The sequence below is a fragment of the Gorilla gorilla genome, chromosome 20 (genome assembly GCF_029281585.2).
Source record: "Gorilla gorilla gorilla isolate KB3781 chromosome 20, NHGRI_mGorGor1-v2.1_pri, whole genome shotgun sequence".
NCBI classification, from domain to species: domain Eukaryota; kingdom Metazoa; phylum Chordata; class Mammalia; order Primates; family Hominidae; genus Gorilla; species Gorilla gorilla.
In genome coordinates, this window is record NC_073244.2 from 30340401 (window position 1) to 30484579 (window position 144179).

The 144179-nt window shown below is 42.2% G+C and overlaps 1 protein-coding gene and 1 non-coding gene across 10 annotated transcripts; both read left to right on the top strand.

Moving 5' to 3' along the window:
- Positions 1-41447: 41447 nt before the first annotated feature.
- LOC101128475 (uncharacterized) lies at positions 41448-75875 on the top strand. Of its 9 annotated transcripts, none has more exons than XR_010131934.1 (7): positions 41466-41680; positions 44322-44451; positions 54390-54485; positions 57663-57806; positions 66180-66356; positions 72087-72214; positions 73758-75875. It is a non-coding gene; the product is annotated as an uncharacterized protein (transcript). The 9 variants fall into 9 exon arrangements; XR_010131935.1 differs by having other exon boundaries at positions 72090-72214; XR_010131931.1 differs by lacking the exon at positions 44322-44451.
- Positions 75876-97173: 21298 nt separating this feature from the next.
- ZNF254 (zinc finger protein 254) lies at positions 97174-143154 on the top strand. The gene is made up of 4 exons (XM_063701183.1): positions 97174-98174; positions 116756-116882; positions 117364-117459; positions 139556-143154. Exons 1-4 carry the CDS (start codon positions 98145-98147, stop codon positions 141280-141282), a joined length of 1980 nt encoding a protein of 659 aa, XP_063557253.1. The 5' UTR covers positions 97174-98144; the 3' UTR covers positions 141283-143154.
- The last annotated feature ends 1025 nt before the right edge of the window (positions 143155-144179 follow it).

Sequence of the window (144179 nt, forward strand, 5' to 3'; positions counted from 1 at the left end):
GGTTGCAGCAAAGCCATTTTCTTTACATATACATGAGTAGATAAATAAACATATACGTACAAGATTATATAAGTTTATCTATGTAAATAATTGTATATGCAAAAAACGTTCATCAGGAGACATTGTCAATTCCCCAGCCTATCTTAAAAACACAGATGAAGACTTTACTTCTCACCTACATAGCTCCATACCATCTCAGACTGAAAGACAGCCATACATACATCAACAAAGCTTCACACTTCAGGGCATGACCTGGATATAAGCTTCTAGTACTGCCACATGAAGCTTTATGTGCATCTTAACATTTCAGGGCCCTACTTTCTTTCTGTTTGTATTTCTGTGTTATTCACATATGCCATCTTTGTTCTCCCTTGATGCCTCTGCTTCCTAATTTAACTAGTTGTCTGATTATATCCGCCTGAGCTGTGCTAAGGGAACTAGTGAGTGAAGATATGCTAGTGAATGAAGATGACTTCTGATCTAGATTTTTTCTGAAGTGTTTTACTAGACATATGCACAAATGGACATTACATAGCCATACCCATGGGGTCCACACTGTGTTTATATATATACTTCCCCACCTACTTGATATGAAGGTATATGTGTGCAGAAAAATAACACAAAGTAAGCATGGTCAGAGGTTATATTAATTTTTTTCAGGCCATTTGAATGCAATCAGCCAATTAGTTCAGTGATGATTTATTCAATTCAAGCTACACACCAGCTGATATTTTAAAAATAAATGTGAAAATGTTTTTTGTTATCTGTAACACAGAGGTTTTTCATTCTCGGTCTCGTTAAGTTAGCCCAAAGTGGCTCTGTACATTCAGGTAGAAACATCTAGAAATGCTCAACACCAGTCACCTAGCTTTCCTCACAAAGAAGCTTTTGCCGAGCCAGTAAGAATTACCTTTGTCATTTCAGTGAATGTTCACTCTATCCTGGTTAAAATGTGGCCAGGTACTATGTACCATTGTATTTGCTTTCAGTTTCACAATCTATCTTCTAAAAAGTGACCTAAACTTTCTCTCTCTTACCACAAAAACCCTATTTCAGCCTCAGACATGATAAGATAAGAGTGTACTTTTACATAGTGCACGCATTGGGAAAATAATAAACAGCCCCTGTCTTGACTGAGGCCATAATGAGAAATAATAAGTATACTCAAATTGAGGTGAGGACCTTTGGACTGGGGCTGGTTCATCTCTGTCCCTATGTACAAGATAAAGGAAAAGGTCAAACTGAAAATGGGAATGAATGACATTTTCATCTCTCAGAAGTGAGCAACAAAGACCAATGTTTTCTTTGTAAATGATAAATATAGCAGAATGTTTGCGAGGCCGTATCTTTATTTGTGTACTCTTGTAGATATACTTTATAGGGCAAAGAGTTTATACTTGTACGTAAGTTTCTTCTTCTGCTACTGTTAGTATCAATACCTATCAATACTTTCACTTTCTATAAATTTATTCTATATCAATATAGATACAAAGATTAATATATCTGTATACAGATATACATAGGCAGATATAAAAACACTCACAGAATTATATGTCTATGTAATTATTTATGTTTACAAAAAATTGCTGGGCACGGTGGCCAACGCTTGTAATCCCAGCACTTTGGGAGGCAAATGCGGGCAGATCACGAGGTCAGGAATTCAAGACCAGCCTGGCCAACTAATGTGAAACCCCGTCTCCTCTAAAAATACAAAAAAAATTAGCTGGGCGCAGTGATGAGCACTTGTAATCCCAGCTACTTGAGAGGCTTAGGCAGAAGAGTTGTTTGAACCTGGGATTCAGAGGTTGCAGTGAGCCGAGATCACACCACTGCACTCCAGCCTGGTTGACAGAGTAAGACTTCGTCTCAGAAAGAAAAAAAATGTACTCCAAAAGACATTTTCAATCTCATAGCATATTATAAGAATGCATATGTAGAATTACTTCTCTTCTCTTTGGCTCAGTAGCATGCCAGAATGGAACATAGCTATACAATGTTTTTGTATAAACATAAGCAATGCTTCACCTTTAGGGAAAAGAACTGGGAAGTAAGCTGGCAGGAAACCCATGTAATACTTTCTGTCCACATTAGCATTTAAAAACACTTATTTTCTTCTTGTTTTATGCGTGCACCATTCACATCTACCTTCCTGGGCTTGCCTGGATGAATACTTAGTCATCACTTACATAATTGGCTGATTGAATCCACATGAACTAAACAAATAGGCTAATTGAAATCATGTGAGCTGAGCTAATTGGCTGGCTGGAATCACCTTGGCTGAGCTAGTTTACTGGTTGGAAATACATGGGCTGAGCCAATTTGCTGATTGCATTCACCTATCCTGAGGGGGCTGTGTAGGACCGATTTACTTATATTTTGGGACTGGTTTACTTATATGTGATTCAGCTTTATTATATTTTGGGACCTTTTTTTATAAGATGAACTCATAGATATCGCATAGACATATTTATATGACCCAGTGTGTTTGAATATATTTATCTACATATCTTATATCTGTATATAAATCTACAGAAAAAAGCATTAAAAGAAAGTTGTAATATGATTCCAGTATCACAGTCTATCTTTGGCTTTTCAACTCCTACCTAAAAGTCCTGTCTCTAGCCAACAAAACCAAAAGACAAGATTGTATTCCCTTTTCGCTTAAAAACAACAACAACAACAAAAAAAACAAATAGTGCCCCTGAAATACTGGAAGCTTTAAAAAGAATTATTCAGCATTTTCAATTTGAGTGAGGATCTTTAAGCTGAGGCTAGATAATCTCTGGCTTTGTGCTCACCAGAATTAAAAGGGTCATCTTTGACTTGGCAATAAATGACTCCCATATCGTATAAAGCCCCTGAGTGTTACAGATAGTGTTATCACAGGGAACAATATGCAGGTGAGATTGTGTTTCTCATATGCACACCCCACCAAACATTAGAATTGTCACCCTCACTCATGGAAAGAGCTCACTCTTGAGGTCCAGAACTTCACATGCAAATACAGTCCACAGTTGGAATTTTGACTGTAATATGTAAAGACCTAGCCACAGTTGGATTAATGACATATTTCTAAGCCCAGATAAGAGGCAGGTGAGGACTCCAGTATCTGGACCCAGCCAATTTAAGAGATGTTGACTCTCATACCTGGGCTTGGGGCAGCAGGTATGGTCATGGGTCCATACAAGCATGAAGGACTCAGAGTTAATTGTGATTGCCATTCATATTGTATAAAGTCCTTTGGTATTATAGACAGTGTAGAAATAGAAAAGAACAACAACAGATAAAACAATAGCAAGTCACTCCAAGTATCGTGGGAACAAACTGAAATTCAGGTTAGAAAAAAAAAAACAGGAAGAAGGTCTGAGTAGTGCCAGGTACTCAGGAGGCCGAGATGGGAAGAGCACCTGGGAGAGACCGGGGAGGTCAAGGCCACAGTGAATCATGATTGCATCCTTCTCCTGGACCTGAACGGTACTGCTGCCAGTGAGATTTATCTGGTTGAACTTAGACATGGCAAGGCGAGACCCATCTGGTTGACCTTAGACATGGCAAGCTGGCAGCTAAGTCCAATGCTTTCAGCCAACATCTGTCTCAAATTAAAAAGCCAACAGTAAATATATAACAATAACAAAGATATAATAATTAAAAACCAATACATAAATAAGTGGGAGTGAACAATAGTAAAAGGTAATATCACAATTAAGGTCTCTCTCTCTTTCTCTGTTTGTCACACGCAGGCTTGAGTGACAAAAAATAAACCAAAAAGTCAACTTCAGTGTGCAGGAAGGAGCATAGGAGAATAGAGAAAGAAAAGAACAAAGAAGAAAATCAATGGCAAGTAACTCTAAGTTTTGAGAAAACAACCTAAAATTAGGGTTAGGAAAAAAAAAAAAGCAGGGGAAGAAGGACCCTGTCATCCCAGATACGCGGGAGGCTGAGATGGGAAGACAACCTGTGCGAGACCGAGGAGACAGAGGCCAAAGTGAATGATGATCGCATCCTTCTGCTGGATCTGAATGGTACTGCCGCCAGCGATAGCCATCTGGTAGACCTAAGATATGGGCAGACGAGAGCCATCTGGACGACTTTAGACATGGCAAGGCGAGAGCGATCTGGTCGATCTTCGACATAGGAAGGTGAGAGCTATTTTGTTGATTTTAGACATGAGAAGGTGAGAGCCATCTGGTAGACCTTAGACATGGCAAACTAGCAGATAAGCCCAACGCTTGTGGCCGATATCTATCTTAAAATAAATTTAAAAACCAACAGTAAATATATAACAAAAACAAAGAATAAAAACAATATTAAAGACCAATACATAAAAAAGTGAAAGTGAACAATGGTGAAAGGTAATTAATGTCAAAATTAAGATCTCCTCACTCTGTCTCTCTTTCTCTCTCTCTCCCTCCTTGTTTCTCTCTCTCTTGGTTTGTCACATCAAGGCTGGGTTGTGACAAAAATAAATCAAACGGTCACTGTGCAGGAAGGAACATAAAGAAGCAGAGAAAGAAAAGAACAAAGAAGAAAAACAACAGCAAGTCACTCTAAATATTGTGGAAACAAACTGAAATTGAGGTTAGAAAAACAACACAGGAAGGTCCAAGTAGTCCCAGGTACTTGGGAAGCCGGAGATGGGAAGACCACCTGAGGGAGACTGGGGAGATTGAGGCTCCAGTGAATCACGATTGCATCCCTCTCCTGGACATAAATGGTACTGCCACTAGTGAAATCCATCTGGTCAACCTTAGGCATGGGAAGGCGAGAGCCATCTGATCGACCTTAGACCTGGCAAGCTGGCGGCTAATTCCAATGCTTGCAGACAACATGTGTCTCAAAATAAATTTTTAAAACCACCAGTAAATATAGAACAATAACAAATAATAACAATATTAAAGACCAATACATAAATAAGCGGGCGTGAACAATAATGAAAGATAATATCACAATTAAGATCTCTCTCTCTCCTCCGTTTGTCACACTCAGGCTGGAGTGTGACCAAAAATACATGAAAACGTCAACTTCAGCATGCAAGAAGGAGCACACGAGGAGAGAGAGAAAAGAACAACGAAGAAAAAAGCAAATCACGCTAAGTATTGTGGAAACAAACTGAAATTGGGGTTAGAAAAACAACACAGAAAGAAAGTTCATGTATTCTCAGGTACTGGGGTGGCCCAATTGGAAAGATCACCCAGGTGAGACCAGGGAGATTGAGGCCGCAGTGAATCACAATCACATCTTTCTGCTGGACCTGAATGATACTGCCGCCAGCCAGAGCCATCTGGACGGCCTTAGACGTGGGAAGATGAGAGCCATCCATTCGACTTCAGACATAGCAAGGCGATAGCCATCTGGTCAACCTTAGATATTGGAAGGTAAGAGCCATCTGGTTGACCTTAGGCATGGCAAACTGTGGACGCATTCCAATGCTTCTGGCTGAGATGGGAAGATCACCTGGATGAGACTGGGAAGATCGAGGCTGCAGTGAATCACAATCCCATCTCTCTGTTGGACTTGAACTGCACTGCCACCGGTGCGAGCCATCTGGTCGGCCTTAGACATGAAAAAGCAAGAGCCATTTGTCATGTCTCCACCTCAGACATTACAAGGTGAGAGCCATCTTGTCAACCTTAGACATGGCAAGGCGAAAGCCCTCTGGTCGACCTCAGACATGGGAAGAGGAGAGCCATCTAGTCGACTTCAGACATGGCAAGGCAAGAGCCATCTGGTCAACCTCAGACATGAAAAGGCAAGAGCCATCTGATCGACCTGAGACATGGCAAGGTGAAAGCCATCTGGTCGATCTCAGATATGGAAAAGTGAGAGCCATCTGGTCGACCTTAGACATACCGAAGCAAATGCCCTGTGGTAGACTGTAGACATGGCAAAGCGAGAACTGTCTGGCCAATTTCAGACATGGCCAGGCTAGAGTCTTCTTGTGGACCACAGACATGGCAAGAGGAGAACTGTCTGGTCGACCTGAGACATGAAAAGGTGAAAGCCATCTGGTCGAATTCAGACATGTCAGAGTGGCATCTGGTTGACCCCAGACACAGCAAAGCAAGAGTGATCTTGTCGACCTCAAACATGGCATGGTGAGAGCCATCTTGGCCACCTTAGACACAGCAAGGTGAGAGCCATCATGTCAACCTCAAACATGGCAACACAAAAGCCATTTGGCTGACCTTAGACATGGCAAGGCAAGAGCCATCTGGTCGACCTAAGACAGGGCAGGGCGAGGGCCATCTGGCCCACCTCAGACATGGCAAGGCAAGAGCCATCTGGTCGACCTAAGACAGGGCAGGGCGAGGGCCATCTGGCCCACCTCAGAAATGGCAAGGTGAGAGCCATCTGGACAACATGTGACATGGCAAGGCAAGAACCATCTCGTTGACCTCAGACATGGCAAGGCAAGAGCCATCAGGAAGACCTCAAACATGGCAAGGTGAGAGCCATCTCATCGTCCTTAGGGATGGCATGGTGAGAGCTATCTTGTCCACTTACACATGGCAAGGTGAGAGCCATCTTGTTGACCTCACACGTGGCAAGGTGAGAGCCATCTGGTTGACCTTAGACATGGCAAGGCGAAAGTCATCTGGTCGACCTTAGACAGGGAAGGGTGAGAACCATCTTGTCCACCTAGACATGGCAAGGCAAGAGCCATCTGGTCGACTTCAATCATGGCAGCTGAGGGCCATCTGGTCAACCCCAAAAATAGGAAGGCAAGTCCAGCTAGTCAATCTTAGACATTGCAAGGTGAGAGTTATCTGGTGGAACTTAGACATGGCAAGCTGGTGGCTATTTCAGTGCTTGAGGCTGACATCTGTATCAAAATAAATTTAAAAATCAACTATATATATAATATCAAACAATATTAAAATCCAAATAAAGTGGGAGTGAGCAATAATAGAAGGTAATTAATATCACAATTAAGAACTCCTCTCTCTGTGTGTGTCTTTCTCTCTCTCTTTGTTTGTCACACCAAACGGAAGGGTGAAGTGTGACAAAAAATAAATCAAAACATGACATGGGAAGGTGAGCACCATCTGATCTACCTTACATATGGCAAGGCGAGAGCCATGTGGTGGACCTCAGATATGGCAAGGTGAGAGCCATCTGGCCGAACTTAGTCATGGCAAGCTGGTGGCTAAGTCCAAGGCTTGTGGCTGACAACTGTATCAAAAAAATAAACCAAAAGTAAGTATATCACAATATCAAACAAATAACAACAATCTTAAAGATGAAATAATTAAGCTAACAATAATAAAAGGTAGTTAATATCACAATTGAGAACTCCTATCTCTCTCTCTCTCTCTCACTGTGTGTGTGTGTGTGTGTGTGTGTCTGTTTGTCACAAACAGTGTGAACTGTGACAAAAATAAACCAAAGGTCAACTTCAGTGTGTAGGAAGGAGCATACAAGAATAGAGAGAGAAAAGAACAATGAAAAATTACAGCAAGTTATTCTAAGTATTGTGGAAACAAACTGAAATTGTGGTTAGAAAAAATACAGAGGAATAAGTTCCCAGTAGTCCCAGGTACTCGTGAGGCTGAGATGGGAAGACCCTTGTTTAAAAGACTGTTGTATAAAACTAACCTGTCTCATGACGTTCTAAACCAAGCTCAGGTTCCCTGTTATTGGGTGAACCATCCAACGCTTGGTGAATTCTGTTTCACAATAGGAAGATCCAACACCAAAGGATCAAAAAGCGATGTCGCTATGAACTCTTGGCCACTACAAGGCAGTTATCCCTTGTCCACCTCAGACATGGCAAAGCAAGAGCCGTCTGGTCGACTTCAATCATAGCAGCTGAGGGCCATCTGGTCAACCATCTGGTATCTTCTCTGACACGTCCTGCTTAAAACCCAATCAAAACATCAAAAGGATCATGAGGCCCTGCTTTCCTGGTCTGTATTCATACTGAAAATCAAGATCAAGCAACTTCTGCCCTTCTGCTCCACAGGAGGTTTTGGTACTCCCTGCACTCACCTTCAGACACCTGCATTACCGTTCGACAGGTGTACCGCACCAGTCCGACTCTGCACTTGGCACTATTCAAGGAGCAGTTAACATCCAGCCAGCATGTGGCCAGGTGCTTGGCGCCAAAAGTGAGCCCCTTTTGGCTTTCCTCCCCAGCCCCAACTTCACCAGGTCAGTGAAAAAATGATCAGCGTAGCGGAATTTCACCGGCAGCCCACAAGGCCAGTGGACCTCACCCCATCTCCTCAGAGAAACAGAGGGGTGCCGGGGCCTTTCACTTATTCTACACCTCTCATGTCTCTTCACCATGCCAGACTAGAGTCAGTCTCAACAGAGTCTTTGTTCCCTGCTGATTCTGTCAAGCCCATTCCTTTGGCTGTGGTTTCACTGGATAGCAGGTAGGAACAGTGGGAATCTTGTCCATCCATTCATATGAGTCACTAATTAGATGATGAGGCATTTGGCTACACTTAAGAGAGACATATTTACTCCTGCCATTTACTCGTGCTTCATTGAATTTCTTCATTTTGACATTCAGAGCACTGGGTAGAATTCACGTTGTGTCAACACCCACCATAGGCCTTCACCATGCTTTGTTTTAAAAAGTCAGATTCCCCTGGTCTGCATCAGTTCTAAGAAGGCTGCTAGGAAGTGGCAATAGCAAGGTGGGCAGGGATAGGGAAGAGGAAGGTATGGCAAGGTGGGGTGGGGGATGTCTGCAGAGGGGTGCCGCTAGCGTTGGGGGGTGGAGTACAGCACCTCATCCAGCCACTGCCTGCACCCAGCCCCACTTCAAGCCCCAGCCAGACTGGCAAAGCCCTTAGAGCAAATTCTTACCCTGAACTTACTGATCCAGCTTGCTGATTTCCCTTACCTACATTGTTCTAACATGCCAGAGGCTGTTTACCTTGGAGACCTGCTGTGGATATGGTTACAGCCTGGTGTGAGATTTACACCCTCTTCCCCAGATTTTCAAGGGCCTGTGAGAGCTCACCAGGTGCCGCCTGATCTATGATTCTTTCCAAGGCACAGACCTCTCTCTAAGGGTGAATCCACTACAGGGTGCCCTGCTCTTCACAAAAAGAACTCTCCCCTGGGCTCCCACCAGCTTCTCCAGGATCACTTCCGTTACCTCCCTGAATGCCTCATGGTGCCCATCTCTGCCACTCCGGATTCAGAAATCTGAACTTGACTCCCTTTCCATTGGCTGAGGGCAATGGAAGTCATCATCCATCCCTTCAGAATGGCACTCTCCTATCTCTGGGGACCGAGTGACCCATCTTCAACTGGAACCCTTCTCCACTTCGGCCTTCAAAGTTCTTATTTGAATATTTGCTACTACCACCAAGATCTGCACCTGGGGCAGCTCCACCCAGGCTCATGCCCAAGGCTTCAAGGCTCATTGCAGCAGTCCTCATAGCAGCATAGCATCCTCATAGCATAGCATCATAGCAGCATAGCATCATAGCAGCATAGCATCCTCGGGGCTCCAGCGGGAGCGACCACCCTCACCACTCCCATCCACTCTCAACTGCTGGCAATGGCCGGGTATGGGCCAAATGTTTCAGTACCATCCATTTTTCAGGGCGAGTTGATTCTTTGTTGTTAAACACTCCTTAGTGGATTCCGACTTCCATGGCCACCGTCCTGCTGTCTATATCAACCAACACATTTTCTGGGGTCTAATGGGCATCAGCATCAGGCACCCTAACATGGCATTTGGTTCATCCCACAGCAGCAGTTCTGCTTACTAAAAGTTGCCCGCTAGGCACTCGCATTCCATACCTGGCCCCATGCCATCGAGCTGGGCTTCTAACCCATTTAAAGTTTGAGAATTGGTTGAGATCATTTCGACTCCAAGACCCCTAATCATTCGCTTTACCAAATAACTTCGTGGCATGGGGTTTTTGCGAGAGCGCCAGTTATCCTTAGGAAAACTTCAGAGGGAACCAGCTACTAGATGGTTGGATTAGTCTTTTGCCCCTATACCCAGATCAGATGACCGATTTGTACGTCAGGACCACTACAGACCCCCACCAGAGTTTCCTCTCACTTCTCCTGCCCAGGCATAGTTTACCAGCTTTTGGTGCCTAACACAAGCGCTCATTCTCCACCTGCCCAGCACAGTGGGCAAGAGTGGACGGTGGTGCTCCCTTGGCAAACTGGAGAGGCCTCAGGATCCCACCTCAGCCAGCCAGCGCATCAGCCTTCACCTTCGTTGCGCCACAATGGCTTTCATGCAAGCCCCTGACTCGCACACGTGATAGACCTTTGGGCCATGTTTCAAGATGGGTCATGTGGGTAGCCAACAGCGCCACCGGCCTCGTGCACTTCTTCCACTGTTCTTTTGAAATGAGTGCATGGCCGAAGAGTCCCCTCAGACCCTACAGCACAACCAGCCTGGGGCACCCCACAGTCAGCCCCAGCCCCTCACATGCGGCCTACGCGCTGGGGGCAGGGAAGGGGTGGTAGAGTAGTTACACCGTGGGAGGGGTGGCCCAGCCCCCTAGAGGGACGCTGTCATGCCCCCACGGGGGATCCCCTCATGGGGGGCTCCCACTGGGGTGGGCGCAGTGAAGGGGAGAGCAGGGCAACAGGTCTCACTACCTCAGTCCCAGGATTCGGCGAGTGCTACTGCTGAGGGACTGTAACACTCGGGGGGTGGCCCAGCCCACCCCCCTCCCGAGGGATGGGGAGGACATGACCCCCTGAGCCACCTTCCCTGCCGGGCCTTCCCAGCCATCCCAGAGCCAGTCACGGCGCAGCACCACAGTGGAAATGCATCTGGTGGTGGCCAGTCGCCGTCTGGAGGACAGTCCCCAAGGACTCTCCCGCCTGCCCAACCCACCCACCTCCGCACCTGCTGGGGCCCGCCACCTCCAAGGAGGAGGAGGGGTGGCCAGGGAGGGAGGGTGGTTGGAGGGGTCGGGAGGAACGGGAGGCAGGAAAGATCTGCCAGACCACTGGCACAGCCCGACCCACCGCCTGTTTGAATCTTCCATCAGACTGCATGGATCCCACACATTTAAGTCTTAACGGTTTCACGCCCTCTTGAACTGCGTCTTCAAAGTTCTTTTCAACTTTCCCTTACAGTACTTGTTGACTATTGTCTCTTGAGCCACCAGCTCAAGAGATAGAGTTTGCCACCAGCTTGAGGTTGCATTCCCAAGCAACCCGACTCTGGAAAGACCCAGGCGTGGCAGCCAGGGGCTGCTAATGGCCTCACACCGTCCACAGGCTGGCTGGGCCTCAATCAGAAGGACTTGGGCCCCCACAAGTGGCGTTGGGGAGTGAGTCTTCCATACGCCACTTTTCCCGCACCCCACCAAGGGGCAGGGATTTGGCACTGGGATCACTGTTCACTTACCTTTACTAAGGGCATCCTGGTTAGTTCCATTTTCTCCACTGACTAATATGCTTAAATTCAGCAGGTTGCCACCTCTAGCCTGAGGTCGCGTCTTGGAATAAAGGAAGAGACGGGCGGGCATGGAGGATGCGAGCCTAGACACTCAGTTGGGAGACAGGCCCAGTGAGGGGGGGCGGGGGTGACAGAGAAGAGCTGCGGCTGATGGCGTCCCTGCCGCACCAGAGCCGGATGACCGGAGGGAGAAGCAAGAACTAGGGGCAGGGAATACACAGTACCCTCACCGTCCAGAGGACTGCGACTGAGGATGTGGTTCCACCCCGCCCCAATGCGGAAGCTCAAGGGGGCCACACGGGCGGCACAGCCATGAACCAGAGGCAAGCACACAATTGCGGATGCCGCCATGGTGTCCCATGGGTCACCATCAGGGCACCGCCAAGCACGCAGCTTGGCCTTGACCCTGACCGGGGGGTCACGCAGGGCAGACTTCTGGCCCCAGAAGTGCACAGCAGGCTGGGCGGGAGAGGAGGAGGGTGCAGGGAGGAGCAGCAGTTGGCCGGACACCAAGCTGCCACCGGGGCGGGCGGTAAACTGTGGCGACCGGGATGAAATCTTGCTTTCCACCCCCTCAACCTTCCCCACCCCGCACCCGCCAATGTAGGACAGCACAGGACATTTTACCCAGGCCCAGGCGAACCCTGGACCGCTTGCAGCATGAGGGAGCTCTCTAGGGGAACCCGGACTGTGGCAGCCACAGGAACTCGGCCCCAGCCAGCTCTTTTCCTTCCTCTCAGGGCAGTGGGATCCCTCCTAACCAAGGCTCCTTCCTCCACCACGTGGTCCCTCACAGGGCTTGCATGGATGGATGGGAGGTGGGAGGAAGGTGCTAATGGAAAAGGAGGGGGGCACCACAAGGCCTGTACTTGGGAGGACAGAGGGGTCAACGAGCCCTGCAAGGGAACCACCAGCCATGCACCCCTGGGAGGCCAGAAGCACCCCTTGGGATGATTGCTCAGCAAGTGATGACTCAGACAGGTGTAGCCCTGGGAGGAACACGGAGTCACAAGTGCATTTGAAATGATGATCAGTGTGTCTTGCAACTCACATTAATTCTCACAGCTGGCTGCATTCTTCATCAATGCAGGAGTGGAGTGATCCACCGCTAAGAGTTTCACAAAGTTCTTTGGTGAGGGACACCCAACACGGGGAGGCCCTCCTGGCACAGCACATCCCCGAAGGGATTGCCTCAGGTCAGCCAATGAGACAGCAATGAGACAGAACTCTCAGAAGGGTTGGAAGGTTTCACCACAGGGGCATGCACACCGCCCCCACAGGGGTGAGCACAGACACCCCACAGTTGCCAGGGGGTTCCCACCCCTGACAACGCAGAGCCCAACATGGGCAGCACACACAATGGCACGACGGCCACCAGGTAAGCCCCCACTCAGCAGCTGCAACCACGGTAATGACAGGAGAAAAACAAACAACTCCATTAAAAAGTGAGCAAAAAACATAGACACTTCTTAAAAGAAGGCAGGCATGTGCTCAACAAGCATACGAATAAAAGCTCAACATCACTGATCATTAGAGAAATGAAAAAACCACAATGAGATACCATCTCATACCAGTCAGAATGGATATAATTAAAGGGTGAAAAAATAAATTCTGGTGAGGTTGTGGAGAAAAGGGAAGACTTATACCCTGTCAGTGGGAGTGTAAATTAGTTCAGCCATTGTGAAAAGCAGTTAGGTGATTTTTCAAGGAGCTAAAAGCAGAACTACCATTTGATAGCTCTGCTAGCCATCCCATTACTGCATATATATCCAGAGAAATGTAAATTATTTTACCATAGAGACCCATGCATTCAAATGTTCATTCCAGCACTATTTACAATAGCAAGATATGGTCAACCTAAATGCCATCAATGACAGATTGGATAAAGAAAATGTTGTATATATACACCATTTCCTCTCATAATAGTGATTTGATCCAAATAAGGAGTCAAAGTCCATGAATGAGTATGTGGAATGAAAAGCCACTCTACAAGATCTTGCTCTTGAAAAATAACACCAGTAGGTGAATGCTGAGTTGGAAAAATTAGCAAATCTAGAGTCTTCTCTGGATCTATTCTATTTATTTGAGCCTTATGGACTTGCTTTTTGATTAGCTGTAACTCGACCTCAGCCTCCTTTGTTAATTGCTGAGGGCAAGTGAGACTAGGACCTCCTCTAAGGATGGAAAATAGATTACTCATGGCATAGGTAGGAATGCCTAGAGCAAGTCGTATCCAATTAATGTCCCTAGTAATTTTTGAAAGTCATTAAATGTTTTCAATAGATTCCTATATATGGTTACTTTCTGTGGCACAATGGTAGTGTCATTTACTAAAGTCCCCAAGTAAGAGTAAGGATTAGTAGTCTGAATTTTGTCAGGAGCTATAATTAAACCAGCACGAGAAATTGAATTTTGCAAGTAATCATAACATTGGAATAATATTTCTTGAGTGGGGGCACCACAAATTATATCATCCATCTGATGAATAATGTAACACTGAAAGTTTTTTACCAGTAGGTTCAATTGCTTGCCCTACATAAGTCTGGCAAATTGTTGAACTGTTTAACATGCCTTGTGGCAACACTTTCCAGTGAAAATGCTTAGCAGGCTGCAGGTTGTTTACAATAGGAATCATGAATGCAAACCATTCACAGTCTTGCTTAGCTAAGGGGATAGAAAAGAAAGTCTTTTAAATCTATGATTATTAAAGGCCAATTTTTCCAAATCACAGCAGGAGAAGGCAATCCTGGCTGCAATTCCCCCATAAGTTGTATAACTGAATTAATGGCTCTTAAGTCAGTTAACATTCTCCATTTACCTGATTTTTTCTTAATTACAAAAACTGGAGAATTCCAAGGGGAAAATGTTGGAGCTGTGTGTCCTTTTTCTAATTGTTCAGTAATTAAGTCTTCTAAAGTCTCCAGTTTCTCTTTACTCAGCAGCCATTGTTCTATCCAAATTGGCTTATCTGTTAACCATTTTAAAGGCATAGGTTTTGGGGGCTTAACAATGGCCACCATCAAAAATGATATCCTAAACCTTGGAGGGAACTTTTCTTCCTGCTTGAAGCAGTTCCTTCAAACCTTGCAAAATTTTTCTAGTCCCATACCAGGGACATACCCCATTTCATGCATCATATGCTGACTTTGAGGGCTATATAAGTGTTCTGGAAATAGAACTTGTGCTCCCCATTGTTGTAATAAATCTCTCCCCCATAAATTTATAGGTACAGAAGTTATAATTGGTTGAATAGTCCCAGGTTGTCCATCGGGCCCTTCACTATGTAAAATATAGCTACTTTGATATACCTCAAGGGCTTTATCAAGTCCAACTGTGTTAAATGGAGTGGGTGGAATTGGCCATGTGGACGCCAGTGCTTTAGAGAAATGATTGAAATGTCTTCTCCTGTATCTGCCAAACCTTTACATTTCTTTCCCTGAATAGTTATTTCACAGGTAGGATGTTTATCAGTAATTTGATTCACCCAATAAGCTGCTTTGCCTTGTTTATTTGTGCTTCCAAATCCTCCTGTTCATTTAATTTCACTTTTCCCCATTTCCACATATGGCACAATCAGGAGCTGTGCTATGTGCTCTCCTGGCTCTGCTTTCCAGGGAACAGAAGTAGATATAACAATTTGAATTTCCCCATTGTAATCTGAATCAATGACTCCTGTATGTATTTGCACTCCTTTTAAATTGAAACAAGACCTACCTAGAAGCAATCCTATCCTCCCCACTGTCAAGGGTCCACAGACTCCTGTTGGGAACATTTGCAGGGGTTCCCCAGGCAGAAGGCTCACAGCTTTTGTGCAGCATAAATCTACAGCAGCACTATTGGCTGTGGCAGGGGACAGACAAAAATTAGTTGGGCACACACGTATAGTCCCAGCTACTCAGGAGGCTGAGGCAGGAGAATGGCATGAACCCAGGAGGCGGAGCTTGCAGTGAGCGGAGATTGTGCCACTGCACTCCAGCCTGGGTGACAGAGCGAGACTCTGTCTCGAAAAAAACAAACAAACAAACAAAAAAAAAAACACCTAGGAAAAAGTATAAGTAAAAATTCTTTCTGATGTGATCTTTATATGATAAACCTACACATGTACCCTTGAACCAAAGATAAGAGTTAATATGAAATAACTCCATGGCTGGAGGAGAATGAAATGTAGGTGGAAAGACCGGTTTGTGCTACAGATAGTGACCCAAATGGGACTGTACTCTGAGTTACTTCTGTGTCCATGTAGGCAGATGAGATTATCAACAAGTTACCTAGAAACCTAATCTGGTGGAGAAGATGGGTTGCTGCTGCAGATCCAGTGCTTGGAGGTGGGGATATGCCGGGACAATTGTAGACACTTTTGTGTAGTGTATAGTGTTTTCTGTTAAGAAACGCTAGAATTAAAAATGCTGTGGTGAAGTTTCTGAGGGTGGTGCCTAGTCCTGAGAGAGGTGTGGGCACAGCAATGTGTAGTGGGTATGTTTGTGGGTGGGTGAGAATCCTGTGGTGGCAGCTGTGGGAAAAGGGGGTCTGTCATCAGAGCACGTTTAAGTTTTTAGTCCTCTCTTACTCTGGGAGAAGACTTGAAATCACAGGACAATGGGCAGTATGACAGCCTGTGTACTAGAGAGTGGAGACTTTCATTCCCAGACACCCAGTTTTATTCCAGTCCAGGCCTCCATGGTGTCTTTTTTTCTGGCATCAAATTTGCAGTTTGCTGAATGCCAAGCACTTCTACACCAACTCATTGTCTAACATTTGAATTCTGACACCACCCAGAGTCAGCACACACCCTGATTCAGGGCTCAGTCCCACAACATTGTCCTTAGTGCTGTTGCCAGTCACAAACCCCATGGGCCCAGCTATGTCTCTGAGCTACTGTTTAAAAATTCAGGACTCCCTAGCCAGGCCTGGTGGTGTGCACCTGTAATCCCAGCTATTAGGGAGGCTGAGGCAGGAGAATCGCTTGAACTCGGGAGGTAGAGGTTTCAGTGAGCCAAGATTGTGCCACTGCATTGCAGCCTGGGTGACAGAGAAAGACTGTCTCAAAAAACAAACAAACAAACAAACAAACAAAAACTAAAAAAACAGGACTCCTATAAATGATCTAAAGTTCAATAATTTGATAGAGCTACCCACAGAACTCAGCAAAACACTGTAGTTATGTTGACCAGTTTATTATAAAAGATACAATCCAGGAAAAGTCAAATGAAAAATATGTGCAGGGCAAAGAAAAGAGGTGGCAAAAGATGAAGCACATAGAAAATCCTGGTAAATAGTTGTGATTAATAAAATAAAATTCTCCATCTATTATGTGCTCCAGGAACCATTTATGAAAGGAAACATCCTTCCCATTATGACTTAGATGCTCTTTTTTTACCTATCACATAGTCAGACATAGATTCTGCACATTTCCTTCTTGTTCTCATTTAAAAATCAGCTGAATTTTTCTTCAGTGGTAAAAATAAAATACTTCTAAATAAAATTTCATTTAAGTCAGGCTGGGTGCAGTGGCTAACGCCTCTAATCCAGGCACTCTGGGAGGCTGAGGCAGGTGGATCACCTGAGGTCAGGAGTTCAAGAGCAGCCTGGCCAACATGGCAAACCCCATCTCTACTAAAAATACAAAAATTAGCCAGGTGTGGTGGCACATGCCTGTAATCCCAGCTACCTGAGAGGCTGAGGCAGGAGAATTGCTTGAGCCTGAGAGATGGAGGTTGCAGTGAGCCAAGATCACATGACTGCACTCCTGCCTGGGTCACAGAGTGAGACTCCCTCCCCACAAAAAAAAAAAAACAAACAACAAAAAAAAACAACAAAACAAAACAAAAAAAAACTTCACTTAAGTCTATCACCTTCCTACAGGCTACTGAACTTTGAGCTATCCTCTGCCTAAGCCAACATACAACTCCATTTTAGGTCTCTCCTAAGAACGTACGACTTGAGGGTAAAACATTCTCTGATCCAGAATCTGACTTTTTCGCTCTCCATTTGCCATTCCCCTCCCACCTTCTTTCTAATCTTGTTTGCTTCTCCCTATAAAAGAAAGCACTTTTCTGCCTAAACTTTGCAATCTTTAAAGCTTTAAGGATTATAGTTGGTACTTCCTCCTGTTGCAATACTCTTTTGGAACTTAATTTTTTTTTTTTTTTTACATAAATCTAACTTTGTTTTACTTTACAAAGTCTGGCAACTGTCTCAAAACGAGAACAAACTTATCTTCAGTAAGACCCTCCCAGTCCCCTTCTATCGTACGTAACCTTAACAGCATCTGCCTATGGCTCCCCAGCTTTCCAGGGCTCTGTAGCTTCTCTCACTATGAAGTTTTCTTCTATGGCTGGGGTGAGCAGGCTGGGACACCTGCAGCGGATGCTCCCCAGAAAAAACTAACTGGGCCTATAATAAACTCATTTTGCAGGCTCAGTATTAGCCTTAACTCGGAGTCACTGTGATCAAGCTTTATTTCCACATCAGAGTTACTTTTCTTTCTTTTTTTTTTTTTTGTTGTTGTTTGTTTGTTTGTTTGTTTTTTAAGAAAGAGTTTGGCTCTTGTTGCCCAGGCTGGAGTGCAATGACAGTCTCAGCTCACTGCAACCTCCGCCTCCTGGGTTGAAGCGATTCTCCTCCTGCAGCACCTCCCAATTAGCTGGAATTTCACGTGCCTGCCACCACACCCGGCTAATTTTTGTATTTTTAGTAGAGACAGGATTTCACCATGTTGGTCAGGCTGGTCTCAAACTCCTGACCTCAGGTAATCCGCCTGCCTCGGCCTCTCAAAGTGTTGGGATTATTGGCATAAGCCACTGCGCCCAGCCACTCACTTGGATTTTGAAAGTAAGTGTTTCAAAAATCCAGCAAAATTACTCAAACACAATGTTCACGTAAAAAAAAGGAAATTTTAAGGTGCTTGTATTTCATACCTCAACAAGGAAAGCAAAATTGTCCATTCCCTTCAGACAATAAATGTATTATTGTACTATTTTCATGAAAAATCATGTAGCAAACAATTAGTAATATAAGAACACTTCTGGGAGTTACCAAGTATTTGTTTGTTTGTTTTTGGAGATGGAGTCTTGCTCTGTCACCCAGGCTGGAGTGCAGTGGCACAAACCCAGCTCACTGCAACCTCCATCTCCTCAGTTCAAGCAGTTCTCCTGCCTCAGCCTCCCAAGTAGATGGCACTACAGACACATGCTGCCATGCCCGGCTAATTTTTTTGTATTTTAGTAGAGATGGGGTTTCACCATGTTGCCCAGGCTGGTCTTGAACTCCTGAGCTCGGGCAATCTGCCCCTGTCAGCCTCCGCAAGTGCTAGGATCACAGTTGTGAGCCACCGTGCCTGGCCTGAAGTTTTATCTCATAAAATTTAGCATAAAACTCAGAAATAAAAATCACAGGACACAGAACAAAAATATTCACATCATGAATTTACCCTGTAAAAAGAGAAACTTATGTTTTAATGAATGGATGTGACTCACTAGTCATCTACCACATTTTCTTGTGGAAACCTATTTATTTCCTGCAGCCAAAATAGAAGGAAGATTTCCCTTATTTTCACCCTTGGTAGCTAGTATTCTAATAGCTATTCCTTGGAATTCTTTTGGAAATCACTTAGCCATAAAAAATACACCTGACAAAATTTCTAAACTCACCCTGGGAAAGAAAAAGGTAAATGAGAATTTTTAGGCTGGGCACCATGGCTCATACCTGCAATCCCAGCAATCTGGCAAGTTGAGGCAAATGGATCACCTGAGGTCAGGAGTTTGGGACCAGCCTGGCCCACATGGCAAAACCCCATCTCTACCAAAAATAAAAAAAATTAGCCGGGTGAGGCCAGGTGCCGTGGCTCACACCTGTAATCCCAGCACTTTAGGAGGTGGGAGTGGGCAGATCACCTGAGATCAGGAGTTCAAGACCAGCCTGGCCAACATGGTGAAACCCCATCTCTAGTAAAAATATGAAAATTAGCTGGGCATGGTGATGGGTACCTGTAATCCCAGCTACTCAGGGGGCTGAAACAGGAGAATCGCTTGATCCTGGGAGGTAGAGATTACAGCGAGCCGAGATCACCCCACTGCACTCCGGCTTGGGTGACACAGCGAGACTTCATCTCAAAAAAAACAAAACAAAACAAAACAAAACAAAACAAAACAAAATTTGGCTGGGCGCGGTGGCTCACGCCTGTAATTCCAGCACTTTGGGAAGTTGACAGATGGATCACCTGAGGTCAGGAGACCAGCCTGGCCCACATGTCTAAACCCTGTCTCCACTAAAAAAATACACAAATTAGCCGGCGTGGTGGCAGGTGCCTGTAATCCCAGCTACTCCAGAGGCCGAGGCAGGAGAATCGCTTGACCTCGGGAGGCGGAGTTTCCCGTGAGCCAGATCATGCCCCGGCACTCCAGCCTGGGAAACAGAGTAAGACTCCATCTCTAAAAAAGAAAAAAAAAAAAAGGGAGAAAGAGAAAAAGAAATAGGTAAATGAGGATTTTTAACCAAAGATATATACTATTAGATTCTTTTGAAACTCACCTGCTTTAGGCCCTTGTAAATACTTTACGTTTCAAGCTCTACTAATAATATGCAATTTATAGTTAAAAAACTGATGTTAATATAAGTGAACAAATCTTTTCAAGGTGACAAAACCAGGGAGTGGCAGTGCTGGTTAGAAAACAGATGTGTCTCACTCATGAGTCAAGTCAGGCCATCCAATCACTTGAGAGATTCTCCCACCCCAACTTGCTCACTTAAATGCTCAATGACCACTCTCTCAGGAGACACTGCACTATGCCCCAGTGAGTTCCCCAAGTACGTTTTACTTCGCAAGTTCTTGCACAGTCTCACTGGGGTCAGGTTTTTATTTTTTGTTTTTAGGGATACTATTTTTTTCACAAAACTTAAAGAATCCAGGGTGCAGAAATTACGTCTGTTTTCCCCTCAATACCAGCATTGGATTGGCTGACTGACCAGCAATGAATCTTCAAGAAATGCAAGCTGAGTTGAGTGAAGACAATCTTTTATTTATTTATTTATTTTTTTTGAGATGGAGTTTTCGCTCTTGTCACCCAGGCTGGAGTGCAGTAGCACAATCTCAGCTCACTGCAACCTCAGCCTCCCACGTTCAAGGAATTCTCCGGCATCAGCCTCCCAAGTAGCTGGGATTACAAGTGTGCACCACCACACCCAGCTAATTTTTGTATTTTTAGTAGAGACGGGGTTTCACCACATTGACCAGGCTGGTCTCAAACTCCTGACCTCAGGTGATCCGCCCACTTCAGCCTCCCAAAGTGCTGGGATTGCAGGCATGAGCAACTGCACCCGGCCCGAGTGAAGACAATCTTAAGTGTCTCAGGGGGTTAGCTTTTCAAAGGAAGAGTACACCAGGAGATTCCTTTCAGCTCCAAGCATTCCGCTGACTGCTCCCTTGAGAGGCTACATCCTGTATCTCAGGTTGTCCTATGGGAGAAAATGACTCAGGAGCTGGTATTCACTAGACACTCTAGCAGACATAGTCATGGCAAGTATATTGGTTTATTCACAGACAGTATTGAAACCTGGGGTGCCTGAGAACACATCACCCAATAAAGCTCCCCCCCAAAAAACTTTGACCTCAAAACATTCTTATAAGATCCCCAAAACATTCTTATAAGGTCCCTGTGCCTAGGGAAGATGAAAGAAAAAGAGGCACAGAGATTTTTCTTTTCTTTTTTATTTTATTTTATTTTTAATTTTATTATTATTATACTTTAAGTTTTAGGGTACATGTGCACAACGTGCAGATTTGTTACATATGTATACCTTTGCCATGTTGGTGTGCTGCACCCATTAACTCATCATTTAGCATTAGGTATATCTCCTAATGCTATCCCTCCCCCCTCCCCCCACCCCACAACAGTCCCTGGTGTGTGATGTTCCCCTTCCTGTGTCCATGTGTTCTCATTGTTCAATTCCCACCTATGAGTGAGAACATGTGGTGTTTGGTTTTTTGTCCTTGTGACAGTTTGCTGAGAATGATGGTTTTCAGCTTCATCCATGTCTCTACAAAGGACATGAACTCATCATTTTTTATGGCTGCATAGTATTCCATGGTGTATATGTGCCACATTTTCTTAATCCAGTCTATCCTTGTTGGACATTTGGGTTGGTTCCAAGTCTTTGCTATTGTGAATAATGCCACAATAAACATACATGTGCACGTGTCTTTATAGCAGCATGATTTATAATCCTTTGGGTATATACCCAGTAATGGGATGGCTGGGTCAAATGGTATTTCTAGTTCTAGATCCCTGAGGAATCGCCACACTGACTTCCACAATGGTTGAACTAGTTTACAGTCCCACCAACAGTGTAAAAGTGTTCCTATTTCTCCACATCCTCTCCAGCACCTGTTGTTTCCTGACTTTTTAATGACTGCCATTCTAACTGGTGTGAGATGGTATCTCACTGTGGTTTTGATTTGCATTTCTCTGATGGCCAGTGATGATGAGCATTTTTTCATGTGTGTTTTGGCTGGATAAATGTCTTCTTTTGAGAAGTGTCTGTTCATATGCTTTGCCCACTTTGTGATGGGGTTGTTTGTTTTTTTCTTGTAAATTTGTTTGCGTTCATTGTAGATTCTGGATATTAGCCCTTTGTCAGATGAGTAGATTGCAAAAATTTTCTCCCATCCTGTAGGTTGCCTGTTCACTCTGATGGTAGTTTCTTTTGCTGTGCAGAAGCTCTTTAGTTTAATTAGATCCCATTTGTCAATTTTGGCTTTTGTTGCCATTGCTTTTGGTATTTTAGACATGAAGTCCTTGCCCATGCCTGTCCTGAATGGTATTGCCTAGGTTTTCTTCTAGGGTTTTTATGGTTTTAGGTCTAACAAGTAAGTCTTTAATCCATCTTGAATTAATTTTTGTATAAGGTGTAAGGAAGGGATCCAGTTTCAGCTTTCTACATATGGCTAGCCAGTTTTCCCAGCACCATTTATTAAATAGGGAATCCTTTCCCCATTGCTTGTTTTTGACAGGTTTGTCAAAGATCAGATAGTTATGGATATGCGGCATTATTTCTGAGGGCTCTGTTCTGTTCCATCGGTCTATATCCTGTTTTGGTACTAGTACCATCCTGTTTTGGTTACTGTAGCCTTGTAGTATAGTTTGAAGTCAGGTAACATGATGCCTCCAGCTTTGTTCTTTTGGCTTAGGATTGACTTGGCAATGAGGGCTCTTTTTTGGTTCCATATGAACTTTAAAGTAGCTTTTTCCAATTCTGTGAAGAAAGTTATTGGTAGCTTGATGAGGATGGCATTGAGTCTATAAATTAACTTTGGCAGTATGGCCATTTTCACAATATTGATTCTTCCTACCCATGAGCATGGAATGTTCTTCCATTTCGTTGTATCCTCTTTTATTTCATTGAGCAGTGGTTTGTAGTTCTCCTTGAAGAGGTCCTTCACATCCCTTGTAAGTTGAATTCCTAGGTATTTTATTCTCTTTGAAGCAGTTATGAATGGGAGTTCACTCATGATTTGTCTCTCTGTCTGTTATTGGTGTATAAGAATGCTTGTGATTTTTGCACATTGATTTTGTATCCTGAGACATTGCTGAAGTTGCTTATCAGCTTAAGGAGATTTTGGGCTGAGACGATGGGGTTTTCTAGATATACAATCATGTCATCTGCAAACAGGGACAATTTGACTTCCTCTTTTCCTAATTGAATACTCTTTATTTCCTTCTCCTGCCTGATTGCCCTGGCCAGAACTTCCAACACTATGTTGAATAGGAGTAGTGAGAGAGGACATCCCTGTCTTGTGCCAGTTTTCAAAGGGAATGCTTCCAGTTTTTGTCCATTCAGTATGATATTGGCTGTGGGTTTGTCATAGATAGCTCTTATTATTTTGAGATATGTCCCATCAATACCTAATTTATTGAGAGTTTTTAGCATGAAGTGTTGTTGAATTTTGTCAAAGGCCTTTTCTGCATCTGTTGAGATAATCATGTGGTTTTTGTCTTTGGTTCTGTTTATATGCTTGATTACATTTATTGATTTTCATATGTTGAACCAGCCTTGCATTCCAAGGATGAAGCCCATTTGATCATGGTGGATAAGCTTTTTGATGTGCTGCTGAATTTGGTTTGCCAGTATTTTATTGAGGATTTTTGCATCAATGTTCATCAAGGATATGGGTCTAAAATTCTCTTTTTTGTTGTGTCTCTGCCAGGCTTTGGTATCAGGATGAGGCTGGCCTCATAAAATGAGTTAGGGAGGATTCCCTCTTTTTCTATTGATTGGAATAGTTTCAGGAGGAATGGTACCAGATCCTCCTTGAATCTCTGGTAGAAATCGGCTGTGAATCCATCTGGTCCTGGACTTTTTTTGGCTGGTAAGCTATTGATTATTGCCTCAATTTCAGCTCCTGTTATTGGTCTATTCAGAGATTCAACTTCTTCCTGGTTTAGTCTTGGGAGGATGTATGTGTCAAGGAATTTATCCATTTCTTCTAGATTTTCTAGTTTATTTATGTAGAGGTGTTTATAGTATTCACTGATGGTAGTTTGTATTTCTATGGGATCAGTGGATATCCCCTTTATCATTTTTTATTGTGTCTATTTGATTCTTCTCTCTTTTCTTCTTTATTAGTCTTGCTAGTGGTCTATCAATTTTGTTGATCTTTTCAAAAAACCAGCTCCTGGATTCACTGATTTTTTGAAGGGTTTTTTGTGTCTCTATTTCCTTCAGTTCTGCTCTGATCTTAGTTATTTCTTGCCTTCTGCTAGCTTTTGAATGTGTTTGCTCTTGCTTCTCTAGTTCTTTTAATTTTGATGTGAGGGTGTCAATTTTATATCTTTCCTGCTTTCTCTTGTGGGCATTTAGTGCTATAAATTTCCCTCTACACACTGCTTTGAATGTGTCCCGGAGATTCTGGTATGTTTTGTCTTTGTTCTTGTTGGTTTCAAAGAACATCTTCATTTCTGCCTTCATTTCGTTATTTACTGAGTAGTAATTCACGAGCAGGTTTGTTCAGTTTCCATGTAGTTGAGTGGTTTTGAGTAAGTTTCTTACTCCTGAGTTCTAGTTTGATTGCACTGTTTTCTGAGAGACAGTTTGTTATAATTTCTGTTCTTTTACATTTGCTGAAGCGTGCTTTACTTCCAAGTATGTGGTCAATTTTGGAATAGGTGTGGTGTGGTGCTGAAAAGAATGTATATTCTGTTGATTTGGGGTGGAGAGTTCTGTAGATGTCTATTAGGTCCGCTTGGTGCAGGGCTGAGTTCAATTCCTGGATATGCTTGTTAACTTTCTGTCTCATTGATTTGTCTAATGTTGACAGTGGGGTGTTAAAATCTCCCATTATTATTGTGTGGGAGTCTAAGTCTCTTTGTAGATCACTCAGGACTTGCTTTATGAATCTGGATGCTCCTGTATTGGGTGCATATATATTTAGGATAGTTAGCTCTTCTTGTTGAATTGATCCCTTTACCATTATGTAATGGCCTTCTTTGTCTCTTTTGATCTTTGTTGGTTTAAAGTCTGTTTTATCAGAGACTAGGATTGCAACCCCTGCCTTTTTTTGTTTTCCATTTGCTTGGTAGATCTTCCTCCATCCCTTTATTTTCAGCCTATGTGTGTCTCTGCACGTGAGATGGGTTTTCTGAATACAGCACACTGATGGGTCTTGACTCTTTATCCAATTTGCCAGTCTGTGTCTTTTAATTGGAGCATTTAGCCCATTTACATTTAGAGTTAATATTGTTGTGTGTGAATTTGATCCTGTCATTATGATGTTAGCTGGTTATTTTGCTCATTAGTTGATGTAGTTTCTTACTAGCCTCGATGGTCTTTACAATTTGGAATGTTTTTGCAGTGGCTGGTACCAGTTTTTCCTTTCCATGTTTAGTGCTTCCTTCAGGAGCCCTTTTAGGGCAGGCCTGGTGGTGACAAAATCTCTCAGCATTTGCTTGTCTGTAAAGTGTTTTATTTCTCCTTCACTTATGAAGCTTAGTTTGGCTGGATATGAAATTCTGGATTGAAAATTCTTTTCTTTAAGAATGTTGAATATTGGCCACCACTCTCTTCTGGCTTGTAGAGTTTCTGCTGAAAGATCAGCTGTTAGTCTGATGGGCTTCCCTTTGTGGGTAACCCGAGCTTTCTCTCTGGCTGCCCTTAACATTTTTTCCTTCAACTTTCTGGAGGAGTATCTTTGTGGCGTTCTCTGTATTTCCTGAATTTGAATGTTGGCCTGCCTTGCTAGATTGGGGAAGTTCTCCTGGATAATATCCTGCAGAGTGTTTTCCAACTTGGTTTCATTCTCCCCATCACTTTCAGGTACACCAATCAGATGTAGATTTGGTCTTTTCACATAGTCCCATATTTCTTGGAGGCTTTGTTTTTTTCTTTTTATTCTTTTGTCTCTAAACTTCTCTTCTCACTTCATTTCATTCATTTCGTCTTGCATCACTGATACCCTTTCTTCCAGTTGATTGCATTGGCTACTGAGGCTTCTGCATTCATCATGTAGTTCTCATGCCTTGGTTTTCAGCTCCATCACATCCTTTAAGGACTTCTCTGCATTGATTATTCTAGTTAGCCATTTGACTAATTTTTTTTCAAGGTTTTTAACTTCTTTGCCTTTCGTTCACACTTCCACCTTTAGCTCAGAGTAGTTTGATCGTCTGAAGCCTTCTTCTCTCAACTCATCAAAGTCATTCTCTGTCCAGCTTTGTTCCATTGCTGGTGAGGAGTTGCGTTCCTTTTGAGGAGGAGAGGTGCTCTGATTTTTAGAGTTTCCAGTTTTTCTGCTCTGTTTTTTCCCCATCTTTGTGGTTTTGTCTACCTTTGGTCTTTGATGATGGTGACGTACAGATGGGTTTTTGGTGTGGATGTCCTTTCTGTTTGTTAGTTTTCCTTCTAACAGTCAGGACCCTCAGCTGCAGGTCCGTTGGAGTTTGCTGGAGGTCCACTCCAGACCCTGTTTGCCTGGGTATCAGCAGCGGTGGCTGCAGAAGAGTGGATATTGGTGAACTGCAAATGCTGCTGCCTGATCAATCCTCTGGAAGTTTTGTCTCAGAGGAGTATCCGGCTGTGTGAGGTGTCAATTCGCCCCTACTGGGGGGTGCCTCCTAGTAGGCTACTCGGGGGTCAGGGACCCACTTGAGGAGGCAGTCTGCCCGTTCTCAGATCTCAAGCTGCATGCTGGGAGAACCACTACTGTCTTTAAAGCTGTCAGACAGGGACATTTAAGTCTGCAGAGGTTACTGCTATCTTTTGTTTGTCTGTGCCCTGCCCCCAGAGGTGGAGCCTACAGAGGCAGGCAGGCCTCCTTGAGCTGTGGTGGGCTCCACCCAGTTTGAGCTTCCTGGCTGCTTTGTTTACCTACTCAAGCCTCAGCAATGGCAGGCTCCTCTCCCCCAGCCTCGCAGCCACCTTGCAGTTTGATTTCAGACTGCTGTGCTAGCAATGAGTGAGATTCCGTGGGCGTAGGACCCTCTGAGCCATGTGTGGGATATAATCTCCTCGTGTGCTGTTTGTTAAGCCCATTGGAAAAGCACAATATTAGGGTGGGAGTGACCCGATTTTCCAGGTGCCATCTGTCATCCCTTTCTTTGACTAGGAAAGGGAATTCCCTGACCCCTTGCACTTCCCAGGTGAGGTGATGCCTTGCCCTGCTTCAGCTCACACACGGTGCACCGCACCCACTGTCCTGCACCTACTGTCCGGCACTCCCCAGTGAGATGAACCCGGTACCTCAGTTGGAAATGCAGAAATCACCCATCTTCTGTGTCACTCACACTGGGAGCTGTAGACTGGAGCTGTTCCTATTTGACCATCTTGGCTCTGGCCCTTTTTTTTTTTTACAATAAAATATCAGGGGATTATGCTTTGGTTTATTCTCACAGGAGATATTTACAAACAGAAACAAATCTCTTTAAATGTGCTATACAATGCTTTGTCAAAAAAGGATTAATTAAAATATGGTATCAAAAATGTACACTAAAGGACAAATAGTTAATAATGTGAATTAGAGAGGAAGTTGACATTTGGAATTTTCAGAAGAAGCTGTTAATTGAGTATATTATTGCAAGCCAGAGTTAGGCTGGAGGAATGGGGAGAAAGGGGTAGACTTGAGAGGCTGCTTGGGACACCTGTGAAAAATGCAGGAAAATATCAGTCCCCTGTGGAGTCTAAAAATATTTAAGTGGCAGGCAATTCCACTGAGGTAGCTCTAATCCTTGAATTCCTACTTTTAAAAAGTCTAACTGAAATCCTTGTTTTGGTAAATTACTACCTCAAGGGAAGCAAAATTTAGGCTTAACCAACTACAAACTGTCAATTAAGCTCTGACTACATAACCAGGAAATTTTTACACTCAAGGTAAAAAGTAAGAAACTATGTAACTGTAACTAACAGATTATTGAATTTAAGTTTTTGCATCATGCACCTTAAAAAAAGTCTTTATGGCTGGGTGTGGTGGCTCACTCCTGTAATCCCAGCACCTTGGGAGGCCAAGGCAGGTGGATCTCTTGAGGTCAGGAAAAAAAAAATCTTTCCTTCATGCTCCTCCCATTGACCACAAACAACAATATTTGAACAACACTTTCATTTAATTATTTAATATTTTTGCAGTGACTCCCATAAATTTTTCTTTTTACTCTTTGAGACGGAGTCTTGCTCTGTCACTCAGGCTGGAGTGCAGTGGCACAATCTCAGCTCACTGAAACCTTTGCCTCCCAGGTTCAAGCCATTCTCCTGCCTCAGCCTCCAGAGTAGCTGGGATTACAGGTGCCCACGACCACATCTGGCTAATTTTTTTATTTTTGGTAGAGACGGGCTTTTGCCATGTTGGCCACGGTGGTCTCAAACTCCTGGTCTCAAATGATCTGCCTGCTTTGGCCTCCCAAAGTGCTGGGATTACAGGCATAAGCCACTGCGCCTGGCCGATGCCATTAATTTTTATTTTATTTTTTTCTGAGTCAGAGCCTTGTTCTGTCACCTAGGCTGGAGTGCAGTGGCGGGATCTTGGTTTGCTGCAACCTTCACCTTCTGGGTTAAAGTGATTCTCCTGCCTCAGCCTCCCGAGTAGCTGGGATCACAGGTGCCTGCCTCCACACCCGGCTAATTTTTTTGTATTTTTACTAGAGATGGTGTTTCACCATGTTGGCCAGGCTGGTCTGGAACCCCTGACCTCAAGTGATCCACCCTGATCACTTTGGCCTCCTGAAGTGCTAGGATTACAGGTGTGAGCCACCACGCCCGGCTCCCAAAATATTATTATTTTAATATGTGAGCAATATTTATTAATAAAGTATATATACTTGGAACTAAATTTTTGAAACCAACTCTGTATTTTACCTTTTTAGCACATTGCAGTTCAAAGCAGGAACACTTCAGGCACCTAGTAGCCACACATGGCCAATAGCTGCCACATTGAAGTACAGCTTCAATGTCAGTGGAGGTGAAGGGCTTGAACGTCCCTTTTCTGCCACAGGGGAGGTCTCTACCTACCAACAACTTCTTCAGTTAAAAAGGTGAAACAGATAATGGCCATAGAAAGGGCAGAAGGTAGGAAGAGTAAAATAACCACAGGCGGACCACTGCTGGCCACCTGTTGTCCACCTTTCTTCCAGTGAACAAAAAATTCTCAGCCAAAGGAGAAGAAAACTCTGTGTTTTCAGATCTGTCCATAGTCTTGATTTCCAATGTTTAGATATGTAGAAAATAGGTTAAGGCAAACCTAGTTTGCTATTTGGCCTTGGCCCTAATTGTCAGGCTGCGGTTATCTGTTTTCTCCTATGGTGTGGGTGACTATGTGAGTATAAGGACCAATTAAATGCATACATGTCTGCATGTATTTTTTCATTACTCAACGTCATTTTGCAAGACATTCAACTTTAAATTAGGGGAAAATCAATACTTTTAGGGTGCCCACTGTTAGAAGGTAACTAATAACCAATCTGTCATTGAATCCTGGCATCCTATCTGCACTGAGAGCGTGTATTAGTTAGCTACCACAGCATAACAAACCATCTAAAACTTTTTAGCTCATAATTGAGATGGTCAGCCATTTAGGCTGGGCTCAGTGGGACCATTCTTTTGGTCTCAGCTGAGCTCCTTCAGACATGTATCATCAGCTGCTTGTTGACTAGGCAGCTGTGCTTCTGAAGGTCAGCATCTGCTTCTGGGGCTATCAACAGGGGCACCTTGCTTCTCTTCCTCATGTTATCTTATCCTCCATCTGGCTAACATGGGCTTTACTCATGGAGATGGCACATTCTGAAAGAAAAACAAGAGCATTTGAAACCTTTTGAGCCTAAGCCCCAAACTAGCCCACTGTCATAGTCACAGATTTCCGTTGCCCTGAGCAAATAAGGCCAGCCAGATATATGGTTTGGAAACCAGATTCTGTACTTCAATGGGAAGAGCTGTAAAAGCATTGGCAAATGAATATAAAAGAGATAAAAAGCACCAGGTGCGGTGGCTCAGGCCTATAATCCCAGTATTTTGGGAGACTGGGGCAGGGGGATAGATTACCTGAGGTCAGGAGTTCGAGAGCAGCCTAACCAACATAGAGAAATCCCGTCTCTACTAAAAATACAAAATTAGCTGGGCGTGGTGGTGCATACCTGTAATCCCAGCTACTCAGGAAGCTCAGGCAGGAGAATCACTTGAACCTTGGAGGCAGAGGTTGCAGTGAGCCAAGATCGCACCATTGCACTCCAGCCTGGGCAAAAGGAGCAAGACTCCATCTCAAAAAAAAATAAAAATAAAATAAAAAATTGCAGCCAGGCACGGTGGCTCACACCTGCAATCCCAGCACTTTGGGAGGCCGAGGTGGGTGGATTACTAGAGGTTAGGAGTTCAAGATCAGCCTGACCAACATGGTAAAACCCCGTCTCTGCTAAAAATGCAAAAATTGGCTGGGTGTGGTGGTGGCTGCCTGTAATCCCAGCTACTCAGGAGGCTGAGGCAGGAGAATCACTTGAACCCAGAAGGTAGAGGTTGCAGTGAGCCAAGATCGTGCCTCTGCACTCCAGCCTGGGCAACAAGAGTGAAACTAAGTCTCAAAAAAAAAATTGCTGCAATTTTTGAAATCACTATCATTCTGCCTTTTGCCTATGTGGTTTATACAACTATTTCACCTCAAGAAACTTGTTCAGCCAGGCGCAGGGGCTCACGCCTGTAATCCCAGCACTTTGGGAGGCTGAGGTGGGCAGATCACAAGGTCAGAAGACCCAGACCAGCCTGGCCAATATAGTGAAACCCCGTCTCTACTAAAAATACAGCAAAATTAGCCAGGCATGGTGGCCCATGCCTGTAATCCCAGCTACTTGAGAGGCTGAGGCAGGAGAATTGCCTGAACCCAGGAGGCAGAGGTTGCAGTAAGCTGAGTTCACGCCACTGCACTCCAGCCTGGATGACAGAGCAAGACTCTGGATTTAAAAATAAAACAAAACAACAACAACAAAAAACAGCCGGGTGTGGTGGCTCATGCCTGTAATCCCAGCACTTTGGGAGGCCGAGGTGGGTGAATCATGAGGTCAAGAGATGGAGACCATCCAGGCCAACATGGTGAAATGCCATCTCTACTAAAAATACAAAAATTAGCTGGGCATGGTGGCACGTGCCTGTAGTCCCAGCTACTCAGGAGGCTGAGGCAGGAGAATCGCTTGAACCTGGAAGACAGACGTTGCAGTGACCTGATATCACACCACTGCACTCTAGCCTGAGTGACAGAGCAAGACTCTGTGTCACACACAAAAAAAAAAATTGACAAGGCACAGTGGCTCATGCCTGTAATCCTAGCACTTTGGGAGGCCAAGGCAGGCAGATTGTCAGAGCTCAGGAGTTCGAGACAACCTTGGGCAACACAGGGATACCCTGTCCCTACTAAAATAGAAAAAATTAGCTGGGCGTGGTGGTGTGCGCCTGTAGTCTCAGCTACTCGGGAGGCTGAGGCAGGAGACTCGCTTGATCCCAGGAGATGGAGGCTTGAACCCAGGAGGCAGAGGTTGCAGTGAGCCGAGATCACACCACTGTACTCCAGCCTGGGAGACAGAGTGAGACTCTGCCTCAAAAAAAAAAAAAAAAAAATGCAGAAACATTTTGAAAGGACAAAATAATTTGGGAAAATAGCTGAGGGATGAGTTTAGAAAATTAAAACCCAAAAACACATTATTCATTTTAACGATAGAAAAAATTTGAGGAACTTTTTTTTTTTTTAAAATAAAGTCTCACTCTGTAGCCCAGGCTGAAGTGCAGTGGTGCAATCTTGGCCCACTGCAACCTCCACCTCCCGGGTTCAAGCGATTCTTCTGCCTCAGCCTCCAGAATAGCTGGGATTACAGGTGCACGCCACCACGTCCTGCTAATTTTTGTATTTTTAGTAGAGACAGGGTTTCACCATATTGGCCAGGCCGGTCTTGAACTCCTGACCTCATCATCCACCCGCCTCGTCCCCACATAGTGCTGGGATTACAGGCATGAGCCACCATGCCCGGCCTGGAAAAATTTTTAAATAAAAAAAAAACTTTAGAGAAATTAAATTCAACAGAGTTTAACTGAACAAAGAGTGATTTGCAAATAGAGTAGCCTGTGAATCCAGAGTAGGCTCAGAGAGATTTCAGCATAGCCACGTGGTGGACAAAGACTTATGGACAGACAAAGCAAAGTGACATACAGAAAATGGAAGTGAGGTACAGAAACAGCCAGATTCATTACAACTTGAGGTTTGCCTTATTTGAACATGGTTTGAACAGTTGACATCCTTTTATTGACCAAACCACAGTGGTTGGTACAAGAATGGGTACAGTCTATTTACATATCCAGTTAGGTTTCAGTTTATTGTGTAAAATAAACGAACAAACAAATAAAAACTATTGACTAAAATTAAACAGGAAAAGGGGCAGCTTTAGGGTATAATTAATTTAACAATTTCTCCCTAGGGTCATAGACCGAAACTTTTTTTTTTTTTTTTGAGACAGAGTTTTGCTCTGTCACCAGGCTGGAGTGCAGCGGCGCTATCTCAGCTCACTGCAACCTCCACCTCACAGGTTCAAGCAATTCTCCTGCCTCAGCCCCCCAAGTAGCTGGGACTGTACGGGTGTGCCCAGCTAATTTTTGTATTTTTAGTAGAGATGGGGTTTCACCGTGCTGCCCAGGCTGGTCTCAAACTCCTGACTTCAAGTGATCTGCTTCCTTTGGCCTCCCAATGTAGTGGGATTACAGGCATAAGCCACCACACATGGCTGAGATAGACCAAAATTTAGACATTGATATCACTGTGTCATCATAAAAAATGAACTTATTTAGTCTCAAATCTCACTGTGAAATATCAGAACTGTGGGTTTTATAAAGTGGAAACAAGAACTTCAGGTTATTATTTTATTATTATTATTTTTAAAGGATTAGACTACAGGGGATCTCTTTGTGTTGAAATCTGCTATTTACAGAAGAAAACAAAAACTGGTTTGTATTTTTTTGTGTTTTTTTGAGATGGAGTTCCTCACTCTTGTTGCCCAGGCTGGAGTTTAGTGGCGTGATCTCCTCTCACTGCAACCTCTGCCTCCCAGGTTAAAGCTATTCTCCTGCCTCAGCCTCAGGAGTAGCTGGGATTAGAGGCATGTGTCGCCATGCCCAACTAATTCTGTATTTTGTTTTTTCTTTTTTTCTTTTTTTTTGTTTTTTGAGACAAAGTTTCACTCTTGTTGCCCAGGTTGGAGTGCAATGGCATGATCTCGGCCCACTGCAACCTCCGCCTCCCAGGTTCAAGTGATTCTCCTGCCTCAGCCTCCCGAGTAGCTGGGATTACAGGCGTTTGCCACCACACCCAGCTAATTTTGTATTTTCAGTAGAGATGGAGTTTCTCCAAGTTGGTCAGGCTGGTCTCAAACTCCCAACCTCAGGTGATCCACCCACCTCAGCCTCCCAAAGTGCTGGGATTACAGGCGTGAGCCACTGCGCCCGGCCTTAATTCTGTATTTTTAGTAGAGACAGGGATTTCTCCATGTTGGTCAGACTGGTCTCAGTCTCCTGACCTCAGGTGATCCACTCGCCTCGGCCTCCCAAAGAAAAACTGGTCTGTTTTAAGATCTACCTATTTTCTTAAATTTTAGGTTTGATAAGCTCACTTTTAGCATGAGTGACTCATTTTGTTTTGTTTTGGTCTGTTTGAGATGAGTGCACATGCTCAGTCCAGATGATGGCCATAAATAATTTTGTTTAAAAAATTCACCCCAGGCCGGGCGCAGTGGCTCAGGTCTGTAATCACAGCACTTTGGGAGGCCGAGGCTGGCGGATCAAAAGCTCAGGAGATCAAGACCAGCCTGGCCAATATGGTGAAACCCCGTCTCTAGTAAAAATACGAAAATTAGCCAGGCATGGTGGCAAGCACCTGTAGTCCCAGCTACTTGGGAGGCTGAGGCAGAAGACTCTCTTGAACCTGGGAGGCGGAGGTTGCAGTGAGCCCAGATCATGCCACTGCACTCCAGTCTGGGCAATGCAGAGAGACTCCATCTCAAAAAAAAAAAAAAAAAAAGAAAGAAAGAAAAAAAATCACCCCATTTGTTTAAGTTCTTACATAGGTCATGGTGTGACCAAAACTCAGGGCCTTAGTGCCACTCTGTTTCCATTATTTTTTTTATTTTTTATTTTTTTTTAGATGGAATCTTGCTTTGTTGTCCAGGCTGGAGTGCAGTGGCACTATCTCAGCTCACTGCTGCCTCCGCCTCCCGGGTTTAAGCAATTCTCCTGCTTCAGCCTTCCGAGTAGCTGGGACTACAGGCCCGTGCCACCATGCATGGCTAATTTTTTGTATTTTTAGTACAGACAGGTTTTTGCCGTGTTAGCCAGGATGGTCTCCATCTCCTGACCTCATGATCCACCCACCTTGGCCTCCCAAAGTGCTGGGATTACAGGCCTGAGCCACCGCGCCAGGCCAATTTTTGTATTTTCAGTAGAGATGGGGTTTCACTATGTTGGCCAGGCTTGTCTCAAACTCCTGACCTCATGATCCACCCACCTCAGTTTCCCAAAGTGCTGAGGTTACAGGCATGAGCCACCGCGCCTGGCCTATTTTGGGTTTTTGTCCTTATCATGTCATTCATAGGTTATGGTGTCTTCATAGTCACATACGTCTTTGAGTTTCTGTCATTCTGGTTTACAAGAGACCATTTGACATTCTAGAAATGACTGCATGCAAACATTTATAACTTTTGAGAGAATATAGTGAAGTAGGGAGATATTACTATTTTAACTATCAGGAAGATGATACCAAGAGTTCAAAACATGCTTTTTAGCCAGGGTCCCCATGAACAACCAACTAAAATTAAATAGGTCAAATAGTTAGCTAGATAAGTGGTCTACTCATTTCAACCAAGCACACTGTTCATTAATCCTCCACAACTGCATCTCTGTGGATGCAGAGTAGGCTCAGGGAGCCTAACCGATGTATTTCTCCAGGTGCAACTATCAGTGTTAGCAAGTTCACAGGTACTTCTCTGTTCATCCAATAAGTAATTAAAAGAAATAATATTATTTAGCACAACTTTAGTAAGTACATTTAAAATCTATTGTGTAATCATAGCCTTTACAGTATAATCTTCTATAGGGCCCTATTAGGGGGGATACATTTCTAACCATTGCCTCTTTTACTCTACGCCATGGAAAGAAAGACCTAACAAATGATGGCCATTCAGAAAAGTAAGGGCATCCTGGCAATGCTGCTTAACTTATTGTGAAAAAGTTGTCCTTAACTTATGAAGTAAGAGCAGTGGACACAATATCTGTTTCTGATATTGTGAGGGAACAAATATCCCTTAAAAATTTCTCACCCGCACTGGCCCTTCATCTTTTATCTATCAAGGTGTAAGTTTTTTCACACATAATGTTGGCTGCAAAATTCTCTACATTTGAGTATACCCCATAAGTGCACACAAGAGACCCCTTTCTTTATTTCTATTGTTTGTAGAGCCATAAAAAACTGTGAAATAAGTGTGTCATGATAGCAGAGAAGTATGATCTTGTTCTGAGTGAGTGTGTCTCACCATGAAACAAGCAAAAAAAATACTGCTGTTATTTTGAGATAGTGAGTTAGCATTTTGTGCAAATATGTACTATGTAATTTTTTATTGATATGTAACATGCATAGAGAAATACATGCACAAATTCTTCATTCAAGTAAAGCTCAGTGAATTATGAAGAATACACTTGTGTAATCAGATAATAAAACTAGGCTGGACGCAGTGGCTCATGTCTGTAATTCAGTACATTGGGAAGCCAATGCGGGAGGATTGCTTGAGCTCAGGAGTTCAAGACCAGCCTACCCAACATGGCAAGGCTCTGTCTCTATTTTAAAAAAAATACCAAAAAAAAAAAAAAAAAAGATCCAGGCAGGCTGGTGCATGCCTGTTGTCCCACCTACTGGGGAGGCTGAGGTGGGAGGATCACTTAAGACTAAAAGTTTGAAGCTGCAGTAACCCAGCATTCAGCCACTGGACTCCAGCTTGGGTGACAGAGTGAGACCTGTATGTATAAACACACACACATAAAACACACACACACACACACACACGTGCACGTGGTGGGGGATGTGAAAAAGAGAAAGTGTGGCTCCTGCAATTCAGTGAGATCTGGTTCTCCATCTTGGGAACTGCCCATCCACACTGAAACCACAACATAGCACATGCCAATTAGCACACTAAACCTGCTGAGATACCACTGTTTACCCTTAAAAAAAATTGAAGTATTTCACCTAAAAGAAGGGAAAAAGAAAATGATTTCACATCTAAAGCCTTTGTTTCCTTTATAAAACAACTGCCCCTTGTCATTCGAGTTGTCCAGAGGTGTCTGACAACACTAACACACTTATGGAATCAGCCAGGAAAAATGGGCCTCTCGGGTGACAAAGAGGCACAATGGTAACTAAAGACAATCCATTCTCATCTCTACATGATGCCTCCAACTCATGAAGTGGTGTTAACTGTGTGAACCATATTCACCAGAGGAAAGTATGTTCAGGGCAACACAATCATGGGGCTGCAAATCAAACTGGGGGCGGGAAGCACGTAGGAGGTTTCCATGGCCAAGACACTGGTGGCTATCCTTGGGTGTCATTAAAAAATTTCAGGTGAAAAATCCTTTTCTTCCAGTTGGCTCAGGAAAACTAACAGACATTACTATTGGAATTCGTTTTACTTTTTAGAATTTCTAAGACATAAAGCATGCTTCAAACACTCCAAAAGACATTCAGCTATACCTGAGGCTGAGGACCTGCCTCCTCCTCCATGTTAGGGCTCTGACAGCTGGCAAAGAGAAGGAGCACAGGGGCCGGGTGTGGTAGCTCATGGCTGTAATCTCAGCACTTTGGGAGGCTGAAGCAGGCATATCACCCAAGGTCAGGAGTTTGAGACGAGCCTGGTCAACAAGGCGAAAACCCTTCTCTACTAAAAACACAAAAATCAGCCATGTGTGGTGGTGAGCACCTGTAATCCCAGCTACTTGGGAGGCTGACGCAGGAGAATCATTTGAACCCAGGAAGTAGAAGTTGCAGTGAGCTGAAATCGTGCCATTGCACTCCAGCCAGGGCAACAAGAATGAAACTGCCATCTGAAAAACAAAACAAAACAAACAACAACAGCAACAGCAAGAACAAAAACAGAGAAGGAGCACAGGCAGGTGGGGACAGAGAGCAGCCCGGGTCTATAGGGATCCCCAACCACCCCCAGAGCCGGTGTCTGTAGGAGGGACTGTGTGGCAAGAATCAGGTAGGGAGCTGGGCTTCATGGAGAGGTTACCACCACTTCTGCACCTTTAACTTTTCCCGAGGATTTATGATTCCACTCTGGTTCTCCCCAGGTCCCCCACCCATCCTACCCTCACTCCCTCATTGTGTGTTAGGCAGGTCTGGTTAAAATGGGGAGAATAATACATTCAGATTGTAGCCTTCAAGGTATTCCCATCTGGGGTACAGGGAGTAGAGAGGCAAGTCAAAGTCTGTGGTGGTGCTTACTTCTGGGCCTGAGGGCAGGAAGGCCAGGGCTGGGCACATGGATATCTGGGGAAACACCCCTGCTAATTCCTTCTCCCCACCCGGAGCTACAACCAGGCCAGGACAATCACAATTAATAAAACCACTGCAGCTCACATCCTGCATAAAACTAAAGTGTACCCCAACCCCCAGTCCTACCACAGATCTGCAACTTCCCATCCCAGAACACAGGAAGCCCTCCATCTTTTTGACCTAAAGCCTGGACTTTAAGCCAGGTTGGGCCTGGGGGTAGTGGCAGCAAAAGCAGCAGCCACAATGTCAAATATACCAATGACCTGAGAAATCTCATCTGCACGTCATTCACTCAGAACAGACCTGGAGTTGTATACAAGTTAAGAAGGGCAGATCTATATACTCATGGGCATGGACACATTCCACACTTGCTGGGGAGAATGAGAGGCACCTGTTTCCCAGCTGCAAGCTGGTGTCCACATACACCATTCACGTGTTTTCATTTAGGCCTCTGTATTGTGTATTCAGTGAGCCAGTGCAAATACATATTTGGGGGGCACCATTTAGTGCAACACCACTCCCCACTTGTTCTGGGGGACAGTCAGGAGGGATCTGGTCAGCTCCTAATTCCCTAGGACAAAGGTGCCTCCCCCTTTCCAGCACTCATATCCAGCAGCGCCATCTCAGGAATTTTTTTTTTTTTAACATGAGCAGCGTGAGGAAGCAGGCATGGTACGACAGGCTCAGCCCCAGCCCAGATAGCATTCAAATCTTCCTGGATGGGGTTGATGCCCATCACTCACCTGCTCTTTAGCACTGCCTTGTGTTGGTTACTCAGGGCCTGGGGAGAGGTGGCGGGGATTGTAGATCCATGGTGGGAACCATCTCACACCCAGAGTTCACCTGGCCACAGGCCAGCAAGCAAGTCCAAGTGCACAGCTCTAGACCCTGAGCCTCGGCACCTCCGGCTGCAATTTCTATTTATATATCAGGATTTTAAAAACCAAAAATAAACAAACAAACACAAAAACAGCCACTTTGATTGAGGAGAAAGTGGGAGCCTAAAGCAGCTGACCCTCAAACATCTCCGCCAAGCCCCAGGCCAGGCCATCTGAACACTCCAAGGCCACATGATAGTTACAGAGGATGACAGTTTCCACAGGTACTTGTCAAGCACTGTGCTAGCTTCTCACAGAGTCTCAGAATGCCTCCTTGCCAATACCCTGTGAGGGGAGGCCTTTCCTCACTAGGGCACAAGAGGTTCCTAAGCTCTTCCCAGGAAATGGTTAACAAAGTGTGGAGCTACGGGAAAGCCCAGTCAGAACAAGTGACTAGCCAGGGTCTTCCTAGACTCCATCCCTTCCTCCACATGGGGCCCAGAGGTGATGCGAGCAGCCTCCTGACCCCCTCCATCCCACTCTCTCCTCAATCAAAATGGCTGTTTTTGTGTTTACTCGTTTATTTATGGGATGTTAAAAACCTGATTTTTTTTTTTTTTTGAGACAGAGTTTTGCTCTTGTTACCCAGGCTGGAGTGCAGTGGCACAATCTCAGTTCACTGCAACCTCTGTCTCCTGAGCTCAAGCAATTCTCCTGCCTCAGCCTCCTGAATAGCTGGGATTATAGGCATGTGCCACCACGCCCAGCCAATTTTGTATTTTTAGTAGAGAAGGAGTTTCTCCATGTTGGCCAGGCTGGTCTCGAACTCCCGACCTCAGGTGATCTGCCCGCCTCGGCCTCCCAAAGTGCTGAGATTGCGGGCATGAGCCACCGCTTCTGGCCAAAAAAAAACCCTGATATTTTATTTATAGTACTTTCAGGCTTGTATGTATGTATTTGTATAGGCTTTATTGGAAGGAAGAGGGCTTAAGAAAGTAACATTTTTGGCCGGGCGCGGTGGCTCACGCCTGTAATCCCAGCACTTTGGGAGGCCGAGGCGGGCGGATCACGAGGTCAGGAGATCGAGACCATCCTGGCTAACACGGTGAAACCCCGTCTCTACTAAAAATACAAAAAATTAGCCGGGCGTGGTAGTGGGCGCCTGTAGTCCCAGCTACTCGGGAGGCTGAGGCAGGAGAATGGCGTGAACCCGGGAGGTGGAGCTTGCAGTGAGCCGAGATCGCGCCACTGCACTCCAGCCTGGGCGACAAAGCAAGACTCCGTCTCAAAAAAAAAAAAAAAAGAAAGTAACATTTTTAAAAGGTCTCAGTGGGGAAAAGACTTCCATGGCACAAATGATGATGTTGACCTCCTTCTGTTGCCTTTGGGCAAAGTATAAATAGTGTGAGAATTGGCATGTGCTGGGTTGTGGTTTCAGTGTGGGAGGGCAGTTCCTTAAGATGGAAACTGAGCTGTAGGAGCCACACTCACCTTTTATCACATTCCCCACCATGGTCTTTCACTTTTCTTCTGTGCTTGAATTTCTTTCAACACACATATTATTTTGAGTATATATATATATATAGACACACACACATATATATATGTGTCTGTGGGTGTATGTATGCATATGTTTGTGTGTGTGTGTGTACACATACAGGTCTCACTCTGTCACCCAGGCTGGAGTGCAGTGGCCGAATGATGGGTCACTGCAGCCTCAATCTCCAGTGATCTTCCACCTCAGCCTCTCAAGTAGCTGGGACTGTAGGCATGCAACATCACACAAGGCCAATTTTTAAAATTATTCTAGAAACTGAGCCTCACTGTGCTGCCCAGACTGGTCTTGAGCTCCTGGGCTTAAGCAATCATTCCACCATGGCTTTCCAAAGTGTTTGGATTACAGGTGTTTGCCATCAAACCCAGCCAAAAGCATTTTTAAAAGAACCATTACAACCAAATTATGAGCTATGGTTGTGCCACTGCACTCCGGCCTGGGCACCAGAGTGAGACCTTGTCTCCAAAAACAAAGCAAAACAAAAAAACTTATGACCAAATTAAATTTCTGAGGTTGTGTCATCTGTGTCCCCTTTCTGCCCTGTAAGCTATCATTGTTAAATATAATGGCTATTGAGAAAACTGTTAGATATTAAGAAATTCCTATATATCCTCTAAGTGAGAATAAGGTATTCTGATGTGGCCCAATATTTCCTAACCTCTACCTCCAGGGTCTAAACTAGCAAATCAAAGCAGGACACCCACAAAGGACTGTTGGCCATTTTCAAATGGAAGATGAAACACCCCGTTAGTGAGAGTAATCCAGTAATTTTAAAAAAGAGAAGTCAGACTGAGATGCAGTGCAGTCAGGGCATGATTACCCTGGAATAGCCACTTCACACGGAACGATAGAGGAGCCTGTCTAAGATGAACAAATTTGGGTAACATAATTCTTGCTTAACCATTCTCAGCCTCTGCTGCCCCCGACCCCAGCCCCATTCCAAATGGACATCCCACAATATGGTCAGCAGTGTGGTACAGCATGGTGAGAAAGGGGCTCAGGGATGGGATGAAGGTCTTTCCTGCATTATCAAAATGATTGAAAAGTTGTTAAAAAAAAATGTCCAAATGGGCGGGTCGCGGTGGCTCACGCCTGTAATCTCAGCACTTTGGGAGGCTCTGGCGGGCGGTCAGGAGTTCAGACCAGTGTGGCGTCAGGAGTTCGAGACCAGCCTGGGCAACATGGTGAAACCCTGTCTCTACTAAAAATACAAGAGTAGTCGGGCGTGGTGGCATACGCCTGTAATCCCAGCTACTCGGGAAGTTGAGGCAGGAAAATCATTTGAACCCGGGAGGCGGAGGTTGCAGTAAGCCAAGTTCGCACCATTGCACTCCAGCCTGGGCAATAAGAGTGAAAATCGGTCTCAAAAAAAAAAAAAAAAAAAAATCCAAATGATCTTTTCTTACCCTTAAGTAGCAAATAAGATGCACTATACAAGCAGACCCAGGTAAGGGAAAGAGCAAGTGCATTTCAAGTCTCAGCTCACTTCTTAATTAGCTGTAATTCCCTGTGCATTTTACCCTACCTACTTTAGCCTGTTTTTCTGTTCATAAAATGCACTAATGCTGAACGGGGGGGGCGGGGGGTGGGGGTGGGAGTGGTATGGGGAGAGTGCCGGTGCTTTATCCAATCATTGGCGCTGGAGCGGGAACCGCCCAATCAAGCGCACAGTTGAAGAGGAGTGCATGGTTTCTGGCATTTGGCTGGGCCTTTGTCTCTCGCTCCCACCAGAGCTTGGAATCCGTCTCTGCTCTTCTGCATTCTCCACCTCGGCAGCCCCTGGGGACTCTGTGACGGCCTCTGTTGCCCTGTGATCTGCAGGTCCGGAGAGACGCACAGCTAAGATGTCAGGACATCCTGGAAGCTGAGAAAGGGTGAGTGTGCGGGGTTGGGCATCCCGAAAGGAGAGAGCGGGCTGTGAAACCGGCGGGACTGGCTTCGTCACCGCTCCCGGGTTTCCGACCTGAGTCCCTGCTGGCGCAGTTCAGCCCCAGGCCCCTCTGGCCGCAAGATGGCGGCTGGGCCCGCAGCCGGAATCCCCGCGTTCAGCCCCGTCCCTGCGGCGCCCAGTCTGGAGCTCCCTGGGCAGCTCTGCACGCAGCCCCGAGTATTTCCCAGATTGTTCAGGGATGCCAGGCGGATCATCAGGGCGGAATCCTGACTTGGTGTGTGCGTGGCAGGAGCTGCGGCAGGTGGGGCTCCCGAGTCTCTTTTCTTAAACATTTTGTTTGCTTGAGACGGAGTCTTGCCCTGTCGCCCAGGCTGGAGTGCAGTGGCACGATCACTGCAACCTTCGCCTCCCAGACTCAAGCGATTCTCGTGCCTCAGCCCTCCGAAAAGCTGGGATTACATACCTGCGCCACCACGCCTGGCTAGTTTTGTATTTCTAGTAGAGAAGTGGTTTTGCCATGGTGGAAGCTGGTCTGGAACTCCTGGCCTCAAGTGATGCGCCCGCCTCGGCCTGACCGGGAAACAGAAGCCTGAACTCAGTGACTCCAAGCTAAGGATAGTTTAGTTCTGCCTGCGGAGCCTCTCCTGCAGATGTCCCAGCCTGCTCACAATAGCCATGGACAGAACCTTTATGCTTAGAGAAGCTGAAGAGCCCTGAAAATCTATACATCCACAGGCAGATGCAGTTGGGATTGGCACAAAAATGGGGTTGGGAGGCTTTTTCTGGGAATAGAGTTATTGTTCTGAGGTTGTTTCTAGATTTTGTGATACATGACAAATTTAGATTTAGGTAAGTGGGTTTTTTTTTTTTTTTTTTTTTTTTTGTGCCAGAGTCTCATTCTGTCACCCAGGCTGTAGTACAGTGGCACGATCTCGGCACACTGCAACCTCTGTCTCCCAGATTCAAGCGATCCTCCAGGCTCCCTAGTACCTGGGACTACAAGCAGGCGACCCGACGCCCAGCTAATTTTTGCGGGGTTTCACCATTTTGGCCAGGCTGTTCTCCAACTCTGGACAAGAGGTGATCCACCCACCTCGGCCTTCCAAAGTGCTGGAATTACAGGTGTGGGCCACTGTGCCTGGCAAGAAGTTACTTTTTTTTTTTTTTTTTTTTTGAGACGGAGTTGCCCTCAGTCGCCCAGGCTGGAGTGCAGTGGTGCGATCTCGGCTCACTGCAGCCTCCGCCTCCCGGGTTCAAGCGATTCTCTTGCCTCAGCCTCCCGAGTAGCTGGGATTACAGGCACCTGCCGTCATGCGCAGCTAATGAAATTACTTAATTTTAAAGGAGTATTGCAGCAAGGGGAAAACACCAGCTATAAGATATTGGAGAATTTTAAAGGTTAGAGAGAAAAGGACTTTCTTTCATAAGAAGAAAACAAGGTCAGAAAAAAAGTGGGAAGGGGAGGGAGGGATAGAACATGGTGAAAGCAGATGCTAGATTAGGGAATATTTTACCCAGAAGTCAGCCTGGTTTTTTTGTTGTTGTTTGTTTTTTGTGAGATGGGGTCTCGCTCTGTTGCCTAGGCAGGCGGGCACTGGCGTGATCTCCGCTCACTGCAGCCTCCGCCTCCCAGGTTGGAACAATTCTCCCACCTCAGCCTCTCAGGTAGCTGGGATTACAGGCGCACCACCATGCCTGGCTAATTTTTTGTATTTTTAGTATAGGCGGGGTTTCACCATGTTGGCCAGGCTGGTCCAAAACTCCTGACCTCAGGTGATCCACCCTCCTCAGCCTCCCAAAGTGCTGGGATTATAGGCATGAGCCACCACACCCGGCCAAGTCAGCCTGTTTTTGAGGAACATAGGCCGAGTGCGGTATTTTTAATATAAAAATACAAAAAATTAGCCGGGCTTGGTGGCACGCTGTATTCCCAGCTATTTGGGAAGCTGAGGCAGGAGAATAACTTGAATCTGGGAGGTGGAGGTTGCAGTGAGCCGAGATTGCACCACTGCACTCTAGCCTGGTGACAGAGCGAGACTCGGTCTCAAAGAAAAAAGGAACATAAAGAGGGGTTGTGGTTGGGTCAAAATTTGGGAGCCTGAGGAAAGAAAGAAACCTAAGCAAAGTTTGATTAACAGGTATTTTGTTCTAACTACTAAAGACAAATGTATTAATTGTGTATAAGGCAAAAAAATAGCAATTTAGACAGTCTGTGGCTTCATAATATCAAAAATAGGAAGGGTGTTTCTTTGCAATAAGATGCTCTTGAAAAATACAAAAGTTCAGGAATTTCTTTAATCACTGCTCTTACCTGCCCACTTCATCTTCCACCATGAGTTTTCCTTGCCCTGTATGTTTCTTACATTTAGCTTTTCCTGACTTGTATGTTTTATAACAAACTGGTAAATGCAAGTATAATGCTTTTGTTTTGTTTTGTTTTGTTTTGTTTTTTTGAGATGGAGGCTCACTCTGTCACCCAGGCTGGAGTGCAGTGGCGCGATCTTGGCTCACTGCGAACTCCGCCTCCTGGGTTCACACCTTTCTCCTGCCTCAGCCTCTCCGAGTAGCTGGGACTATAGGCGCCTGCCACCATGCTCGGCTAAATTTTTTTTTTGTATTTTTAGTAGAGACGCAGTTTCACCGTGGTCTTGATCTCCTGACCTTGTGATCCACCCGCCTCGGCCTCCCAAAGTGCTGGGATTACAAGTGTGAGCCACCGCGCCCGGCTGCAACTATAATGTTTTGCTAAGTTCTGTGAGTAGCTGTATCATTATTTAACTTGAGAAGATTATGAGAGCCCCCAATTTATAGGAACTGGCTCAGAAGTATAGATGAGACCCTAGGAATTGTGACTGGGATCTGCAGTGGTGGCAGTGTTGTGGGACTGAGCCCTGAACTTGTAGGGTCTACGCTGACTCAAGGAGGTATCAGAATTGAGTTATTGGACAACCAGTTGGTGTTGGAGAATTGGTTGCTGTTCAGCAAACTCCACACATTTGTTGTCAGAAAAAGAATATCACAGATATTTGAGCTGGAGGGAGACTCTTGGTTTCTCTGGGAAGGGGAACTCTGTTCTGCACACGGGCTGTCACAATGCACATTGTCCTGTGATTCCAGATCTCTTCCCAGGGTGAAAGGGGACTGAGGGCTTGGAAGAAATGAGTTCTGAAAACAGACTCCCTGCCCTCAACCTGCTACCACCAATGATTTCCGCCTACTAATGAACATACCCACTAGGAATGGGTGTGGCCAGAACCTTCACAAAACAAGAGGACTTGACCTGAGGAATTACTCTATAGTGGCTTTACCTCTAAAATTTCTCACCAAAGAATTACACAAGTGCCTAGAGGACTCCTGGATTATCCCTACCACAAACCCTGAACCTGAAGCAGCAACCTGGTCTCTCTATCACCCTGGGCTTGTGGACTACCAATCATAATCTCATCCACCTGCATGGACACAGGAATATATCAGAACATAGCCCTGCCTGAATCAGTATCTGTAGCATAAACCAGTCTTTCCAGCTACCATGCACTGTCCCCCACTCACGGGTCCTTGATAGCACCTTTCCCTCTTCTGTCTTTTGCTTTTCTACAAACCCTTTCTGATGTGCACAGTGTGCCTGAGGTGCCTGAATCCAGCACCTACTGGGAGTCAGATGTCCATGAGTTCAAGATTATAGCCCTAGACCTGGCTGTCATAAGAACAGATAAAAATTAGAAATACAGCCTTCATCCTTGAAAATAAAAGATTTTTCTCTTCCCTTTTCTTAAAGCATTTACTTTAGAAAACTTTTATATTTATTTATTTTTATGTTTTTTTTGAGACCGAGTCTTGCTCTGTCACCCAGGCTGGAGTGCAGTGGCACAATCTCGGCTTACTGCAGCCTCCACCTCCTGGGCTCAAGCAGTTTTCCTGCCTTATCCTCCCAAGTAGCTGAGATAACAGGCGTGCGCTACAATGCCCGGCTAATTGTTTTTTTATTTTTTATTTTTTTTGAGATGTAGTTTCGCTCTTGTCCCCCAGGCTGAAGTGCAGTGGTGTGATCTCGGCTCACCGCAACCTCCACCTCGCAGGTTCAAGCAATTCTCCTGCCTTAACCTCCTGAGTATCTGGGATTACAGGCATGTGCCACCATGCCCAGCTAATTTTGTATTTTTCTTAGAGATGGGGTTTCTCCATGTTGGTCAGGCTGGTCTCGAGCTCCCGACCTCAGGTGATCCACCTGCCTCGGCCTCCCAGAGTGCTGGGATTATAGGCGTGAGACATCACGCCTGGCCCTAATTTTTTGTACTTTTAGTAGAGATGGAATTTCACCATGTTGACTGGGCTGGTCTCGAACTCCTGACCTCAGGTAATGCACCCGCCTCGGACTCCAAAAGTCCTGGGATTACAAGCGTGAGCCACTGTACCTGGCCAGAAAACTTTTATATAATTCTTTTCTGCCTACTTGAAATAGATACAAATTATTCTAACTGCTAAATAGGCTTTTTGTCAGTATTTTTGACTCAGGACTGTTTTTAGAACCTAGGAATCATTTATTTAAAATGTAAATAGCAAAGAAAATAGAACTTTATTCCATTTTCTGTTGGAAGATAGGAGTTTACCTTCAGCACAGTCCTGGTTCCAAGTTTCAAAACTACCTCTCATGAAGACATAAGTTTATTTTTCCTTTAATTATAGCCAATTAGCAACCAAAGAAGACCTCCAATTTTTAGGTGAATTTAAGATAAATTGTATGTGACCAATGGTGCTGTCAGTTCTTCTACTTGAGAACTAATTATGGTGGCTATTTGCAATTGAGTGTCTTTGCAATCTCTTAGCAGTTTGCTTATAATGGCCTTCACATTCTGGAGTAATTCTGTAATAATTTTTTTTTTCTCTTCTCCAGTTGTGTATAATTTTTCTGAGGCTTCAGATAATTCTGTTTATAATTATGTTTCTCTAAGTTTGTCCAGAATTACTAAACAGGATATGAACACATACTGTGCCCACCATGCTTCATTCTGTATGGACCAGTCACAACATACAATTGTGCAATTGGGCTTCCATTCACAACACACAATTGTGCAGTAAAGTGCACACTGCCCTCAAAGTCTGCAGGCAGAATGGCCTTTCTTCGTATTTGGGATCTGCAATCATTAATAGCACACTTTTTACCAGATTTCTACAAAAATTACTATAGGGCAACAATTAACTATTCCAGCTCTGTCATTCTATCCCCCTGGCATCTTCAGATGCAAAACTCTTTCAAATACCATTTGGCCTGAAAACTCAACCAGGTTCACACATTTGCATTGAGTAAGCTTGAGAATCTAAACATTTTGCTTATTCTCTTGTCCAAATGCCTATGCATGTGGCAAGGGTGCCTTTGGCTTGCTTTTCTGACCTCCTAAACCTAAATCTGCAGTTCCAAATTTTGAGTCCGGGTAATAGGGTTCTCCATTCTGTGTTGGAGCAGTCTTCATGTGGGGATTTCTCCTCTACTTTTCCTCTCCTCACTGTAACACAATATGGAGCCAAGTTAATGGTACCTAGAATCCACACATAAGGGCTGAAATCCACCTGGGATTAACAAGACAGGGCCAGGCTTTGGATCTTGTCCAGTGGAATTTTGAGATTGTGTGAGGAGCTCCTGGTATAAACTGAATCTGGTGGCAGAATCTCTAAGTGTAAAGAAGCATGTTAGCCAAGGGAAGGTAGGGCCACAACTGTCCAGAGCCATGAATGCATGAATGCAACCCCATCTCCTATGTGTGAGTTGTATTACTGGAGAAAGTTTTTTGTTGTTGTTGTTTTTTATTTATTTATTTATTTTTTTATGAGACAGAGTCTCTGTCTGTTGCCAGGCTGGAGTGCAGTGGCGTGACCTTGGCTCACTGCAACCTCTGCCTCCCTGGTTCAAGTGATTCTCCTGCCTCAGCCTCCCAAGTAGCTGGGATTACAGGCTCTCATTTCTTGATATTTGGGTGAAGAACAAGTAGGAGGTCTGGAGGCTCAAACTGATAGGTAAACAAATTGCTTTTATTATTATTATTTGCCGTTAGAAAAACAGGTGAAACAGTCATGGACTCTACTATTCAGGAATTATTATTCTAGAGCCAATAAATACATGGTTGAATTAAGAGTAATGTGATCAGAACGAAGAAGGGAGTTGCACAGAAGACTTGGGCTTTATTTGGGACACTGCTCTTATGTTGTTGTGAGTTCTGATGTCACCACCTGAAGGGACATCATAGACAGAAGAATTGTTACAATTATTTCTGTTGCTTTTCCCTTGTTAAGAATCGTTTCTAATATAGTTTTTCTAGAAAGTACTACATGTTTTGGTTAAGTCGGTTGTTAGTGTGTCATGCAAAATAGAGAAGAGGCTTAAACCATTAAAATCAGAAAAATTCTGGGAGTCAAGTTCTTGTTGGTCCAGCTTAGAAAAGATAGAACACAAAATAAGCCAGCAGCACAGAGAAGAGAAGCTGAGGGCCAACTCCCTGCCCCAGCCCTATCCAGACCTATGCTCTTTGAGCCTTGTCCAGGTCTGGCCCCACCCTGAAATCTCCCCTCACAGAACTAATTAGAACTAATTACAGGAGATCAGACTCCTGTTTGGAACAACTACTGGATCTGCAGAAGTGTAAAACGGGTGTCTGCCCTTGGTGTTTCTTCAGAGCTGGAGCTCACAATTTTTCCAAACCTAAAAGCAAATAAATGAGAGCAAAGGAGTATACATTTGGAATCTTAATGTCTTTCTTTCTCAATGAAACCAGTGCTTACATTTTACACAGCAACCTGTTTTACGCTTCTGCAGATCCGATAATTGTTCCACAGTCATGAGAAAGTAAATAGAAACACAACAATTAAAAGTCTCTCTACTTACCCCTTCCTTTCTATATCCCTCCCATCTGTCTGTATTTAGCTTTTATAGTGATAGGGAAACCAGAAGAAATAGCCTAAGCCATCATCTAAATCCTACTGGGAATTATGAGACACTTAGTACTCACCTTTCAAAATTTTTTGAGGCTTAACTGACACAATGTGAGTTTCCCAGCACAGCACATTACAGCATACTTGGTGAGCACATAGTACAAGCTCAATAAACACTGTATTAATGTATGTGTACATGTTGTTCAAATGCAGATGTAGACATTACTATATTCTCCAGCCTTCTGTAAACTTTAAAAAGCTGGCAAAGCATGTGATCCTCTGAGACAGTGACTTGTGGTCTTCACTGTAACAAAAAGCATTTGTGTTGCAATAAGGGTATTAGATGTAAGGGACTCTGTGTGCTATACTTTCTCTGAGTGCTGGAGAGCAACATCAGCATTAACAGGGAACTTTCAATAAACAAGCCAATTTCTGGACCCCTCCAAAACCTGCAGAATCACATTAGTTAGAGAGTGGCTCAGAATACCAAATGAGCTATATGCACATCCAAGCTTGAGAAGCAATGGTCAGCTAAGTGGTTCTTAGCCCAGGCTTCCAGTTAGGATACATGACAAGTTTGAAGAAATACCAGTGAGAGGTGACAGCGTGCTGGCAGTCCTCAGAGCCCTCGCTTGCTCTTGGCACCTCCCCTGCCTGGGCTCCCACTTTGTGGCATTTGAGGAGCCCTTCAGGCCCCCCACTGCACTGTGGGAGCCCCTTTCTGGGCTGGCCAAGGCCGGAGCCCACTCCCTCAGCTTGCAGGGAGGTGTGGAGGGAGAGGCATGAGTGGGAACCGGGGCTGCGTGCGGCGCTTGCGGGCCAGCTGGAGTTCCGGGTGGGCGTGGGCTTGGTGGTCCCCCCACTCGGAGCAGCCAGCCAGCCCTGCTGGCCCCAGGCAATGGGGGACTTAGCACCCAGGCTAGTGGCTGCGGAGGGTGTACTGAGTCCCCTAGCAGTGCTGGCCCACCAGCGCTATGCTCGATTTCTCACCGGGCCTTAGCTGCCTTCCTGTGGGGCAGGCCTCGGGACCTGCAGCCCGCCATGCCTGAGCCTCCCACCCACTCCATGGGCTCCTGTGCGGCCCGAGCCTCCCCGACGAGCACCACCCCCTGCTCTAGGGCGCCCAGTCCCATCGACCACCCAAGGGCTGAGGAATGCGAGCGCAAGGCGCGGGACTGGCAGGCAGCTTCACCTGCAGCCCCGGTGCGGGATCCACTAGGTGAAGCCAGCTGGGCTCCTGAGTCTGGTGGGGACGTGGAGAGCCTTTATATCTAGCTCAAGGATTGTAAATACACCAATCAGCACCCTGTGTTTAGCTCAAGGTTTGTGAGTGCACCAATCCACACTCTGTATCTAGCTGCTCTGGTGAGGACGTTGGAGAGTCTTTATATCTAGCTCAAGGATTGTAAATACACCAATCGGCACCCTGTGTTTAGCTCAAGGTTTGTGAGTGCACCAATCGACACTCTGTATCCAGCTGCTGTGGTGAGGACGTGGAGAGTTTTTATATCTAGCTCAGGGATTGTAAATACACCAATCAGCACCCTGTGTTTAGCTCAAGGTTTGTGAGTGCACCAGTCGACACTCTGTATCTAGCTGCTCTGGTGAGGACGTGGAGAACATTTATGTCTAGCTCAAGGATTGTAAATACACCAGTCGGCACTCTGTATCTAGCTCAAGGTTTGTAAACACACCAATCAGCACCCTGTGTTAGCTCAAGGTTTGTGAATGCACCAATCGACACTCTGTATCTAGCTGCTCTGGTGGGGCCTTGGAGAACCTGTGTGTCGAAACTCTATATCTAACTAATCTGATGGGGAGGTGGAGAACCTTTGTATCTTGCTCAGGGATTGTAAACGCACCAATTAGCACCCTGACAAAACAGGCCACTCGGCTCTACCAATCAGCAGGATGTGGGTGGGGCCAGATAAGAGAATAAAAGCAGGCTGCCCGAGCCAGCATTGGCAACCTGCTCAGGTCCCCTTCCACACTGTGGAAACTTTGTTCTTTAACTCTTTGCAATAAATCTTGCTACTGCTCACTCTTTGGGTCCACGCTGCTTTTAAGAGCTGTAACACTCACCGCGAAGATCTGTAGCTTCACTCCTGAGCCAGCGAGACCATGAACCCACCAGAAGGAAGAAACTCCGAACACATCTGAACATCAGAAGGGACAGACTCCAGACGCGCCACCTTAAGAGCTGTAACACTCACCGCGAGGGTCCGCTGCTTCATTCTTGAAATTAGTGAGACCAAGAACCCACCAATTCTGGACAAACCAGTACCTGTGTCTTCCCTACAGGTTATGTTTTTTCATGATTAGATTCAGATTAGTATTTACTTTTCTCTCCACCAATATCACGGCAGTAATTATGGGCCCATCTGTGCATTGGCCTCTGGATCCAATTTGTCTAATTACGGCTGACACTAACTTTATTCATCTGGCTAAGGTGTTTTCTGCCAAGTTTCTTCACTATAAAGTTATTTTTCTCTTCATTATGAGTGAGTATCTTGGAGGGATGGATTTCCCAAGTGAGGTTTATAAATTGTCACATTTAATTGAAAAACTCTGTTTCTTTTTCTTTTTAGGTTTTTTTGTTTGTTTTTTGCTTATAGCTTGCTTTGGAGAACAAATAATCTCATTTTTGTTGACTGTAGATATCAGCTTTTGAAACTGGAAGTTCTAAAAAAGGTATCAGTTTTGTAGGTTTTTATTTTATTTCATCTTTATTTTACAAGCATACATTTCATTTTCTGTATTTTCAGAGAAAACAAAAATTAATATATAGCTAATATATCATCTTAAAAATCTAAAATATAACATGGCACATAAAGCCAAAAAAATTTTTTTTTTCTTTTGAGACAGAATCTTACTTTGTCGCCCAGGCTATAGTGCAGTGGCACAATCTGAGCTCACTGCAACCTTAACCTCCTGGGTTCAAGCAATTCTCCTGTCTCAGCCTCCCAAGTAGCTGGTACGACAGGTGCATGCCACCATGCCTGGCTAATTTTTGTATTTTTACTAGAGACGGCGTTTCACTATATTGGTCAGGCTGATCTCAAACTCCTGACCTCAGGTGATCCACCTACCTCGGCCTCCTAAAGTGCTGGGATTACAGGCATGAGCCACTGTGCCTGGCCAAAGCAACAAATTTTAAGAAACACCCGATTCAGTAACAATAGCTCTTAATTGAGTTTATATCATTAAATGTTTTGATCTTCATCCTTGTTTTAGGAAACACAAAAAAGCATGCACAAAGAGGCTTATAATTTTTATATAATTTAAAATATTTCTTCATTTAAACAGAAATGTTCTACTCTCCAACTTTTCATGTGTACATACTTACCATTTCTGTGGGTGTGTGCATAAAATGTAAGCATCATTTGATCAATTTTCTGTTGTTGCCTTGTTTATATTAATCTTCTCAGTTATGAAAACTGCTCTGGATGCTATTTTACAGTTATCTCTGTATATTGGCTCATAAGTCCTTTTGAGGTAAATTTCAAGTCAGATAAATAGGGGTAAAACGCAAAGCTTAGCTGGGCGTGGTGGCTCACACCTGTAATCTCAGCGCTTTGGGAGGGTGAGGCACGCAAATCACGAGGTCAGGAGTCCGAGACCAGCCTGGCCAACATGGTGAAACCCCATCTCTACTGAAAATACAAAAACTTAGCTGGGCGTGCTGGCGGGCGCCTGTAATCCTAGCTACTCAGGAGGCAGAGGCAGGAGAATTGCTTGAACCCGGGAGGCGGAGGTTGCACTGAGCCAAGATTACACTACTGCACTCCATCTTGGCGACAGAGCAAGACTCCATTTCACAAAAAAAAAAAAAAAAAAAAAAAAAAATACAGGCTGGGCGCGGTGGCTCACGCCTATAATCCCAGCACTTTGGGAGGCCGAGGCGGGTGGATCACGAGGTCAGGAGATAGAGACCATCCTGGCTAACATGGTGAAACCCCATCTTTACTAAAAATACAAAAAATTAGCTGGGCATGGTGGCAGGCACCTGTAGTCCCAGCTACTTGGGAGGCTGAGGCAAGAGAATGGCATGAACCCGGGAGGCAGAGCTTGCAGGGAGCCGAGATCGCGCCACTGCACCCCAGCCTGGGTGGCAGAGCGAGACTCAGTCTCAAAAAAAAAAAAAAAAAAAAATACAAAAATAGCACTCAAAAATGTATATTATATTGATTCCTGTTTATATTTTGTTTTATATGTGCATATTTATGCTAGTTTTGTGGATCTTATATTCTATTTTCACAGAATTAGAGAATATATTAGAAATATTACTGTGTTTAAAAGTATCTTATTTAGTAACTCAGGTCACTCATAAGTCAGAACCAGTTGTCTTAACTTTCTTATTTCATCTTGGGTCAAATTAGGAACTCTGCCCTTGACTGCATGATCAATGTGTTATTTATTTTTATTAGAGAAACTGTTGACATTCAGGGATGTGGTCATAGAATTCTCTCTGGAGGAGTAAAAATACCTGAACCCTTCTCAGCAGAATATGTATAGAGATTTGATGTTAGAGAACTATACATACGTTGTCTCTGAGTCGGAATAACTTACCTTCAGAATATGTAATGTCTAATAACTATGATACCGTACCTTGTTTTAACCTGATTGTCTCTCTTAGCTGAGAGAGCCGGACAGACTTCATTTTAGTTTCTTTACTTGCAGCCCCCTTACCCCTCTCCCTTAAGGGCATAACCAGTGCAAGCTGACTCCAAGCACATCCAGGAATACACTTACTGATAAGATACTGAGACAAGCTATACCAGCAGCTCCTGGGAACGCGCTCAAAGCCCCTGCGTTTATCACTTTGTGATAGTTGAAGCCCCTGCTCCTGGAACTGTTTATTTTTTCTGTAACTGTTTCTGTAACCATTTATCTTTTTAACTTTTTGCCTGTTCTGCTTCTGTAAAATTGCTTCAGCTAGGCTCCCCCCTCCCCTTGTAGACTGAGGTATAAAAGGAAATCTGGCCGGGCGTGGTGGCTCACATCTGTAATCCCAGCACTTTGGGAGGCCGAGGTGGGCGAATCACGAGGTCGGGAGATCGAGATCATCCTGGCTAACATGGTGAAACCCCTTCTCTACTAAAAATACAAAAAATTAGCTGGGCGTGGTGGCGGCGCCTGTAGTCCCAGCTACTTGGGAGGCTGAGGCAGGAGAATGGCGTGACCCCGGGACGCGGAGCTTGCAGTGAGCTGAGATCACGCCACTGCACTGCAGCCTGGGTGACACAGCAAGACTCCGTCTCAAAAAAAAAAAAAAGGAAATCTAGCCCCCTCTTCGGGGCTGAGAGAATTTTGAGCGCTAGCCATCTCTCGGTCGCTGGCAATAAAGGACTCCTGAATTAGTCTCAGAGTGTGGCGTTTCTCTACAACTCGCTGGGTTGCAACATAACAAGGGCTTTCTTTCTTTCCTTTTTAGAATGTCTCCTTGGGAGGTAGTGCTTTGTCTGAATGAATTTCAGAGTTTTGCTTTCAGGAAAAAAAAAATTCTAAGTTTGTTGATGTAGAAAAAAATCTTCCTAGTGTTTCCAGCCCTCCCCCTTAGTTTTGATTCATTCAAACTTGAAAATGAAGCATAGAATTTCTAAACGTAAAATACTTCCTACATATTCTAAAGAAGCTGGTAGGAAACAGTATTTTGGGGAATAATTTTTAAAAATCTTATATAATGTCCCCTTTTCTCCACTGAGCACAGTACTGAGCTGGAAATTACATATCCTCCAGCATTAATCATCTGACTTTTTATTAAAAAACAGGTCTTGCCATCTCTAAGCTGGACCTGGTGACCTTTTTGGAGGGAAAGAAAGAGCCCTGGACTGTGAAGAGTGAGGAGACCACAGCTGCACAGCCAGGTAAGTGGGAGTAAAGATGGTAGGTGGCCTGGGTGAGAGGTTCAAAGGTCAATAAGCCAGATTTTTTTTGTCTTCCATTATTTTATTATAATATATATATATATATATATATATATATATGCAGATCTGTTTTATGTGCAACAATTGATTCTATCAGATAATCAGACCAAGGCATTCCACTGGTAATTTTCCCTCAAATCAATTCAGGTGAAATTAGATATTTATGTACTTCCTGGGCTATCAAAACTTGAGATTTTATTATCAACTTCAGTTCTGAAGCCATACACACAATTCAAAATATACATTAACTAGGTTAAGTCAATAAAAGTGGGCTGAAAGAAATCACAGGATTCAAACAATGAAACCATGTATTTTGTTTGCCTGAGAGTCACAATGTGAACAGCAATTATTTCGCATATCTCATAGCTCTTCAGTGTAGAGGGAGTGGCTTCTGAACATAAGATCATTGCACAGCAGGTGGGCAAACAGCTGGTGTGGCCTCCTGGAGGCTTCACCCAGTGCTGATTTCTTCTCTGCCTCTCCTTTTTTAGGTTCTATTTTTTTCATCTTTCATCTTTCCTCTTTTTTTTTTTTTTTTCCCCTTGAGATAGAGTCTTGCTCTGTTTCCCAGGCTGGAGTGCAATGGTGCAATCTCGGCTCACTGCAACCTCTGAATCCTGAGTTCAAGTGATTCTCATCCTTCAGCCTCTGAATAGCTAGGATTACAGTTGTGCGCCACGATGCCTGGCTAATTCTTTGTATTTTTTTTAGTAGAGACAGGGTTTTGCCATGTTGGCCAGTCTGGTCTCGAACTCCTGACCTCAAGTGATCCTCATGCCTCGGCTTCCCAAAGTGCTGGAATTACAGGTGTGAGCCACTGTGCTTGGCCTCCTTTCCTATTTTCCTATTTTTTTCTCCCTTTCTGTCTCTCTCTTTCTATGTGTCTTTCCCTCTGTTTCTCTCTTCCTTTTTTTTGTTTTGTATTTCTCTCTTCCTCCTTCTCTCTTTCCCTTTGTTTCTTTTTAATTTTTTTTTCCTTGTAGAACTTGGTTCATTTTTTCCTTCCTTCCTACCTTTCTTTCTTCTTTTCTTCCCTCCTTTCCTCCCGCCTGTTTTCTTTCCTACTACATGAGCATGCCATCATGCCTGGCTAAATTTTTTATTTCTTGTAGTAGAGACAAGGCCTCGCTATGTTCCCAGGGCTGGCGTCAAGCTCCTATGCTCAACTAGTTCTTCCATTTCAGTTTCCCCAAGTGTTGGGATTATAGGTTTGAGCCACCATGTTCTGCCCTCTTTTTATTTTCTTTTTCATTCTTCCTTTTTTTTTTTGTTCTCTCTTGCTTGCTTGCTTCTTTCCTTCATTTCTTTCTTTATTCTACATTTTTCTTTTTTTCTTTTTTCTTTTTTTTTTTTTTGGAGATGGAGTTTCACTCTTGTCGCCCAGCCTGGAGTGCAATGGCGTGATCTTGGCTCACCACAACCTCTACCTCCCTGGTTCAAGTAATTCTCCTGCCTCAGCCTTCCAAATAGCTGGGATTATAGACATGTGCCGCCACGCCCAGGTAATTTTGTATTTTTAGTAGAGATGGGGTTTCTCCATGTTGGTCAGGCTGGTCTTGAACTCCTGACGTCAGGTGATCTGCCCACCTTAGCCTCCCAAAGTGCTGGGATTACAGGTGTGAGCCACTGCACCTGGCTCTTTTTTCTTTTCTTCTTTCTTTTTTTTTTTTTTTTTTTGCGATAGAGTCTCGCTCTGTCACCCACCCAGAGGTAGGTGGGAAGCTCTCAGACTTAGTTGCCAGAGGGACAGCTTTGGGTGCGAGCACCACATGTGGCCTGCAGGGTGGACCCAGTGGCTTCCTGGTCACGCCGTCAGGTGACCAGATGTGCGCTGTGAGCTGTGGCCAGTACTTGTGGCCGCTGGCCTCACGTTTGGGTTGATCAGAGATTCAAAGCTTAGGAAGGAAGGTCAGCAGACTTAGAGGCCGGCCACTGAGGTGGGCCACCTTGGGGGGAATAAGTTTCCAACGGGGACAGCTTCAGGCTGCAAGCGCCACACGTGGCCCAGGGTGGAACCGGTGGGCTTCTGCCTCCGCCATCAGCTGGCTTCTCCTTCCGCCATCAGCTGGCTTCTCCTTCTGGCTGCCAGGTCTACAGGATGTTGGCCACAAGCGTAGGACTTGGTCGCCAGCTTAAAATGTTTAAGGGGGACCAGATGGCTCTCGTCGGTGCAGTACCGCTTAGGTCCACCAGAAAAGTTCAATGATGGCTCACTGTGCCCTCCACTTTCCTGGGCTCATCCAGGTGATTCTCCCATTTTGGCCTCCCAGAGAGCTGGGGATCTGGGGATAGTTCTGTGTTTTGTTTGTTTGTTTTTTTCTAGCCCCACTTTGAGTTTGTTTCCACAGTACATTGAGTTTTGTTGGTTTTTGTTTTTTGGGTTTTTTTTTCCTCTCTCTCTCATGCTCCTTCCTGTACACTGAAGTTGATGTTGTTTTAGATTTCTTTCACCTAGGCTTAAGTGCAGTTACTTGATCACAGCTAACTGCAGCCTCGACCTCCCTGGGCTCAGGTGATTCTTCTGTCTCAGACACCCTGCTTCCTTAGTAACTGGGACTAAAGGTATACGGCACCACACTGGCACATTATTTTGCATATCTTGCTTTTTATTTTTGTAGAGATGGGGTTCCATCATGTTTTCCAGGCTGATCTCAAACTCCCACGGTCAAGCGATCTGCTGGCCTCGTCCTCTCAAGGTACTGAGCTTACAGGCGTGAGCCACCATGCCTGGTTCTATCTCTATCTGTCTGTCTACCTACTACCTACCTACCTACCTACCTACCTACCTACCTACCTAACTACCTACCTAACTACCTACCTACCTACCTGTAATCAATCTATCATCTATCTCTCCTTTTTTTTTTTTTTTTTTTTTTTAAGAAGAGACTTGGTCTTGCTATGTTTTTCAGGCTCTGGTTATATATATATATATTTTTTTTTTTAAATTTATTTATTATTTTTTAATATAGGGGTTGTCTCACCATGTGGCCCCCAGGATAGTCTCAAGCTCCTGGGCTCAAAGTATCCTCCCGCCTTGACCTCCCAAAGTGCTGGGATTACAGGCATGCACCACCATGCACAATCTGGTCATATTTTTGATGTGTTGATTCTTTCCAGTCCAGATGTATAATCTCATCCCTGAACATTTCTGATGGTGTGATTATGACATGTGACTTTATCCGGCAACAGAGTGAGTTGTTGCTCCCGCCTGAGCCCAGCCCCCAGAAAGGATTGTGACATATCGTTGGACCCAGAATTGAGGTAATGTAACTATTCCACTGCCTTGGCACTGCCCACAGAAGACATTGTGACATATTGCTGGGTCTTGTACCCAGGTGGTGTGAATCTTCTCTCCTGCCTTGGCTCTTCCACAGGGGGCATTGTGTCATATCGCTGGGCCCCACACATAGGTTATGTGACTCTTCTGCCTGTGTCCTGCCCATGTGGCCCATTGTGACATACTGTTGGGTCCCAAACCTAGGTGATGTAACTCTACTGCTTAGGCCCTGCCTACAGAGGACATTGTGACATATCCCTGCATCCATCACACAGGTAATGCAGCTCTCTTCTGCTTGGCCCCTACTCACAGAAAGGATTGTGATGTATCACAGGGCTCAGCACCTAGCTAACATGACTTTTCTCCTCTTCTAGGTTTTTGCCCACACGGGATATTGTGACATGTCACTGGGCCTAATACTAGGGTGACAGTACTCTTTTGTCATGGCACTGCCCTCAGCAGGTGTGGTGATATATTACTGAGCCCAGAACAAATGTGATATGAGTCTCCTGCCTGGACCCTGCCTACAAGGTGCATTGTAACATATCTGGGGCCCTTTGACTATTTTATTTTATTTATTGTATTATATTTTATTTATTTTAATTTTATTTTTGAGACAGAATCTCACTCTGTCACCTAGAATGGAGTGCAGTGGCATGATCTCTGCTCACTTCAACCTTTGCCTCCTGGGTTCAAGTGATTCTCCTGCCTCAGCCTCCTGAGTAGCTGAGACTACAGGTGTGTGCCGCCACGTCTGGCTGATTTTTGTGTTTTTGGTAGAGACAAGATATCACCCTGTTGGCCAGGCTGATACCAAACTCCTGACCTCAGCCAGTCCACCCGCCTTGACCTCCCAATGTGCTGAGATTACAGGTGTGAACCATTGCTCTTGGCACCCTTTGACTATTTTATGTGACTCTTCTCTCTTACCTGGACATTGACCAAATGGGCCCAGCACCAAGGTGATATGACTCTCCTCTCCTGCCTGGGCCTTGCCCATAGAAGAGAGAGTGACTTACTGCTGAATTGAGCATACAGGTGATACAATTCTTCTGCTGACTCCCAGAAGTCACTGTAACATATATCTGGGCCCATTGCTGAGGTTGTGTGACTCTCTTCTCCCTGGGACCTGTCCACAGTAGGGATTGTGACATATTGCTTGGCCAAGCACCTACATTGTGTGACTTTTTATTTATTTTTTTAAGACAGAGTTTTGCTCTTGTTGCCCAGGCTGGAGTGCAATACCATGATCTTGGCTCAGCTGGGATTACAGGCATGCGCCACCACACCCGGCAAATTTTTTTTATGTTTTCAGTAGAGATGGGGTTTCTCCATGTTAGTCACGCTGGTCTCAAACTCCCAACCTCAGGTGAGCCGCCTGCCTTGGCCTCCCAAAGTACTGGGATTCCAGGCATGAGCCACTGCACCTAGCTTCGATATGACTGTCTTCTTATGCCAGGGCCCTGCCGACTGGAGTGATTTTGACACATAGCTGGGGCCAGCTCAAATGTTATGTGACTCCACACTTCTTCCTGAGCCCTATCTGTGAGGGGCACTGTGTCTTATCTCTGAGACCGTTAATTAGGTAACATAACTTTTAATTTTTTGAGACAGAGTCTGGCTTTGTCACCCTGGCTGGAGTGCAGTGGTGTGATCTTGGTTCACTGCAACTTCCGCCTCCTGAGTTCAAGTGATTCACCTGCCTCAGCCTCCTGAGTAGCTGGGATTACAGGTACACATGCCACCACGCCCAGCTAATTTTTGTATTTTTAGTAGAGACGAAGTTTCACCATGTTGGCCAGGCTGGTCTCGAATTCCTGACCTCAAGTGATCCACCTGCCTTGGCCTCCCAAAGTGCTGGGATTGCAGGCATGGGCCACCACACCTGGCCAATGTAACTCTTTTGTTTGGACTGTCTTCTTGGGGTATTGTGATATATTGCTGGGCCCAGAATCCAGGTGATGTGACTCTGCTGTTTCATCTCTGCACAAAAAGGGATTGTGACATACCACTGGGTCAAGAACCTAGATGAGGTGACTCTCCTCTCCAGCCTGGGACCTGCACACATTGTGTACTAAGACATATCACTGAGTCTAACACCTAGGTAATGCAACTCTCCTTCATGGGCCCTGCCCATAGGGGTATTATGAAATATCTTTCTGTTAATCACCTAGGTGATGCGACACTCCTCTTCTACCTGGGAACTGCCAAAACAAGTATTGGTACATATCACTGGGCCCAGCACATAGGTGATGTGACTCTTTTCTCATGCATGGGCTCTGAGAACTGGGGTGTTTGTTACATATAGTTGGGCCTAAACCCTAGGTCGTGTGATTCTTTTATTTTCCTGAGCTGTACTCACAGAGAGCATTTTGACATGTTTTTGGGCCCGTAATTTAGATGATGTGACTCTCTTGGATGGGCCCTCCCCGGAATGGGTATTGTGACATATTGCTGAGCCCATTATATAGGTGATGTGACTCTCTTGCATGGGCCCTCCACATAAGGGGTAGTGTGACATATTGCTGAGCCCAGTAGGTGATGTGACTCTTCTCTATGGTTTGGGCTTTGCCCAAGCAGGGATTGTGATGTGTTGCTGGACTCACCACCTATGTGTTGTGACTCTCCTCTTCTGCCTAAGCCCTGCATGCATTGTGTGTTGTGACACGCCTGGATTCAACACCTAGGTGATACAACTTTATGGCAGGGGAACCACCCACAGAAGTATTGTATCATCTTTCCATCACTTAGGTGATGTGATTCTTTTATTTTTCCTGTTTCTGGCATATTTCGGGTATAGTGACATATCATTGAGTTCAACACCCATGAAATGGGAGGCTTCTGCCTGAGCCCAGCACATAAGTGGCCTTGTGACATATCTTTGCATTCATTATCTAGGAGATTTAACTCCCCTTTTTGCCTGCACCCTGACCACTGGGAAGATTGTGGCAAATCACCAGTCTCAGCAATCAAATGATGTGTTTTTCCTGCCTGGTCCTTGCCCACAGATCATTGTAACATATCACTGGGCCTAGCATCCAGGTGATGTGACTCTGCTGACTGTATTCTGCTTTCAAGAGGAGATTGTAACGTATCCCTAATCGAGCACCCAGGTGGTGTGACACTTCTGCCCTATCCCTGCCCTTAGAGATGATTGTGACATATTGCCCCAAAAGGCAGGTGGTGTGAGTCTTCTGGTCAATCCCTATTCACTGGTGGGATTGTGATACATATCTTATCCAAACTTATAGGGGCAATATGACTCTCATACCTCTAAACAACCAATAGCAGATACACTAGCTCTCATAGCCAGGGTCAGGAAAATGAGTAATGTCTTGGGTTTCTTCTTTGTATGAAGGTCATAAAGAATTAGCACTCTGTCACATACTGTGTAAAGTCGTCAAGAGGTACAGGGAATGTCCTAACAGAACTCAGCACACAGGGGAGGTTGCGACACTCATATGCATAGCCTGCCAACAATAAAGACTGTCATCCTTCCACATAAACACAGCTCACTGTCGAGGTTCTGAATCTCATACCCAGATGAAGTTGAAAGTTAGAAAATTAAATCTCATGTTAATTCGATCCATAGAGAGGTTAGTGTCTCTGAGACCAAGATTCAGCACACCTGTGAGTCAGTGACTTCATTAAAATGACAGAATTTGCAGGAAGGATTGAAGTTCTCATGCACAAATCCAGACCATCATTGAGACTGTCACTCAGGTACTTACACCCAACATACAGAGGGTATTTTGTCTCGTACCTAGAACTAAGAAATGTGTGAAATTGTTAATCTCATACCTCGACCTTAATTCAGGTGTGTTTGTGACATACACCTTTTTTAGGCACCTAAGTAATTTGACTCTCCTGCCTGGGCCCAACGTACAGATGGGATTGTGCCATATTTCTGGACCCAGGATTTAGGTGATGTGAGTCTATTCTCTTGTCTTAGTGCTTTCCACAGAGAACACTGGACATATCACAGGGCCTAGTGCCCAGGTGATATGACTTTCCTCTACTTCCTAGGCTTTTCCTAAAAAGGGATTGTAATATACTGCTGGGTCAGAGCCTAGGTCGTGTGACTCTCCTGTGCTGCCTGGTTCCTCTTGTACATTGTGTATTGTGACATGTGGCTTGTTCTAACACCTCGATGATGTGAATCTCCTGCATGGGCCCTGTCCACAGAGGTATTATAACATATCTTTTTATTCATCACCTAGATGATGTAACTCTTTTCTGTCTGGGCCCTGCCAAAAGGGAGGATTGCGGCATATCACTGGAGCCAGCACCTAGGTGATGTGATTCTCCTGTTTTCCCTGGGCCTCAAATATTTTGGGTATTGTAAAATATTACTAGGCCCACTACCTATGGGATTGCATGCTCCTGCCTGGGCTCTGCCCACAGGGACCTTGTGACATATATCTGCGTCCATGACCTAAAAGGTGACACTTCTTGCCTGCACCATGCCCTGAACAGGAAAGATTGTGACATATCCCTGGAACCAGACACCAGGTGATATGGCTCTTCTGCCCCTGTCTTGCCCCCAGGGAGCATTGTGACATAGTGCTTAGCTCAGCACCCAGGTGATGTGACTCTGTTGCCTGTGTTGTGCTTTCAGGAGAGAATTGTAACATATCTCTGGCTGACCACCCAGGTGATATGACACTCCTGCTTGTTTCCTTCCCTCAGGGAAGATTGTGAGATACCTTGGCTGAAATCCCAGGTGATGTAACTCTCTTGCTAACTGCCTACCTACAGGTTAAATGGTGACATATACTATAGTCAGCTTATAAGTGGAATGATGACTCTCATACCTCTAGTCAGCTATTGGAAGAAATACTGTCTCTCATAGCTCGACTTAGATAAATGAGTCACTTCCTTGGTCTTCTCTTTTTATGAAGGTCATAAAGAATTGCCACACTCTAACATATTGTATAATGCCCTCGAGTGTTACAAACGTGTTATCCCAGGGCACACAGCACAAAGGTGAGATTGTTTCTTATATGCACACCTCACCAATTATTAGGATTATCACCCTCACACAGGGAAGGAGCCTATGGCTGAAGTCTTGAATCTCAAATGCAAACAGAATCTCAAATGCAAACACTGTCCACAGTTGAAATTGTGATTCATATATGAGCCTCCAACCGCAGTTGAGATGGTGACACATTTCTAAACTCAGAACATAGCAGATGAGGACTCTACTCTCTTAAACCCAACAAACTAAGAGAGATGTTGACTAATACCTGGGCTTAGGGCCACAAGTATGGTCATGGGTGCTTACAAACATGATTTTAGAGTAAATTGTGCCTCTCATTTATACTGGATAAAGCCTTTGAGTAGTATAGTGTACTAACCAGGCGCAGTGGCTCACGCCTGTAATCCCAGCACATTGGGAGGCCGAGGTGGGTGAAATGAGGTCAGGAGTTCAAGACCAGCCTGACCAACATGTTGAAACCCCGTCTCTACTAAAAAATACAAAAAATTAGCTGGGCATGGTGGTGGGCACCTGTAATCCCAGCTACTTGGGAGTCTGAGGCAGGAGAATCGCTTCAACCTGGGAGGTGGAGGTTGCATTGAATTGAGATCATGCCACTGTACTCCAGCCTGGGTGATAGTGCGAGACTCTGTCTCACCAAAAAAAAAAAAAAAAAAAAAAAAGGAGTGTACTAACAAGACCCAGCACAGAGAGGAGATTTTCTTTTTTTCTTTTTCTTTTCTTTTGAGATGAAGTCTTGCTCTGTCACCCCAGCTGGAGTGCAGTGGCGCGATCTCAGCTTACTGCAACCTCCGCCTCCGGGTTCAAGTGATTCTCCTGCCTCAGCCTCCTGAGTAGCTGGGATTACAGGCACATACCACCATGCCCGGCTAATTTTTGTGCTTTTAGTAGAAACAGGGTTTCACCATGCTGGCCAGGATGGTCTCAATCTCCTGACCTCGTGATCCGCCTGCATCAGCCTCCCAAAGTGCTGGGATTACAGGCGTGAGCCACTGCAGCCGGCCTGGAGATTTTCACTGTTATATGAACACCCATCAAAAAGTATACATCATCATATTCTCACATAAACACAGCCCACTTTTGAAGTTCTGGATCACACCTAGAGGAAGTCAAAGGTGGAAAAATTGACTCTTATATATGGATCCAGTCCATAGGTGAGTTGGTGACACTCAGAGCAAGATCCAGTACACGTATGAGGCTGTGACTTCACTAATTAGACAAAGTCCACAGGAGGAGTATAGGCTGTCAGGTACAAATTTAGTTCACTGTTAACATTGTAACTCCTGTTCTTAGACACAACATACAGGAAGGGTTACCCTCCTTTACCTAAAACCGGAACATGTGTGGGATTGTTAATTTCATCTCTGCACCTTCCCACAGGTTTAATTGTAACGTTTCTCTCTGCCCAGCACCTGAGTGATCTGACTCTCTTGCCTAAGACCAGCCCACAGATGGAATAGTGACATATAGCTGAACCCAGAACTGAGGGGATGTGATTCTATTTTTCTGCATTGGTGCTGCTCACAGGGGACATTGTGACATATCGCTGGACCTTACACTTAAATGATTTGAGTCTCCTCCCCTGCCTTGGCACTGCCTATGGAAGGCATTGGGACATGTCTCTGAGCCCTACACCCAGGTTATGTGACTCTCCTGCCTGTTCCCCGACCACATAAGCAATTGTGACATATTGCTGGGTTTGACACCCTGGTAATGTAACTCTACTGCCAAAAAGGAGCATTGTGACATATATTTCCATTCATTACCCAGGTGGTATGACTCTCTTCTCCTGCCTGGTCCCTGCTCACAGAGGGAATTTTGACATATCCCTTGGCTCAGTACCAACAAGTGTGGTTCTTCTTCCATCATAAGTTCTGCTGGCAAGGGAGATTGAGACATATTGTGGAGCTCTATGCCAATGTGACATTACTGTTTTGCTTTGGCCTGGACCTCAAAAGGCATTGTGACATATTGCTGGGCCCAGCAACATGGTGACATGAGTCTCCTGTATGGACCATGACAACAGAGCATTGTGACATATCTTTAAGACCATCAACTATTTGATGTGACTCTCCTTTTCTACCAAGGTTTCCCCACAATGAGAGATTGTGACGTATCTTCTGGCCCAGAAATCAGGTGATGTGTTTCTCCTGCCTGAGCTTTGCTCATAGGGAGCATTGTGACATATCACTCATCTCAGCTCCCAGGTGATGTGACTGCACTGTCTGTGCCCTGGTTTCAGGAGGAAATTTAACATATCCCTGACTGAGCACCCAGGTTTTAATTCTTCTGCCTGGTGCCTTCTCTCAGAGAAGTTTGTGACATATCCCTGGCCTATTACCCAGATGATATAAGTCTCCTGCTCACTCCCTATCCACAGTGGAGATTGTGACATACATCTTTTTTCAGATCATAGGCGCAATGATGGCTGTCATATCTGAAACCAGTCAATAGGAGACATACTATCTCTCATATGTGGGCTTAGGTACATGGGTAAGATTCTCACTCTCCTCCTTTTAGGAAGGTCAGAGAAAATTACACTCTCACATATTGTATAAAGTCCTCAAGTGGTATACAGAGTGTCATAACGGCTCTAGAAAACAGATGGGATTGTGATTTATGTATGCACACTTTGCCAATTGTTAAGATTGTCACCCTCATCCGTGGACAAAGCCTACTGGAGAGGTCTTAAATCTTACATGTGGATGCAGTGCAGAGTTGAAATTGTGACTGTCATGTGAACATCAGGCAACAGCTGAGGTGGTGACTCATTAGTAAGCCTAGCTTATAGGCAGGTAACAGCTCTCATATCTGGACCCAGTCATTATAGAGGTGTTAACTCTCATATCTGGGCATAGAGCCACAGGTACGATCATGGGTCGATACCATTACAATTGTCTCCCAGTCACAAAAGATTGTGACTCTCATGGGAACCTTATAAATTCCTCGGTTGGTACAGCGAATGTTCTAACTAGGCTCATTGTACAGTTGAGGTTTTGACACTCATGCACACCCAGCTGACAGTAAAGATTGTCCTCTTTTCACATGAATACAATCCACTGGATGTTCTGAATCTCATATCCAGAGACAGTTGCAAGTTGGAAAATTTACTCTTATAAGTGAATCCAGTCCAAAGTTAAGTTGGTGACTTTCAGACCAAGATTGAACACACTGTTAGTCTGTGATTCCACTAAGGTGAAACAGCCAGTAAGAGGGATTGTGTCTCTATTCAATGATTCAATTCATTCTAAAAATGTGACTTGTGTACTTGGATTTAACATACAGGAGGTGTTGACTCTCATACCAAGAATTGGAGCATATACAGGATTGTTAGTCTCATCCTTGGTCTTTCCTTCAGGTGCGGTTTTGACACACTTCTGCCCAGCAGCTGAGTATTGTGATTCTTCAGAATTGGCCCAGCCTACAAATAGGATTGTGCCACACTGCTGGACCCAGCACCTAGATGATGTAACTATTCTCCTGCCTTGGTGCTACTCAAAAAAGACATTAACATATCTCAGAGCCTTGCACCCAGGTAATGTGAGTCTCCTCTCCTGCCTTGCTGCTGCACACAGAAGCGGGTTATGTACAGGATTGTTAATCTCATTTGGACCTTCCGGCACCTATGATTGTGACACATGCCTCTGTGTAGAACCCAAGTGAGTTTTCTCTCCTGTTTGGATTTAACCCACAGATGGAATCATGACATATCGCTGCACCAGAAACTAGGTGATGTGACTCTATTTTCTTGCCTCTGTGCTTTCCACATTAGGCATTGGGACATATCACTGGGCCTTGCATCCAGGTGATGGGAGTTTTCTTTTTCTTTCTTTCTTTCTTTCTTTTTTTTTTTTTTTTGAGACAGAATTTCGTTCTTGCTACCCAGGCTGGAGTTTAATGGTGCAATCTTGGCTCAAGGCAACCTCTGCCTCCTGGGTTTTAACAATTCTGTCTCAGCCTCCCAAGTAGCTTAGATTACAGGCATGCGCCACCACGCCTGGCTAATTTTTGTATTTTTAGTAGAGACAGGGTTTCTCCATGTTGGTCAGGCTGGTCTCGAACTCCTGACCTCAGGTGATCCACCTGCCTTGGCCTCCCAAAGTGCTGGGATTACAGTTGTGAGCCACCGTGCCCGGCCAGTGATGGGAGTTTTCTCTCCTGCTTTGGTGCTGACCACAGTGAGCATTGTAAAATATTGCTGCCATCACCCCTAGATTATGTTAACTCTCCTCTGCTTTGCCCACGTGGTTCATTGTGACATATTACTGGGTCTAAAACCCAGAAAATGTAACTCCCTTATTTAGGTTCTGCCTGCAGGAGCCATTGTCACACATTTCTCTGCTCACCACCCAGGTGATGTGACTGCCTTTTACTACCTAGTTCCTTCTCACAAAACATCTTGTGGCATACTGCTAGGCCCAGTACCTGGCTGGAGGATGGCTGGTGTGACTCCTCTCTTCTTTCTAGGTTCCACCTGCAGCAAAGATTGTAACATACCGCTGGGCCCAACAGCATAATGACGTTATTCTTTTGCCTTGGGCCTGCCCTCAGAAGGCACTATAAAATATTCATGGCCCCAGCGCCAAGGTGATGTGTATCTCCAGCCTGGATCCTGCCCACAGAGGGCATTATGACATATCTCTTGGCCCATCAGATGTTTAATATTATCTCCTCCCATTTCCTACCCTGTGTTTGCCTATAAGAGACATTGTCACATGTTCCTGGGCCCAGCACCTAGGTGATGTCTTCCTGAGACCTGTCCATATGGGGAATGTGATATATTGTGTGGCCCAGAACTTACTTGATGTGACTCTCCTCTCATGACTAGGCCCTGCTCACAGGTGTGATTGTGACACACAACTTGGCCTAGCCCCTAAGTTATGTTACTCTGCTCTTATTCTTCAGTCATTTTCACAGGGGGCATTGTGACATATTGCTAGACTGAGAACTTAGGTGAGGTGACTCTCCTCTACTGCTTGGAATATTCCCAGAAAGAGAGTTTGATATATTGCTTAGCCAGGATCCTAGGTAATGTTACTCTTTTCTCCTGCCTAAACCCTGCATACATTATGTATTTTGGCACATCACTGGGGCCACAACCTAGGTGATGTAACTCTCCTGCATGGGCTTTGCCTACAGGGGTATGATGATATATCTTTTCTTTCATCACCCAAGTGGTGTGACTCTCCACTTATGCCTGGGTCTTGATGAAAGAGGAATTGTGACATATCCCTGGCCCTAGCACTTAGGTGATGTAACTTGCCTTTATTGCCAGGGCATGGCATATTATGAATATTGGACGTATCTCTGGGACTGACACCTAGGGGATGAGAGGTTCCTGCCTTGGCCCTGCCCACAGGAGGCTTTGTGGCATGTCTCTGGCCTCATTACCTAGAAAGATGTGACTCTTCTCTTCTACCTGCATTCTTCCCACAGAGAAGATTGTGACATCACTGGATCCAGCAATTAGAAAATGTTTCTCTCCTGCCTGAGCCTTGCCCACAGGAATATGGTGACATATCCTTGGGCTCAGCACCCAGGTGATGGAACTCTGCCACCTGTGCCCTGTCTGCTTAGGCTATTGTGAAGCTGGTTTCAATACCCAGGTGATGTAACATTCCTGCCAGGCCACTGCCTTCCAGGGATATTGTTACATACCTTTGTGCCAATCACCAAGGTGATGTGAATCTTTTCACCTGCCTAGTCCTTGTTCACTAGGGGATAATGATATCTATTGCTGGTTTCAGCACCAAGCTGATGTTACTTGCCTCTTCTTCACAGATTCTGCTCACAGAAAAACTAACACATCACTAGGCCCATCAGTGAAATTATTTTGCCTGGCCCTGCCCTTAAAAGACATTGTGACATACTACAGTGCCCAGCATCAATGTAATTTGTCTCCTGCCTAAACCCTGCCTACTGGGGGCATTGTGACATATCTCTTGGCCCATCAATTATTTGATGTGACTCTACTTTCTTACCTGGGCTTTGCCAATAGTAGAGCTTGTGACCTATCTCTGGGCCCAGCACCTAGATGTTATGACTCTCCCGCCTGGTCCATGCACACAAAAAAGAGAGTGACTTATACTAGGATCAACACACAAATGATTCTATTCTTCTGCGTGATCCCAGCCCACATGGCTTATTGTGACATCTCTAGGTTCATCATCTAGATGATGTGACTCTCCTTTTCTTCCTGGGAACTGTCCATAATGAAGATTGTGACACATCACTTGGCCCAGCACCTATGTGATATGACTCCTTTCTTTTGCCTGGGCCTATCAGTTTGGGTGATTGTGTCATATAGCTGTACTCAGCACCTTGATTATGTGACTCTCTTGTTTCTCCTGAGTCTTACCCACAGAGGTCATTGCAACATATCCGTGAGCCCCTAATTTAGGTAATTTGACTCCTGCCTGGGCCCTACACTCAGTGATTTTTGTGACATAGTTTTTGACTCAGCACCTAGGTAATGTGCCTCTTCTCCACTGCTTGGATTCTGTCACAGAAGGTATTGTGATATATCACTGGGGCTGACACCTAGGTGAAGGTACTGTCTTCTCCTGCCTGGGCCCTGCATAAATTGTATATTTTGACATGTCACTAGGTTCAACACATGGGTGATTCAACTCTCTCACATGGACCGTGAGCATGGGGTTATTACGACATTGATTTTTGTTCATCACCTAAGTGATGTGACTCCTCTCTGATCCCTGTCAAAAGGAAAGATAGTGACATATCACTGGAACCAGAAGTTAGGTGATGTGACTCTTCTGTCTAACAACCACATATTTTGGTTATTGTGACATTTCACTGGGCCAAACACCTCAGCCCTGTCCACAGGGGTTCTTGTGACATATATCTGCATCCATTACATAAAAGATGTGATGCCTTTTCTACCTGCACCCTGCCCACAGGAAAGGTTGTAACACACTGCAGGGCCCAGCCACCAGGTGATATGTCTCTCCTGCACGTGCATAACTTTCCGGAGAAAATTGTAACATGCCAGTGGTTGAAAACCCAGGTGATGTGACTCTCCTGCCTTTTCACAGCCCTCAGGGAAAAAAATTACATATCATTTGCCCAGCATCCATGTAATGTCACTCTTCTGGGTGGTTTGTGCCAACAAGTTGGTTGGTAACATATCTTGGCCCATCTCACAGGTTTGATGGTGACTCTAATACCTCCTACCAGCCAATAGAAGAGATACTGTCTCTCACAGGTAGGCTTAGAAAGAGGAGTAAAATTCCTGGCTGGGTGTGGCGGCTCACCCCTATAATCCCAGCACTTCGAGAGGTAGAGGTGGACGGATCATCTGATGTTGGGAGTTCAAGACCAGCCTGACCAACATGGAAAAACCCTGTCTCTACTAAAAATACAAAAAATTAGCCAGGTATAGTGGCATGTGCCTGTAATCCCAGCTACTCGGGAGGCTGAGGCAGGAGAATCGCTTGAACCCAGGAGGCGGAGGTTGTGGTGAGCTGAGATCACACCGTTACACTCCAGTCTGGGCAACAAGAGTGAAACTCTGTCTCACAAAAAAAAAAAAAAGAAAAGAAAAGGGAGTAAAATCCTGGTCTCCTCTCTGTATGAAGGTTATAGAGAATTACCACTCTCTTGTATATTGTGTAAAGCACTTGGATGGTACAGAGCATGTCTTCTGTACCACAGGACCCAGCAAACAGGTTAGATCATGTTTCATGTAAGCACACCCTGCCAGTTTTTAGGATTGTCATCCTCACACATGAAAGAGCCCACTGACTGATGAGGTAATAATTCTCATGGATGGATGCAGTCCATACTTAAAATTGTGACTATCTTATGTGAACATGTGGCCACACTTGAGATGGTGAATCATTTCTAAACCCAGCTCATAGTGGTGAGGACTCTCCTCTCTGGACCCAGCTAATTGGAGAGATGTTAAATGTCATACCTAGACTTGGGACCACATTAGATCATGTGTTCAGAGCAGGTTGCAACTCTCAGGCACACCATATACAGTCCACAAGAGAGTGCCCTGACAGAGAGAAGCACACAGGTGAGACTGTGAAATTTATATTCACACCCAGTCAATACCAAAGATTGTCATCCACTTAAACACACTCTTCTTTTGAGGTTCTGAATCTCACTTTTGGAGGCAGTTGAGTGTTGGAAAATTGACTCTCATTTGTGGATTTTTGTCCACAGTTGGGTTAGTGACTCAACCAAAATTCAGCACACCTTTGTGACTGCAACTTCACTAAGGAGCATGATTTATTTATTTTGAGATGGAGTTTTGCTCTTGTTACCTAGGCTGGAGAGCAGTGGCACGATCTTGGCTCACTGCAAACTCTGCTTCCTGGGTTCAAGTGATCCTCCTGCCTCAGCCTCCTGAGTAGCTGGGATTACAGGTGCCCACCACTATGCCAGCTAATTTTTTGTATTTTTAGTAGAACTGGGGTTTCACCATGTTGGTCAGGCTGGTCTTGAACTCCTGACCTCAAGTGATCCGCTTACCTCGGCCTCCCAAAGTGCTGGGATTACAGGTGTGAGCCTCCTTGCCCAGACTAAGGCACATAATTTGCAAAAGACATTGAGGCTCTTATGCACAAATCCAGTCCACCGTTGAGACTGTGACCCCTGTACTTAGACCCAACATGCAGGAAGTGTTGACTGTCATTCCTTGACTCAGGACATGAGTGTAATTGTTAATGTCATCACAAGACCTTTCTACAAGTGTCATGTGACATACATCTTAGCCCAGCATCTGAGTTATTTGTCTTTTCCTGGGACCAGTCCACAGTGCCATATCACCGGGCCCATACCCTTGGTAATGTGATTCTATTCTGCTTTGATAAAGCCCACAGTGGTCATTGTGACATTGCTTGGTGTTGCACCCAGGTGGTGTGAGTCGGCCCTTCTGCCTTGGTGCTGCCCACAGATGTATTGTGACATATTGCTGGGCCTATGTTATATTTATCTTTTGCTTGTGCCCTAAACACATAGCCTGAGTCCAACGACCAGGTGATGTAACACTTCATCCTGGACCTGTCTACAGAGGGGATTGTAATATATGTCTTCACCAATCACCCTGGAAATGTGACTTACTTTTCCTGCCTGTCCCTAATCACAGGGGGTACTGGGACATATTGTTGGGCCCAGCACCTAGCTGATGTGACAATTTTTTTGGGGGTTCTGCTCACAAAAGAGATTATGACATGTGATTGTGCCTAACACTAAGGTGATGTTACTTTTTTTTTTTTTTTTGCTTTGGCTCTGCCCTTAGAAGGCATTGAGACATATGGCTGGGCTCAGCACTAAGAAGATGTGAGTCCTCTGCCTGAAGCCTGACCACAGGGAGCATTGTGACATATTTCTTCACCCATTACAATCTCTTCTACGGGCAAAGCTGAGGTAAATGCCCGTTTTACCTACATGATGTGACATTCCTCTTCTGCCTGGGCCATGCCCACAGAATAGAGAGTGATGTATTGGTGGGGCAAGCAAAACAGTGGTGTAATTATTCTGCCTGGTCCCTGTACACAGGAGTCACTGTGATACATGTTTGGGCCTCCCACCTAGATGATGTGACTCTTTTCTTCTGGAGTTTGTCCACAGTGGGAATTGTGATATGCCACGTGACATAGCTCCTATGTGATGTGACTCTTTCTCATTCTTGGCCTCTTTCCACTGGGGTTACTGGAACATAAAGCTGAGCCCAGCTCCTCGGCTGTGTCTCTGCTTTATAAGCCCTACCCACAAAGGACATTGTGACGTATCTCTAGGCTTCTCACCTAGGTAATATTACTTTTTTACCTAGGCCCACCCCCCAGCGGTATTGTGAAATACTGCTGGACCAACATGCTAGATGATAGGAGTCTCTGCTACTGCTTGGGGTGTGATTAAGAGGAAATTGTGATGTGCATTTGGGCGCATCCAGCACCTAAGTGATGTTAACTCTCCTCTTGTGCCTGAGACCTGCATGCAATATGTGTTTTTGTGTTTTTTGTTTGTTTTTGAGATGGAGTTTTGCTCCTTTTGCCCAGGCTGGATTGCAATGGTGCAATCTCAGCTCACCACAACCTTCATCTCCCAGGTTCAAGCAATTCTTCAGCCTCAGCCCCCTGAGTATCTGGGATTACAGGCATGTGCCACCAAGCCCGGTTAATTTTTCTGTTTGTAGTAGAGATGGGGTTTCTTCATGTTGGTCAGGCTGGTCTCGAACTCCCAACCTCAGGTGATCCACCGACCTCAGCCTCCTAAATTGCTGGGATTACCGGTGTGAGCCACCGCACCTGGCTGGCATCATGTATTTCAACATGTCTCTGGGACCAACAACATGATGATGAGACTTTTCCTGTGTGGGCTCTCACACAGAACTATTCTAACACATCTTTTCATTCATTATCTTGGTGATTTGACTTTTCTGTTCCACTTGAGCACTGCCAAAAGAAAAATGTGTGGCAGATCACTGGACCTAGCACCTAGGTGATGTGGCTCTTCTCACTTGCCTGAGACCTGCATATTTTGGTTATTGTGACATATCACTGAAACAAACACCTAGGGGTTGGAAGGCTTCTTCCTGAGCCCCTCCCACAGAGGGCCTTGGAATATATTTTTTTATTCATCACCTGGGAGATGAAACCCTCTACTTCTACCTGCCTTCTTCCCATAGAGAAGATTGTGATATATTGCTGGGCCCAGGAACCAGGTGTTTTGTCTATCTTTTCTGGGCTTTGCCTACAGTGAGCCTTGTGACACATTTAGCTGAGCCCAGCACCCAGGTGATCATACTCTTCTTCCTACACCCTGCTTTCAGGAGAGGATTATAACATCTCTGGTTGAGAACTCTGTGATGTGACTCTCCTTGCTGGTGCATGCTGTCAGGGAAGATTGTGACATAACCCTGGCTCAGCACACAGTTGATGTGACTCTTGTGCTTGTTCTCTACCCACAGGTGGAATTGTGACATATAACTTGGCCAAGCACACAGATGTAATGGTGTGGTGACTCTCATACCTAGAACTGGGACCTGTGCAGGATTGTTAATTCATTACTGGACATTCCTGTGGGTGTGATTGTTACATATGCCTATGTTCAGCACCTGAGTGATTTGATTTTGCTGCCTGGTCTCAGTCCAAATGTAAGATTGTGATTTATCGCTGAATCCAGCACCTCGGTGATTTGACTCTCCTCTTTTTTTGTGGGAGGGATCCTGCAAATTTTGGGTATTGTCAATTATTGCTGAATCCTGTACCCATGTTATGACTCTCCCAAATGTGCCTTACCTGTTGTGGCACAATATATCACATTAGACATTGTTAAATATTGTTGGGTTCAACACCTGGGTGATGGATGTAACTTTTTTTCTGGGCCTGCCTACAGGGGACCTTGTGGCATAACTCAATGCCCATCACCATGGTAATGTTACTCTCTTCTCCTGCCTGATCTCTGCTCACAGAGAAATTGTGACACATCACTGGCCTAGCATCTAGGTGATGTGACTCTCCTCTTTTTTTCAGGCTCTGCATATTTGGGTATTGTGACATATTGCTGAACTCAACACCTAAGGGATGGGAGTCTCCTACCTAGGCCCTTCCTACAGGGGACATTGTGACATGTCTCTGCATTCCTCATCCAGGAGATGTGACTCTCCTTTTCTGCCTACACCCTGCCTACACAGAAAGTTGTGGCATATTGCTGTGGTCAGCAACCAGATGATATATTTCTCCTGCCTGGGTCTTTATTACAGGAAAGATGATTGACATATTGCTGGGCCCAGCATCCAGATGATGTGACTCTCTTCTTCTGTTGGTCCTTGCTTACAGGGAAACTGTAGCATATTGCTACACCCAACACCTAGCTTATGTGATTCTTCTTTTAGGTTTGCCTTCAGGGAACATTGTGACATATTGCTGGGCCCTGCACTGACAATTTGTGACTCTTCTGCCTGTGATTTGCCCACTTGGGGCATTGTGACATATTGCTGGGTTTAACACTCAGGTGATGTAACTTTTATGCCTAGGCCTTGCTTACAGGAGGCATTTTGAAATGTCTTTGTGGCTGGGCATGGTGGCTCATGTCTGTAATCCCAGCGCTTGGGGAGGCCAAGGTGGGCAGATCGCAAAGTCAGGAGTTCGAGACCAGCCTGGTCAACATGGTGAAAACCTGTCTCTACTAAAAAAAACAAAACAAAACAAAAAAACCCACAAAAATCAGCCAGGTGTGGTGATTGGTGCCTGTAGTTCCAGCTACTCAGGAGGCTGAGGCAGGATAATCGCTTAAGTCCAGGAGGTGGAGGTTGCAGTGAGCTGAGATCGCACCACTGCACTCCATCCTGGGCAACAGAGTGAGACTCCATCTCCAAAAAATAAAATAAAATAAAATAAAAATACAAATGTCTTTGCACCAGTCCTACAGGTGATGTGACTCTCTTGCGTTACCTGGTCTCTGCTCCCAGGAAGAATTGTGACCTTTCACAGCGTATAGCTAATTTTTTTCTTTTATTTCTTAGTTTTTCTCCTGCAGGAAAGATTGTGAAATATTACTGAACTAAGCACCAAAGGGATATATTTTTTTTCTTGGACCTGCCCACGTAAGACCTTGTGACATATTGCTGGGCCCTACACCTAGATGATGTGAGTTTTCTGCCCATCAACTATTTTATGTGACTCTCCTCTCTTATCTTCACTTTGTCCATAGGTTAGCTTTTAATATACCTTTGGGCCTGGGTCATGCTAACAGAAGCAAGAGTGACTTATTGTTGGGCCCAGCACACAGGGGATGTGATTCTTCTGCTTGGTTCCTGCTGAAATGGTCATTGTGACATATCTCTGGGTCAGTTGGCTAAATGACAGGACTCTTTTTATCTTTCTGGAGCAGTCCAAGTAGGAAATTTGACATATCGCTGGGCCCAGCACATATCTGATGTGACTCTCCTCTCATGCCAAGGCCTTGCCTACTGTAGTGATTGTGCCATATAGCTGGGCCCAGCTCCTATGTTATCGGACTCCTGTTTTCTTCCTGAGCCCTATGAAAAGATAGCATTATTAAATATTTCTGGGTCTTTTACCTAGGTGATGTGACTTTTCTTTCTGGCTTGTCCTCTCAGAGGGTATTGTGACATGTTGCTGAATGCAGCATTTAGGTGATGCGACCCTTCCTCTACTGCTTGAACTCTGACCACAAAGGGATTGTGATGCATCACTGGCCCAGCACCTACGTAATAGGACTCTTTTCTCTTGCCTGGACCCTACAAACATTTTGCATTGTGACGTGTAGCTGGGTCTGCCACCCAGGTAATGTGAGTCTTCCACATAAGCCCTGGCCACAAGAGTATTATGAAATAACTTTTTATTCATCACCTAGGTAGTGATGTGACTCTTCATCAGCCTGTACCCTGCCACAAGGGAATTGTGTTGTGTCAGTGGGTCCAGCACCTAGATGATGTAACTCATCTTTTGGCTGGACCTTTCATATTTTACATATTGTTACATATCACTGCATCTGACATTAGGGGATGAGAGGCTTCTGCCTGGGCCCTGCCCACAGATGGCCTCGTGACATATTTTGGCATCCATCACCTAAGAAATGTGGCTCTCCTCACCTACATGCACCATGCACAAAGAAAAGATTGTGGCATATCACTGGGATCAGCCACAAGGTATGTGTCTATCCTCTCAGGGTGTTGCTCACAGAGAGCATTGTAACATATCACTGGGCCCAGCACGCAGGTGATGTGACTTGTGGCCTGTGCCTATCTAGCTTTTTTTTTTTTTGAGGCAGAGTCTCACTCTTTTGCCCAGGTTGGAGTGCAGCGATGTGATCTTGGCTCACTGCAAAATCTGCCTCCTGGGTTCAAGCAGTTCTCCTGCCTTAGCCTCCAAAGTAGCTGGGATTACAGGCATGCATTACCACACCGTTCTAATTTTTGTATTTTTAGTAGAGGTGGAGTTTCACCATGTTGGCCAGGCTGGTTTCTAACTCCTGACCTCAGGTGATCCACTTGCCTTGGCCTCCCAAAGTGCTGGGACTACCAGCATGAGCCACTGCACCCAGTCTACCTGCAGCCATCTTATAGGATTAGATTTTAATCCATCCCCAGCCAAGAACCTAGATGATGTGATATGACTCTCCTGTCTGGTCCTTGCCTTCAAGAAAGATTGTGACATACCTTTAGATGAGACCCAGGTGATGTCACTCTTCTACTCACTTCCTACCCACCAGTGTCATTGGGACATATATCTTGCTTCAGCTTGCAATTGCTATGATGATTCTTATACCTTGAACCAGGCAATAAAAGAGTTCTAGTCTCTCCTAGCTAGGCTTAGGAAAACAAACATAATCCTTAGTCTCCTCTTTTTGCCAAGGTCATAGAGAATTAACACTCTCTCAAATATTCTATAAAGCCCTCGGGTGGCACAGAGAGTGTCATCAAGGGACAAAAACACTGATGATATTGCGTTTCTTTTCTTTTCTTTCTTGGAGATGGAGTCTCACTTTGTCACCCAGGCTAAAGTGCAGTGGCATGATCTCAGCTCACTGTAACCTCTGCCTCCTAAGTTCAAGTGATTCTCCTGCCTCAGCCTCCCAAGTAGCTGGGACTACAGATGTGTGCCACCAAGCCCAGCTAATTTTTGTATTTTTATTACAGATGAGTTTTCACCATGTTGGCCAGGCTTGTCTTGAACTCCTGACCTCAGGTTATCTGCCCACCTTGGCCTCCCAAAGTGCTGGGATTATAGGTGTGAGCCACTGCTCCCAGCCCAAGATTGTGTTTCTTAAAAGAACATCCTGGCCAGGCTCAAGCCTGTAATCCCAGCACTTTGGGAGGCCGAGGCAGGTGGATCACGAGGTCAGGAGTTCAAGACCAGCCTGGCCAACATGGTGAAACCCCATCTCTACTAAAAATATAAGAACTCTCCAGGCGTGGTGGCGGGTGTCTGTAATCCCAGCTACTCAGGAGGCTGAGGCAGGAGAATTGCTTGAACCCAGGAGGCAGAGGTTGCAGTGAGCCAAGATCACGCCACTGCCGTTCAGCCTTGGTGACAGAGTGAGACTCCATCTCAAAAAAAAAAAAAAAAAAAAAAGAATATTCTGCCAGGTGTGGTGGTTCACACCTGTAATCTCAGCACTTTGGGAGGCCGGCTCACGCCTGTAATCTTAGCACTTTGGGAGGCCGAGGTGGGCGGATCACAAGGTTAGGAGATTGAGACCATCCTGACTAACATGGTAAAACCCCATCTCTACTAAAAATACAAAAAATTAGCCAGATGTGGTGGCACATGCCTGTAGTCCCAGCTACTCAGGAGGCTGAGGCAGGAGAATCACTTGAACCCAGGAGGCGGAGGTTGTAGTGAGCCGAGATCGTGCCACTACACTCCAGCCTGGGCAGCAGAGTGAGACTTTGTCTCAAAAGAAAAAAGAAATAAAAACATCCTGCCGCTCGTTACAATTGTAACCTCAAAATAGACAGAGCCCACTGGTGAGGTCCTGAATCTCATATGCAGATGCAGTCCACAGTTGGAATTGTGACTGTGATATGCAAACATCGAGCCAGGAATGTCTCATTTCTAAAGCTACAAATGATGACTCACTTCTAAATGTAGTTCATAGGCAGATGAGGACTCTCCTATATTGATCAGCCAATTGGAGAGATGTTGACTCTCATTTCTGGGATTAGAGCAGCATGTACTATCAAGGGTCCATACCATCACAAATGTCTTAGAGTGAATTGCGACTCACATGCATATTGCATAAAGTCCTCAGGTAATGCATTGAATGCCCTTACATGGCCCAGCACACAGGTGACATTGTGATGCTGGTTTTGACAACCAGTCAACAGTAAATATGTCATCCTTTTAGAAAAACACAACCTACTTCTGAAGTTCTGAATCTCAACCCTGGAGGCAGTGGAAAGTTGCAAAATTGACTCCTATGTGTGGATCTGGTCTACAGCTGGGCTGGTGACTCAGACCAAGATTCAGTGCACCTGTGAGGCTATGATTTTACTGAGAAGACAGAGTCTAAAGGAGAGATTGAGGCTCTTTTTCATGAATTCATCCATATTGAGGTTGTGATTTCTGCACTTAGACCCAACCTCCAAATGGTCTTGCCTCTCATACCTAGAATGGGAATATGTGAGGAATTATTCATGTTATTCCTGAGCCTTTCTGCATGTGTGATTGTGACACACATCTCTGCTCAAAACCTGAGGAATTTGACTCTCCTGCCTGGGCCTGGCACACAGATGGGATTGGGACATATTGTTTGAAGCAGTATTTAGGTGATGTGACCCTATACTCTTTCCTTGTTCCTGTCACAGAGTACATTGTGACATATCACTGGTCCCTGCACCCAGGTAATTTGTTTGTCTTTTTTATGCCCTGCCCACATGGGCTATTGTAACATATTGCTGGGTCTAACACCCAGGTAATATGAATCTCCTACCTATATCCTGACTACAGGGGCCAATTTTGCCATATTTCTGAACCCGTCATCTATTTGATGTTCCTCTCCACTTTTTTTTTCTTGGTTTTAAGGAGTGGAGAGTTTAATAGGCAAGAAGGAAGGGAGAAGACAGAAAGAAGAAGCTCCCCTGTGCAGAGACGGAGGGGAGCTCCAAAGCCAAAAGAGAAGGCCCCTTACTCTCGACTTTTACATAGGCTTTTCCCTAAGAGACATTGTAACATATCGGGGCCAAGCACCTACGTGATGTTACTCTTTGCTCCTTCCTGGGCCCTGACCAAGAAGAGGGAGTGACTAATCCCTAGGCACAGCACACAGGTGATGTAATATTTCTGCCTGTTCCCTGTCCACAGGAGACATAGTGAATGTCCCTGGCCTACTAAACAAGATGATATGACTATTTTTTGTCTCTGAGACCTGTCAACAGTGGGGATTGTGACAGATCACTTGTCTCAGCACCTACATAATTTTTCCCCATGCCTGGGTTCTTCCCACTGGGGTGATTGTGACATATAACTAGACGAAGGGCCTAGGTTATGTGACTTTTCTCTTCTACATGAGCCTCACCCACACAGGGCATTTTGATGTATCTCTGAAGCTCTAATTTAGGTAGACTGCTGCATGGACCCTTCATTTTTCAGGAAGTATTGTGCCATATTTTTTGACCTAGGTATAATGCTTCTAATGCCACTGCACTCCAGCCTGGGTGACAGAGCGAGACTACATCTCTTCTAATGCTTGGGCTCTGCCCAAGGAGGGATTGTGATGTATTGCTGGGCCCAGCACCTTGGTGATGTGACTGTCCTCTGCTTCTACAGGGTTCAGGACGGAAAGGAGAGTTACATCACTTAGGTGATAAACAAAATGATATGTCATAATTCCCCTATTAGCAGGGCTCATGCAGGAGAGTCACATCACCTAGGTGTTGGACTCAGCCATATTTCAATATGCAAATTGTATATTGTGTTTATTAAAAATTGTATATATTGAAATATGGCTGGGTCCAACAGGTAGATGATGTGATTCTCCTGCTTGAGCCCTTCTAATAGGGAAATTATGACATAATCATTTTGTTTATAACCTAAGTGATGTAACTGTCCTTTTCTACTTGAGCTCTGTATAAAGGGGGGATTGTGACATATCACTGGACCCAGCATCTGGTGGTATCAGTCTCTTTCTGTTTTTCTTTTTCATTTTTTTTTTTTTTCTTCTGAGATGTAGTCTCGCTCTGTCACCCAGGCTGGAGTGCAGTGGCATGATCTCGGCTCACTGCAACAGCCACCTCCTGGGTTCAAGCAATTCTCTTGCCTCAGCCTCCCGAGTAGCTGGGGTTAGAGGCATGCACCACCACACCTGGCTAATTTTTGTATTTTTCGTAGAGATGGGGTTTTGCCATGTTGGCCAGGCTGGTCTCGAACTCCTGACCTCAATCGATCTACCTGCCTCAGCCTCCCAAAGTGCTGATATTACAGGTGTGAGCCACTGTGCCATGCCTTATTACCCTCCTCTTTCAAATCAGCCCTGTGTATTTTGGGTATTAAGACATATTTCTGGGTCAAACCAAATGGGTGAAAGGCTCTTGCCTGGGCCCTGCCCACAAGAGGCCTTGTGACACATCTCTGCATCCACTGCTTTGGAGATGTGACTCTCCTCTTCCATCTGCACCATGACCACACAGAAAATTGTGACATACCTCTGGGTTCAGCAACCAGGTGTGTACCCAGGTCTTACGTGAAGAGAAAACTGTGACATATAGCTTGGCCCAGTACCCAAGTAATGTGACTTTGTTGTCTGTGCCTTGCTTTCAGGAGAGAATTGTAACATAACCCTGGTCAGGCAACCAGGTGATATGACTCTCTGTCTGATCCCTACCCTGGAAAAATTGTGACATATTTCTGACCCAGCACCCAGGTGATGTTACTCTCCTGTTTTCTTTCTACTCACAGTTTGGGTTGTGACATATACCTTAGCCAAGCTCACAGTTGTGGTGATGACACTAATACCGCAAACCAGCCAAAAGGAGAGTTACTGGCACTTGTAACTATACTTGGAGAAATGGGTAAATTCCTGGGTCTTCTCTAGATAATGTCATAAAGGATTACTTTTCTTTCACGTTTTATATAAAGTCTTTGGATGGTACAGAGAGTGTCATCACAAGACCAAGCACACAGGTGAGACTGTGTTTCTCATATGCACAACCTACCAAATGTTAGCATTGTCACCCTGACCCATGGACAGTGCCCACTGGAGAGATCCTGAATTTCACAGGTGCATGCAGTCCACAGTAAAAATTCTGTTACATGTGATCATGCCACTACAGTTAACATGGTGACTCATTTCAAAATCCAGCTCATAGGCAGGTGAAGAGTCTTTTCTTGGGACCCAGCCATTTGGAGAGATGTTGACTCAAATACATGGACTTAGGTTCACAGGTATGATTATGAATCCATACCAGGAAGAAAGTTTCAGAGAAAATTGTGACTTTCATGAATACTGTATAAAGACCTCAGATGGTACAGAGAGTTTTATAATGAGGCCCAGAACACAGGTGACATTGTGACACTTACATGCACACCCAGCCGACAGTAAAGATTGTCATCTTTCCACATGAATACAGCTCACTGTTGAAGTTCTGATTCTCATATCTGGAGGTAGCCAAAAGCTGGAAAATTGACTCTCACACATGGATTTGGGCTATATGTGGGTTGATGACTCTCAGACCAAGATTCAACATACCGCTGAGGCTGTGACTCCACTAAGGGGACACAGTCCACAGCATAGATTGAGGCTCTTATGCATGTATTCAGTCCACCTTTGAGATTGTAACTGATGTACTCAGACTCAACATACAAAATGTGTTGACTCTAATACCTAGAAATGGGACATGTGCAGGATTGTTAATTTTATCCCTACATTTTCCTGCAACTGTGATTGCAACATACACCTCTGACCAGCACCTGAGTAATTTGATTCTCCTCCCTGGTGCCCAGCCCACAGATTAGATCATGACACATCACTAGACCCAACACCTAGGTGGTGTGACTACATTTGCCTCAGCACTGCCCACAGGGAGGCATTGTGACATATGGCTGAGCCCCACACCTTGGTTATGTGACTCTCATTCCTGTGCCCTGCCATTATGGGTCATTGTGACATATTGCTATGTCCAGCATCCAGGTGATGTAGCTCTCTTTGCTGGGTTCTGCCTACAGGAAGCATTACAACCTATCTCTGTACCAATCACCAACGTAATGTGACTCTCTTATTCTACCAGGTCCCTGCACACATAAATAATTTTTTCTATTACTGGGCCCAGCATCGAGCTGAAAAGTGACTCTTCTCTTCTAAGTAGGTTCTGCTCTCAATGTAGATTGTGACATACTGCTGGGCTAAACAAGGTGATGTGAGCCTTCTGTCCAAACCCTGCCCATAGCAAGCACAGTGACATGTCTGTGAATCCATCATCTTTGTGCTGTGACTCTTACTTGGGTTTGGCCTATAGGAGAGATTGTGACATATCTCTGGGACCAGCACTTAGATGATGTGACTATTCTTTCCTCCCACGGCCATGCTTCCATGAAAGAGCGTTACTTATCCCTGGGATAAGCACACAGGCTATGTCATTCTTCTATCTGGCCCCTGTCCACAGGGGTTATTGTGACATATCTCTGGGCCCATTACCTAGATGATGTGACTCTACTCTTCTTTCTGGGGCCTGTCCACAGTGAGGATTGTGATGTATCACTTGGCCCAGCACTTATGTGATGTGACTCTTCTCATGCTTTGGCTCTGCCCATTGGAGTGATTGTGATATGTAGCTGGGTCCAGCTCTTAGGTTATGCAATCTATCTTTTCTCTGTGAGCCCTACCCACAGGGGGCATTGTGACATATCTCTGAGCCTCTCACTTAGATGATGTGAATTTTCTGCTAGGGCTGTTTTCCCAGAGGGTATTGTGACATTTCTGGACCCAGAACCTAAATGATGTGACTCTTGTATTGCTTGGGCTCTGCCCAAAATATGACTCATTTTTGTGACTGATCTCTGCATACATGTATTGTGATGTATGACTGGAACCAGCACCTGCATAATATGAGTCTTCTGCATGGACTCTTTTCAGGAGGGTATTATGAAATATCATTTTGTTTATCACTTAGGTGTTGTGACTCTCTTCTTATGACTGGAACCTGCCACAAAGGGCAATTGCAACATATCACTTGACCCAGCACCTTAGTGATGTGATTCTCTTTTTTTGGGGGAGGGGGTCTCACATATTTTGAGTATTGCTGGGCCCAACACCTAGGGAACAGACTGCTCCTTTCTTGACCTTGCCCATCGGGGCTTTGTGACGTATCTCTATCAGGGGAACCAGCACCCAATATTTCAATGTAGGTTCTTTTCTATTTTCCCTAAGTGTTGGCCAGTCTCAGAAATAAAGAGAAAGAGTACAAAAGAAATAAATTTTACAGCTGGGTCTCCGGGGGTGACATCACATGTCAGCAGGTTCCATGATGCCCCCGAGCTGCAAAACCAGCAAGTTTTTATTAGCGATTTTCGAAGGGGAGGGAGTGTACGAATAGGGTGTGGGTCACAGAGATCACATGCTTCAAAGGCGATAAAATATCACAAGGCAAATGCGGGCAGAGCAAGATCACAAGGCCAAGGTGAAATTAGAATTACTAATGAGGTTCCATGTCCCGCTGTGCATGCATTGTCATTGATAAACATCTTAACAGGAAACAGTTCAAAAGCAGAGAACTGGTCTGACTAGAATTCACCAGGCTGTAATTTCCTAATCCTAGCAAGCCTGGGGGCGCTGCAGGAGACCAGGGTGTATTTTATCCCTTATCTTCAACTGCATAAGGCAGACTCTCCCAGAGTGGTTATTTTAGAGGCCTCACCCTGGGAATGCATTATTTTGCCAGGCCTGTTCCTTGCTGAGAAAAAGAATTCAGTGATATTTCTCCTATTCACTTTTGCAAAAAGAGAAGTATGACTCTGTTCTGCCCGGCCCTACAGGCAGTCAGGGTTATCTCCCTTGTTCCCTGAAAATCACTGTTATCATGTTCTTTTAGGATGCCCAGATTTCATATTGTTCAAACACACATGTTTTACAAATAATTTGTACAGATAACGCAATCATCACAGGGTCTTGAGGTGACATACGTCCTCAGTTTATGAAGATGACAGGATTAAGAGATTAAAGTAAAGACAGGCATAGGAAATTATAAGAATATTGATTGGGGAAGTGATAAATGTCCATGAAATCTTCACAATTTCTGTTCAGAGATTGCAGTAAAGACAGGCACAAGAAATTATAAAAGTATGAATTTGGGGAATAAATGTCCATGAAATCTTCACAATTTATATTCTGCTGTGGCTTCAGCCAGTCCCTCCGTTTGGGGTCCCTGGCTTCCTGCAACATATCTCTGCATCCATGACCTAAATATGTGACTCCTCTATTCTGGCTGCACCCAGCTTACAGGGAAGATTATGACATTTTGCTAAGTAAAGTGCATCTTGTGCTGATCTCCTATTTTATTCTGTGACTAAGAATGCCTAACCTGGGGTTGCAGCCCAGTAGGTCTCAGCCTCATTTCACCTCAACACTATTCAAGATGGAGTCACTCTGGTTTGAATGCCTCTGACATAGAGATCCATTGTAAAATTATGAAAAAATTTTATTTGAATTGCAGTGAATAAGAAATGGAAGACCTAGGATGGGCTATTCGGAAAGATTTAGCAATATTTGTATTTGTCAAAATTTAAGTTTTCCATTAATACTTCTGAATAGATACATTGTTTTATTCTGTCAAGTTTAAATAGATGTGCTTGATAATACAAGGAGTTCCCACTGTGAAAGAAAAATAAATCTCCTGATGCCAAAATTACTAATCCAATAGAAAAGTCAAACTGGAGACTACATCAGGCAAACCTGTTTCCTATTTTATTCTTAAATAAGATAGCTACACAGATAAAAAGCTACATACCTACCTCACAATTTGCTCAGAAGTAAATTCCTAGTGAATAGATGACAGACAGAACTCAAAGTTATCTCTCTGAGGCTCACCTGAGACAAATGCAGATCTGTTTGTTTCCTCTGCCCTATTGTTAATTTTAAAATGCAGATTCACTGAGCCAGGCTAAATTGTGTATTCAGTGGGAGACTTATCAAGGACTCAAATAAATTTATTATTTTTTCTCTTATCTACTTATGACGTGGAAGCCCCAACCTCAAGTTTTCCTGTCTTACCTGACCACACCAATGTACATCTTAAACATGTTATTGATGTCTCATGACTTTCTAAAATGTATTAGAAGACTGTACCCCAACCACCTTGGGCACCTGTCATCAGGACCTCTTGAGGCTGTGTCACAGGCTCCTACTTAACCTTGGCAGAATAAACTTTCCAAATTTATTGACACTTGTCTCAGGTACCTTTTGTTTTACACAGCCAAGGCACTGCTAGCTGGTCACTACTGCACCCCAGACTTATCCACCACCATTGCAGGGACTCTGGTTTCTTGATAGCAATTGTTTCACTTCAATGGAAGATGGACAGGTGTGTACCTGAGAATGCAGCACTGAGCTCCTGGGTGATGTGGGATGTTCCAAGCATCAGCTTTCAGCCAGTCTATCTTATGACTGTTGAAAGATATTTAGTGTAGTGTGAAGATGGGAATAAACAGCTCCTGAATGCTAACAATGGCTGTTCATTGTAGGGTGACCCAAGGTGGCCATGCCATGGTTCTGGGTTCTTCTGTGGCTTCTCAGTGGCTGATGGAGTGGTTTTTTTGGTCTTGTGATACAGGGTGTGTGTGTCTAAAGGAGTGGAGGGCAGGGTGGGGAAAGGAGGTGACAGGCAGGTTCCTGGAGGTCACCTCCTGGCATTATTCTTGTGGATTGCCAAGTTTCTTGTTTGAATTTGTTTCTTGTTAATAGTTCATGTGTCCTCAGCAAGGAGGTGAAAATAAAAAAAAATAGCTTGGAGCAGTCTCAGCTCTGTGAGGTCTGCACAATTTATCAAGCCCAGAGAGGTGAGAGTGTGGAACTTCACCCAGGGACATTTTTTGTTGTTGTTGTTGTTTGTTTGTTTTGAGACGAAGTCTCACTCTGTCACCCAGGCTGGAGTGCAGTGGCATGATCTTGGCATGCTGCAACCTCTGCCTCTTGAGTTCAAGTGATTCTCCTGCTTCAGCCTCCCACATAGTTGGAATTACAGGCACATGCCACCACACACGGCTGATTTTTGTATTCTTAGTAGAGATCGGGTTTCACCATGTTGGCCAGGCTGGTCTCCAACTGCTGATCTCACCTGATTTGCCCACTTCGGCCTCCCAAAGTGCTGGGATTAGGGGCAATTGTTTAAAGACATTTACTTTCTGACTAGCAGTCTCACCCATTATTTCTTTACTAGGAATTTGGAAAATAAAAGAATATATGCAGCCAATCAATAGCTTATGCATTTAAATATGAATTCTTGGTAAATAACTTAGGAACTGCCTTCTCACTTTTTCAAAAAGACTCACTTTCAATGGCTGCTAATTAAAATATATATTCAGGGCAACTTAAATCTGTCCTCCTCTTGGCTATCCTCAATATCTGACCTTGAGTAAATGTATTTCAGGTTACATTTTAACCTTTTTTATTATTTTAAGTTGACTGAGGGCTGGCCTGGAACATTCTCCTTGGTATAAATACTCCAACTATAAGCTACCTGCTCAGTAGAGGAAACTAATCAACAGCAGGGCCTAGCATAGGTCAAAGACACAAGCAGTGGGAAGCTTTTTGGGGCCTGGCTCCTAATTGCAAGGACAGTTGCACAGGTGTCTCTGAATGCTTAGACAGCCTGGCCTTTCCTGACCCAATGCCCCCCATCAGCTTTTTCAAGCACATCTTGACCTTTTGTCATTCTATTCTCTGGGGTGAAAACTCATCGTCAGGGCTGTCTACAACAAAACAGAAGTATCAGGTTACTAAAACCTCAGGAACAGAGATTACGGATTGGGTTAAGAGTGTGCCCTTTCTTAAGGATGGTACGCATGGAAAAGCAGCAAGCAGTTTCAGAAAGATACAGGAAAAATTGCCTCTAATGGATATTTATACTTCAACTCAATTTATTCTGTAAGTGGTAGGGAAAATGGGATAAAATACCATATGTTCAAGCATTTTTGCTGCTCAGTCAGAATGAAACCCTGCAGCAGGCATGTCCATGTTTCATGAGAGAAATAGAAGAAAAAGAGTTGGACATACAAGATGATCCTTATTTCAAGCCCCCCTGCCACTTGGTTCAGCGGGCATTTTTGGGTGAAGCAGAACCTCTTTCTGTCAGGTCTGAAGGTTCAGATGTGTTGGTCTTTTTTCCCACTAATACACCTGAAGGTTCTATTGAGAACCATTTGTCCCTCTTCCCTACCCTTCTAGTCCCACTCTATACCCACCACTCCCTGAAGAACTTAGCCCAGTGAATACTACTAATAGTGGAGCTGCCTATCAACCTCCAAGGGGAAATCTTTGTCCACCTACAGAGGTTGCAAATGGGGAAGAAGGCCTGTGAGAGGAGGTGTCCCTTTTCTCTGTCTGGTTTGGCTCTATACTAAGACAAGTTTGGTCATTTCTCTGAAGATGCAGGAAAATTCATAGGTGAGTTTGAGAAGTTAACTCTGACATACAGTTTAACATGGCAGGATCTGTACATTTTGTTGTCTCTGTGTTATACAGTGGAAAAAAAACAATGCATTTTGGGGACAGCTAGGACTCATGCAGATGAGGTATTGGCTTGCAACCCGAACCATAATATATATCAGACAGGAGGTATAGCAGTTCCAGATCAAGATCTAGAGTGGAACTATCAAAGGGGGTGTGAGGACTTGGAAGAAGAGATCATATGGTCACTTGTTTGTTGAAAGAGATGAAGCAATGTATGAAAAAACCTGTTAACAATGAAAAGGTTAAGCAACTTTCTCAGGGCAAAGATGACAATCCAGCTTTGTTTTAATAGTGTTTAGTTGAGGCAATCAGAAAATATACTAACACTGATCTTGTCTCAAGGAAAAGATAGACCCTTCTGGGAGTACATTTTATACCCAGTCTGCCCCTGATATCCACAGAAAACTACTAAAAGCAGCTATGGGTCCCCAAACTTCTCTGGAACAGCTTTGGATATGGCATTTTTAGTTTTTAATAACAGGGACAAAGCGGAGGAAGCGGAAAGAGGAAGAAGGAGCTCCCACAAGTTGCAGCTCTTGGTTGCAACCTTAAGCTAACCTCCCACATGGGGTTGCCCTCCTGGGTCTTGGGTTGAACAAGGGAAGCTGAAAGGTGGGAAGCCCAAACCCGGGTGTCTGAGTCACTGTGCCTTGGGCATAAATCAGGGTGCACACTGTAAGAAAACTGACCACTGGAAGAGGGTTTGTCCAGTGTTCTGAAGAGAGCCATCAGCACGTGAACTAATGATGGGTAAAACAGCCAGGCAAGCACCCAAGAGTGACGGGGACTGAGACCTTCCACTACGGTTTCCATCAGACAACTACCCATATATCTGGAAAAGCCTCAGTATTTTTTGCCATGGCAGGTAAGAATATGAAGTTTCACCAGGTGCGGTGGCTCACACCTGTAATCCTAGCACTTATAAAGGCCGAGGTGGGTGGATGACTTGAGGTCAGGAGTTCAAGACTAGTCTGGCCAACATGGTGAAACCCCATCTCTACTAAAAATACAAAAAATTAGCCAGAAATTGCTTGAACCTGAGAGGCGGAGGTTGCAGTGAGCTGAGATCGTGCCACTGCACTCCAGCCTGGGAAACAGAGACTCCGTCTCAAAAAAAAAAAAAAAAAAAAGGAAGGTAGATGAGTTGCGAGTTGCCTCATGCCTGTAATCCCAGCACTTTGGGAGGCTGAGGTGGGTGGTCGGGAGTTCGAGACCAGCCTGAGCAACAAGGAGAAACCCCATCTCTACTAAAAATACAAAATTAGCCGGGCGTGGTGGCACACGCTTGTAATCCCAGCTACTCAGGAGGCTGAGGCAAGAGAATCACATAAACCCGGGAGGCCGAAGTTGCAGTGAGCTGAGATCATGCCACTGCACTCCAGCCTGGGCGACAGAGTGAGACTCCTAAAAAAAAAAAAAAAGAATATTAACTTTCTTCTGGACTGCTTACTCTGTTTTGACCCATTATAATGGGTCTGTTTCACCCCCAAACTGTATGGTCACGGGGACAGATTGACAAGCCCATAGATGCCATTTTACCTAATCTCTAAGCTGTTTTTCAGTGACTTCGGTTTTCTTACGTAACTTCCTTATCATGCCCGGATGCCTCAGGGAAGTCGTAGCAACTTCTCTTTCAGTAGATAAAGCCAATAAACTGGCTTTAGAACAACATTCTGAGGTTTAAGCCCACACCAAGTATGAGGAGTTCTATAAGCCAAAAGACACCAGTGGATGACAGGGGACACTTATTGAAATAGCAGACATTTTGCTAGACACTCCAATAAACCTGATATGAGGTGTTAATCAAAAAATAGTTAAACATTTGCATGACTCTACTCATTTGGGAATAAATTCCCTGTTTAATATCTCGGCTTTTTATAGAAAAATAATTACTAAAAAGAGTAAACCAGGTAACCCAGGCCTGTGAACTATATGCCGGAACAACCCAAATGACCAATGTTTACCGCCTCCTTTAGTAAGGCCTGTTCAGCATAGAGGAGCATACCCGGGTGAAGACTGGCAAATAGACTATACTCAGATGCCCCCATGTAAAGGGTTTAAATATTGATTAGTATTCATTGACACCTTTACCATTTGGATTGAGGCTTTTCCTACCAAGTCTGAAAAGGCAATCAAGGTTTCTAAACTACTAAAAGAAATAATTCCGATGGGTACAGTGTCTCACACCTGTAATCCCTGCACATTGGGAGGCCAAGGCAGGTGGATCACCTGAGGTCAGGCGTTCGAGACCAGCCTGGCTAACATGGCGAAACCCTGTCTCTACTGAAAATACAAAAATTAGCTGGGTGTGGTGGTGTGCACCTGTAGTCCTAGCTACTCTGGAGGATGAGGCATGAGAATCACTTGAACCTTGGAGACAGAGGTTGCAGTGAACCAAGATTGTGCCATTGCACTCCAGCCTGGGCAACAAGAGTGAAACTGTGCCTCAAAAGAAAAAAAAAAAAAGATAATATCGAGTCTCGCAAAATATAGTAATTAAGATTCTTTATCACAAACCCTTGTGGCAGAGCATATCTCCTCATAGGTAAAAACATTGTAACTATGGTAAATGTGTTCCTCAATAGTAAATTAATTAATTATTAAACTTATTCAAAATTATTTTATTTAATTTTTCAGAACAATGCTTATGTTTTGTATAGCTAATTGCTGTAATTCTTTAACAAAAACTGGGCCAGACACAGTGGCTCATGCCTGTAATCCCAGCACTTTGGGAGGCCGAGGCGGGCGGATCACGAGGTCAGGAGATCGAGACTGTCCTGGCTAACACGGTGCAACCCCATCTATACTAAAAAAAAAAAAAAAAAAAATTACAAAAAAATTAGCCGGGCGTGGTGGCGGGTGCCTGTAGTCCCAACTATTAGGGAGGCTGAGGCAGGAGAATGGCATGAACCTGGGAGGCAGAGCTTTCAGTGAGCTGAGATTTTGCCACTGCACTCCAGCCTGGGTGGCAGGGCGAGATTCCATCTCAAAAAAAAAAAAAAAAAAAAATCTTTAACAAAAACCAAGCTCACAGCAGCTCAACACAGAAGTTAAAAATAAATCCATCTTGTAACTTTTCCTTTTGGTTTTCTGTCGGCCTTTTTACTTAAAATAATTTTAAAAAGTAACAAACAGGCTGGGCATGGTGGCTCAAGCCTGTAATCCAAGCACTTTGGGAGGCCGAGGCGGGTGGATCACGAGGTCAAGAGATCGAGACCATCCTGGCCAACGTAGTGCAACCCTGTCTCTACTAAAAATACAAAAAATTAGCCGGATGTGGTGGCACTCACCTGTAGTCCCAGCTACTCAGGAGGCTGAGGCAGGAGAATCGCTTGAACCTGGGAGGTGGAGGTTGCAGTGAGCCAAGGTCACGCCACTGCACTCCAGCCTGGTGACAGAGGGAGACTCCATCTCAAAAAAAAAAAAAAACAAAAAAAAAAAGAGAAATAACAAATTCCTGTTCACATCCATTCGTCTGGCCTGGGACAATTAATTGGCTCTAAGTCTTTTGACTCTTAAGGCCCTCAGCCATAGGGAATCCTGCCATGGGAAAACTGACACTGTACAATTACATGACTTCTCCTGTGACAAAACCTTTTCTCTCCCAAATACCAGTATATGGTGCAATACAAAAATCGGAGGAAAAATAGATTTGTCTACTGTTAACAAGTCTATAACAATATAGACACTGAGAACCAGGAATTTCTTGCATTGAATTTACACACTCCTCAGGATACTATACCTATGGAGATAAATTGGCTAAAAAAAATTAAATTTATTAAATTCTAATTTAATGTTGGTCCCACAATTCTCAAGTAAGATTTATCACAAGGTCCAAATAACCCTTGATAAGGAGGATAAACACATTGTGAGTCTGATCAAGAAGCACGATGATGCATGCAGTGGTTTTTTGGCTGGTTAGGCTGTTTACTGCCCTCTGACTCTACCTATAACCTTTTGGGTGCCTAATCCTTGCTATCTTCTTATATATTTTTTGAAAATGTTATGCCGGATGCAGCAGAAGGAAAGGCACAATTAAAGACCCTGCATCATGATACCTCAGAAAATAGATTTTTTCTAAGATTTTTTATTTTAGACTAAACCTGGGCCTGACTCCATCTCACCCCTCAAACAATTGGCTGTTACATCAGGTCAGACCATGTCCTCATAGCATTATCCAAATTGCTAATATTTAAAACTACTACCAACCAGACTACTCTAGAAGTGAGCCTTCCTAGCATTGTGGGAGCTCACCTAATGACCAGATCAGACAACTCTAGGAAGAACCCTTCCTAGTACCATGGGACCTACTGCTGTTAGCTTGCATATGCATTCTGTGGAATGCTTTTTGGCCAAGAGGAGGACTGAGGACTGACTTCTGATTTTTTATCTTGCCCAAATTTGAACCTAGGGGATCTAGGGAGTCATGCCCTACAAACCATAAATTCTCATCAGATGCAGTTTATTTGACCCTATATGTCATGACTTACTTTTCTGTCTAACTGTGGCATAACATTATGAGACAAGAAAAAAGTATTTAAACCCAAAATATATTTCATTGCCATATCTGGATATTGCCCCGTAAAGTCTCTTGTGGGAAAAATTCACATTCTGTAGAGAATCTCCTTCCCCTTTTGTTTTCCTTTCTTCCTGTGCAGATCCAGGAGATAATCAACTAAGAGCCCGGCACCCTTTTAGGTCTGATAAGAAACATTTTACAACCTTTTCTCTCTCTGAAGTCAGCAATCTGAGAGATTTCTCTGCACAGTAAAACTTGGTCTCCACAATTCTTTACCTTAACCTAAAAATTCCCTTTTATTGATCCCCAGTCTTCAGATAAATTCCACCAATTGTCAACCAGAAAATACTTAAATTTACCTGGAAGCCCCCCGCTTTGAGTTGTCCCACCATTCTGAATCAAACCAATGTATTTTTTTTTTTTTTTTTTTTTTTTTTTTTGAGGCAGAGTGTTGGTCTGTCGCTCAGGCTAGAGTGCAGTGCCGTGATCCTGGCTCACTGCAACCTCTGCCTCCCAGGTTCAAGCGATTCTCCTGCCTTAGCCTCCTGAGTAGCTGGGATTACAGGCGCCTGCCACCGCGCCTGATTAATTTTTGTATTTTTAGTAGAGACGGGGTTTTCCCATCTTAGCCAGGCTGGTCTCGAACTTCTGACCTCGTGATCCGCCCACCTCGGTCTCCCAAAGTGCTGGAATTACAGGGGTGAGCCACTGCATGCATTGGTGGACAGGTGCAGTGGCTCACGCCTGTAATTCCAGCACTTTGGGAGGCCGAGGCGGGCGGATCACGAGGTCAGGAGATTGAGACCATCATGGCTAACACGGTGAAACTCCGTCTCTACTAAAAATAGAAAAAAAATTAGCCGGGCATGGTGGCATGTGCCTGTAGTCCCAGCTACTCGGGAGGCTGAGGCAGAAGAATCTCTTGAACCTGGGAGGCGGAGGTTGCAGTGAGCCCAGATCGCGCCAATGTACTCCAGTCTGGGCAACAGAGTGAGACTCCATCTCAAAAAAAAAAAAAATAAATAAAACAAAAAAACTATTTGATTGATGTCTCATTACAAAATGTATAAAAGCAAGCTCTGCCCCGACCACCTTGGGCACATGTTCTCAGAACCTCCTGAGAGCTGTGTCACAGGCCATTGTCACTCATATATGGCTCAGAATCAATCTCTTCAATTTTTTTTTTAAACCATCTGTGACAAACCCACAGCAAACATTAAACTGAACAGGAAAAAGTTGGAAACATTTTCTCTGAGAAATGGAACAAGACAATAGTGCCCATTTTCATCACTTCTATTCAACATAGTACTTGGAAGTCCCAGCCAGAGCAATTAGAGAAAAGAAATAAATAGCGAGCCTCCAAGTTGGTAAAGAGGTAGTCAAATTGTCACTGTTCACTGATGTTACAATCATATAATTAGGAAACCCTAAATACTCATAAAAAAGCATCTAGATCTGGTCAATTCAGTAAAGTTTTAGGATACAAAATTAATGTGCACATATTAGTGGCATTGGTATACACCAACAGTGACCAAACTGATATTTAAATCAAGAACTCAACCCCTTTTAAAGCAGCTGCAAAAAAATAATACTAATAATTAGGATTATCCCTAATGAAGGCCATGAAAGATCTCTACAAGAAAAGCTATAAAATATGGCTGAAAGGTATCATAGATGACACAAACAAATAAAAACACATCCCATGCTTATAGATGGGTAGGGTTAGTATTGTAAAAATGATCATATTACCAAAAGCAAGCTACAAATTCAATACAATTCCTATGAAAATAACATCATAATTTCCTCACATAACTAAAAAACTCTAAAATTCATATGAAACAAAAAAGAACCTGCATAGACAAAGCAAGACTAAGCAAAACAAAAATAAACTCAAGATGGATCAAAAATGTTAAGACCTGAAACTATAAAAATTGTAGAAGGTAATACTGGAAAAACTCTTCTGGACATTGGCTTTGGCAAAGCGTAGATGACCAAGAACCCAAAAGCACATGCAACATGAAACAAAGACAGATGAGACTTAATTAATTCTCAAAAGAAGATATACAAATGGCCAACTAACATAGATAAAAATGCTCAACATTACTAATGATTAATGATCAGGAAAATGCAAATCAAAACCACAATGTGATACCACCTTATTCCTGCAAAAATGACCATAATTAAAACATCAAAAAATAATGCATGTTCGCATGGTTTTGGTGAAAAGGGAATACTTGTTACATTGCTGGTGGGAATGTATACTAGTACAACACTATGGAAAACAGTACGGAGATTCATTAAAAAATTAAAAGTAGAACTACCGTTTGATTCAGCAATTCCACTACTGGGTATCTACACGGTGAAAAATAAGTCATTATATGAGTAAGACACTTGCACATGCATGTTTATAGCAGCACAATTTGCAATTGCAAAAGAATGGAAGCAGCCTAATTAATGCCCATCAACTAAATGTGGCATATACCACATTTTCTTTATATAATATATATAAATAATATATAATATATTTATAATAATATATATACACCAATGAATGCTACTCAATCATAACAAGGAATAAAATAATAGCACTTGCAGCAACCTCAATGGAGTTGAAGAACATTATTCTAAGTGAAGTAACTAAAAAATAAAAAAACAAATATTGTATGTTCTCACTTATAAGTGGGAACTAAGCTATGAGAATGCAATGGCATAAGAATTATATAATGGACTGTGGGTACTCAGTGGCAAGGGTGGGAGAAGAGTGAGGGATGAAAGACTACATATTGGGTACAGTGCACACTGCTTGGGAGATGGGTGCTCCTAAATATTAGAAATCACTACAAAAGAACTTATCCATGTAACCAAACATCTTCTGTACCTTAAAAACTTTGGAAATAATAATAAAAAATAATCCCAAACCCCGTAAGTTTAACTTTCTATGCTTTGGCTGTTTTTGGTTTATTTTTTATTTTTTAGAAAGGGTCTCACTCTGTCACCCAGAATAGAGTGCAATGGCTTAATCAGGGCTCATTGCAGCCTCGACCTCCTTGGTTCAGGCAATCCTCCTCCCTCCGCCTCCTGAATAGCTGGTACTAAAGGTGCAGGCCACCATGCTCAGTTCACTTTTGTATTTTTTTAGACACACGTTTTTGCCATGTTGCCCAGGCTGATCTCAAATTCCTGGGCTTAAGCAGTCTTCATTTCTTGGCCTCCCAAAGTGCTGGGATTATAAACACGAGCCATCATGAGTGACCACAATCTTTTTTTTTTTGAGACAGAGCCTCACTCTGTTACCCAGGCTGGAGTGCAGTTACCTGATCTTGGCTCACTGCAACCTCCTCCTGTCAGGTTTAAGCGATTCTCCTGCCTCAGCCTCTGAGTAGCTGGGACTTCAGGCACGCGCCACCACGCCCAGCTAATTTTTGTGTTTAATAGTGGAGACGGGATTTCACCATATTGGCCAGGCTGGTCTCGAACTCCTGACCTCGTGATCCACCCACCTCGGCCTCCCAAAGTGCTGGGAATACAGGCGTGAGCCACTGCACCCAGCCCAGAATTTTTTTTAACATGATATAGAAAAGCTAACTATATTTAGATCTGTTACTTAACAGAAAATTTGAATAAACGTCTTTTATTAAAAAACATAAAATGTTTTATCTACAAATATTGATACAAAACAGTTCAAAATTACTTCCTAGGGATTTCACTAAAAATTAGTTTGTTAAGGGTATATATATATATATATATATATATATATATATATATATATATATATAAACTAAGATTTCTAGGTGTAAAAAAACCAATTTTTTATAGAGAGTGTATAAACAAAGGCCAGGCGCAGTGGGTCACGTCTGTAATCCCAACACTTTGGGAGGCCAAGGCAGGTGGATCATTTCGAGCTTAGGAGTTTGAGACCAGCCTGAACAACAAGGCAAATTCCAGTCCCTACTTAAAATACGGAAATAAACCGGGCATGATGGCTTACACCTGTAGTCCCAGCTACTCCAGAGGCTGAGGCTGGAGAATCGCTTGAACTTGGGAGGCGGAGGTTGCAGTGAGCCAAGATTGCGCCACTGCACTTCAGCCTGGGCGAAAGAGCAAGCCTCTCCTGGAAATAAAAAAACAGTGTATAAACAAAAGCAAAATATGCTTTTGATGAAGAAAGTTAGAAACATTTTGTCTACTTTGAAATTATTTAAAGGTTGTTTCAAATTGAAAATATAAAAATAATGTAGATTAAAATACAACATAAAAATTTTAAAAATGGCCAGGCACGATGGCTCACGCCTGTAATCCCAGTAATTTGGGAGGCTGAGGCGGGTGGATTATCTGAGGCCAAGAGTTCGTGACCAGCCTGGCAACATAGTGAAACCCCGTCTCTACTAAAAATGCAAAAAATTAGCCAGGTTTGGTGATGCACGCCTGTAATCCCAGCTACTCGGGAGGCTGAGGCAGGAGAATCGCTTGAACCCAGCAGGCAGACGTTGCAGTTAGCCAAGATGGCGCCACTGCACTCCAGCTTGGGCGACAGAGCTAGACTTCGTCTAGACAAAAAATAATAAAAAAAAAATTATAAGAGATCATAAAATATGTATAAAAATCTAGAATGGTCAAAAAGACAAATTTGATGTACTTTATTTTTGTTATTTTATTTTTTTTTTTGAGACAAAGTCTCGCTCTGTCGCCCAGGCTAGGGTGCAGTGGCAGGATCTTGACTCACTGCAACCTCAGCCCCCCGGGTTCAAGGAATTCTGCTGCCTCAGCCTCCCGAGAAGCTGGGGTTACAGGCGTGCGCCACCATGCCCAGCTAATTTTTTTTTCTTTTTTTTTTTGAGACGGAATTTTACTCTTGTTGTCCAGGCTGGATTGTAATGACGCGATCCACGCTCACTGAAGCCTCCACCTCCCAGGTTCAAGCAGTTCTCCTGCCTCAGCCTCCCGAGAAGCTGGTATTACAGGCACGTGCCACTACGCCCAGCTAATTTTGTATTTTTAGTAGAGATGAGGTTTCACCATGATAGTCAGGCTGGTCTCCAACACATGACCTAATGTGATCCGCCCGCCTCGGCCATCGAAAGTGCTGGGATTACAGGCGTGAGCCACCGCGCCCAGCTGATGGATTTACTTATAACGGTTTATCAAATTAGCTTTAGTGCTGATAATACATTATTACTAAAGTAAAAGTTGATTTTCTCTTGAACAAAAATTTTATGTATTATTAATATACATAAAATATGTTTGTTCACATTTTGAATACATTGAAAAAGAGAGAGAGCAAAAAAGATATAGAATTTTCCCATGCTCTGGGGTGGGCCTGGCTCAGCTCAGGGAGGAAGCCCTGCCCGATAAGGCTGCAGCTTAGGCTGTCACTCTTTTCTTCAGCCTAGGGTGTGATCACATCTTCTATCACTCAGGGTCTGAGTAGGCGGGGCCTTAAACGTTATCCAACTAGGGACGTTGGGCTGGGAACTGTCCAATCAGACACACAGCTGGACTGGACAAAGCGGCTTCCGGGATATGGCGGGGCCTTTGTCTCTCGCTGTCGCCGGAGTCCCAGGTCTGTCTTCACTGCTCTGTGTCCTCTGCTCTTAGAGGCCCAGCCTCTGTGGCGCTGTTACCAGCAGGTATTGGAGATCCACAGCTAAGATGCCAGGACCCCCTAGAAGCCTAGAAATGGTGAGAATGCCAGTCCGACATCCCGAGAGAGGGGAGGGGGCTGGTTGGAACTGGTGGGAAGCGGCTGTGGCGGGACTCAGGCCTCCCCCCAGTCAGCTCAACAATCTGCGCCCAGCTCGACCTCAGTCCCCTTCAGAAATAAGTTGGCGGCTACGCTGACAGCCAGACCCCCAGGAGTCCTGTTTCTTCCCTGCGCAGTGACTGTGCCCTGGCCTGGAGCCCTCTCTGGGCAGCTGTGGACCCGCAGCCCCGCGTCTCTCCCAGATTGTTCAGGGACCCGGGGAGGGTCGTCAGGGGAGAATCCTGACTCGGGTTGCGGGTTCATGAACGGGAAGAGCTTTGGTCTGTGGGGTTCCCAGGCCCTCTTTTTTCCCATTAAAAATTTATGGGCGTCACTGCAAAAATATTAAATAATTTAATAAAAGAATGATTCAAAAATTGTACCACACCCAGGTGTGGTTTGTACTTTTGTGGTCCATGGAAGGGGCCTGAAGAAAAGATTGTTACAAGGTTCATGATAAAGAAAACCAAATTCAATAATTGGCTAGATACAGTAATCTAGGTTGTCGTTTTTTTTTTTTTCTTTTTTTTGAGACAGAGTCTCACTTTTTTGTTCAGGCTGGAGTGCAGTGGTGTGATCTCGATTCACTGCAACCTCCGCCTCTTGGGTTCAAGCGATTCTCCTGCCTCAGCCTCCCTAGTAGCTGGGACTACAGGCGCCCGCCACCACAATTTTTTTATTTTTAGTAGAGACGGGGTTTTACCATGTTGGCCAGGCTGGTCTCCAACTCCTGACCTCAGGTGATCCACCCGCCTTGGCCTCCGAAAGTGCTAGGATTACAGGCGTGAGCCACCGTGCCCAGCCTAGTTTCTTAATTTTTACATTCAAGGTGGGAATATCCTGGTTATGTAATCATAGCTTAATTGTCAGCTTATTCTTGGTTAAGCAAGAATTTTGTTTCCGCTAATGTAGTAATTTACCAAAAAATGCTCTTGAGTTTAGATTTTTTTTTTAGAAGTAGAAATCCGGGGACTAGAGCCACCTCAATCTAATTGCCTGCCACTTAATTATTTTCACACTCCACAGGGGACTGCTTTTTTCCTGAAATTTTCACATGTATCCCAAGCAGGGCCTCAAGTCCACCCCTCATCCCCTCTTCCTCCAGCCTAACTCTGGCTTGCAGGAAAATACTAAATTTCCCGTTTTGTCTGACATTCCCAAATGCCAATGTCCCCTACCTAATTCACTTTATCTGTTTGTCCTTTAGTGTAGATTTTGATACCTGTTTTAATTTTTATTTATTTATTTATTTTAATTTTTGAGACAGAGGCTTGCTCTGTCACCCCGGATGGAGTGCAGTGGTGCAGTGGTGTGATTTAGGCTCACTGCAACCTCTGCCTTATGGGATCAAATGATTCTCTTGTCTCAGTCTCCCAAGTAGCTGGAATTATAGGCGCCCGCCCCCACACCTGGCTAATTTTTGTATTTTTAGTAGAGACCGGGCTTCACTATGTTGTCCAGGCTGGTTTCAAACTCCTAGCCTCAAGCGATCCGCCTGCATCAGCCTCCCCAAGAGCTGGTATTACAGACGTGAGCCATCTCGCCTGGCCAATTAATCTTTTTTTTTTTTTTTTTTTTTTTTGAGACAGAGTTTCACTCTTGTTGCCCAGACTGGAGTGCAATGGCACAATCTCGGCTCGCCGCAACCTCCGCCTCCCAGGTTTAAGCGATTCTCCTGCCTCAGCCTCCCTGGTAACTGGGATTATAGGCATGTGCCACCATGCCTGGCTAATTTTGTGTTTTTAGTAAAGACAGGGTTTCTCCATGTTGGTCAGGCTGGTCTCAAACTCCCGACCTCAGGTGATACACCCGCCTTGGCCTCCGAAAGTGCTGGGATTACAGGCGTTAGCCACTGCACCCGGCCAATTAATCATTTTTTGACAAAGCATTTGATGGCACATTTAAAAAGATTTGTTTTCTTTTTGTAAATATTTCCTATGAGAAGAAAGCAAAGAATAATCTCCTGACACTGTATTGTAAAATATCTCTGCGTTTTTTTTTCTTCTATCTTCCCTAGTCACAGATATCTTATCAGAATGTTTTGGGTCAAGTTTTCCTTTTGGAAACTATAGTGTGATGTGTCTTCAGTCACCATTCGGTTTTCTTGGACCTGGGTTTCAGTACTGTATTGGGATAAACTAAGATACCCACTATGGCTATGTCTGCTTAGAGTGTCTAGTAAATATCAGCTTCTGGGTCATATTCTCTCATAGGAAAATCTGAGGTATTGAGTGTAGCTTCCCAAGTGCGCAGGTGGATGCCCTGAGTCTAAAAGGCATTTCCTAGTGCACTTTTTTTTTTAAAGCTAATTTTATGAGACATTAATATTGTCTTCACCCAACCCAGCTTTCATTTCTTAAAGACACATTGCTGGTCAGTCAATCAGATACTAGTATTGAGGAGAAAACAAATAATTTCTGCCTCCTGGTTTCCTTTAGAGAACAGAAAAATAGTAAAAAATTTCTAGAAAACAAAACAAAACAAAACAAAAACCAGGGCCAGGCATGGTGGCTCATGCCTGTAATCCCTACACTTTGGGAGGCCAAGGAGGGTGGATCACGAAGTCAGGAGTTCGAGACCAGCTGGCCAACATGGTGAAACCCCATCTCTACTAAAAATACGAAAAAAAAAAAAAAATGCTGGGTGTAGTGGTACAGGCCTGTAATCGCAGCTACTCAGGAGGCTAACGCAGGAGAATCAGTTGAACCTCAGAGGTGGAGGTTGCAGTGAGTGGATATCACGCCACTGCACTCCAGCCTGGGCGACAGAGTGAGACTCCATTTCAAAAACAAAAACAAACCGCAAAAAACTGACCCCAGTGAGTTGGTGTAAGAACTTGCAGAGTAAAATGCGCCTGAGGCACTCACTGGGGCATAGTTCAGAGTCTCCTGAGAGGGGGTTATTGAGCACTTTAGTGAGTAGGATGGGGTGGGACAGTCTCTCAAGTAATTGGATGGCCTGACTTGACACATGATTAAGGCATATCTGTGTCTTGAAAAGGTTTTTTCACTTATTTTGACCTAAGGCTTGTTTTCATTGTCTTGAGACGGTTTCCCTCTGTCACCCAGGCTGGAGCGCAGTGGTACCATCTCGGTCCACTGCAACCTCCAGATCTTGAGTTCAGGTGATTCTCATGCCTCAGCCTCCCAAGTAGGTGGGACTACAGGTGTGCACCACCACACTCAGCTAGTTTCTGTAGTTTTAGTAGAGACAGAGTTTTACCATGTTAGCTAGGCTGTTCTCAAACTTCTGGCCTCAAGTGACTCACCTGCCTGAGCCTTCCAAAGTGCTGAGATTACAGGCATGAGCCATTGTGCCCAGCTCACCTCAGTTTTTTAACTGTGTATTGCATTTTATTAGTAGAGCTTGAAAGGTAAGAAAATATTTACAAAGGGCATAAAAGAGGTGAGTTTCAAAAACATTAATATGTAATAATATATTTTATTTGTTGAACATTTTCATTTACCTTTTTCTTTCTCAGAGTGAGTTTAGGAAGTTTCTCGGACATGTTTTTTTTTTACGGAGGAGTGATTTTTTTTTTTTTTTTTTTTTTTTTTTTGAGACAGAGTCTCACTCTGTCGCCCAGGCTGGAGTGCAATGGCGCCATTTTGGCTCACTGCAACCTCTGCCTCCCGGGTTCAAGCAATTCTCCTGCCTCAGCCTCCTGGGTAGCTGGGATTTCAGGCACACACCACCACACCTAGCTAATTTTTGTATTTTTAGTAGAGACAGGGTTTCACCATGTTAGGCTGGTCTTGAACTCCTGACCTCGGGTGATCCGCCCGCCTGGGCCTCCCAAAGTGCTGGGATTACAGGCATCAACCACCGTGCTTGGCCTATGGCTGAGTTATTTCAAACAGAATTCCATCTAGCTTTTAGAATGGTAGCTACCAAGGAAAAAAATAAAGAAAAAAAAAAAAATCTCTCTTCAATTTCAGCTGTAGACAATGAATACATTTCCACAAAACAATGTGATAGATAATTGATGAGTTAAATAGATTCCTAAAAACTTCAATTCCTTTTTTTTAGCAGGGTAAATTCTTGGTAGTGAACATCTTTGTTCTATATCCTGTGTTTTTTTGTGTGTTTGATTGTTTTTTGAGATAAAGAGTTGCACTGCGACACCCAGGCTGGAGTGCAATGGTGCAATCTTAGCTCACTGCAACCTCCAATTCCCAGGTTCAAGTGATTCTCCTTCGTCAGTCTCCGGAGTAGCTGAGACTGCAGGCCTGTGTCACCACACCTGGCTAGTTTTTGTATTTTTAGTAGAGATGGGGTTTCACCATGTTGGCCAGGCTGGTCTCGAACTCCTGACCTCAAGTGATCTGCCCACCTCAGCCTCCCATAGTGCTGGGATTACAGGTGTGAGCCACTGCGCCCAGCCCTATATCCTGTTACTTTGATTTTTGACTTTAATGCTAAATTTTATGTGATGAAACTTGGTACCTCCTAGAAGTGTTCCTATGTGATTATTATTATTTTTTTTTTGAGATGGAGTCTCGCTCTGTTGGCCAAGCTGGAGTGCAGAGGCGCAATCTCAGCTCACTGCAAGCTCTGTCTCCTGGGTTCACGCCATTCTCAGCCTCTCGAGTAGCTGGAACTACAGGTGCCCGCTACCACGCCTGGCTAATTTTTTGTATTTTTAGTAGAAACAGGATTTCACCACGTTGGCCAGGATGGTCTCGATCTCTTGACCTCGTGATCCACCCACCTCGGCCTCCCAAAGCGCTGGGATTACAGGCATGAGCCACTGTGCCTGGCCTTTTTTTTTTTTTTAAATGGAATTTTGATGTTGTTGCCCTGAGTGGAGTGCAGTGGGCGATCTTGGCTCACCTCAACCTACACCTCCTGGGTTCAAGCAATTCTCCTGCCTCAGCCTCTAGAATAGCTGGGATTACAGGCACCCACCACCACCATGCCCAGCTGATTTTTGTATTTTTAGTAGAGATGGGGTTTTATCATGTTGGCCAGGCTGGTCTTGAACTCCTGACCTCAGGTGATCAACCCCCCCTCGGCCTCCCAAAGTGCTGGGATTACAGGTGTGAGCCATCACGCTGGGCCAAGCAATCCTCTTGTACCTCAGCCTTCCAAGTACCTGGGACTACAGGCATGCACCACCACACCTAGGTAATTTTTGTTTTTGTATTTTTTTAGAGATGGGATTTTTCCATGTTGCTCAGGCTGGTCTCAAACTCCTGAGCTCAGGCAATCCACCTGCCTTGGCCTCTCAGAGTGCTGGGATTACAGGCATGAGCCATTGTGCCTGATCATACCATATTTTCTTTATTCAGTCTACCATTGATAGGCATTCAAGTTGATTCCATGTCTTTGCTATTGTGAATAGTGCTGTAGTGAACACCCTTGCGCATGTGTGTTTATGACAGAATAATTTATATTTCTTTGGGTATATACCCAATTATTAGGTTGCTTGATGAAATGGTAATCTGTTTTTAGTTCTGTGAGAAATTGCCACACTGCTTTTTACAATGGTTGAATTAATGTACACTTTAACAGCAGTGTATAAGCGTTCCCTTTTCTCTGCAACCTTGACATCATCTATTTTTTTGCTTTTTAATAGCCATTCTCACTGGCATGAGATGGTATCTCGTGGTTTTTCTTTGCATTTCTCCAATAATTATTGATAGGCATTTTATTATATGTGTGTTAGCCACATGTTTGTCTTCTTTTGAAAAGCATCTTTGTCAAGTTTTTGTCTGCTTTTTAGTGAGGTCTTTTTTTTCTTGTAAACTTGTTTAAGATTTTTATGGATTCTGGACATTAGACCTTTGTTAGAAGCATAGTTTGCAAATATTTCCTATTATTCTGTTGGTTGTCTGTTTTCTGTGTTGATAGTTTCCTTTGCTGTGAAGAAGCTCCTTAGTTTAATTAGGTCCAATTTGTCAATTTTTGTTTTTTTGCAGTTGCTTTTTGTATCTTCATTATGAATTCTCTGCTAGATTCTATGTCTAGAATGACATTTCCTAAGTTATCTTCCAGGGTTTTTTATAATGTTAAAATAAAGATTTCAGTCTTTAATCTTGAGTTGATTTTTGTATATGGTGTAATAAAGGGGTCCAGTTTCAATCTTCTACATAGTGCTTGCTAGTTATTCCACCACCATTTATTACATAGGGAATTGTTTCCACATTTCTATTGTCACCTTTGTTAAAGATCAGATGGTTGTAGGTGTGTGACATTATTTCTGGACTGTCTATTCTGTAGCATTGGTCTATGAGTTTGTTTTTGTACCAGTTCCATGTTGCTTTGTTTACTGCAGCTCTGTCGTATAATTTGAAGACAGGTAATGTAATGCCTTCAGCTTTGCTGTTTTTGCTTATGATTACCTTGGCTATTCAGACTCTTTGGTTTTATATGAATTTTACAATATATATATTATTTTTTAGTTCTTTTAAAAATATTTTGGTCATTTGATTAGAATAGCATTAAATCTGTAAATTTTGGGGGGCAGTATGATCATTTTTAGGATATTGATCTTTTCTATTTATGAGCATAAAGTTGTTTTCCATTTGTGCCATTTCTGACTTCTTTAAGCATTGTTTTGCAATTCTTATAGAGATCTTTCACCTTCCTGGTATTCGTAGATATTTTATTCTTTTTGTGGCAGTTGTGAAGGGATTGTGTTTATGATTCGTATTTGGCTTGGATGTTGTTGATTTACAGGGACACTACTAATTTTTGTACACTTACTTTGTATCCTGAAATGATACTGCAGTTGTTTGTAAGTTAAAGAGCTTTTCTATGAAGACTATATGGTTTTCCAGATGGAGAATTATGTTGTCTGCAAACAGGGATAGTTTGACTTCCTTTCTTCCTGTTTAAATGCCTTTTATTTATTTTTACTTTTATTTTTTTGAGATGGAGTCTCGCTCTTCGCCCAGGCTGGAGTGAAGTGGCAGTCTTGGCTCACCACAAACTCCATCTCCCAGGTTCAAGTGATTCTCTTGCCTCAGCCTCCTGAGTAGCTGGGATTACAGGCATCCACCACTGTGCCTGGTTAATTTTTGTATTTTTAGTAGAGGTGGGGTTTCACCATGTTGGCCAGGCTGGTCTCGAACTTCTGATCTCGTGAGCCACCCACCTTGGCCTCCCAAAGTGCTGAGATTACAGGCGTGAGTCACCTTACCTGGCCAAATGCCTTTTATTTTTATCTTTTGCCTAATTACTCTGACAAGTACTTCCAATTTTATGTTGAATAGTAGTGTTGAGAGAAGGCATCTTTGCCTTGTACCAGTTTCCAAAGAGGAATGCTTCGGGGTTTTTTTTTTTTTTTTCTTTTTGAGATAGAGTCTCACTTTGTCTCCCAGGCTGGAGTGCAGTGGCACAATCTTGGCGCTCTGCAGCCTCCACCTTCTGGGTTCAAGTGATTCTCTTTGCTCAGTCTCTCAAGTAGCTGGGATTACAGGCACCTGCCATCACACCTGGCTAATTTTTATATTTTTAGTGGAGACAGGGTTTTGCCATGTTAGCCAGGTTGATCTCAAAATCCTGACCTCAGAGGATCCACCTGCCTTGGCCTCCCAAGTTGCTGGAATTACAGGCATGAGCCACTGCACCCGTCCACTTCCAGGTTTTGTCCATTCAGTATGTTGGCTGATGGTTTGTCATATAGATAACTTACTATTTTAAAGTATGTACCTTCAATGGCTAGGTTGTTGAGGGTTTTTAACATGAAAGATGTTAAATTTTATCAAAAGCTTTTTCTGCATCTATTGTGGTAATCTTGTGGTTTCTGTCTAGTTTTCTTTATATGATGAATCACATTTATTGATTTGTGTATGTTAAACCAACGTTACATTCCCAGAATAAATTCTACTTGATCATACTGGGTTAGCTTTTTGATATGCTGCTGGATTTGGTTTGTCAGTATTTTGTTGAAGATTTTTGCATCAATGTTCAAATATATTGGCCTGAATTTTTTTTTTGTTTGTTTTATCTTTGCCAGGTTTTGGTATCAGAATAGTGCTGTTCATATATAATGAGTTGAAAAGAAGTTACTTTTTCTTAATTGCTTAAAATAGTTTCTGTAGAAATAATAATCAGCACTTTTTTGTACATCTGATAGAATTCAGCTGTGAATCTGTCTGGTCCTTGGCTTTATTTGGTTGGTAGGCTATTTATTACTAATTCAATTTTTGAGCTTCTTATTCATCTATTTAGGGGTTTCATTTCTTTTTTGTTAATTCTTGGAAGGATGTATTTGTTCAATACTTTTTTCATTTTTTCTAGATTGTCTTGTGTGCACAGAGGTGTTCATAGTACATTTCAAGATATTTTTGTGGGGTCAGTGGTAATGTCTCTTTTGTTATTTCTAATTATGTTTATTTGGGTCATCCCTTCTTCCTTATCTAGTTAGTGGTTTATTTAATTTTTCATAGATTTAATTCCTGGATTTTTTGATATTTTGTAAAGTTTTTATATCTAAATCTCAGTTTAGTTCTGATTTTGGTTATTTCTTGTCTGCTGCTAGCTTAGGGATTGATTTTCTCTTGCTTCTTTCATTCTTTTATTGATTATATCAGGTTGTAAAATGAAGATCTTTCTAACTTTTTAATTTGAGCATTAAATGCTATAAATTTCCCTTTAACGTTATCTTAGCTATATTGCAGAGATTCTGATGTGTTGTTTTTTAGTTCTTTTTTTTTTTTTTTTTTAAGATGGAGTTTTACTCTTGTTGTCCAGGCTGAATGCAATGGCACAGTCTCAACTCACAGCAACCTCTGCCTCTTGGGTTCAAGCATTCTCCTTCCTCAGCCTTTCAAGTAGTTGGGATTACAGGCATGTGCCACCATGCCTGCCTAATTTTTGTAATTTTAGTAGAGACAGGATTTCACCATGTTGGCCAGGCTGGTCTCAAACTCCTGACCTCATGTGATCTGCCTGCCTCAGCCTCCCAAAGTGCTGGGATTACAGGTATGAGCCACCATGCCTGGCCTGTTTTTTTTGTTCTTATTTGTTTAAAATAACTTCTTGGTTTCTGCCTTAATTTCATTATTTACCAAAAAGTTATTCAAGTGCAGGTTGTTTAATTTTTATGTAATTGTATCAGTTGTTTTATTTTTATTGAACTATATTTCTGTTCAGCTGTTTGCTTTGTATAATTTTGAGTTTTTTGAATTTGCTGAGGATTATTCTATTTCTGATTGTGTGGTCAGTTTTTGAGTATGTGCCACATGGTGATGAGAACAATGTATGTTATGTTATTTTTAGATGAAGACTTCTGTAGATGTCTATTAGGACTATTTGGTCAAGGGTAGACTTTAGGTCCTAATGTTTTGTTAATTGGCTTCTTCAGTTATCTGTCTGTTAGTGCCTGTGGGATGTTGTAGTCTCCCACTATTATTGTGTCATAATCTAAAACTCTTTATAGGTCTCTAAGAACTTGCTTTATTCATGTGAACCCATGAATTTTATATAACACCTTTCTCTCTTCTGCTTTTTCTCCCATAAGCATTCTTACGTGTGCACACAGTGTGCAAAATTCAGATGTCCAAGAGTTCAAGGACATGTGATGGACCTGTCTGTTGTAAAACAAAATATAAATTAGAAATAAGAGGCTTGGTCCACATTAAGATAAGAGAAAATATCTTACTAAAATCTCTTTTCTTAAAACATTTAGATTGTGTGTAGATTTTTATCCCTGTTTTTTTGAGATATATGTAAATCATATTAACAGCAAAATAAAACTTTTGTCATTTTTTTTGACTCAGGATTGTCTTTATCTGGGACCTGAGATTAATTGCTCTTTTTTTTGCTTTGGCAAAAGATTATTCTTATAGATAGTCTTTTAAAGTTGACACAGATTTGTTCAGAGTAAAGCTCATTCCAAGAGCACACAAAAGTTGAGCATAAAAATAGACAAAATTTAGCAATACAGAATTATAAAGATTAAAAGATACTGAGTAAGTTGTTTGACAGAAACCTGATTATCCATGGTGATCATTTGCAGGCTGAATTATAAAGATTAAAAGATACTGAGTAAGTTGTTTGACAGAAACCTGATTATCCATGGTGATCGTTTGCAGGCTGAAGTATTTATACTACAAAAGCAAAAAGAGTTCAGTTTATGGCCGGACGTGGTGGCTCATGCCTGTAATCCCAGGATTTTGGGAGGTTGAGGTGGGCAGATCACCTGAGGTTGGGAGTTCGAGACCATCCTGACCAACATGGAGAAACCCCATCTCTATTAAAAATACAAAATTAGAAGGGTGTGGTGGTGCATGCCTGTAATCCCAGGTATTTGGGAGGCTGAGGCAGGATTGTTGCTTGAACCTGGGAGGCGGAGGTTGTGGTAAGCTGAGATCATGTCATTGCACTCCAGCCTGGGCAACAAAAGCAAAACTCTATCTCAAAAATAAAATAAAATAAAATAAAATAAAATAAAATAAAATATACAAGCAAACAAACAAAAAAAAAACAATTCAGTTTATAAACTGAACAGTGGAGTCTGTTGTCATACCTTGGTTTCTATTTATTACTTCAGTACAATTAGCATAGTTATGCAGTGTTTGTAGACAACCTCATTCAAACACATTCACTAGTATTTTCTACAACAGTATGAATAAAACCATAATATTTACTTTAAATGAATTCCTTAAATAGCTGTTTTAATATTGTGATTCATACTTTTGAAATGTAGTTTAACTGAATTATAGTTAAAGAAAATGTTTAAAAATTCCACATACATTATGAGTAGTACATTAAAATTATTCATACTTACATATTTATGTCTAATATCCAAAGAAAATTTACTACCAAATCGTTACAGTAGATGTTAGTCTGATAGGCTTATTAATTTAACCAATAGGGATAATTATAAGTAAGCATAATGTTAGTGTCTTTCATTTCAAAAATTGGAATGCTGCTATTACAGGACAAATAAAGGCAAGTGATGTGGCCATCCCAAAACTGTAATACCTCTCTAGTAAGCTATGTTGTAGGCTCACATATATTCCATTATACTATCACAGTCATATTTTAATTTTTCATCAAAAGTACTGGTGGAAGTTGTCAAATATATTTCAATATAGATTTTGCCTTCAATGGCTAGATGAGCGCAGCAGAGATGAATAAAAACTTTTAAAATTCCACTGATAATATGCCCCCTTTCTTCATAGTACTCATGTTACTCATGCTGAGAGTAGCTATGCACTTTGGGTATTTAGAGAGAAATTCTTTTTAGAGGAATATTTTCTGACTGACTTGAGCAATCTTATATCTAATCTCAGGTTTTTTAAAGAGGCTTTTAACTTCCTTTTTTCTCAATATAATCTTTCTTGGAGTGAGAGCTGTTTTTCTTTTGAATGCTTTGTATATCTGTTTTAGAAGCCCTATTGGTATCCCATAATATCTCTGAAAGACAGGCTATTACAGTGAGAACTCTTGGAGCTAGCTTTATCTGGATGCATGCTGGAAATCCAGCAGTATTTTTTCCATGTAACCATTATAAATAGAAACTGTGGCTTAAACAATGCTCTCTTTACCATTATTGTGAAAGTGCAATTCTACCCAAGAGGCCTGCAGGCTCTCCTTCTGCAGTTCAGGCTTCGCTCTTTTTTTTTTTTTTTTTGAGACAGTCTTGCCCTGTCTCCCAGGCTGGAGTGCAGTGACACGATCTCAGCTCACTGCAACCTCTGCCTCCTGGGTTGAAGCAATTCTTCTGCCTCAGCCTCCAAGTAGCTGAAATTACAGGTGCCCTCCACCACGCCCAGCTATTTTTTTTTTTTTTTTGTATTTTTAGTAGAGATGGGGTTTCACCATGTTGGCCAGGCTGGTCTCGAACTCCTGACCTCATGATCCACCAGCCTCAGCCTCCCAAAGTGCTAGGATAACAGGCATGAGCCACCATGCCTGGCCAGGCTTCACTCTTTGATGTGACACTAAAGTGCTGCTGTGGGAATTGGCATTCACCTAAGATGTGAGCTGCCAGCTGTGAGCCCTGCGCTGTGGGCTGTATGTCAGTGGCAGGTGGTACGAAACAAAAGAGGACACTGGCCACCAGAAGAGGGGAAGCAAGAGTGCTCTAGCACGTCTTCAGGGAGTAGAGAGCCACTGATTTAAAATGCAAGTAGCCAAAAAGATAGCACCCTTTTCAATCACTTTTGTAGAAGAGTGAAAGTCTACCTTAAGCAGTTACCTGGCTTCAAGTTGCAAACTACCTTCTGTCATGAAGATGTGAAAAGCTTATTTTGTCATTGAATATAACCAGTTAGCATACATGGATGGCCTCCCCAATGACCAGGTGAATTTAGGATGAACTATGGCATGGTGCTGTAAATTCTTCTACTTGTGAACTAATTATGGTAACTGTCTTTCTGTCTTTTCAGTCTCTTAAGTAGACTGACTGTAATACATGTGACATTCAGATTTAAGTGTGTAATGAAACAATTTTCTGTCTGTTACATTATTGTGGTTTCTCTGGGGCTGAAGAGAATTTTTAAAAAATTATATTTTCCAAACAGTGTCTAGAATTACCAGACATAATATAAACACATAAGGTGCCAACCAAGCTTTATTGTAAAGGGGACTTTCCCTCTTAGTCTTCCAGTCAACTCACAATTATGCTCTAAAGTGCATGCTGTCACCTAAATATGCAGGCAGAATTGTGTCTCTGTGTATTTGGTGTCTATAGTCCTCTATAGTCACTTCTAGAGGGACTAGACCAGATTTCTACAAACTTTATAGGGCAGATATTAATCATTTTACTTCATTCCATGACTCTTTTATCTTCAGAACTGAAACTGATTCAGAGACCATGGAGCCCAGAAACCTAATCAGAGTAACAGTGTGCATTGAGTAGACATGGAGACATGAGAATCTCCACTTCTCTTTCCCTTCTCTCGCTAAAATGCTCACAATTGCAGGTAACAACTGCTGCTGCTCCACCCATCTGGGACCTAAATCTGCAGCTCTGAATTCTAAATCTAGGTCTTGAAATTTGAAAAAAAAAAAAAAAAATCCAAAACTTTTATTTGAGGAATGAAAGTCTTTTTACTTATAAAACTCAGAGAGACATTAAAATAAAAGCACAATTACATCTTTCTCCCTTCCTTCAACTATGTATTCATCTCTTGACATTGTTCACTATTGCCACAGGTAGGTGTAAGTTAAACTAATAATGTCACACTGGACACTATATTCTATACCCTTACCCTTAATGTACAGTCAATCAATAATTAAAGTTATTTATTTAAACAAGAATTTCTGACAAACAAGTTTGTATTTGTATGTCTTTCTTTTTTTTTTTTTTTTTTGCCTTCACAAATCCACTTGTAACTGCTGCTAATCAAAGTGCAAATTCCAGGCATCTTGAATATTTCTTCTCAAGTTACAATACTTAAGCTTGGCCCAAATAAACTGTCTACTTATATTCATGTTGTGTCAGCTTTTTTTTTTTTAGATGTAGTTTTGCTCTTGTTGCTCAGTCTGGAGTGCAATGGCTTGATCTTGGCTCACTGCAACCTCCGCCTCCCAAGTTCAAGTGATTCTCCTGCCTCAGCTTCCTGAGTAGCTGGGATTACAGGCATGGGCCACCATGCCCGGCTAATTTTGTATTTTTAGTAGAGGTAGGGTTTCTCCATGTTTGTCAGGCTGGTCTCGAACTCCCAACCTCAGGTGATCCTTTGACCTCAGGGGATCCGCCTGCCTTGGACTCCCAAAGTGCTGGAATTACAGGCATGAGCCATGGCACCCAGCTCGTATCAGCCTTTTTTTAGGTAAAATATTATTTAGAATTTTCTAGAGCAGCCTCTATGAGTAGATCTTTTGATTGTACTCTACTTGCTGTAACAGCCAGAAATGCCAGAATGATGTTTATTTTATCTAGAATCTGCAAATAAGGTCTGGCCTCTGCCTGGAATTTATAAAACAGGGACCGACTTTAGATTGAGAATGTACAGAAAACCAATAGGAGGCATTTTCTGCATTGTGAGATGTCAACATAGACATTTTAGATCCCTCCTTTGAGAGTGTGGCTCTTTGACCTTTTCACATCTTGTGTTTTCACCTGCTACAGTTATGTGAGAGGCTCCAGGTGTAAATAGAATCTGATGGCAGAATCTCTTAAGTGTAAAGAAGCATCTTAGGAGTTAGAGATCAAGGCCACAAAGTAGCCAGAGCCCTGAGCACAAGTATACCTACCTGGAAAATATGATATTAGAGTATTCTTGCACTTCTACATACCCAAAAGCTAGCTAATCAGGACAGGTGATCCAGGTTCTGCAGCTCCACCAGGGTACTTCCATTTTCTATTTAGAATCAGCCTGAGTCTCTCCTGCTGGCTTGCTATTGAACCATCAGTCCAGGGTCACTGGAAATGCTCTCACAATCACCTAGGTGTCTTTGAGACATTCGAGAATCTCCAGAACAGAATTGTGTCAGGCTGACAAGAGTGGGTAATTTTGCTTCTGTCTTAGTGTAAATGAAATGAGTCATCCTGTGATTGTTCCTCCCCTCATGCAGGAGATGTCTTGGGTTGGTACCCAGATGAAAGTTTCTCCAGTTCCCTGGTACTTGGGTAAAAACGAGGAGGAGGTCTGCAGACTCAAAGAGTTAAACTAATTGCTTCTATTTCATATAGTCATTAGAAAAATAGATGAAGCAGTCATGGTCCCTACCATGCGGGAACTTTTAGTCTAGACTAGCAACTGGATAAATGATTTAATTATGCATCATATGGTGGGTACAATAAATAGATGTCTGCAAAAATATGGGCTTTATTTGGGCCATTTTCTTTATATTGTGACTTCAGATGTCTATACCTGAACATATATTAATAAACAAAAGTTGTTTTTTTTTTTGCCTTGCTAAGAAAACTTATTTATCTTCTAAATTATTCTAGAAAACCTTAAGGGATTTGTTTAAATTGCTTATTAGTATGTGATATGAAATTGAGAGGGCAATGGGGCTAAAAAAGATTAAAATTACACAAACTCTGAGATTTAAGTTTTTTTTTTTCTTTTAGGTAAGCTTAAAAAAAGAAACATAAATAAAAATACTCCCCAGTGGTGTAAAGAACAGAATTTTACATCAACTCTACACCCTGCTTCAGCCCTGTTTAGATTCACCCTTTTTGAAGGCCTTATTTAAGTCTTGCCCTACCCTGGAGTTTTGCCTCACAGAACTAACTAGAAGAGGTCAGAGTTTTGGGTGATGAATCCTGTTGCCCTTTTAGAGTTGGTGCTCACAATTTTCTGAAACCTAATAGCAGATAAATGGAAAAATAACATGTATTATAGGGTCTTAATTTAATTATTTTATATTAAAACCAGTGTTTACAGAGACATTGCATTTGGCAACTTGTTTTCTGTTCCTGCAGATATAGTAGTTGATTCACAAGTCACAAAGTAGCAAATATAAATACAATAAAAATTCATCTACATTTCATTAAACTCTATCTGTGTCGTTCTCATCTGTCTGTATTTAGATTTTATTCTATGCATTTTAAAAAAACTCAACGATAAACAGAAGAGGAAATAAAATGCTGGGTCTTTATTCTAAATCCTTGGATTTATTGGACACTTAGTATCAACTCACAGGGTATTATTAGAATCAAATAATGTGCTATCACAGTGCTCTGTAACATCCTGTTGATCACATAGTACCTGCTTAATAAACATTGCATTAATACATGTGCACATGTTGTTTTCCAAATGCAGACTTACTCAGAAAATTGCTGCTTTCTGTTTTCTCTGTAAACTTTAAAGAGCCAGAAAATAATATGATACTTTAAGATAGAGAATGGTTGTCTTCATTTGCATCAGAAGTATTTGTGTTTTTACAAAAGTGCTGAGTGTCAGGGGCTCTGTGCTGTACCTCATTTTTCTCACTAATGCTAACAATGAGCCCAGAGAGAGTGACACCAGCATTGACAGAAGACTTGTTTAGAACACCCATTTATGGACCATTTCCAAACCTGCAGAATCGCATTACATAGAGTGGGGCCAATTTTACCAAGCGATTCATAAGCTCATTAAAGCTTGAGTGATAATGCTTAGGTAAGTGGTTATAAGATCAGGCTTCTAATTAGAATCACATGGCCAATATGCAGAACTCTCTTTACTTGTGCCCTTTTCACAGTTTCTGTTCTGGGTGAAAGCGTCTATTTGTTTTAATTAAGTGCCTCATGTGACTCTCAGGTGCCAGCATCAAATATGAGGAGTTCAAGATACATTCATCGAGTTAAATTCCACTTTTGCACTAAAGAATGTTCTAGGAATCTGTTCTGTTTGAGTTTGGTAAGGACAGGACAGTGTGGCCAATATTTCTTTCCTTTTCTTTTTCTTTCTTTTTTTTTTTTTTGAGATGGAGTCTCGCTCTGTCATCCAGGCTGGAGTCAATGGCACAATCTCGGCTCACTGCAACCTCTGCCTCCCGGGTTCAAGCGATTCTCCTGCCTCAGCCTCCCAAGTAGCTGTGATTACAGGTGCCTGCCACCATTCCCTGCTAAGTTTTGTATGTTTGGTAGAGGTGGGGTTTCACTCTGTTGGCCAGGCTGATCTTGAACTCCTGACTTCAGGTGATCCACCTGCCTTGGCCTCCCAAAGTGTTGGGATCACAGGTGTGAGACACCACACCCAGCCAACTTTTGTATTTTTAGTAGAGATGGGGTTTCACCATGTTGGCCAGGCTGCTGTTGAACTCCAGACTTCGTGATCCACCTGCCTTGGCCTCCCAAAGTGCTGGGATTCGATATTTCTATTACTGTAGCAGAAATTCCTGGTGTTTGTAAGAGGGGAGGGCGCCTGGGGACAAAAAGAAGAGAAACTTATATTTTTCTCTCTGTGGAGCAGCTCATTGTTCCTGAATCTTTTTTGTTGTAAAGGACAGAAATGGGTAGAGTTTTTGTGTCTTGAGCCTTATGACTTTGAGTGTGGTGGTAACAGGTGAACATGTGGCGCTCAAATTTTTAAAGGCATATTGTCAAGATGCAGGCGTAATTAGTCCAGAATATCTCATCTGAGAAAGAATTCTAGAGGAGGAGGAGAGAGAAAAAGCAACTTTTTTTTTCAGCTAAACGTGTCCCAGATCAAGAGCTGTGTCTACTCTGCTTTCTGGAATGCCTTGCATTTAGTACTTGCAAATCTTCACTTCTATACCTGTGTTTTTTCTCCCTATTAGTTTGTCATAACTACTTTTAAAAATGCTTATGATAGTCGAGGGTGTCTGAAAAATTTTTCTATATACCAGAATCTTCTCTACATCATGGCTTTTTATATGCCATGTAAGATTCTCACCATGAATTTGTGATCTGTAATATTAAAAATGTTCTCCTTGTGGCTGATGAACATGGAGAGGGGTGGATACTCAATATTTCTGTGGGGAAAACCTGGGGTTCTTAGTAAAGAGATAGAACATGTAATGTTGAGGTTCTATTTGTGTTCTTTATTATCTGTATGCATTACACAATTAAGAAAACACTCATTTAAACAGGATGGCATTTATTACCCAGAAAGCTCTGAAAAAATTATCAAGAGATACCTCCTTATTAGGGTGCTATAGAAAGACTACTTAAAATCACTATTACAAATTACAGAACATGAAAGATATCTGTATCTTGAACTTCCCATAAAACTGATGTTTTCTTATGGTTAAATTCAGACTGTAATTTACTTTAGTGGGTACAGTATCTCAGTAGTAATGTCGTGTCCTTCTGGGTGCATCAGCACACTATAAAAACTTGTCCTAGTGCAGTTGATGTTGATGCTAATAACTCAATAAGCTCTCTTACAGATTTTTTCACTATAGAATTATTTTTCTCTTCATCATTAGATATCTTTATGGAGCTGATGTGCATAAACCATCACGTTTAATCTGGCTGCCTTTTGTTTTTTGTCTTTTTCTTTTTTTTTAGGTTTTCTTTACATTTATTTTTCTTTGGTAAATGAAAGCTCTCATCTTTGTTTACAGGCTAGAAAAACTAAAAAAAAAAAAAAACAAAAAAACAGGCTCTTCCACTTACTGGATGTTTGACAAAATAGTCTTTTGGGGCCAAAACATTGGCATTACTGGTGAGCTTGGTAGAGATTCATTAACTCAGACTTTGTTTCAGATCTCCCCAAAAAATAATCTGCATTAACAAGATGTCCAGTTTATTGTACACATTAAAATTTGAGTGGTACCTTCTAACTCAAGATGTCTATTTTGTCTGAAAAATATAAACAACTATGTCTTTTTCATCTGAAAAATATACATAACTCATTCTGCATTATGTAAATGTAGCACTCAAAAATGTATGTTAGTGTTTATGCCTTCAATTTTACATGTTATCATCCAGACAAGTATCACATATACACTGATGTTGTGGATATTTTGCCACTCTATTTTCTCAGAGTTAGAGAATACATTAGAAAATGTTCATGTGTTGACAATTATTTTATTGGATAATTTCAATCACTCTTATAAGTCAGAACCAGTTCTATTTACTCTAATTTTACCTTGAGTCAAATGAAAAATTCTGCCGATAGCCACTTCGTAAATATGTGTGTTCATGTGTGTTTTCCAGGGACTGTTGACATTTAGGGATGTGGCCATAGAATTCTCTCTGGAGGAGTGGCAACACCTGGACATTGCACAGCAGAATTTATATAGAAATGTGATGTTAGAGAACTACAGAAACCTGGCCTTCCTGGGTGAGGATAACTTTAATACAAAATTCCTCACATAAACTAAAGCTTTTATTTTTCTTTAGAATGTTTTCTGGTAATTTACACATTCAGATTTCTGTTTTCAAGAAAATACTGGGGATTTGTCTGTTGAGAAACGAATTTCTTCAAGATGTTTCATCTTGACCTGAACTTTCTGCATTCCTGAGCTAATCTGTGTCCTGCACTTTAGATTAAGGCTAATTTCAGAAGTTTAGTGGCATAAAATATTGTTACATCTTAAAATCCATTTGGCATCACCAATTTTTGATTCAGTAGTACCAGGCAGTGAAATTAAGAACCTAAAAAATTAAAATATTTCCTAAATATTTAAAAATTTCTGTTATAAATTAGTGTATTAGAATAACTTTGTTAGCATATTCTATTATATCCTCCTTACTGGGCACATTACTAAGTTGGTAATTGGAGAATATAAGCAAGATTCATTTAGTTATTTTTAATAAAACAGGTATTGCTGTCTCTAAGCCAGACCTGATCACCTGTCTGGAGCAAGGGAAAGAGCCCTGGAATATGAAGCGACATGAGATGGTGGATGAACCCCCAGGTAGGTGAGAGTGAATACAACAGATGACATGGATGAGAGGTCCAAAGTGAAGAAGAAAGCCACTCTTTAAAGTGATTTAAGAAGCTGTGTTCCAAAGGAAATAGTTTCTGGGAAGCTTAAATTTTTTTTTAAATTATACTCTCACATAGGGGCATCTTCTGCTTATGCCTATAAAATCTAAGAATTCTACTTTCCCTTCAATGATCTTCCTTCAAGTTTACAGTGACAGCTGACGTACTGTTCATGGCATACAAAAGAGTGTACAATCTGACTTCTTTTTTCTTGTTTTGTGGACAGACAGATCTGTCTCCATAATTTTGAGATACTCTATGTTAAACTGTTTTTTAAGTTCTCTTTTTGCATCATGTCTGAAATGTGTGAGAGTAGTAGTTTCTGTTATATTGGGCTTTTTCTTTTTGGTGTATTTTTCTGCACATTTCATCCTGTTTTCATTACTGTAGTCTTGAAATATAGTTTGAAAGTACAAAGCAGGATGTCCTTCTGCTTTGTTCTTTTTCCTCAAGATTGCTTTGACTATTCAAAGTTTATTGTAGTTTCATGTCCATTTTAGGATTGGATTTTTCATTACTGTGAAGAAAAACACTGGAATTTTGATAAGGAGTTCATTAAATCTACAGGTCACTTTGGATAATATGGCAGTTTCATAATACTTATTTTTTCAATAGAAATAAAACATTTTAAAATTTATTAGTGTCCTCTCTAATTTTTTTCATTGATATATCTTTCACTTAAAAGATTTATGAGCTCCTTGTTTAAATTTGTTCTAAAATTGAGTATTTCATTGCTATTGTACATAGGTTTTTTTTTCCTCTATTTTATCAGATAGTTTAAGTGTATGGAACCATATCTTGTATATTAATTTTATATTTTGCTAATTAACTGAGTGTATTCATTAATTTAAACAGGTTTTAATGTACTCTCTATATATACATATATATATAATTACATGATCTACAAACAGAAACATTTTACTTACTGGTCTTCAATTTCAATGACTTTAAATTTTTCTTTTGACTATTTTGTCTTCCACATGCTTTCAGTGCTATGTTAAAATAGAAGCTAGTTTTGCATTAGTGTCTGTAAATTTGAAGGAGCAAACACCTCTTCAAGTTTCTATAAACTGGTTTCAGAAAGTAAAAATGTGTTTTTGTTGGGCCCCCAGAGTGGTAGAATGTCCTCTGGGTTTGTAGTGAAGAGGGGTTGTAGCTTGGCCTTAAGGCTGCTGAGTTTGCACAAGGGTCCACCTTCAGTTGTCTTGTTAAAAGGAGCTTGGATAGTTGTAATTCTCATTTAATTTTTGGACAGATTGAATATCCTTCAGGACTTTGCTGTGCAGGGCAGACCCAAGGGCAGGTTTCTGCACTCAGGCCTGCATATGGTGAGTTTCATATCAGGATGTGGATGAGCATGGCTTTCACTGAGTACAGGAGAGGATTTTCCCAGGTAACTTTGGGTTTCTACATAGGCAAAACCGGCCATGAACTATGGCTCAGGGAGCTGGAACTGAGTCATGGAACTGCTTCAGGGACCACAGTAAAGGTCAAGGTCTGCAGGCCTGCCAGCATGGCTATAAATGGGTGTCTTTCTCCAGGCCTCTGGAAAGGCAGGACCCCCCCAGACTGTGACTGGGAAGAGTTTGGGATGTTTACAGAGTAAGTTTAAAATTCTCAGGGGAACCAAGTTAGGTGGAACAATTTCTTGTCTTTAGCCAAAAACAGTAGTTCTGTAGTTTGCCACCTGAATGAGGACCTGCCTTCTGAAAAGGGTTACCTTCAGTCTTGGGCTTTAGCAGAGTTTCACAACTCCTTTCCTGGATCTCAGAGTTCTTTTAAAGGCATTTATTTTTGATCTGGGGTATTGTAACATAACCCAGGCAGGTCTTAATATTTTGATCAAAAGCAATTCTCCAACTTTCATGTACCATGTAGCTGTCATTACAGGTGTGAACCATGATGCCTGGTTCTCTCATAAAGGCATTTTTGTCAGCAATGGCTGACAAATTTTCTTGCTGACAGAGGATAAGCAAATAAGGCACCTTTAATTTTTTATCTTATTAATGCCACTCTCCATATAAATTTTAACTGTTTTCTACTTCAAATTTGTCTGTAATTTTAGATTCAGACATTTAGGGCAATATAATAGAATATACATGTCCTGCCTGAATTAAATTAGATAATTAGTATGCAGGCAGGCAAAAAGGAATTATAGAGCCAGGCGCGGTGGCTCATGCCTCTAATCCCTGCACTTTGGGAGGCTGAGGTGTGTGGATCACGAGGTCAGAAGATTGAGACCATCCTGGCTAACACGATGAAACCCCGTCCCTACTAAAAGTACAAAAAATTAGCCGGGCGTGGCGGCATGCGCCTGTAGTCTGAGCTACTAGGGAGGCTGAGGCAGGAGAATCGCTTGAACCTGGGAGGTGGGGGTTGCATTGAGCCAAAATCATGCCACTTTGCTTCTAAACTTGGATTACAGTAGTTTTATTTTGTGTAAAATAACATGTATTTAAAACATAAAAATTGAGACTAGTTTCTTTTAAATGCTTATCTATTAAAAGTTTCTCATTAGCATCTCCTAATTATGATTTTACTGCATTTACTCTGAAATTTTATTGCTACATAATAGATGCCATTAATTTAAAACACCTGCCTTCCCTGAATGCACAGTTACAGTCAAACATTGCAGTTATCTAGACAAATTGTTTGTTAATGTACATTAATGTTGCCAACTAGATTTTATGAGTAAACATTTCTTTCATTATTATCTTCCAGTTCTATATTAGTGTGTTTTTTAAGTGCAGGTTTCTTAATATCAGTTTATTGTGTCTATTGATTTCGTGCATTATAATTTTAGACAATCGGCAATTCTGTTTGTATACTTTAAGTCAATGTCTGGTTTAATTAAAAGATAAATGAGCCATATGTCTGTCATAGTCAGATTATCTATATGTGTGTGTTTATGTCTACAAATATGACCCAAATTTGGTTATAGTTTACTTGTATATATTCTTTCTTAGCTAATTTTCTTTTTCTTTTTTCTTTTCTTTTTTTTTTTTTTTTTTTTTTTGAGACAGAGTTTTGCTCTTGTTGCTGAGTCTGGAGTACAGTGCATGTGATCTCGGCTCACTGCAACTTCCTCCACCTCTCGGGTTTAAGTGATTCTCTAGCCTTAGCCTCCTGAGTAGCTGGGATTACAGGCATGTACCACCATCCCAGGCTAATTTTGTATTTTTTTTTTTTTTAGTAGAGAACGGGGTTTGCCATGTTGGTCAGGCAGGTCTCAAACTCCTGACCTTGGGTGATCTGCTTGCCTTGGTCTCCCAAAGTGCTGGGATTACAGGCATGAGCCACCGTACCTGGCCTCTTAACTCATTTTCAGTGTTGGTTTTATCTTGTCTAAGTGAGTAGCCTTGGAAAAAGTCTTATTTTCACCATGTGTTTAATGATAAATATGTATTTTCTTTGTGTGAGAAAAACACCTTTGTGATTTGAAGGTAATTTTTAAAAAGATGTATAATTCTGTATTTTTTTCCAGTTTTCAAAAAAATATTTGTTGTAAAAACACTTAACATATAATTTACCTTCTTAAATCTATTTAAATGTACATGTCAGGGCAAGGCATGGTGGTGGCTCACATCTTTAAAACCAGGATTTTGAGAGGCCAGGACAGGAGGATTGCTTGAGCCCAAAAGTTTGATACAAGCCTGGGTAAAATATGGAGACACCCTCTCTACAAACATTTTTTTTTCTAAGAAATAGCCAGGCATGGTGGTGTACACCTGTGGTCCCAGCTACTTGAGAGACTGAGGGGCAGGATTAGTTGAGCCTGGGATTGTGAGGCTGCAGTGAGCCATAATTGTGCCATTGCATGCAAGCTTGGGTGACAGATTGAGACCCTGTTTCAAGAAAAAAAAAAGTGTATATTTCAGGCATGTTAACTATATTCACATCGTTATGAAAAAGACTTCTAGAAATTTTACATCTTGTAAAACTAAAACTCAATATCCCTTAAATAACATTTACGTATTTTATGCTCTCTCCAGCCCTTGACAAACACCCTTCCACTTTCTGTTTTTATGAGTGTAATTATTTTATATATTTCATATAAGTAAAATCATAACATCCATCATTTCATTACTGGTTTATTTCAGTGGACATAATATTCTCAAAGTGTATCTTTAAAAGCGACAAGATTTTTGTTTTTTTCACTGTTAAATATTCTTCTTTATTTTCCATTTTAGTAAAACAATAGCTTAAGATGCAGGGTGAATTTATATTTCCTTTTTTAATTTTTTGTTTTATTATTATTACACTTTAAGTTTTAGGGTACATGTGCACAATGTGCAGGTTAGTTACATATGTATACATGTGCCATGCTGGTGTGCTGCACCTATTAACTTGTTATTTAGCATTAGGTATATCTCCTAATGCTATCCCTTCCCCCTCCCCCCACCCCACAACAGTCCCCAGAGTGTGATGTTCCCCTTCCTGTGTCCATGTGTTCTCATTGTTCAATTCCCACCTATGAGTGAGAATATGCAGTGTTTGGTTTTTTGTTCTTGCGATAGTTTACTGAGAATGATGATTTCCAGTTTCATCCATGTCCCTACAAAGGACATGAACTCATCATTATTGATGGCTGCATAGTATTCCATGGTGTATATGTGCCACATTTTCTTAATCCAGTCTATCATTGTTGGACATTTGGGTTGGTTCCAAGTCTTTGCTATTGTGAATAATGCCGCAATAAACATACGTGTGCATGTGTCTTTATAGCAGCATGATTTATAGTCCTTTGGGTATCTACCCAGTAATGGGATGGCTGGGTCAAATGGTATTTCTAGTTCTAGATCCCTGAGGAATTGCCACACTGACTTCCACAATGGTTGAACTAGTTTACAGTCCCACCAACAGTGTAAAAGTGTTCCTATTTCTCCACATCCTCTCCAGCACCTGTTGTTTCCTGACTTTTTAATGATTGCCATTCTAACTGGTGTGAAATGGTATCTCATTGTGGTTTTGATTTGCATTTCTCTAATGGCCAGTGATGGTGAGCATTTTTTCATGTGTTTTTTGGCTGGATAAATGTCTTGTTTTGAGAAGTGTCTGTCATGTCCTTTGCCCACTTTTTGATGGGGTTGTTTTTTTCTTGTAAATTTGTTTGAGTTCATTGTAGATTCTGGATATTAGCCCTTTGTCAGATGAGTAGGTTACGAAAATTTTCTCCCATTTTGTAGGTTGCCTGTTCACTCTGATGGTAGTTTCTTTTGCTGTGCAGAAGCTCTTTAGTTTAATTAGTTCCCATTTCTCAATTTTGGCTTTTGTTGCCATTGCTTTTGGTGTTTTAGACCTGAAGTCCTTGCCCATGCCTATGTCCAGAATGGTAATGCCTAGGTTTTCTTCTAGGGTTTTTATGGTTTTAGGTCTAACGTTTAAGTCTTTAATCCATCTTGAATTAATTTTTGTATAAGGTGTAAGGAAGGGATCCAGTTTCAGCTTTCTACATATGGCTAGCCAGTTTTCCCAGCACCATTTATTAAATAGGGAATCCTTTCCCCATTGCTTGTTTTTCTCAGGTTTGTCAAAGATCAGATAGTTGTAGATATGTGGTGTTCTTTCTGAGGGTTCTGTTCTGTTCCATTGATCTATATCTCTGTTTTGGTACCAGTACCATGCTGTTTTGGTTACTGTAGCCTTGTAGTATAGTTTGAAGTCAGGTAGCATGATGCCTCCAGCTTTGTTCTTTTGGCTTAGGATTGACTTGGTGATGTGGGCTCTTTTTTGGTTCCATATGAACTTTAAAGTAGTTTTTTCCAGTTCTGTGAAGAAAGTCATTGGTAGCTTGAGGGGGATGGCATTGAATCTATAAATTACCTTGGGCAGTATGGCCATTTTCATGATATTGATTCTTCCTACCCATGAGCATGGAATGTTCTTTCATTTCTTTGTATCCTCTTTTATTTCATTGAGCAGTGGTTTGTAGTTCTCCTTGAAGAGGTCCTTCATGTCCCTTGTAAGTTGGATTCCTAGGTATTTTATTCTCTTTGAAGCAACTGTGAATGGAGTTCACTCATGATTTGGCTCTCTGTCTGTTGTTGGTGTATCAGAATGCTTGTGATTTTTGTACATTGATTTTGTATCCTGAGACATTGCTGAAGTTGCTTATCAGCTTAAGGAGATTGTGGGCTGAGACAATGGGGTTTTCTAAATATACAATCATGTCATCTGCAAACAGGGACAATTTGACTTCCTCTTTTCCTAATTGAATACCCTTTATTTCCTTCTCCTGCCTAATTGCCCTGGCCAGAACATCCAACACTATGTTGAATAGGAGTGTTGAGAGAGGGCATCCCTGTCTTGTGCCAGTTTTCAAAGGGAATGCTTCCAGTTTTTGCCCATTCAGTATGATATTGGCGGTGGGTTTGGCATAGATAGCTCTTATTATTTTGAGATACATCCCATCAATACCTAATTCATTGAGAGTTTTTAGCATGAAGTGTTGTTGAATTTTGTCAAAGGCCTTTTCTGCATCTATTATATAATCATGTGGTTTTTGTCTTTGGTTCTGTTTATATGCTGGATTACATTTATTGATTTGTGTATATTGAGCCAGCCTTGCATCCCAGGGATGAAACCCACTTGATCATGGTGGATAAGCTTTTTGATGTGCTGCTGGATTCAGTTTGCCAGTATTTTATTGAGGATTTTTGCATCTATGTTCATCAAGGATATTGGTCTAAAATTCTCTTTTTTGGTTGTGTCTCTGCCCGGCTTTGGTATCAGGATGATACTGGCCTCATAAAATGAGTTAGGGAGGATTCCCTCTTTTTCTATTGATTGGAATAGTTTCAGAAGGAATGGTACCAGTTCTTCCTTGTACCTCTGGTAGAATTCGGCTGTGAATCCATGTGGTCGTGGACTCTTTTTGGTTGGTAAGCTGTTGATTATTGCCACAATTTCAGAGCCTGTTATTGGTCTATTCAGAGATTGAACTTCCTCCTGTTTTAGTCTTGGGAGATTGTATGTGTCGAGGAATGTATCCATTTCTTCTAGATTTTCTTCTACATTTATCCATTTCTTCTAGATTTCAAGTTTATTTGCATAGAGGTGTTTGTAGTATTCTCTGATGGTAGTTTGTATTTCTATGGAATCGGTGTTGATATCCCCTTTATCATTTTTTATTGCATCTATTTGATTCTTCTCTCTTTTCTTCTTTATTAGTCTTGCTAGCGGTCTATCAATTTTGTTGATGCTTTCAAAAAACGAGCTCCTGGATTCATTAATTTTTCTGAACGGTTTTTTGTGTCTCTATTTCCTTCAGTTCTGCTCTGATTTTAGTTATTTCTTGCCTTCTGCTAGCTTTTGAATGTGTTTGCTCTTGCTTTTCTAGTTCTTTTAATTGTGATGTTAGAGTGTCAATTTTGGGTCTTTCCTGCTTTCTCTTGTGGGCATTTAGTGCTATAAATTTCCCTCTACACACTGCTTTGAATGTGTCCCAGTGATTCTGGTATGCTGTGTCTTTGTTCTCTTTGGTTTCAAAGAACATCTTTATTTCTGCCTTCATTTCGTTATGTACCCAGTAGTCATTCAGGAGCAGGTTGTTCAGTTTCCATGTAGTTGTGTGGTTTCGAGTGAGTTTCTTAATCCTGAGTTCTAGTTTGATTGCACTGTGGTCTGAGAGACAGTTTGTTGTAATTTCTGTTCTTTTACATTTGCTGAAGAGTGCTTTACTTCCATCTATGTGGTCAATTTTGGAATAGGTATGGTGTGGTGCTGAAAAAAATGTATATTCTGTTGATTTGGGGTGGAGAGTTCTGTAGATGTCTATTAGATCCACTTGGTGCAGAGATGAGTTCAATTCCTGGGTATCCTTGTTAACTTTCTGTCTTGCTGATCTTTCTAATGTTGACAGTGGGGTGTTAAAATCTCCCATTATTATTGTGTGGGAGTCGAAGTATCTTTGTAGGTCACTCAGGACTTGCTTTATGAATCTGGGTGCTCCTGTATTGGGTGCATATATATTTAGGATAGTTAGCTCTTCTTGTTGAATTGATCCCTTTATCATTATGTAATGGCCTTCTTTGTCTCTTTTGATCTTTGTTGGTTGAAAGTCTGTTTTATCAGAGATTAGGATTGCAACCCCTTCCTTTCTTTGTTTTCCATTTGCTTGGTAGATCTTCCTCTCTGCACGTGAGATGGGTTTCCTGAATACGGCACACTGATGGGTCTTTACTCTTCATCAAATTTGCCAGTCTGTGTCTTTTAATTGGAGCATTTAGTCCATTTACATTTAAAGTTAATATTTGTTATTTGAAACCAATGAGAACAGAGACACAACATAGCAGAATCTCTGGGATGCATTCAAAGCAGTGTGTAGAGGGAAATTTATAGCACTAAATGCCCACAAGAGAAAGCAGGAAAGATCCAAAATTGACACCCTAACATCACAATTAAGAGATCTAGAAAAGCAAGAACAAACACATTCAAAAGCTGGTAGAAGGCAAGAAATAACTAAAATCAGAGCAGAACTGAAGGAAATAGAGACACAAAAAACCCTTCAAAAAATTAAAGAATCCAGGAGCTGGTTTTTTGAAAGGATCAACAAAATTGATAGACTGCTAGCAAGACTAATAAAGAAAAAAACACAGAAGAATCAAATAGATGCAATAAAAAATGATAAAGGGAATATCACCACCGATCCCACAGAAATTACAAAGTACCATCAGAGAATACTACAAACACCTCTATGCAAATAAACTAGAAAATCTAGATCAAATGGATAAATTCCTTGACGCATACACTCTCCCAAGAGTAAACCAGGAAGAAGTTGAATCTCTGAAGAGACCAATAACAGGAGCTGAAATTGTGGCAATAATCAATAGCTTACCAATGAAAAAGAGTCCTGGATCAGATGGATTCACAGCCGAATTCTACCAGAGGTGCAAGGAGGAACTGATACCATTCCTTCTGAAACTATTCCAATCAATAGAAAAAGAGGGAATCCTCCCTAACTCATTTTATGAGGCCAGTATCATCCTGATACCAAAGCCGGGCGGAGACACAACCAAAAAAGAAAATTTTAGACCAATATCCTTGATGAACATCGATGCAAAAATCCTCAATAAAATACTGGCAAACTGAATCCAGCAGCACATCAAAAAGCTTATCCACCATGATCAAGTGGACTTCATCCCTGGGATGCAGGGCTGGTTCAATATACGCCAATCAATCAATAAATGTAATCCAGCATATAAACAGAACCAAAGACAAAAACCACATGATTATCTGAATAGATGGAGAAAAGGACTTTGACAAAATTCAACAACACTTCATGCTAAAAACTCTCAATAAATTAGGTATTGATGTGACATATCTCAAAATAATAAGAGCTATCTGTGCCAAACCCACAGCCAGTATCATTCTGAATGGGCAAAAACTGGAAGCATTCCCTTTGAAAACTGGCACAAGACAGGGATGCCCTCTCTCAACACTCCTATTCAACATAGTGTTGGATGTTCTGGCCAGGGCAATTAGGCAGGAGAAGGAAATAAAGTGTATTCAATTAGGAAAAGAGGAAGTCAAATTGTCCCTGTTTGCAGATGACATGATTGTGTATCTAGAAAACCCCATTGTCTCAGCCCACAATCTCCTTAAGCTGATAAGCAACTTCAGCAATGTCTCAGGATACAAAATCAATGTACAAAAATCACAAGCATTCTGATACACCAACAACAGACAGAGAGCCAAATCATGAGTGAACTCCCATTCACAGTTGCTTCAAAGAGAATAAGATACCTAGGAATCCAACTTACAAGGGACGTGAAGGACCCCTTCAAGGAGAACTACAAACCACTGCTCAAGGAAATAAAAGAGGATACAAAGAAAGGGAAGAACATTCCATGCTCGTGGGTAGGAAGAATCAATATCATGAAAATGGCCATACTGCTCAAGGTAATTTATAGATTCAATGCCATCCCCCTCAAGCTACCAATGACTTTCTTCACAGAATTGGAAAAAAATACTTTAAAGTTCATATGGAACCAAAAAAGAGCCCGCATCGCCAAGTCAATCTTGAGCCAAAAGAACAAAGCTGTAGGCATCACACTACCTGACTTCAAACTATACTACAAGGCTACAGTAACCAAAACAGCATGGTACTGGTACCAAAACAGAGATATAGATCAATGGAACAGAACAGAACCCTCAGAAAGAACACCACATATCTACAACTATCTGATCTTTGACAAACCTGAGAAAAACAAGCAATGGGGAAAGGATTCCCTATTTAATAAATGGTGCTGGGAAAACTGGCTAGCCATATGTAGAAAGCTGAAACTGGATCCCTTCCTTACACCTTATACAAAAATCAATTCAAGATGGATTAAAGACTTAAACATTAGACCTAAAACCATAAAAACCCTAGAAGAAAACCTAGGCATTACCATTCCGGACATAGGCATGGGCAAGGACTTCAGGTCTAAAACACCAAAAGCAATGGCAACAAAAGCCAAAATTGAGAAATGGGATCTAATTAAACTAAAGAGCTTTGCACAGCAAAAGAAACTACCATCAGAGTGAACAGGCAACCTACAAAATGGGAGAAAATTTTTGCAACCTACTCATCTGACAAAGGGCTAATATCCAGAATCTACAGTGAACTCAAACAAATTTACAAGAAAAAAACAAAGAACCCAATCAAAAAGTGGGTGAAGGACATGAACAGACACTTCTCAAAAGAAGACATTTATCCAGCCAAAAAACACATGAAAAAATGCTCACCATCACTGGCCATCAGAGAAATGCAAATCAAAACCACAGTGAGTTACCATTCACACCAGTTAGAATGGCAATCATTAAAAAGTCAGGAAACTACAGGTGCTGGAGAGGATGTGGAGAAATAGGAACACTTTTACACTGTTGGTGGGACTGTAAACTAGTTCAACCATTGTGGAAGTCAGTGTGGCAATTCCTCAGGGATCTAGAACTAGAAATACCATTTGACCCAGCCATCCCATTACTGAGTATATACCCAAAGGACTATAAATCATGCTGCTATAAAGACACATGCACACGTATGTTTATTGCGGCATTATTCACAATAGCAAAGACTTGGAACCAACCCAAATGTCCAACAATGATAGACTGGATTAGGAAAATGTGGCACATATACACCATGGAATACTATGCAGCCGTAAAAAATGATGAGTTCGTGTCCTTTGTAGGGACATGGATGAAATTGGAAATCATCATTCTCAGTAAACTATCGCAAGAACAAAAAACCAAACACCGCATATTCCCACTCATAGGGTGGAATTGAACAATGAGAACACATGGACACAGGAAGGGAAAAATCACACTCTGGGGACTGTTGTGGGATGGGGGGAGGGGGGAGGGATAGCATTGGGAGATATACCTAATGCTAGATGAGTAGTTAATGGGTGCAGCACACCAGCATGGCACATGTATACATATGTAACTAACCTGCACATTGTGCACATGTACCCTAAAACTTAAAGTATAATAATAATAATAAAAGAAAAATAAATAAAGTTAATATTGTTATGTGTGAATTTGATCCTGTCGTTAGGATGCTGGCTGGTTATTTTGCTCGTTAGTTGATGCAGTGTCTTTCTAGCCTCGACGGTTTCTACAATTTGGCATGATTTTGCAGTGGCTGGTACCAGTTGTTCCTTTCTGTGTTTAGTACTTCCTTCAGGAGCTCTTTGAGGGCAGGCCTGGTGGTGACAAAGTCTCTCAGCATTTGCTTGTCTGTAAAGTGTTTTATTTCTCCTTCACTTTTGAAGCTTAGTTTGGATGGATATGAAATTCTGTGTTGAAAATTCTTTTCTTTAAGAATGTTGAATATTGGCCCCCACTCTTTTCTGGCTTGTAGAATTTCTGCCGAGAGGTCCACTCTTAGTCTGATGGGCTTCCCTTTGTGGGTAGTCCGACCTTTCTCTCTGGCTGCCCTTAACATTTTTTCCTTCGTTTCAACTTTGGTCAATATGACAATTATGTGTCTTGGAGTTGCTCTTCTCGAGAAGTATCTTTGTGGCGTTCTCTGTATCTCCTGAATCTGAATGTTGGCCTGCCTTGCTAGATTAGGGAAGTTCTCCTGAATAATATCCTGCAGAGTGTTTTCCAGCTTGGTTCCATTCTCTCCGTCACTTTCAGGTACACCAATCAGATAATGGATTTTGTCTTTTCACATCGTCCCATATTTCTTGTAGGCTTTTTTCATTTCTTTTTATTCTTTTTTCTCTAAACTTCCCTTCTCACTTCATTTCATTCATTTCATCTTCCATCACTGATACCCTTTCTTCCAGATGATTGCATCGGCTCCTGAATCTTCTGCATTCTTCACGTAGTTCTCAAGCCTTGGCTTTCAGCTCCATCAGCTCCTTTAAGCACTTCTCCATATTGGTTATTCTAGGTATACATTTGTCTAAATTTTTTTCAAAGTTTTTAACTTCTTTGCCTTTGGTTTGAATTTCCTCCTGTAGCTCGGAGTAGTTTGATCATCTGGAGGCTTCTTCTCTCAACTTGTCAAAGTGATTCTCCGCCCAGCTTTGTTCCATTGCTGGTGAGGAACTGCGTTCCTTTGGAGGAGGAGAGGTGCTCTGCTTTTTAGAGTTTCCAGTTTTTCTGCTGTTTTTTCCCCATCTTTGTGGTTTTATCTACTTTTGGTCTTTGATGATGGTGACGTACAGATGGGTTTTTGGTGTGGATGTCCTTTCTGTTTGTTAGTTTTCCTTCTAACAGACAGGACCCTCAGCTGCAGTTCTGTTGGAGTTTGCTAGATGTCCACTCCAGACCCTATTTGCTTGGGTATCAGCAGCAGTGGCTGCAGAACAGCTGATTTTCGTGAACTGCGAATGCTGCTGTCTGATCATTCTTCTGGAAGTTTTGTCTCAGAGGAGTACCCGGCCATGTGAGGTGTCAGTCTGCCCCTAGTGGGGGGTGCCTCCCAGTTAGGCTGCTCATGGTTCAGGGGTCAGGGGCCCACTTGAGGAGTCTGTCTGCCTGTTCTCAGATCTCCAGCTGTGTGTTGGGAGAACCACTGCTCTCTTCAAAGCTGTCAGACAGGGATATTTAAGTCTGCAGCGGTTACTGCTGTCTTTTTGTTTGTCTATGCCCTGCCCCCCAGAGGTGGAGCCTACAGAGGCAGGCAGGCCTCCTTGAGCTGTGGTGGGCTCCACCCAGTTGTAGCTTCCGGGCTGCTTTGTTTACCTAAGCAAGCCTGGGCAATGGCGGACGCCCCTCCCCCAGCCTCGCTGCCGCCTTGCAGTTTGATCTCAGACTGCTGTGCTAGCAATCAGCGAGACTCCGTGGGCGTAGGACCCTCCAAGCCAGGTGCAGGATATAATCTGCTGTTGTGCCGTTATTTAAGCCCGTCGGAAAAGTGCAGTATTAGGGTGGGAGTGACCCAACTTTCCAGGTGCCGTCTGTCACCCCTTTCTTTGACTAGGAAAGGGAACTTCCTGACCCCTTGCACTTCCTGAGTGAGGTAATGCCTAGCCCTGCTTCGGCTCTTGTACTCTTTGCTGCCCCCACTGTCCTGCGCCCACTGTCTGGCACTCCCTAGTGAGATGAACCCGGTACCTCGGATGGAAATGCAGAAATCACCCGTCTTCTGTGTCACTCACGCTGGGAGCTGTAGACCGGAGCTGTTCCTATTTGGCCATCTTGGCTGCTCAAGATTTTTTTTTTTAAAGCTGAATAATATTCCGTTGTATCATACATGTCTTCAAGGTCTTTTGTTGCATATTTTAGATATAGATTCATAAATGTAATTGCTGTATTTGATAATTTTATTTTTAGTTATTTGAAGTATATTTATAACATTATAAAATAATATGTGCATCCTTGTTTTCCACCAACAATGCACATGGGTTTCTTTTTTTTCGTTTCTTTTTTTTTTTTTTTAAATGGAGTCTCCCTTTGTCACCCAGGCTGGAGCTCAGTGGCACAATCTTGACTCACTGCAACCTCCGCCTCCCGGGTTTCAAGCGATTCTCCTGTCTCAGCCTCCTTAGTAACTGGGATTACAGGCACGTGCCACCACATCTGGCTAATTTTTGTATTTTTAGTACAGATGGGGTTTCACCATGTTGGTCAGGCTGGTCTTGAACTCCTGACCTCGAAATCCACCCGCATCAGCCTCCCAAAGTGCTGGGATTACAGGCGTGAGCCACGTCACTTGGCCAAGGGTTTTACTGCATCATCAACAGATTAGGTGTTTTTAAAAAATTGATAGTGGTCATTTAAATGGATGTGACAGATTTTCTTTTTCGTTGTGATTTTTATGCATTTCTCTATAAATTAGAAATTTTTTGTGTCCTTTCAAATTTTTTGTTTGTGTTTTTCGATGAAAATGTATTTCAATTATTTTCATATTTGTAAATAAATTCATTCAAATTTATTTAGTTTTAAAAGTCATTTCAATTTTTTCAATATTGACTCCTATCATATGTGATTTGTAAATATTTTCACCCATTTTCTGGGAGGCCTTATCCCTCTATTAAATGTTTACTTACATAAGCAGAAATTTGGAAGTGTAGTATAGTTAAATTTTTGCTTCTTTCTTTGTTGCTTATGCATTTAATGTTGTAGCTAAGAAAATGGCACCAAGATTATTGTCATATGTTTCCCCTATATATTTTTAAATGATGAAGAAGTTATCTGGCCTGGAACGGCACCTCACACCTATAATCCTAGCACTTTGGGGAGCTGAGTGGGGTGGATCATGAGGTCAGAAGTTTGAGACCAGCCTGACCAATATGGTGAAACCTCATTTCTACTAAAAATACAAAAAATTAGCCAGGCGTGGTGGTGGGTGCGTGTAAACCCAGGCTACTCGGGAGGCTGAGGAAGGAGAATAACTTAAATCCAGGAGACAGAGATTGGAGTGATTGGAGAGCATGCCACCACACTCCATCCTGGGCAACAGAACGAGACTCTGACTCCAAAAACAAAAAAAGTTATCTTCTTATGTCTAATTAAAAGATTTTTCCACATATGGTTTAAGGAAATAAACTTTATTATTTTATTTTTTATTTTTTTTGAGATGAAGTCTCACTCTGTCACCCAGGCCAGAGTGCAGTGACACAATCTCGGCTCACTGCAACCTCTGCCTCCTAGGTTCAAGCAATTCTCCTGTCTCAGCCTCCCAAGCAGCTGGGACTACAGGTGTGTGCGACCATGCCTGGTAAATTTTTGCATTTTTAGTAGAGAAGGGGTTTCACCATGTTGGCTAGGCTGGTCTCGAAACCCTGACCTCAGGTGATCCACCTGCCTAAGCCTCCCAAAGTGCTGGGATTACATGTGTGAGCCACCATTCCTGGCCTTATTTGTTTGTTCTTGAGATAGGGTCTCACTCTCTCAACCAGGCTGGTTTGCAGTGTTGTGATCATGGCTCACTGCAGCCTCAACCTCCCAAACTTAGAAGATTCTCTGATTGCAGCCTCTCAGGTAGCTGGGTTACAAGTGTATAGCTTCATGTCCTCCCAGTTTTTTTGTATTTTTGGTTGAGACAAGGTTTTGCTGCATTGCTGAGGTTGGCCTCAAACTTCTGGGATCCAGTGATCACCCCACTTTAACCTCCGAAAGTCCTGAGATTACATTTCTTTTTATTAAGTAGTTTAATTAATTTATATTAAAATTATTTCTTAAAATGAAATTACTAGTTTTATTGCTATTGTTTTATGTGTTTGAGTGGTATGTTTTTTTCTTATTTAGTTTTATTGCCTTATTTTAATTGTGTAGTGACATGCTTCAATTATTTTTTAAATTTTGTTTTGCATACTTTCTATAAATATTATCTTCATAATCATCTTGTATATTAGTCTGTTTTCATGCTGCTGATAAGGACATACCTGAGACTGGGCAATTTACAAAAGAAAGAGGTTCATTGGTCACAGTTTCATGTGACTGAGGAGTCATCACAATCATGGTGGAAAGTGAAAGGCATGTCTCACATGGTGGCAGACAAAAGAAAGAGCTTGCGCAGGAAAACTGCCTTATAAAGCCTTCCACTTTCATGAGACTATTCTCTATCATGAGAACAGCACAGAAAACATCTGCCCCCACGATTCAATTACCTCCTACTGCATCCCTCCCACAACATATGGGAATTAAAGATGAGACTTGGGTTGGGACATGGCCAAACCACATCATCTTAAAAATGGAGTTTACATAAAACATCTAAAACTTAAAAATATATTTTAATCTCATGACAACTTCAGTTGAATATAAAAATTATACCTCTGTATTTTTCAGTTTATTAATATAAAAATTATTTTGTGTATTAACATTTATGCAGATTTTTATTGTTTTAAATATTCTACAGAAGAGCTTTAAGGGTTTTATGCATCATCATTATGATAGTAAAGATTTCTACATTTGTATATTTACATTCAATAGAGAGCTTTATTTTTATATATGGTTTTATGATGCTGTCCAGTATTATTTTATTTTTAAATAAAATTGACTCATTTTAGCATTTCTTTGTTGTTGTTGTTTTGTTGTTGTTGTTGTTGTTGTTGTTATGGAGTCTTGCTCTGTCACCCAGGCTGGAGTGCAGTGGCACAATCTCAGCTCACTGCAAGCTCTGCCTCCCGGGTTCATGCCATTTTCCTGCCTCAGCCTCCCGAGTAGCTGGAACTATATGCGGCTGCCACCATGCCCGGCTAATTTTGTTTTTTTTGTGTATTTTTAGTAGAGACGGGTTTTCTCCATGTTAACCAGGATGGTCTCGATCTCCTGACCTCCCATTTCTTTTTTTTATGTGCAGAGTCTCGCTGTATTATTCAGGCTGATCTGAATCTCCTGGTCTTTAGTGTTGTGACAGCTTTGGCCTCTTAAAACTGCAGGATTACAGGCATGAGCCACAGTGCCTGGCCATCATGTAGCATTTTTTTGTAGAACTGTGCTAGTGGAGATGAACTCCCTCAACTTTTATTTTGGAGATTTTTAGTTTTCATCCTATTTTTAAAGGGAAATAAATTTAAATCAAATATTATTGGTTACAATTTTTTTTTGTTTGTTTTACTACATCAAAATTTGGGAAGTTCTCACCTTTTATCTTCAAGTAACCACTGTATTGTTTTTTTTCCCCATATTCTTCTTCTAAGATGAATATATTGATCTACTTGATGGTATCTAATAAGTTTTACATTCCATGTTTTAATTTTGTTTTGCAATTTTATATTTTTGTGTTATATATTCTAGCGTATGCCACCATACATCTGATATTTGTGTTTTGATTTTTTAGTATATATCATAATTGTGCATGACAGTATTTAACTTTGTATAATTTAAGACCCTGTTGAGCAAAATCAAATATGAATCAGCCATATGTCTTTTTCCAGTAGAATTATATCTATGTTTGTTTGCCTGTATAAATGTTATCTTTTTTAAATTTTTTTTTGAGACAGAGTTTTGCTCTTCTTGACCAGGCTGGAGTGCAGTGTCACGATCTCGGCTCACTGCAACCTCTGCCTTCCAGGTTCAAGTGATTTTCCTGCCTCAGCCTCCCAATTAGCTGGGATTACAGGCGCCCACTACCACGCCTGGATAATTCTTGTATTTTTAGTAGAGACAGAGTTTACCATGCTGGCCGGGCTGGTCTCGAACTCCTGACCTCATGATCCACCCTCTTCAGCCTCCCAAAGTGCTGGGATTACAGGTGTGAGCCACCGCACCAGGCTACCCTTGGTTTTTTTTTGTTTGTTTTTCGTATATTTGTTGTATAGGTTTGTTGTGAATGGTTTTCTAATCCTGTGTAGATGAGTAGTTATAAAATTCTTGTAATGTCAACATGCTATTTATGAATCTATATGATTTTTGTGTGGGAGAAACACTTTTGGATTTGAATATAATTTAAAACTCTGATAACTCTGTATCTCTTTTGGGTATTATTGTTTATTTTTACTTGTCAAAAAAATAACAAATTTACCACAAAATATTTTTAAATATTCAGTTAAGTCACACTAATTATCTTGACATTGTCATGCAACATATTGCTAGAATGTTTTTATCTTGCAAAGCTAAATCTTAATACATACTGACTACCACTTTTTTCTTGTTTTTTTCTTTTTTGAGGTGGAGTCTTGCTCTGTCACCCAGGCTGAAGTGCAGTGGCACCATCTCAGCTCAGTGCAACCTCCACCTCCTAGGTTCAATTGATTCTCATGCCTCAGCCTCCTTAGTAGCTCAGATTACAGGTGCCTGCCATCATGCCTGGCTAATTTTTGTATTTTTATTAGAGATGGGGTTTCACCATGTTGGCCAGGCTGGTTTTAAACTCCTGACCTTAGGTGATCCACCCGCTTGGGTCTCTCAAAGTGCTTAGATTACAGGTGTGAACCACCATGCCTGGCCCCAATTTTTTCTGTTTTATGGCACTTTGCAAACACCAGTCTGTTCTTTGTTTCTAAGAGTGTAACTCCTTCATATATTTCATACAATCTGTCGTTTTGTGGCTGGCTCATTTCATTTTACATAATGCCATCAACATTTATCTTTATAGTTCGTACAATATTTCCTGCTTTTTGAAGACTGATATTTCAGGATTTTTATATTTCAAATTATAGCTACTGAATGATTTGGTGAAAGAAATCTGCCTTGCTTTTACCTATTGGCTTACAGTAACAATGCTGCAATAATTATCACCATGTAAATGACTCCTTATATGACCATGTATGTGAAAGTTTATATATGTGCTGCATTCTATTTTATTAGTCTACTTTTTCACCTTTATACTCATACCAAATTGTTTGAATTCTGTAGCTTTGTAATGTGATTTAATCAAGAACTTTAATGCCTCCAGCATTGTTCCTTTTATTTTTTGAAGATTGTTGGGTACTTTATTGTCTCTTGAGATTCTATATACTTTTGGGGTTGCTGTTCCTGTTTCTTCAAAAATGCAGTGAGAAATTTGAAAAACATTGCATTAAGTCTGTCTGTTGCATTGAGCTGGATGGACCTTTTCACAATATTAACTATTTCAACCTTTGTTTAAAAGCACACTCAAGGGTGTGTTGTTTAATTTCTATGTATTTGTAAATTTTTCAGTTTTTCTGTCTTATTGTTTTATACTCGTACTCCATTTTACTCATAGAAAGTAGTTCATAGAAGTTTACTTTTAAAAATTTTGGTAAGACTTCCTTTTTGGCTTAAGATGTGGTTTATCAAGTAAAATGTATGAGCTATTGAGAAAGAGGTGTATTCTGATGTTGTTGAGGAGTGTTCTCCATAACTCTGTTTGGAATAATTGTTTTATACTGCCTTTAAGTAGTCTGTTCCCTTATTAACATTCTTTCTTGTTTTATTTTTATTACAGAAAGTGTGGTATTAAAATATCTTGCTATAATTGTATTGGTTTGTATGTGTTTCTTCCATTCTGTCAATATTTGCTTTATATATTTGGAACCCTAATGTGAGACACACACACACACACCTGCGTGCGTGCACAAACACGTACACACACACACACAAATATACACAGATTTTTCATAGGTTCCCAGTGAATGAATCTATTATTTTTTGATGTCCTTTGTTTCTTTGGAGTTTAAAGTACATTTTATAAAATATTATAATTTTTGACTTAAGATGTAGCTTGTGTAAGATTATTTTGACTGTTTCTGCTCTCATTTGATTAATATTTGCATGGAATGTCTACTTTCTTCCTGCCTCTTCCAGTCTTTTTTTATCATTAGATTTCAACTGACTCTTGTAGAAAGGCAAGATGAATCTCAGTTTTTAAAATATTTTAATAAAACTATTTATTGAAAGTATGTCTCAATTTAAAAGTTAATTTTATATATATTTAAATAATTTTCTGAAATAGAAAGACTTACTGTTATTTTATTAAGTATTTTATTTGATTCTTGCATCTTTGTCTTTTATTCTCTTTCCATCTTTGTGTCTTTTTGATATTTGTATTGATAGGCTTTGACTTATTTTGTTTTGTATATTTATACACATATTTTTGTGGTACATTGGGGATTACATATAACCTCTAAAAGATACAACAACATATTTTAATCTGGTAAATAAACTTAAGTTGCATACAAAAATTTGTTCTTATTATACCTTCCCTCAAATTTGTCATTGATGTTAATTATATCTTTTTATATTGTATATTCATTAATGAATATTTAAAATGTTTTCTATGCTTTTATCCTTCAAATTTCAGAGAATAATTAAAAATGTTTTCTGCACCACTAGGGTAATGCTAAGAAATTTGACTTTTGTGTATTTGCATATTTTTCCCAGAAAATCATGTATTTTTATATGATTCTGTGTTTTTATTGGAATCATGTTATTTTCAGTAGAAGGAACTGTTTTCAGCACCTTTTATATGTAGGGCATATGCATTTCCAATATACTTTTTTAGAATTTGGTTACTTTGGAAAGTTTTTACTTTTTTTATTTGGCAGGACAGATTCGCTGATGGTATTATTCTCAATTAATTAAACCTTTTTTTTTTTTTTACAATTTTTTTCATGACTACATCACACCGTTCCCTTATGGCCTGCAAAATTTTTGTTAACAGTTCACTGACTATCTCATAAGATTATGTTTGTAAATGGCACATCACTTTTTTTTTTGGAGAGAAGAGTCTCACTGTATCCTCCAGCCAGGCTTGAGTGTAGTGGTGTGACCTGAGCTCACTGCAACCTCCACTTCCTGGGTTCAAGTGGTTCTTCAGCCTCAGCCTCCTGAGTAGCTGGGATTACAGGCATGCACCACCATGCCTGGCTAATTTTTATAGTTTTAGTAGAGACGGGGTTTCGCCATGTTGGTCAGGTTGGTCTTGAACTCCTGACCTCAGGTGATCGGCCCACCTTGGCCTCCCAAAGTGCATGGATTACAGGTGTGAGCCACTGTGCCTGACCTGGCACATCAGTTTTATCTTGCAGCTTCAAAGGTAATCTTTTTTCTGTGACTTTTGAAATTGTGCTTATGTATGTGTTTGTTATAAATATCTTTTTGTTATTCTAGTTTGTTTGTTGAGCTTTTTTATTTTTACATCTTTTTTTTTTTTTTTTTTTACTTTTAGGATGTCAGTTTTTTTGTGTATATTTTATCTCCATAATTTCTGTTTTTTGATATCTTAAATATTTTTTATTCTTGTCCTCATTTTTCTGATTTTCCATAGTTGTTTCTGTTCCCATTTTAATCAGTATTATTCAGTTTATTACCAATTATTAAAATTAATGTATACATCTTTTTTATGGTTTCTTTCAGAAAATTTTGTGATATTTTTGGTGGGATTGTATTGCCCTATTTTGTATATATTATAATCCTTGATTGAGATTTAGACATTAAAAAAAGCTACTTGTCAAAATCTTTATAATGTAGCTTTGTCATGGCATATTCTGAAAACAATTGTCTTTGCTGGTGATTATGAGAGTTTCTTAAACATGTTCTTAGGATATGTGTTGTCTGAAATTTTATTTTTATTATTTAGTTAGGAGAGATTACTCATGTTAATTTGTAGTGTCATCACTTGCTATACCTTTTCCATTTCTGTGGTACTGCAGTCTCTCTGCTGCTGTAACATTTTTCTTCGGTCTCAGCAGACTCAAACTCTCATTCCAAAATATACCGCCATTTCTTTCAGTACTTTATGTCATGAGAGACAGAAACCAGTGTCAGGAAAAAAACCCTAAAAGCCAGAAATGGCAATGATTGTGCCAGTATTTTACCTTTCTTTTAAAACAGAAACCAAGAGTTGGCAATTTACTTGTAAAGACACTATGGTATAGTGGGAAACAGGAAAAGATGTATTGAGTAAATTTAACCGACTTTTCTTTTTCTTCTGTGTGTTTTTTTGCATGCGCTCACCTGGGACACTGCACACACTTAAATCATTTATGAATTTTCCACAGATGTATTTTGGTCTGTATGTTTTTGTTACATTTATGTCTATGAAAGAATTAGAGCCTGTGGTATTTTGCAATGCCATCTTGTCTATGTAGTTTGTATAATTTTATAGGTAAGATTTTTAAACTATATTCATGTGAGTCTAGTAAGTGGAGTAATTTATTTATTTATTTATTTTTTTTCAGGTATGTGTCCTCATTTTGCTCAAGACCTTTGGCCAGAGCAGGGCATGGAAGATTCCTTTCAAAAAGCAATACTGAGAAGATATGGAAAATATGGACATGATAATTTACAGTTAAGGAAAGGCTGTAAAAGTGTGGATGAGTATAAGGTGAACGAAGAAGGTTATAATGGACTTAACCAGTGTTTCACAACTGCCCAGAGCAAAGTATTTCAATGTGATAAATATTTGAAAGTCTTCTATAAATTTTTAAATTCAAACAGACATAAGATAAGACATACTGAAAAGAAATCTTTCAAATGTAAAAAATGTGTCAAATTATTTTGCATGCTTTCACATAAAACCCAACACAAAAGCATTTATCATAGAGAGAAGTCCTACAAATGTAAAGAATGTGGAAAAACCTTTAATTGGTCCTCAACCCTTACTAATCATAGGAAAATTTATACTGAAGAGAAACCTTACAAATGTGAAGAATATAACAAATCTCCTAAGCAACTCTCAACCCTTACCACACATGAAATAATTCATGCTGGAGAGAAACTCTACAAATGTGAAGAATGTGGTGAAGCTTTTAATCGATCCTCAAATCTTACTACACAAAAGATAATTCATACTGGAGAGAAACCTTACAAGTGTGAAGAATGTGGCAAAGCATTTATCTGGTCCTCAGCCCTTACTGAGCATAAGAAAATTCATACTAGAAAGAAACCCTACAAGTGTGAAGAATGTGGCAAAGCATTTATATGGTCCTCAACACTAACTAGACATAAGAGGATGCACACTGGAGAGAAACCCTACAAATGTGAAGAATGTGGCAAAGCTTTTAGCCAGTCCTCAACCCTTACTACACATAAGATAATTCATACTGGAGAGAAACGCTACAAATGCTTAGAATGTGGCAAAGCTTTTAAGCAACTCTCAACTCTTACTACACATAAAATAATTCATGTTGGAGAGAAACTCTACCAATGTGAAGAATGCGGCAAAGGTTTTAATCGATCTTCAAATCTTACTACACATAAGATAATTCATACTGGAGAGAAACCTTACAAGTGCGAAGAATGTGGCAAAGCATTTATCTGGTCCTCAACCCTTACTAAACATAAGAGAATTCATACTAGAGAGAAACCCTACAAATGTGAAGAATGTGGCAAGGCATTTATATGGTCCTCAACCCTAACTAGACATAAGAGGATGCACACAGGAGAGAAACCCTACAAATGTGAAGAATGTGGCAAAGCTTTTAGCCAATCCTCAACCCTTACTACACATAAGATAATTCATACTGGAGAGAAACCCTACAAATGTGAAGAATGTGGCAAAGCCTTTAACTGGTCCTCAACTCTTACTAAACATAAGATAATTCATACTGAAGAGAAACCCTACAAATGTGAAAAATGTGGCAAAGCCTTTAAGCAGTCTTCAATCCTTACTAACCATAAGAGAATTCATACTGGAGAGAAACCCTATAAATGTGAAGAATGTGGCAAATCTTTTAACCGGTCTTCAACTTTTACTAAACATAAGGTAATTCATACTGGAGTAAAACCCTACAAATGTGAAGAATGTGGCAAAGCATTTTTCTGGTCCTCAACCCTAACTAAACATAAGAGAATTCATACTGGAGAGCAACCCTACAAATGGGAAAAATTTGGCAAAGCCTTTAATCGGTCCTCGCACCTCACCACAGATAAGATAACTCATTGGAGAGAAATCTTACAAGTATGAATAATGTGCCAAAGCCTAAGAAAACCGTCAATTCTTAATAGATATAAGATTATTCCTACTGGAGAGAAACTACAAACCTGAGAGAGGTGCTAATGCTTTTGACAGTTCCTAAAACTTTAAAGAAAATCATTCTGCTGAAAAATCCTAGAAATGTGAAGAATGTGAAAAAGCCTTTAAATGATTGTCACACTTGATTGTAGGTAAGATAATTCATACTGGAGAAAACTACCAGTATGAACAATGTGGCCAAGCTTCGACAATGCTCACACCCTATTGCACAGGAAAGCATTTATACTTGAGAAGAAATGTACAAATATAGGCAAAGTAAAAAAGCCATTAATACCTGCTCACATCTTACTCAAAATTGTAGAGTTCATAGTAAATACAAGCATTAAAATTCTAATTACTCTCAGAAGATCTGTCAGAAAGTATGTCTTTAAAGTATAGAAGAGCATTTATTTTGAAAAAAACATTACACATATGAAGAGGATTGTAATATCTTTACTTGTACCACAGATCTTATTGTACATATTTTATACTAGAGAAAAACCCTCAGGCAGTTGTTAAAATTTTGTTGAACATCAGGGAGTTTAAGAAAACCCTGCAAGTATAATGAATTTGGAAAAACATTTTTTCAAAAACTACAAATTATAAAACACCGAAGTGTTCATACTAAAATATATTTTTGCAGATACATTAAATATGAAAGATATTCAATCCAAAATTAAGTGTATGTAAATATCAGGGAATAATTCACAGTAGAAATATCTAGGGCACTCAAGCTTTAGACATTACACTAAATCAGAGTGCTGAGTATAGAAAATAATACAAACTAAAATTTGTCTAAACATTTGTATATAACTTTAAAAAGTAGAATATTTTTTGGAGGGTTATAATTACATTCAAAGTACTTTTTTTGAAAATACAGATTTTTTAAACAGTGAATAACGTGTTCAACTCTTAAATTCATGCTGTTTCATCATTGCTGGTGTATTCATATGTGAAAGCATGTGACTAATTGTTGCTGCATAAAAGATATGAGATTCTTTTTTATTAGGCATTATTTATGATCTTTTCTATGAAAAGATAAGGACATTAAAATGTAAGATGCATGAGGAAAATTTAGGTAGAGAGGCTGTTTGTGGTTAACTTATAATATTGAGTGATGCATGAGGTAGGTGTTCCGAATAATATTCCTTTGCATTATTATGAATGAAAAGCATTCTTAATTTTAGTTAAAATTAAGTTAGTCATATGTTATTTTATTAATTGTACTTCTATGGAATAATATGCAGTCTATTTTTAAATTATAAATTATGTGTGAACTTAGCTTTTCAATTCAACATTTTTAACATATTAAATACTATTGTGAATTCAATGAAGTGTTCTTATGCCACTAACTTTAACCTATTCCCTTACTCAAGGATGTAGGTAAAAGATGGTAACAATACACTATTTGGTAAGATAATGGACTGACATCTCTAGCAATCTTTTTTGCCAGTGGCTTTAAATTGCCAAGAAGTTAAAGAATACTGTTCCTATAGGTTAAATTTTTATTCTTATTTTCACATTTAAATTTATTTTTCTTAATTTTTGTGGATATGTAATATGTGTATATATGTATGCCATATATGGTATATTTTGATGCAGGCATACTCTATATAATAGTCACATTAGAGGAAATGAGATATCCATTACCTCTAGCATTTATTCTTTTTATTACAAGCAATTCAATTGTACACTTTTAGTTATTTTTAAATTTACAATGTTATTGATTACAGGGTCATTTTTATGGTCATAATAAAAAATTTTATACAAACATGTAAAATTCATACATTTCTGAGTTCTGAATAAATATTTTTAAAAATTTTAGTATATTTTTCTTTGAATATGTGACCTTTGCCTGCAAGCACATATAGACTCTTAGAATTGATTTACATAAAATTAAATATATACTTCTATTAAAGATAAACCTTAGGTGTAAATAAATTATGCAGTAAGTATGTTTGTGTGAATATAAGTTTGAAACTATTTTTAGCAACAAAAAGAAATACTCGAACAAAATAAATTATTTTAATAAGGTGTCTAATTTACTAGAAAACAAAAATTTTCAAAAATGCTGAAACCAAATCTATGCTATTTGCTTTGTATTGAATTTATTACTGTACAGTCTTTGTGCTTATGATTCAGAATCTCCACATGCAAATTCTGTGTTTTAACTTGACTGGTACTCATGCTAGACTCATAACTTTCTTTTTTTGTTTGTTAATTATTTGTTTGTTTATTTATTTATTTATTTATTTTTGAGACGGAGTCCTGCTCTGTTACCCAGGCTGAAGTTCAATAGTGTGATCTTGGCTCACTGTAACCTCTGCCTTTGAGGTTCAAGCAATTCTCATGCCTCAGCCTCCCAAGTAGCTGGGATTACAGTTGCCCACCACCACACGCAGCTAATTTTTGTATTTTTAGTAGAGATGAGGTTTCACCATGTTGGTCAGGCTGGTCTTCAACTGACCTTAGGTGATCCACCCACCTTGGCCTCTGAAAGTGCTGGGATTACCGGCGTGAGCCACCACGCCCAGCCTGTGTAATAGTCTTTGAAGTATTCATTATGTGAGCTGGTCTGTAATTTTAAGAATAATTTTTTTTAATTTTATTGTTCCATAAGCTATTGGGGTACATGTGGTGTTTGGTTAGATGAGTAAGTTCTTAAGTGGTGATCTGTGAGATCCTGGTGCACCCATCATCCAAGCAGGATACACTTCACCATATAAATTGTCTTTTATCCCTCCCACTCCCTCTCTTCCCCTCAAGTCCCCAAAGTTCATTGTATAATTCTTGTGCTTTTGTGTCCTCATAGTGTATTTCCCACATATCAGTGAGAACATATGATGTTC

Coding starts and splice junctions, on each gene's coding strand:
- ZNF254 (XM_063701183.1), top strand. CDS start 98,145: ATGCCAGGACCCCCTAGAAGCCTAGAAATG. Junction 98,175..116,755: donor CCCCTAGAAGCCTAGAAATG/GTGAGAATGCCA, acceptor TGTGTTTTCCAG/GGACTGTTGACATTTAGGGA. Junction 117,460..139,555: donor GATGGTGGATGAACCCCCAG/GTAGGTGAGAGT, acceptor ATTTTTTTTCAG/GTATGTGTCCTCATTTTGCT.